This window comes from Sander vitreus, chromosome 9, assembly GCF_031162955.1.
Source record: "Sander vitreus isolate 19-12246 chromosome 9, sanVit1, whole genome shotgun sequence".
Taxonomy (NCBI): domain Eukaryota; kingdom Metazoa; phylum Chordata; class Actinopteri; order Perciformes; family Percidae; genus Sander; species Sander vitreus.
In genome coordinates, this window is record NC_135863.1 from 7,444,755 (window position 1) to 7,588,933 (window position 144,179).

The 144,179-nt window shown below is 39.8% G+C and overlaps 5 protein-coding genes across 28 annotated transcripts in view; 3 read left to right on the forward strand and 2 right to left on the reverse strand.

Annotated features, from left to right (window-relative positions):
* The window catches only part of kank4 (KN motif and ankyrin repeat domains 4), an 83,110-nt gene extending 45,786 nt beyond the window's left edge, over window positions 1-37,324 (reverse strand). For 2 of the 3 annotated variants that reach the window (XR_013502483.1, XM_078258495.1), the window contains exon 1: window positions 33,784-34,067. The gene's annotated coding sequence lies outside the window, so the exon portion shown is untranslated. Of the gene's footprint in view, window positions 1-33,783; window positions 34,068-37,247 lie in introns of those variants that run through there. The other variant, XM_078258498.1, reaches the window with a different exon arrangement.
* Window positions 37,325-39,393: 2,069 nt separating this feature from the next.
* Window positions 39,394-50,116, forward strand: usp1 (ubiquitin specific peptidase 1). Of its 2 annotated transcripts, none has more exons than XM_078258520.1 (9): window positions 39,394-39,537; window positions 40,245-40,428; window positions 41,325-41,469; window positions 43,326-43,427; window positions 44,435-44,604; window positions 45,174-45,886; window positions 46,426-46,584; window positions 46,891-47,092; window positions 47,446-50,116. In XM_078258520.1, exons 1-9 carry the CDS (start codon window positions 39,507-39,509, stop codon window positions 48,224-48,226), a joined length of 2,487 nt encoding a protein of 828 aa, XP_078114646.1. In that variant the 5' UTR covers window positions 39,394-39,506; the 3' UTR covers window positions 48,227-50,116. The 2 variants fall into 2 exon arrangements, with proteins under 2 accessions (XP_078114646.1, XP_078114647.1); XM_078258521.1 differs by having other exon boundaries at window positions 41,328-41,469.
* Window positions 50,117-50,225: 109 nt separating this feature from the next.
* On the reverse strand, window positions 50,226-105,510 carry dock7 (dedicator of cytokinesis 7). 19 transcript variants are annotated; one of them, XM_078258507.1, is made up of 52 exons: window positions 105,400-105,510; window positions 100,900-100,999; window positions 99,530-99,705; window positions 98,548-98,616; window positions 98,283-98,412; window positions 97,910-98,122; window positions 97,560-97,645; window positions 97,393-97,459; window positions 96,738-96,887; window positions 96,167-96,247; window positions 95,793-95,955; window positions 94,553-94,695; window positions 94,307-94,400; window positions 93,952-94,114; window positions 84,699-84,816; window positions 84,335-84,405; window positions 81,669-81,807; window positions 81,356-81,457; window positions 80,867-80,953; window positions 79,831-80,062; window positions 78,744-78,908; window positions 78,506-78,526; window positions 77,674-77,843; window positions 74,702-74,791; window positions 73,337-73,432; window positions 72,334-72,474; window positions 71,850-71,963; window positions 71,195-71,362; window positions 70,748-70,887; window positions 70,202-70,371; window positions 65,663-65,841; window positions 65,318-65,500; window positions 64,152-64,311; window positions 63,764-63,860; window positions 63,077-63,094; window positions 61,953-62,049; window positions 61,660-61,794; window positions 61,393-61,545; window positions 60,564-60,722; window positions 60,335-60,435; window positions 59,980-60,172; window positions 59,705-59,848; window positions 59,233-59,364; window positions 58,307-58,321; window positions 55,021-55,155; window positions 54,811-54,900; window positions 54,392-54,628; window positions 53,959-54,102; window positions 52,845-52,951; window positions 52,293-52,460; window positions 51,243-51,262; window positions 50,226-50,997 (listed from the first exon to the last, which is right to left on the reverse strand). In XM_078258507.1, the coding sequence occupies exons 1-51, from the start codon at window positions 105,435-105,437 to the stop codon at window positions 51,247-51,249; spliced, it is 6,360 nt and encodes a 2,119-aa protein (XP_078114633.1). In that variant the 5' UTR covers window positions 105,438-105,510; the 3' UTR covers window positions 50,226-50,997; window positions 51,243-51,246. The 19 variants fall into 19 exon arrangements, with proteins under 19 accessions (XP_078114633.1, XP_078114631.1, XP_078114626.1 ...); XM_078258505.1 differs by lacking the exon at window positions 51,243-51,262 and having other exon boundaries at window positions 64,152-64,287; XM_078258500.1 differs by lacking the exon at window positions 51,243-51,262 and having other exon boundaries at window positions 55,021-55,146.
* On the forward strand, window positions 88,203-92,220 carry angptl3 (angiopoietin-like 3). Its single transcript, XM_078258122.1, has 7 exons — window positions 88,203-88,812; window positions 89,130-89,240; window positions 89,406-89,517; window positions 89,658-89,771; window positions 90,106-90,198; window positions 91,076-91,348; window positions 91,481-92,220. Exons 1-7 carry the CDS (start codon window positions 88,309-88,311, stop codon window positions 91,663-91,665), a joined length of 1,392 nt encoding a protein of 463 aa, XP_078114248.1. The 5' UTR covers window positions 88,203-88,308; the 3' UTR covers window positions 91,666-92,220.
* Window positions 105,511-108,043: 2,533 nt separating the features above from the next.
* atg4c (autophagy related 4C, cysteine peptidase) lies at window positions 108,044-118,515 on the forward strand. 3 transcript variants are annotated; one of them, XM_078258522.1, is made up of 11 exons: window positions 108,044-108,235; window positions 108,433-108,554; window positions 109,367-109,450; window positions 110,159-110,443; window positions 111,979-112,318; window positions 113,865-113,935; window positions 114,483-114,685; window positions 114,955-115,033; window positions 115,812-115,888; window positions 116,368-116,487; window positions 116,951-118,515. In XM_078258522.1, the coding sequence occupies exons 2-11, from the start codon at window positions 108,479-108,481 to the stop codon at window positions 117,116-117,118; spliced, it is 1,503 nt and encodes a 500-aa protein (XP_078114648.1). In that variant the 5' UTR covers window positions 108,044-108,235; window positions 108,433-108,478; the 3' UTR covers window positions 117,119-118,515. The 3 variants fall into 3 exon arrangements, with proteins under 3 accessions (XP_078114648.1, XP_078114650.1, XP_078114649.1); XM_078258524.1 differs by lacking the exon at window positions 116,951-118,515 and adding an exon at window positions 116,033-116,079 and having other exon boundaries at window positions 116,368-116,457; XM_078258523.1 differs by having other exon boundaries at window positions 108,045-108,235; window positions 110,213-110,443.
* The last annotated feature ends 25,664 nt before the right edge of the window (window positions 118,516-144,179 follow it).

A 144,179-nucleotide genomic window follows, 5' to 3' on the forward strand; every position in this document is an offset into this window, starting at 1 on the left:
CAGTCCAACTGCCTTTTCTGCCGAGGGTTGGCCATCTGGTCTGTGTGTCTGGGCCTTAACTCTGTGTCGTGTAAGTGTAAACAAACCCAAGTCTTACTCTAATCTCCTTCTCACTTTTTCCTAAGGAGCAGAAAATAACCTTCCCAACTCTGTAGCACCCGGCTGTGGCTTTGAAGTACTATTTTTTCTCACCTCGTTAACCAACTCCCACTCTTTTAATCATCAGCCCCTTTCTGCTTTGCCGTGAGCAAAATCGAAAATCTGAAAATAAAACATCTCAGCCTGTGTCATGTAGCGTGAAATATGATAATGTATGTAAGAAAAACGTTTTCTCAGGGGAAAATTGATTTTCCCCTTGGTTGCTACTTTGGCATATCCATCACTTTTGGTCAGAGGGTTGTAGCTGCATTTGTTAAATCTGGGATATTTCTTTTTTATTGGCAACTTTTAGGCATGTTGGGGAGACTAAACACGTTCCCATTTAATTTACTGGAAAAAAAAAAATGTGTACAGTCAGTCATTTGTTGTAGCAACACCTTCTGTAATATACATGAGTTTTAGACATTTGTTGACATTGATAGTGAGAGCCTGAAAAACACTGGGCCAATGCCAGAAAGATATACATATTACAAGAACAGAGACCGGATTCAATTTAGGATGATTGATGAGGTTATCAGAAACCGGAGATTGAAACTATCAAACCTCATCAACCTATTCTTCCTGCTGATTCCACACGTCTGTATCCACTTTTGTCTTCCTAAAAACAGCAGTTTTTTCAGTTTCACAGCTTATAAAAACTTAGTTATGGGTTCTTCACCATGTTGGTAGTGCATCCCATCACACAGCAGCTTTTAGGAATGTTGCTGTTGTTTGACAGAATTGACGAGGAGGCACCTTCACGCAATACAAGTCAATGGAGAGCAGAGAGTTGTTTTTCCCTCCGGTGGGGGGTGGGACTTAAATGCGCTCAGTCTCTATTCCATAAATTGTTAACTATTAAGCATCTTTACCGTCATCAATCGCTGTCACTGTCCTTGCACTCACTTACATAAATCTGTAGTAATAATAATAATAATAATGCATTTTATTTATATAGAGCTTTTTGCAACACTCAGACACTTCACAGAGTTTTTAAACGGAAATAAACTATGAAAATGTACACACTAAAATACACACATTAATCAAACATTAAAATCAGTTCTAAAAAGGTGAGTTTTGACTTGTGATTTGAACATGGACAGATTGGTGCAGTCGCAGATGTGTTTGGGGAGAGAGTTCCAGAGGGTGGAGGCAGCTAGAGAGAAGGCTCTGTTGCCCCAGGTCCAGCGTTTGGTAGTTATAGAAACTAATATTAACAAAAAATGTCTGTCAAACTGTCAATCTTCATAGATATTAATGGAGAGGGAAATCCAGACCGCAACTTCTGTTTCTTATTTTGTGTTTATTGGCGAATCGCAAACCAGTGTGTACTGTCACCTAACTACTGTATCGGAGTGGGTAGATTCATGACATGAAATCGTTTGAATAGTGATTGGTTAAAAAGGAATTATTATTTTTCTAATCCTGTCTCCATAATACAGTGTAACCCATCAACCCTCTTCTGAGTTTCCTGGATCCTTGACCTATATTCAATAATGCTTTTTAAATCCATTCCTGCCCTGCCTCATAGACTTTATCTGTCAGTGTCTCCCTCTCTGAATTACATTTAGTACAGTGCATAATAATGTGTTTAACATCTTCCCCCGGGATTTACACCACTGAAAAAAACATTTGCAGCACTTTTTCCCATAAAATATAGCGTTGACTTAAAACCTGCTTGTACAATCCTTAGCCGTGTAAAGATCATCTCTTCTCGCCAATTACTATACCCTCCTCTATATTAAGACTTCTGTATTCTACAGTAATGTCTGCCTTTATTGTCTGAATCCCGTTCCTCACCTGGACTGCACCTTTAATGTTGTTATCCTTTTTAATTAAGCAATAGAGTTTAGTGGCCTAACATACCAGCCTGAGCAGAGGTCTAATCAGCCAGAATAAATGAAAACACCTGTGCAGGTCTTTAGGGCCTTTAAATGGGTCACACTCAGTAGCACAGGTGGTGCTTGTTGAGCTAATTGCTGGTTCAGACTTAATAATGCATGAGTGAAGAAAGGGACAAAACAGCAACATACCAGTTCAAAATAAAAAATATTTCTTCTGATCCACAGCTTACAAGCTCTGTAAACTTACTTACAATGCAGTCTAATATTGTCGTCTCTCCCTCTGTGACTCTAGCTGGTCTCTTCTCCTTCTCATCTTTTAATTTTATCATGACACCTGATCTCTTCTTTTGTCCTGATAAAGCTCACTGCCCGCTGCAGAGTGTCTTTCTTTCTATACATCCACTGTCTGGCACTTAAACCACTCACAGCACTCACTTAAATCTCATAATTATTGTATGGGTATTTTCTGAGTCATTTGATGGTGCCGAGGCACACAGCATTACAAGCACATGGTGCAGTTACAGTGTATCACTGAGAGGCCCAATTTATTTGTGTTCAGGCTGGCTTAGCTTTTGGCCAATTTATCTCCTGGGGTCCGTTTCACAAAGCAGGTTTAGTGAAAACTCTGAGTTTGTTAACCCTGAGATGAGGGAACTCTGGGTTTTCTGTTTCAGAAAGAGAGGTAACTTAACCTCAGAGTCAGCTACTATGGTAACTGAGTCTGTGAACCTAACCTGGTCGGGAGCAGGTTTTCTTCAAGAAACCTTGAGTTTCTCTCAGTCTCCTCCCTCTGACACAGCACTCTCTCATTTCCTCATTCATTCATTCAGTCTGTATCAGGCACATTTTAGCACAGTTTGTTACTGTATCTGCATGAATAAAAAATGCATAAATCAGTTATGTAGCTTACATAACCTTATCCGTCCTCATACCACTAACATCACCCATCGTGGACATGCTCTACATCCCAGTAGATTATTTGTGTCGCACAGTTTTCTTTACAACATCGGTAATGTATAGCAAAGCGCCGTCAGAAGAGTGACTCACTCTGAAACATGTTTTAAACATTTTTGTAATGTTCCCTGGACACAAACCAATATTAAAAAGGAGTTCCACAGTATTGCAGGTAAATGATGTAAACCCTTTGAAATAAAAGATTATGAATTATAATTCTGTTGGTGCTGCAGCCTCAGAATAGGATTAGTAGGCCTAGGACTTTTTCGCCTGCAGTACTGCACCTAAATGAAATAGATTATAGGTTCAATACCATTTCAACAGTAATGCGCATGAGTATTTCCGCCGACCCGTTTGTTTGTGGTTGTTGCCATGGTGAATCGTAGTATCGTGGCTCCATTCATGCTGCCTTTTTATTGTGGTGGTGCACGCGCGTGAACCTACTCTGAGTTGATTGAACCAACTCATATCAGCTGTTCTGGAACCGAAAACTCAGAGTTTCCTATCTCAGGGTAAATCAACTCAGACATCAGGGTTACACTCAGAGTTTGTTAAACCTCCTTCCTGAAACGGACCCCTGGTCACAGCAACAAGAAGAGGAGGGAAAATATCGATCAGTGCTTTCTTAACACCAGTGTATGAGGCAGCTGTTAGAAGTTCAGTCAAACGTAACAGTGGTGTAACTATCAAGAAGTTTGGAAGATGTTGAAAGTCTCCTGTTCAGTTTGTGTTAACAATGAGACTGCACAAGTGGAAAGTAGCTCTTAACAGGCTAGACAAGGCATAAGGGTTGGTGAACTTGTATATATACATAGTGCACTAATCTCAGTTTGGTTCTAATTTAAGGTTTCAGAGGTCAGACAGTCCCATGAAATCCATCCATGATCCCTGAACAGATCATATGTAAATTCCATGTTAATGGAGACGAAGAGCCGAGGCATTAATTCCAAGGACAGCTTTTATTCTGCTGTAAACCAAAGAGAAAGACACACAGATAGCTGGACTAAGAGAGGAAGGAGGGTGTATTCCCTGAGCAGGGGAGAGATATCAAATGAAATCCGTCTTCCACTCCTCTCCTTACCGCCTTCTACTCTTTACTCCAAGGAGAAATAAGACAGAAGAAAAAAAAAGGGTTGTCAAGGTCACTTTGCTTCTCCCTTTCTCTCCCCCTCTTAATCATTCACACGCAATCAACTACATACACATGAATGTATATTCTCAGAGGACGAAGGATAGACATCATTTCCCCTGATAGCAGTCTTGCTTAATTAGTTACTGCAGCGGTCATGACTAATCGTTGGGTTGCTACATACACAAGCACCCAGAAGATACCCATTAGGATACTCTGTTGCTTTACACAAAGCAACATGAAGGATTTTAAACATCAGTCATCGCGATTTAGCAAATATATGCGATGGTACATAAAACTAAGGACACTCGGAGAGCGCAGACCTCCGCCAAAGCATGCCTTACAATGTTAATGCAGTGTGAATTTTCCCAGTCTGGAACTAATATTTCCAATTATTCTGACACCACTTGAATGCAGCAAAAATGCCATCTCGCAATGTTAACCAAAGTGAAAAATAAATAATTTGTATTTTGTGTAAAAACAGCATAGTGTAAAAGAGTACTTTTGATACTTAAAGTACATTTTGCCGGTAATACTTCTGTACTTTTACCCTAGCTACATTTTGAATTCAGGACTTTTATTTGTAATGAAGTATTTTAACATCAATGTATTAATACTTTTACTTCAGTAAAGGAACTGAGTACATCTTCCACCACTGATTCTGAGTAACTGTTAAATGATGGTAACTGTTATGTTAGTTACTATTTTTCTTTTACTTATGAGGACTCTGTGAATGTTGACTAGATTAATTACTGTTGTGCATACTGTATATGATGCTACTATCACAATATGATTCAGATGAAAGACAAACAATAATAATGAGTTATTGCCTAGCATTAATCACCTAAATCAAACTCAAAGTAGACAGTACAATCACAGAACACAGAAGTTAAAGCACAAAGCACGAGGAAAAAGGTTAAAGGTCAATGAAAAGATGGTTGCAGATGATGAACCCAGAATTTAAAACTGCATGTACACTCACACATTATATATTGATACATATTATAATAGTGGAAAAAATGGCTTAGGGACTGTTCGTTATTTATTTCAGGGGCCACCGGAGGAGTTTTGGGATCTTCAGTCAAAATAGACCCTCCCTTCACTAGCAATACATTTTCAATGACCCTCCAAAATGATATGGAAAAAAGGGTTGACCCTCCTCAACAATTTATTGATGCCTTCTGTACTGGTTTGCACTTGGCAAAGACATACAGATAGCCATTGTTTTTTAACAGCCATGACATATGTGACTAAACCTCTGCATTCTCATCATACGCATCACACTCCACTGTTATGGTGTGGTGGCAATTTCAGTAGATTTACTCACTAACATTGTTGTGGAAACACAATAAATATGGAAACTATATGCACACTTCCTGCATTACTGCATTACTTCAAATACTAAGTTACTCATCTAGTAAACTAGTATTCACATGAAATAAAACAATAAAACATTGAGACCATTCAGCAAAGCACACTGGGTAATAACAAATTCAACACTGGTTGCTATGGACTCGTCACTAGGCTTCCTCAGTCATTGTATATTTCGGCATATAGGTAAAGCTGCCAAAGCTGAACATTATCCAAAACTCCATTTCTCAGACGAGTGTCAATTTGGGAGCTTGCATGCTACCACTCCTTCCTTCTCAAAAGCCTTGAAAAGGCTGTCGTTTATATATATATATATATATATATATATATATATATATATAATATCACCGGGACCGAAAGGATATTTGAGTCGGGTATGGCTGCAGCCTGGAGACCTCCCGTCTCATGCCCTCCCAGCTTGGTGCAGTCCGCAAGCTTTGACTTTTCAAAATAAAAGCTTGCGTCTGATCCGTTGTGTTGTCGTACGGTGTTTTGGATGTTTTTGAACTAAACAGTATGGCAATCATGCTAATGAATAAAATTATTTTTCATCAGATGTCTTAGTTACAACACGATGGAGCTAGCAAAGCAGTTTTGTGTTTATATGCGCGAGCGGGATTTATTCAGTTTGGGAAATCCCACGCTCTCTAAAGCTACATTTCAAATTGTCTGGCTGACTAAATAGGGAGGGACCCATCTGCTAGCGATAGGGGCCGAGACTGAGAGAGCTACACGGAGCTACATGGATAAATATGCACCAAACAAGCCACTTTGAAATGTTGCTGTTTTCATGAATACAAAAGTTGGGTGATCCCCCCCTAAATTAAAAACATTTGGATGACCCTCCCCTCAACAAAGAATAAAAAGACATGACCCTCCCCCATTTTCCTCTGGTGGTCCATTCCATAAATACCGAACGGTCCCTTACATTGCTACTGTGGAGCTTAACGAGTTTATTAATCTCACAGTGTACCCTAATTTTTCTTCATTTGAGGAAAAAGACAGACGCCTACAGTACATCCTCAAATCCCTCCTCCCTCACCTCAACTGCATCATTTTGTTTCCAAAGCTTCCCAAATTACCAGGTTATTGAAATAGGTTTGAGCTGCTTTCTGGTGAAATGAAATGAAAATATATTTAGGTTCACTGTGACAAAGGGGATAGATTCAAAAGTGACACAGACACTCTTTGCATCTCTGTCAGTCACACGCACACACGTACACACACACACACACACACACACACACACATTGTTTGCAACACTGCCTCACTGCTGCTAAAAACATTGTAAAAAAAAAAAAAAAAAGAAAGAAAAAAGAAAATTGAGGTATCCCCTTTTAATATCCCTCAGAGCTTCCTGAAAGGATGTCTTGAAGCCTAGAGTCAGATTATTTGTTTGGAGAGAAATTTGAATTTGGGCAAATGGGTTTGACTGTAATCGACTGGGACATCTGTGAATCAAGAAAGAATGCCCCCACTTCTGAAAGAACATATGTATGGACTTGGTATTTCTAGAGAGAAGGTCTAGGTTGTCCCATTGGAGCCAGCATTTAGTGGCCATTAGGAGAACTGCAGCTTAAGGCACTTCTGCTTTGGTTTCCAATTTCAGCCGCTGTGACTCCAACTTAGTATAAAAAGAAAACCACTAAATATTTCCTAAGACTTTTCTGAAGGCCACAGTCAGACCAGGACACAGGCACTCACAATGACAGCTATAAAATCCAAATGGAGAAAACACAATATGGTTTGGCCTGAAGGTAGCTAATTTAAAAACACAGACTTTGTTTAGGCAGCAGAGAGGACTCCTAAACAAAAGGCTGGCTGGCTGGCTGACTAAAGGCAGTTCAGATGTTTTTAAAAGATGTAGATAGAAGTTGGATGTGAGAAAGAACTTCATAATTTGACATCCTTGCAGTAAGTAAACATAGAGCCAATGCCAACATAGAGAGGGAAACATACCAGCTCCTACTCTTAAAACACAGCTTTTAGATTCGCAAGGAAAGGGCAATTTGTACTATTAAAAGTATAGAGTCCAAGCAGCCAAGGAGAAACAGATGAAGTTGTATTGCTTTACAGAGGCAGTAGCAGAAGCTGAGGCTAACTATGGCTAATGATATAATTAACCTGTTCAACTCAAAGCCCAGAAGACTCTGCCATAACATGCTATGATGTCGGCTCTGAATTGTAACATAATTGTAACTAGGTTTACACACTGTTGGATTTGTTATTATCGTGGTATTGCCTCTTTTATTTCTGTATAGGTAGCCTTTCATCTGACTGGCTCATGATAGGCCTGCTGCATTTTGGTGAAACATTGTAAGCTGATGTACCTTAATGAATTAACCATAAGCCTTTGCACTGAGCCTACTCGTTGGCTGGTGCTCTCTATCAGTTGGGGCTGTATGGGTGTTGACATCAGCACTAGCCATGCTAGATTTCACTACCGGTCCAGCAGTTTTTCCCCATATAATTTTTTATATATATCTAAGCTTTAAAAACAGCACAACCGCCACTGAGCAGAAGGCACTCAAATAGGAAAAGAACAGGCCGTGGTGTGTGAAAGCGTGGCTGTGTTTAGACAACTCTCTCTGCTGGCTTGGAGCAATCACATGCATGTGCCCCCTGCCCCTTTGAAAGTAATTTGCTCTGCGATAATTTGTTTTACCAAAGTTTAAGATTATTCAGATGAGCAAAAACATCCCTTTTATAAACCACTGATTTTGATTTCAGTAATTATATCATGGAAGTGTCCAAGAGTGAAAGAGAAAATGTAAAAATATGTTTAAAAAAAGAACATCAATGTAAATTCATCATGCAGGGAGGGGTTTTGCTGAACATGTATCCTTTTTTTTTTTTAAATATACTGTTTAAGTCATATACACCTGGGTGCTGCCCAGTAAAACCACAGCTATCTACCGTTTGGTCAATGGGCAGCTTTACTGGTGCTGCTGGGATTTATGTTCCAACTTAGTTGCAGATCTAGAGGGAGGACAGAGCTTTACTTATTTCCTCAACTAGTACCTCTCTCCACCAAAGTGTATTCTGAATGATTTTCTGTTGGTCAAAGAGCTTGTGATCAGATCATGTGGTGCAAGAGAAGAGAAACCACAAACAGGAAACTGGCAGAACAAGGGATTCTGGGAGCTGGTCACCTCAGCTGGGATTGCCCTGGTCTTCAAAGGACCATAGCTGAATCTCTCTCTCCAGTAGATGGAATAAAGCCATATTTGTTTCCTGCCTCTCTTATTTTAGCTCCTGAGATGAGAGCACACTTGGCCATTTCCCTAACCTGTCTCTGCTTTATGCCTCGGCTCTCTTTTACCTGCTGCTCCTCTCTCTCACCACTGTGGCCATAACACCATGACAACTTCATGCTGCTCCTCTCTCGTTCGTTTTTCGCACTAAACAACTGACCTGGGAAATACACGGATTGGCTGTCAACCTGCCAGAGTTGCAAAAGCCACTTTGAAATTACAGCTTTGCACGGTCGTGAAAATAAGGAGGCTACCTACAGTAGGGAGGGCTGGACACAGTGTATGTGCCTTTTTCTGGACCTTCACACTTCACACTTAAGATGAAGATAATAAGTAAAGGGGACATGGGAGTCAACCGAGATTGAATCTTATCTCAGCAATAAAAAAACATTTAAATAAAGAAAAAATGAGGAAGACTTCAAATAACCCACTTTCCATTATAGCCATAAATAGCTTATAGTTACTACCAGCTCACAATGAGACTACATTAACCAAATATTAATCAAGCTGCAAGGAATTAATTGATTATTTTTTTAGCTTATAAAATGTCAGACATTGATGAGTGCCCATCACGGCTCCCTATTGCCCCCGAGTGATGTCTTCAAATTATCTTGTGCAACCATGAAAAAAACACAGACATTTAATTTGCAATCTTATCAATGAGAAGCAAGCTAATCTTAGAAAGTCTGAGGCTGTGACAAGCAAATGTTCAGCATTTTTACTTAATGAAGGACTTATATGATTACCTGACAGTCTTAGTCTGTCAGGTAAGTAAATGGTTCAACATTTTAGGAAATAAAACTTATTTGCTTTCTGTTCAAGTGTTAAATTAGAAGACTGAGCTGTGCTTGAAAGAGCCAGAAGACAATCACTGATTAGCGTAACTTAGCATAAAGACTAGAAGCAGGGGGAAACAAGTAGCCTGGTAGTCTGGTTCTGTTCAGCATTCAAAAATCCACCATTGTATCTTGTTTGTTAAATCAGTACACAAACATAAATGTAAAGGACAATTGGGGAGTTGCAACAGTTTATCCATCTGTCCAGCACTTCTACAGCATCTCTGGCTCTAGCGCTGCCAGATATAGGTTGGTGAGCACAGGTTTAAGTATAGGTATCAGGCAACCTCCCTGTGACGACAAGACTCCTGGAAGTTACTGCACCCAGCTGCTATTGGCTGTAAGAGTGATTTTCAGTCTGTGACCAACAACATGCCACCCCCGTAAAATGATGAAGTGCAAATCAATAATAAGTATGATCGATACAAAAAAAGAGGGAGACGAGAAGCCATTAATATGCATCGAAGCTGCTCTATATGACACACAGACAATTAAATGTAATGCCTGAAATCCTGTTTAATCTTGACAATAGCAAGGCACAGCAATGTGACACACCCATCGATCCATCCATCCATCTATAAGGACCATAGATGGATGGATGGATGGATGGATGGATGGATCATGCTGTTTAAGATCTTGAGGGGTGAGAGGCGAGGACACTCTGGACAAGTCGCCAGTCTACAGGGCTGACATTGTTTCCCAAAATCAATCAAAGCAGTGTCCAAGATGTCGATTGTAGCACAGGATGCAGCGGATTAGCATACCAATAAAAAACTTGCGCTGTATGTTTATTAGAAAATCACCTTGAGGGAAGTGCCCTTCAAATCAAACTATCCCCTTAGTAGCCATCTGTTATTTTATAGTCTCTTACTACAACACACTGTGAGTGATGCGGGGGGAAAAACAAAGTCAAAAAGCTTAATCTGCTCGCCTCTCCATCAAAAGCACTGAGTTACATTTAGACCACTGTCAAGAGGATGAGAGAGCAGATGGCCAGATGCATACAGTACAGGACTGATCGCTTAAGATGAACTCTGTCTATGTGTGAGGCCAGTGTGTCCGAAAGAGGGGCAAAGACAGATTCAGCAAATGATTCAGAGACAGACAGAAGAGAAAAACCTGAAAAGCAATCAAGTAGAAAGAGTTAAACAAATGTAAGGGAGATAATTTTCATAATCATGCAAAAGGAAAGGAAAAACTATTTAAATAGAGCAAATGGACAGCAACAGCATCACAGGCATACTTTTTTTTATATTCATCAAGATTATAACATATTGGGTACATAATGTCACCAGTAGACAAGCCTCCATATGTTTCCATGAAAAAAATGCCCCAAGAGTGCCACATCCTTCTCCTTCATGAACAGAGAATAGCAGCAAAATTAGAGTCAATCACATCTCTGTCACTTCATCTCGATGCCATACCAGCATGCATCGTCTCATGATCTTGGCAATATTATTCTCTAAATATTGTTTCCTTTCCTTTCCCCTGCTTTGTCTGCCAGGATAAGATGTCACCATATGAGTTGCAATGATATAAAATAGCAATAGAAATGCACAGCTTGTGCAGGTGAGAACAAGGGTAGATTGTTGTGTAAAGCTATAGCCTGGGTGTTGTATTATGTATTTCCGCCTTGCTTTTCACCTAATTGCCAGTATGCACAACCACTCTTTGTTCTTTGTTATTCTCTCACTATCCAATTTGTTACAGTTTCTTGTCTCTTTCTTATACAACCCACAGTATAAATGCCAGAATAAACAGTTCAGAGTTTGAACAAAAGACGTTATGTTATAGGCTGCTAACTGTGTTCCCATACTCAAAGCTAAACTACACAGTTGCCACAAAACCCAACATAATCACATTTTAATCTCCCTCAGAACATGACAAATACATTACAGCTGAATTTATCCAGACCGTGGATGTGGTATATGAATCTAAAATAAATAGCCTTCTTCCTCTGTTGGGCTGCAGGCGAGTTCCCATACTCCAGGCTGTTGCACAGAGACTCTACAGAGCTCAGCTCCCCCCATCATGATAATGCCTGAGTAACCACTGAAAGTTGACATTAGTTCCATAATGTCAGTGCCCCTCATGAGTCACACATCTGGGAACGAAGCATGGAAAACTGAAAACTATTCTGTGTGTCCATGGTTGCTAACTATACCACTTACTTACTGCTAATAGAGGCACACAATACAGTGAGACTGCTCAACTGAAACATACTATAAATTGGTAATTTACTGACATTTGGGCTGAAACTAAAGATTATTTATATTATCAATTCATCTGTCTGGGAGGTTGCTGTTCGTGTCCCATGTGGAACCAAAAGTCAAGTAAGTTAACTTTCTTACATGACGTTTCTTACATACGTAATTCACTTTTACCCAAACCACAATCAAGTAACGTTAGTTTTGTTTGAATTCACAACAGCACTCCCACAGCATAAAAACAAAAGTGACACCAAAGGGTGTTGACCAAGTTAACACCGACCGCTACCATGTGAATAAATCATACAAGCCTTCTGAACCTACAAACTGTTACAGCAGGTGTAGCAGGCTCAGAGTGTTTTATGCTGTGCAACACCGGCAACTGTTGTGCATTTTTGCTGACAAATGGATGAAATAACTCATTGATTATAAAAACATTGATACATTTTCTGTCAACAGACTAAATTTAACCAAATTATAGTTTCAGCACTTTCACCGCATTGCCAGCATTCATTATGATTATTGATGGTTCTACCGGGGCCAACGCTGCTTAACTCTTTCATGAATACCAAATGCCTAACCCTAGTCTGATAATCAGAGTGGATTGCCATTTTGTCTCACTTTTTGTATCACTGATGGAAATCAGTGTAGGCAGCAGTTTAGAGGTCTGGAACCAGGCTAATGCCAGCCAGATAACTCCAAACCTACTGTGGACATCATCGGACAATACAAATCTGTTTTTACTATGTCAAGTTGTAAAGAGAGGTGTGTAGAAGGCAACGGCATTAGCCAAACTTGGACCAACAACTTGCACTTGGAGAACACAGCCAAACCTGCTGCAAATGTCTTTTAGAGTTCATATTAAAAATGGATTTACACACTAACAGTGTCACTGGCGTAACATTTGCTACTTAGTGCACTACATTTACTTTCTGTCATTTTTAATTGATTGTCCAAAATCTAATTATAAAATGCTTGCACTAAAATCCCATGAAACATTAGGTCTTCATAGCATGTACACCACTTTTTGCTAGGAATACTACAGAGCTTTGCCTGTATTGAATGTGTCATAACTATCTAAAATTAAAAAAAAGACTCTAACATGTTGGACATAGCGTCTCTCTTTGTTAGTCAGGGAGTCACTTACTCTTTTACATCGCCATAAACAGGGACAAAAACAGTAACATGGAGTGAGTGTTTTTATATACATTACACAAAAGGCAAAGAAAATACAATCACTCTTACCTATTTCGGCCATACACGGTCGGTTCACGGTATTGTTTTTAATTTTTCGCGCGGTTGAAGATGCATCTTGGTTGCTTAGTAACTACCATAGTGTCTGTCAGAGAAACGTAAATAGCGGTCTCAAGTAACAAGTGTGGGCATCACCGATGGGCCGAAAGCAAAGCCAGATTCGGTAACGTAGGCTACTACGGCGTGGATGCACTCTGTTCTGAATCAGAAGGCAAACACCGGGCGCTCGCTCTGTGAAAGGCGCGGAACACATAGATGGCCGGTGGTTGTCTACATGTTCATATAACTTTATACATCCTACAACTGGGAGGAAGTTCATGCAGCAACTGGCAGAGGAGCTGAGAGCGGAGATTATGGAAGGAAAAAGGGCAGCAGCGCACGGTCCAAGCAGCGCTGCGCACCGCAGCAGACGCCAAAACAGAGGCAGTGCCAGGTTAGGTTATAGCTAAATGTTCAAATAAGATACTTTTAATTGTTATTTGGCTGTTATGAGTTAAGTTGAATGAATTTCCACACCACATTTTTCGAGATATGAATGTATGAAATAATTACGGTTTACTATGCCATGGTATGAATTATTGAAACACGTATTACTACTGAAATGTATAATTAAACTCATTAAAATGTACATTTCGGTGTTATTAAGTTTTTTATAAAGATATCCTAACACAATAGGCTACATAATACAATATCGCAATTAGGTATTTATCATGAGAGATTATAGAGTTTGGAATCTGGCGGTCAAAATGACCGCTCACGGCAGTTCTAGTAGTTATGGAATTCCGGCACTTATAGTGTTAAACCTTCCGAATACATCTTCGATGAGACGCAGATGACATGACAGCTAGTGTTCATTTCCCACCTTTGCCATCTCCTCTCCATTCCACCTGACCTTTCTAAGGGGCTGCAGTCAATGAAAGACATAATATGAAATGGGAAAGAAGATGGAGAGAGTGTGTGTTTGTTTGTGTTTATGTGTGTATGATAGAGATGGGGGCTGCTGAGGGTGCTGGCCACACATGTCACATCAGGAGGCATGATTATCCACCAGGATTACACTTTAATCAATCTGAAGCACTAGTCCCTGTCTGCCACCGTGCTAATCCAATCAAAGGGAGGGCTCTTTCAGCCTGTCAGATTATGCTCTTCCCATTCACCACCATGTTAAACACCCCACAGAGCTGTATGTCAAGAGTCAACTGGGCTTTGGCATGAAGATGTCACACCCCCACTCACTGCATTGCATCCAATCCATCAATAATTCATTCAATTTCAAGATGCTGCAGAGAGGATTTTCTCATTGACAAGGAAAATTAATTGTGGCAATGCAATTTTAACAGTAACAAGAAAAATAGCATTTACGTTCTTGGCCATTATTGGTGGCTGCCACAGTGATTAGCTTTGCACTTTTAACATTCATAAAATTGTAGTTTCACTAAAGAAAGGAACCATTTATAGCATTGTCAAAATTATTAGTTGACTAGTCAATTAGTATATTAAAATAAACACTAATGGACGACACTAAGTTTAAGTCAATCATCTAGCAAACGTGCCAAACATCTTGGGGTTCCAGCTTCTCAAATACGGAGTTTTCAGCTTTTTCTCTGTTTTGTATCATTGTAGACTGAATATCTTAGGATTTTAGACTGTTGGCTGGGCAAAATAAACAATCTGAAGATGTATATAAAGCTATAGTGCATAGTTTCTGTCGCCCCCATGAGTAATTCTAAGTAATGACAACAAAACTGTTGGCGTATACATGATACAAGCCTTCCGTGATTGGTTCTGACTTAGATGAATGACACAACTTTTATATTTAGAAATTCTTCTAATTTAGGCAACGCTAAAACACAATAATCCTTTTATTTTCATCAGAATTTCATCAGTAAGTGAAATATGTTATAGTCAGAATGCAAGAAAAACAACATGCACATTCAGTTCAAAACTGTACACAAACTACATTAGGACAGCTGTGTGTGTCTTTGTGTCTATGATGAAAACCCCCTCTTTCACCTTTTCTCTGCCAGCCTCTCTCTTACACAGCCCAGATGAATGGATGGATAAAAAGAGGGAAAGGATGGAGAGAGAGAGAGAGAGAGAGAGAGAGAGAGAGAGAGAGAGAGAGAATGATTTGAAAGGGAAAGAGAAGTCACTTAGGGACAAAGGTATGTAAAAAAAAAAGACACATAGCTTACGAGCATTCAGGATAAAAATAATCTAAGAGCCAGGAAGAGATTTTTTTCTGCAGACCTCTATCCATTTGTGTATGCATGCATGTATGTGTGTGTGCATCGTGTTAAAGCTGAGAGGGAGGACAAGGGAGAAAATCATGTTTTCTGCATCGATAGAGAAGTGAGATATACAGACGATGTAAATTAAATCGTAAATCTACTGGCAGATCAAAGACACCAATGCACAGGTTGTAGACAGCCTACATCTTTTCACAGCAAACACACAGATGGTCACAGATGGATGATGTGCCAGATAAGTGTGCTAAACAGCAAGACGCTTAGATAAAGAGACGACAGGACTGGACCAAACAGACATACTAAACATGATCCATCTGCTTCATCCTGGTGACAGAAATTGGGTTTGTTCTGCAGGCTAGTTATTTCTCTCCATATTAAACCACAGTTGTCACAAACGTCCTAACTGAAATGGTTTGGGACAAATCTGGGGCTCTGGGTTGTGGCCAAATTGCTGCATTGCATAGAGAGCACTGAAGCGGCTTAGTCAGCTGCAGACAATGCACAGCGGTGGCATCATGACACGGAAAAACAAAAGCATCAGTGGGTCACTATTGGTTTGTGTTTGTTTCACGATGCAGGCTGGCAAAGCATGTGTTGGCTTTAGCTTTCTACTGGGAGAAGACATGACCACACAGCAGCAACAAAGTGTGATGTACTCGGGCCTGATAGTACTACATCCACAATTTTTCACATTTTTAACATTTCTTTCAGTATTTCTGTTGACAAGTGCAATCTGTAGTTCTGCAGTCTGTATTGTTTGGATAGTCAATGGATTCAAAAGGGAACAATGGCTGATTTTAATGGTGTTTGAGAGTAGCCCTTATAGACATTTTTATCTACAGTTCCCTAATTTCTGGACAGTTTAACACCCAAACATGCTTAAAGCTAAAAAGTTGTCCACACAGTAATTCTTTCATTTAAAATGAGCTGGAGCACATATAACAATTCACCCTGAGGGGGGCATGGATGTCTGTTTAAAATTTCATAGTAATCCATTTAGCAGTTGTTGAGTTATTTCAGTCTGGACAATGATGGACCAACCAACATTGCCATCCCTGGAGCCAGGACACTAGCATGGCTAAACTATCCAATGCAATGAGTAAGATGGAATGGAACAAAACAAATGTAATGACTGTATGAATACAAAGTCCAAAAGTCCTAACTTTGCAATTGCATTATCTAGAAATGCTGTAATGTAAATTCACAAATGCTTTGTTTTTCCATTTAGTGTAATATTTTACAGTATATTTGACTTTGACTTCTCCATTGCTGTTCATTTATTGCACATTCCTCCAAGACTGCAACCATTCAGAGCTAGATATTGCTTATATATTTATTGAGTGCATGTTCTGCACTGACTGCTCCTTTCCATTGTGCTTCCATTGTATGCATCCGTATTCACTATGAAACTGCTAGTATGTATTTAACCTTGCCACGAAAATCTGAAACATCTATTACATTTTATGGTTACAATAATTCACAGTGACAGCTGACCAAGCAGGCTAATTTGAACAGGAAAGCCTTCTCTGTCTGTCCTAAATGTGCGGTACAACCAGAAATCATAGTGGTGAGGAAACCAATTTGCTCTGAGGCTTGGCCTGGGCTCAGACAAGAGTTTCATTAAGACACTAATGTTGCTAAGGAAATATGACTGCGGTGCAATGAAATCTACCCCAAAGAGTGCCTTCACTGGTGCTACAGAAACCCTCATTTAAGATGATGTTATATCAGGGACGCAGATTGTGCTCTCTCACTCACTCCCCTCTCACCCATTAATGCTGCCTCCTCTCATCTTCTTCCCTTCTGGATTTTTTTCCCTCCTTTTTATTTTCAATTTTTCTATCTCCCTTCTTCCCTTCCTCCATCCCTCTGCATCTGATTTGCTGGATGCAAAAATAGATGCTTCAGTGTTTCAGGAACCCACTGCTGACTGATGGAAATATCTGATTGTGAGGTAGACATACAGGCACAAAGATAGATAACAGGGGAGACATGGCCTCTGGAATGCTCTGCTGACATTCTCTTACTCCTTCTCTAACTCATTCATTACGTTTTTGTCTCTTTACCAGGCCTTCCTATAGTTGACATTGGAGAGGTAAGCTAAAAGGTTTCTTTTTCCCTCCTCTCGTCATCCCTCCCTCCGTCAGTCCAACTCAATCTTTTTTTATTTGTCTCCAACCTCGCTGCTTTCATTTATTCCTCTCCCTTCCTTACTCATTTTCTCCTCCCTTTAGCCATCTCTTTTTCCTTAAAATCAAGCACAAAAATCACTCCTACTTCTTTCTCATTATTTCCATTCCCCAGATGCTGCATACAGTAAACACTTCACAGGATCCTATCTGTCTTGCAAAATGCTTTTCTAGCAGCAAGATGAAAGGCATGCAGCACTGACTTGAAATTAGGGGCTATCTGTTATCTGATTGGCTGACATGGAGAGCTGTCTGTGGATTTTAGTTACCGGGGAGAACAGGGAGATAATGGCACTGTGTCAGCAACTTCTGAGCTGCAGGGGCCAGAAGAAGATAGAAGTAGATAGGATGGCCGATCATGTAGAAGTATGTTTTGTCACAGTTTCCTTTTGTATATTTTACAATTTATTCTTCATAACTACACTCTAGGAATCATATTGTAAACAGTCCATCCTATCCAGGCTCTGCAAACATCACTGTGAGGCGTGGCAAGAAAAAAATCACGAATGAATGAAAGTATGAACACATGCTGTATGGAAACAATCACTTTCTCTCCTTTCACTTTCAGAACTGTTTGATAGAATCTGATGATGAATCTGAAGAAATAAAGTTTTCCTCATGGTTTACTGAAATAGTTTGCCATCTCCATGAGTCACAAATGTTGCAATTATACTGCCACTGTCTAACAACATGTTCCAAAAATGTATTGTAAAAACCCACATTGTTTAGAGTTCTATGCTAAATGTGTTGTAGGCGCTACCAAATTACAAGAAAAAGTCCATAAGAAGCCATGTGGTCCCAACTTTACTTCTACACTGACCATGTTACAAATTCCTAGTAAGAATAAAATAATAATTTAGCAGTAAAAATAAATACAAACCAGAGTGCATCATCTCAAAATGGATTTTTTTTAAATGACTGGGAAATACACATATAAGGTCAAAGAATAAAATAAAAATAAAAAAATAAAGTTAAGAGCAGTTTTGTGACATCGATATTTCAGTTAAGGAACTAGATTTCAAAATGAAGAATGGCTTTAAATACTAGGCCCTGATTGACAGTCAGGAGAGGCCTCCCTGATGATCCAATCTTGCTGATTGGAGTCATTCATGGTGGGTGTGCCAGTTCAAGTGCTGCAATCTGGTCTGATTGTGTCACAGTGACACCTGCGCCTTCCCTCTCTCCTTCCTCTTATGCCTCTGACTCTCTTTTTGTAGTCTCTGTAGTAGAGTGAGTAGAGTAGTCAGGAGTCACCTCCTTCAAAAGGATGCACAGTGGATTTGGAGATGCTAACAGCTGCAAAGGATGCATCAGAGGCCACAATTCTTAAATTCACTTCGAGGGGGACAGCCTTGTCAACACGTTTTCATGTATTAATTCTTGAAACGCACACCTCAAAAAAGCAGCTCATGAATTAAAACAATTATAGATTAAGCTTTTCAGTGGTTGCCAGGTAGTCAAATGTGCCTAATGTTGCTACAGTGGCAGTTTTCTACTGATTTCAATCCATTTCTGTTTCTTTGCCTGCCTCTTACCTGTTGCCTGACAGCTGTGTATGTTGTGCCTGCCAAGTCTGCTGTTTGTTTGCCTGATCCTGACTGCCTGTCACCAAATATTACCCTCCATAAACTGTCTTTTTACTAACATTTGGATCCTATTGGCTGCTACTAGCAGACCCTAGTTGGGAGCCAATCCCTTTTATCTGAAAGCACACAACATTCATTATATTTGTCCACAGAGAGACATTTATGCTATAAACTGTATTTACAGTAACAGACTTTTTCATTGACGCACCTGGTGTATGGAAATATATGTTTTTGCTTGATACATACATACATACTTGATTACAGTATTACGTAAGCTACCTGAATTACATTTGTAAGCTCCAACATTGGTTGACTCTCTGGCGAAAGAGCCTAAATAAACTTTTTTTCTTCTTCTTTTTTTGCTGTTGTGGCTGCATTAATACGATAATACGCAAATCATTACTTAAAGGACAATTCCGGCGCAAAACAAACCTTGGGGTTAATAACGGATGTGTACCCACTCTGTCGTTCTCTGGGACATGTTTTCATGCTAACTGAATGGGTTTGTAGCTTGAAAGACGCTAGCGCGGACCGCTGGTTAGCTTACAACGCTAGTATTCGGGGCACAGGGAAAGTAAAAACAAATCGCTATTTATATCACTATAAAGGCTCAAAATATCACCAAACTTCAACGGTAGCATAATGAGGGTCCCTACATGTTAACCGAAGCATTGAGAACTTTGTAAGTGTACCGACAGTTTATTGAACGAAGAGCTGCGGGAGCTCCGTGAAAGGGCTACGAGAGAGAGAGCTATGCCGCAACAGAGCCTTGTACTTCGGGAAACCAGTCATGACTTACAGCTGGCGATGCCAACTAAAATCAAAAGCAATTTGCACAATATATCTGAAATAATTGCACCGATGTAAAACAAATCGCCTTTTTAGTGGTATAAATAGCAATTTGTTTTTACTTTCCCTGTGCCCCGAATACTAGCGTTGTAAGCTAACCAGCGGTCCACGCTAGCTTCGTTCAAGCTACAAACACAATCAATTAGCATGAAAACATGTCCCAGAGAACGACAGAGTGGTACACATCTGTTATTAACCCCTAGGTTCGTTTTGCTCCGGAATTGTCCTTTAAATTAAATCAAATTAAATTTGCTACATCATTCAATCTTGCCTTCAGTGATGCCCTCTGCCCCCAGTCACGTGACTTTGTTTATATTCTCACACACAGAGCAGCGTTAGCCACTCTGCCTTCACGTGAGTTTTTAAAGTTATGGCGATTATGACAAATGCCCTGTGAATAGTAACCAAAAAAATCCACTTGAGCTTTGAATAAAGTGCAGCTTCAGCTTGTAACGTGTGCATCACGTCGTGCAGCATTGCCTTAAATATTAACGTAAAATGCTATGTTATCAACCAAAGCTAATGACATAACGTATGTAGCAGCAGCAGGCTAACGTAGCTATGTTACGTTACGTCCGTTACATTAATGTGCGCTCTGTACGGAAGAGAGAGGCTCAGGGATGTGATGGTTTGGGCTCTTGAATCATGCTAGGTATACGTTGTTTACAGTCAATATGTAACATGAGTTTTCAACCAACAATCAGATGTGACGTTAGTGAAAGTGAAAGTCGCCTTACTTTGTTATGAGATGATAAATTAATGTCCCAATTGGTTAATGTAATAAACTTTGCATTTAAAAAAAAAAAAAAAAGTATAGCCTAATGTTAGTTTTGTGTGCTTAAGTATGCCTTCACAACAAAGACGACTGAAGAAGAGAGAGAAAGAGCTCAATGAAGCAGCTAAAAGATGCAACTTTGCAGAGCTGGATTAAACTGCCAGCAGGCCAGCTGTGAGAGAAGCATTTGATATATTGATTTATCAGGGGCCTTTCCTTTAAGTTGGAGTAGGCTAAATGTTTCATTAATAATAAATACACAGTAAATTGTATCTGTGCCGTATATGGCATTGTGAATTAGTTATTATTTTATGTATATCAAGAGATCCAGTTCACAGAGCATTTGAGAACCTGGGGATCGACTAAAATACTTTTACTAGCTGTAGTCATGTTGTAATTGTTATTTATAATATATATATATATATATATATACACACTTTTGTCTTTTTTCCAGATTAGAGCAATAGAACCTCCAAATGTCTGTGCACATCCCTGCGTGTATGCACATAACAATAGAAATAGAAAACACTGGGCAAACACGAGATACAAAAGTGCCCGCCTGGTCCCTGGTGGGAAACAAGTATTTTAGCAGCTCCAACAACAAGCTGTGAGAAACTGAAATGCACAAAAACACACTTACAGGTGGAGAAGCAGACAAGGTTTAGGCCTCATTAAATCTCGGTCAGGCAGCAGCTCCACTGAGGCCAAACACTCTGCAACTCACACGAGAAAGGTTCTTACTCGGGCAAATACACACACACACACACACACACACACACACACACATTTGTAAGCTACCAAGTTATGAGCTTTCAGAGGTGTGTGTGTGTGTGTGTGTGTGTGTGTGTGTGTGTGTGTCTCACACACACCATAAGCACACAGTAGGTCTTTTGCAGCGGTGAGGCATTCATCTGTTCATCTGATCTACATTCCTGAGCTTCATGCAACCCATTAGTTGCATCTATCTCACCACAGTTAGTTTGAAAGATGGGAAGAACATCAAACAAGCTTTGCGCACACACACACACACACACACACACACACACACACTCCCTTATACTGAAGAAATCTTGTCTCTCACTGTCTTCTCATCACTTTTTTTTTTTCTCCTTTTCATCTCAGCCTTTCTTGTGCTCTTCTTTAATTCCATCATCTCAAATGTGTGTGCTTTAACCTCTGGGAAAGCAATAACTACCTTAGAAACAACAGAGGTGAGAGTGTTTGTGTGCTTGTTATGTGTATGCATGAGAGAGAGAGAGAGAGAGAGAGAGAGAGAGAGAGAGAGAGAGAGAGAGAGAGAGAGAGAGAGAGAGAGAGAGAGAGAGAGAGGACATAAAGCCAATTTTCTCTTTGGCTTACAGATGGGAGACATAAAACTTTCATAAGAAATAAAGACTTGTCAGATAGAGAAAGCAGGTGTTGAGGTTGTCCCATGAATGAGGTTTGGGGGTTTGGACTAAGCACCAAACATAAAAACATGACTCAGTATAAACAAGTGCACACCAGGATGAAACAATACAACAACACTATGTTATGACTACATTTTGCTATTCATTAATAACACCTTCAACAACAAAACAGAGACAAAGTCAAGATGCCGCTGATAACAACTTAAAAACCTGCACACCTGCCCAAACAAGACAAATGAATATAGTAAAATCTTAAGCAAAAACAGATCACAAATGACCTTTAAAGGAATGGCGTCAGAGCCTAAATATATTCTGGGAGAAAGAACAAGAAAGAGATGGTATGTTAGATGTGAAGTAGCCCATGGAAGCAGCTTGTGACTCATTCACAAGTTCACAGGTTTAAAATGTAAAATCTGAAATCCTCAAACACACACATCGATATGTTTACATCTGCAGTTCTACACTGCTGCTGTTTCTCTTCTTGCTAATTGATTGTGCCTGGTTTGGGGAGACGATTCTGTGTTTAAAGTGTTTTCGTCAAACATTTTAGAACTCACACAGCTGAGAAATGTCTTAAAACATATTTGACTTGCTCTCCCAACCTGCGTTTCTCTCACTGGTCTATCCATGCAATTTGCATTCAGCATTAAGATGTTCACCACTGATCACTTGCTGGCCAGTTATCTGCTACGAGTTGACAAACAATTATTTTGATTAACAACTGAGCTGCCTATTAATCTAGTTTTTGTAGGTCCAACTGTCCAAAACCCAACAATATTCAGTTTAAAATGATATAAAACACAGAAAATCAGCACATCTTTGCAGTTACGGGAGCTGGAACCATCAAATATTTGGCAAAATAACTTATTTGATGAATCAATTATCAAAATATTTCCGGATTTATTTTCTGTTGATCGACTAATCTATTAATAGACTAATTGTTTTAGCCCTAATATATCTCCTCTACTCTTTTACTTTTGGCCAATTTAAGGTCAGTCTACAGAAAAGATAGCAACACTTTGTTTTGTGGGGGGCCAAAAAAGATCTATTTTCGACACCAACCAAGATTTTGCAAACCACTGACTTGGTTTGATATGAGTTAAATCCCTCAGACTTCCCACTATTGTCTGGCAGCCACAGCGAAAATCACAGTCCTCTAAACTCTCACATAGTTGTGGTTTATCCACAATCTCTCCTTGCTCACTCACGCTGTCAGCAAGAGCAGTAGGAGGCAATGCAGATAATAAGCAACGATCACTGATTGTGTGTATTCAGTCAGAGAACTCACATGGAACACACTTACAGTATAATGTGGATGCAGAGTATGTAAAGTGTTGATAACTGAGGTCTAGGCTTTGGTCTTGTCACCCAACCTCTAAGCATATATTACAACACATTCTCACTCCCAGCACGTCAAAAAGCAACGCTTGGTCAGGTGCCTTTGGCGTTTGTTACTGACACAAAGTCTCCTTTGCGTCTAGACTTTTGACGCACTAGGTCAGGACTCTTGGTGTAATTTTTTTACACTCAGTGTTGGGACTCTTGGTGTCACTATTTGACCCTCTGGGTCGGGACATACGTTTAACTGACATGCGGCACAAGAATGGTACAGTTAGTTTTAGGAAAAGATCGTGGGTGGGGTTACAAAATGTAGATTTCAGTAGGGCTGGGCGATATGGAGAAAATCAAATATCACGATATTTTTGACCAAATACCTCAATATCGATACCGCAACGATATTGTAGTGTTGACTATTGGTGCTTTCACAAAATATTTACACAATGAGATTTTTGATAAATAATCATCAGTAATGTGGCTATAATGACTAAGTGAGTAAAGGCAAATAATAGAACAGCTAGAACAGTCTGGTAAGTTCAGAAAATTACTTAAACACTTATGCCATGTTACGATATTAAGATATTCAAAATCTAAGATGATATCTAGTCTCATATCACGATATCAATATAATATTGATATATTGCCCAGCTCTACGTTTCAGTGATGCGCGGGACAAGAACGGTACATGAACCTCGGTCCTGTGTTGTTTGACCCATCCACCACCCCAACCAACCTCCTTACACGGATTTTCGGTCTTAATATTATGTCATCTTACAGCGCCGCGGCTGAGCTGTATGCCTGGTGCGTTCCATACAGACGCTAAAGGGTGATTTTTGCGTCGTTATCTGATGCTGAGAGCCACTGACCAAGCTTCAGTATTTTATGAGTTCGTAGTGAGAATGGGTTGTATATTAAGTGCAATGACCAGACATAATAGGAAAACTTATTATCAGACCCTGTAGATGGATGTTGAGGTCAAAGTGGGACTTATGAAATGCTGTAATACTGACCGAAGTAACCAGAGTGTTTGCAAACTGAGCAGTAAGACAGAATGGGAAAAGATCCCACAAAAGAGATAAACTGCAGTGCAAAAAATGCATTAGATGTACAACATATTTCAGTGAGTAAAGTACTGCAGTCTACCAAGAAAGCAACACTCCCACAACTGTTACAAGAACAACATCACACCACATTTGATATATTTATACACAGGCATCTCAAATATTCAAATATACACTCAGAGAGCCAAAGGTTATTTCAGGTTTAAAACACACAACTGCCTCTCACACACACACACACACACACACACACACACACACACACACACACACACACACACATACACTCAATAAGTCTTTGACTTTTCACAAGGAGTGGTCACTTACAACAACACTCAGAGAGGAAGTTCCTGCCTCTTGCAGCCAGCCAATTACAACACAGCATTCGGTGACGAAGGTTCCATTAGGAAGTCCCATGTTCCCCTGTGCACTTTCGACTCCTCTCACGACAGACTCTGTTTTTTCCTGCCTGTCAATGCCAGGAACCCATTAAGGAGCAGTAGTGGGGATACAACTTAAGGATACAACGTTGGGAAACAATGTAAGGATGGACCTAGCCATTGTTCCTCACCGTTGCTACTTGAGAAATGTCCGGTTGTGGTACTTTATTTCTGGCTATTTTCTTCGAGCTTCAGTGCAGGACCTTGTTTTACATTCACCTGAAGACATGGCTGTATAATTCTTGCCTTTGATCTTAACTCACTGGAAACTGCATATGACCATACCAGGGTTTAGTTATTTTTTTATCTGGTAGGGCAGTGTGGGGAAAGTTTTGTCTTATTTTTGGTGCATTTAAGGAAACTCCGGCATCCAAAATTTTGCTGCCATTAGATAGTTGTAGAAAAAAAACTTTTGCTTTCTTTGGAAAATTGTTGGCAGCTATGTGAAATATACAGTGTTCATTGTTAATGACTTAAACATGCAAAACCACTGGTACAGTCTACAGACACTTGTGAGTGTATAGACATGTATGGAAGTGAAAACCAGGCTGGTGTCCCCTCCCAACCAGAGGCAAAAGAACAAGAGAAAGCTTGTATTGTTCTTTTGATCTCCATATTTCCCCTCAGCGATGAACTGCAGCCCATCTCAGTGACCCTTGTCCAGCTAAACTCACCCACTCATGCATCCATCATGGAAACTCCACAAAAACACTACTTTTGAGCTCAGTAACAATGCAATACAGCATAGCACAGCATAGCCCACATAAGACTGAACTGGTTTTCAAAGGTATTACATGCTGATAATTTTTGAGGCGTTCAATGACTGTAAAGGTGCCCCTTTTTTTTAACATTTTAAGAAAAGTTGGAAACACATTCAGATCTCAGCAGGACACAATGGCATTGTTCTGACAAAGAGGTGAAATAAGAATCAGATAAAGATGTCACACAAGAAATATTAAAAACATTGTCTGGCTACTGCCACAACATAGAGAAGGATACACTTTCTACATCATCTCCTCCATCACTAACAACAAAATAGAAGAAATGCTGCTTCGAAGAATCCATGGAAGAAGTTATGGACTTTTGAGGCTGATTTTTTCATCAATGTTTAATACATCAAATGGGAAACAACAAAAGCACAAGTTGCAATAAAACTGAAAAATATTGGGTTTATTTCCATAATAACCCTTGCATCTGCAGTGCTCCACTGAGGCTTTTTTAAGTGATAACATGGCCTCTTTGTGCCTAATGCTTGAAAAATGCTACATAAATCAAATTATTATTATTGTTGTTGTTATTATTATATATTCTGCTTAAACACTTTTTAATACAGCGGTTGAAGGGGTGACAGTGTTCAATAGCCCATCACAACTAAGCCTGCCTGATAAAAGGCATCATCCAAAACTAGGGATGCACCGAATCCAGATTTTTGGGGTTCGGCTGAATACCGAATGCACTGGTTAAGAAACCGAACCGAATCTTACTCCCATCCTCAGTCCATTAACACAGTAAACACATTAATAAAGTAAACAACGTCCACAGCCTCTAAAATAGTTAAATATGTAACCAAGGGTTTCTTATATCGTCTAGACTCAGGTTTGGCTTTAAAATAAAGACACGGGCTTCCAATGCTGGAACCAAGACGGCACTGCACATCTCACTTTATTCCACCCCAACACAGTCAACCGTCAGAAAATACAACACTTTATTCACTTGCGTTTTTCCCGTCACAATAAAAGCTCTATGTTTACTGTAACTTCCTCTTAACCTTCAACTGAGAGGTTACACAATAAAATATCTTAAATGTAACAACATTACTGTTGAATTTACACTCTCTTTTCACATCGTAGGAAAGCACATCGCTATCGCCAGATGAGTGACAATTTTGTTTGGCAAATTTTCCCTAACCTGTGTTGAATGAGTGGGTGAAATTAGAAAGCTAACGTTAGCTAACGAGCAGCAGTCGCTCTGCTCCCACTGTAGGGAAACTCCGAGAGAACGGCTGACAGTCCGGGAGAGGGTGTCTGGTTAACACAGGTTTTTAGCTGTGACTGTCCTTCCTTTGCCGTACCTGAGGTTGCTGCGTTTTGGCTGCTGTCTGTGGCTTCCTTCATGCGCGGCTGGTATTCTTTCGGATGTTTCATGCACAGGTGTTTTGGCAGCGGCGATGTAGTGTGTTGTTTGGGGTCCTTGCTCCCGCGGGACAGGTCGGCATTGTCGGTTGGGCGTGTGGCTCGGCTTGGGTCGCTTTCTTTTGGCTGGGCCCAGCAGCGCTTTTTTTGCTCACGAGTTCCATTTTCACTTTCTCACAGCTTACTACATTAAACAGTCTACCTACATTACATACATTACCCGAACCCTGGATTCGGTGCATCCCTATGCAAAACCACTGAGATGACTCATTAACATTTAACTGACTGATTAAAAGATCACCGGCATTGTTTTCACAATTTGGGCTGCCAATCACAAAAACCCAGGTTAAGAGAGGAAAAAAGCCATAGTCGGCTACTTTTAGTCTGCTCTTTTTCTGGCAACTAAATTAAATGATCAATCTTAACCTACAGAGTAGTAGTTAAACACTGTGGACAGATAAGGTGGGGTTCTTGAGTTGTGACGTGTCATGTCATCAGTCAGTTGTTCATTTAAATGACACTGAACTGAATGACTCAAATAGGTTAAGAGTCTGTAGTAGGACTTACTGTGTATAGATCTACAGTAAGCCAGCTGGCATTCATTTAAACACAAAATATGCTTTCAGGGCAAAGAAAGAAATATGCCGACCTTGGCAATGACTTCAATGCTGACTGGCTACTGTCTCCAAAAGAAATGGGCTGGATCCACCTCAGCCACAACAAACTCATTAATGATGTCTACAAACTTCATCTTGTCAAAGGTAAATTAGGTTTCACATTTTATCTGGATCCATACATTTCTAAATGTATACTTTATTTCAGTGGTCCATCGGAAAAAAAGATTAAAGATGTAAATGAAAAGCTTAACACTGGATTGAAATAACTGTGTTGTTGAATGTATTGACTAGAGTTGTATAATCCAATGAATTAGGTTACTTAGAGAGTTTCTCCTCTCACTTTCACCCACCCTAAAGAAACCACCCGATGACCACAGAGCCACTTTATCTGACCTTCTGCAAAGTCCCACTGTTTCAGAAAGCTGTGCAGCCTGTGGGAAGCTATGGTTTGCAGAGCAGATGTGCTGCGGGCACAAAGCGTACTGTACACACACCTCCAGCACGGTGTGAACTCATCCTTCTGCTGACAGTGATATGAAGGAACACACCTTCAGCTTGAGGATACCAACATGGTGAGAGAGAGAGAGAGAGAGAGAGAGAGAGAGAGAGAGCGAGAGAGAGCTGTGAAAGCATAGCACAGCTGAGGGATAGTGTGTCAACAGAAAATGAGATAAGTAGTGCTATCCCTAGGCATTCCCTCAGCTGGTGTGTGCGTGAGTGTGAGCTCTCGTGTATCTGTGTGTGTTCTCAGCGAGGGGTTTTTTGGTTTCTTTTGACTGACACAGAATGAGAGTTTAGGGAGTCCCTCTCCCTCCCACAGCACAGCTAAGAAGCCCTAAATCTCCTCAGGCCAGGCTCTGGCACTTGTTTGATGCAAGAACCTCTTTTTTTCAACTAGAAATACTGTGGAGATAAAAAAAAAAAAAAATCCAACCTGGTGTTGCCCTGCAAGGTTCAATCTCAAGCACATTTGCAAGGAAGCTCACGCACACTTTCAGATTCTTCCTTTTTCTAGCTGTGTTTTGTGCTTTGTAGTGGATTATTTGGTTCAGTAAGAAACTGAACACCTTTATCCCTTTTAGCAATCAACTTAGCACACACATTTGTGCGCAAACACACTCCCGCTGTGTGGGCCCACAAAGGCATTTACAGGTTCAGAGAAGCTTAGGAGTCAGTGGATGTGAAAGTCTGGAGAATATGAACCACATGGGAGCACTGGGCGCTAGGCCAGTCCAGACAGAGCACAGGCTGGCATCGACTAGCACATAGTGAGCATGCATCTCACTATCTTTGTGGGGACCCGTCATTGACATAATGCATTCCCTAGCCCCTTACCCTAACCTTAACCATCACAACTAAATGCCTAACCTTAACCCTTACCCTAACCATAACCTAATCCTACAACCAAGTCTTAGGCCGGCTACACACTGCCTGCGTGGTGTGAGCGTGGCGTTTCTGTTGCATGTCAGCTGCATGGCAGCTGCGTGGATTTTTCTATGTCTTACACACCAGAAACGTGTCTGACGCAGCGCTGCTGCTGCTAGCCTTGTCTGTACACATGTATGTTTCCCATTGATAAAATGAAATACCATGTTAAACATAAATATATACTGATTTGATTACAGCAAAGACAACGTCGGCAGTACTGACGGCAAAATAGGCTACAGAATATTTCGTTCTGTATTGACAGGTGCAATATTAGAAAATCGATTTTTTTTTTTAAATTACATTTATATCAAAACCTAGAGTCTTTCAAAAATCAATGTCATTTATTAATATGTATTAGTGTATTTGTATACATATAAACATATTTTCCTATTCTATTTTGCCTGGAAACGCTTCCAACACGCTTGCGTGTTGCGTGGAAAATAGGCGTCGGTTCTATTTCTAGCATGCACACGTTTTCGGCGCAGCTCAAGCTGTGCCTAAGACGTGCTTGTCACGCAGGCAGTGTGTAAGCTCTAACCTGTTAACATGGGAGCCGAAACATAAACGGACACGCCACGCAGCGGACACGCTCACACGACGCAGCCAGTGTGTAGCCAGCCTTAACCCTCAAACAGCCCTTTAAAGTTGTGGGGTCCAGCATTTTGGCCCCACAAAGCTGTCCGGACCCCACAAGTATACTGTATTCCCGCGACCCACGAATGTAGTTAAACAAGAACACACACACACACACACACACACACACACCTATCTCGCTGAGTGACTAAACAACCTGCAACAAGCTGCTCTAGACCTGCCAGACACACACCACTGTAATGTTTGTGTGAAGAAATCGTGTTGTGTTCCGTGTGGTTTGTGTTGTTTCTTGTAGTGCGTTCCATTTGTACTAGGAAGTCCAAATTTCCGAGTCGGAAACACACACCCTGAAGTCGGATTTCCGACTTGGGAAGTCAGAGAACCTCACAGTACCCCGAGCAAGCCAACATCAAAATCATCGAACATGGCTGTAGTAATATACAGTTTATTAGCACTTCTGTCTTATTTGTGTCTCATTAAATCAGTCTTAAACACAGTACTTTCCAACTTCTATCTGTGGGCATGTTGTTACGCTGTTTGTATGCATAAAAAACAGCCTAAAGCGTTGTCATCAACTGGTATTACTAACAATGGCTAACCTGGATAGAGCAAACCCCACAGTGAAATCCGACTTGTTTTGATGGAATGTGGTCAACTCGGGTGTGACGTCATTCCCAGCACCGGCTTCTGACTTCTGAGGTAAATGGAACGCACTGTTAGCTGACAGCTAACAACAGAATCAAGAATCACAATGATTACCATTGTGACAATCACACAACCAGAGCAGTATGTGTTTATTCAGTGTGTGTAGTGACAGCATAGCATTTTTAATTGTTCAGAGTGAAGCAAATGTTCTGTGCTTTGCTCTGTATCAGAGCAGCCATCCAAAGATGCTCACTGGAGTAGCTACCGATTCTGGGTGGGCCCTGTGTGTGTGTGTGTGTGTGTGTGTGTGTGTGTGTTTCTGTTTCTGTGCTTCAATACTCTTTCCATCAGAATAAGCTAAGCCTTTCCTATATGCTGCAGTTCTACCTAAATCTTGGTCCCTAATGGGCTAGTTTCTACTTTACTATTCATGACATTTAGCACGTCTTTTTGTTTTTCCTTCTGTAGGTAATGTAAACAGCGATGCTTTGAGCGAAATGCTATTATCAACATGCTAACACGGTCACAATGACAATGCTAACATGCTAATGCAGGTATGATGTAAACAATGTTCGCAAGCTTAGTTTAGCATGTCAGCATGCTAACATTTGCTAATAAGTATTAAACAGAAAGTACAACTGAGGCTGATGGGAACGCCATTAGTTTTGCAGGTTTGTTCGTAAAGTATTGGAGTAATTAAAAGTTTGACCTGATGATGGCGCTAGATGAAAAGTCAGGTATCACTAAAGTTATTACAATTGACCCTTCGCTAAGCCATGCCCGAAAACCGCCACAGGCCAATCGTGGCTTAGCAACCGTAACTACTACTACATACTAACTTGAATGTAGTATAGAGGTGGCTGAATCATTTCCTTGTCATCATGTATGCATGTCATCTTTTTTTCTTTTTTTTTTCTTTTGATTTGTTTTGTCAATGTATATATGTCACCATTATGTGTACCTTTTTAATGTATAGTGAATGAGTGCTGTATGACTGCTGGCTGTCTCTATGTTAGTCCTATGTTACCTGCCTAGGGACTGCAGATCAAAAGTAGTTATTTTTACTAATTCTGGCATATTTACATTGTGTTTGTATACAACAATGTTCATAAATATGCATGGTCCCTATCAAATAAACAAATTAAAAAAAAAATAGGCGCGGGAGGTCTGTCAAGCTTTCGAGCGAGGGAAACATGCCAAAGCGTTGTGCGTATGGATTGGCAAATTTGATACCCGGTTTAGACGGGGTGGTGGGATTTTTTTCCCTTCCCGAAATCTAAAACCCAAGGGGAGAAATGCTGGCCATGGATCAAGCAGTGTGGGAGGCCCCATTCACAACTAAATGTCGACAGGATTAACAAAAACACCTACGTTTGCTCCAAGGCAAGAACACGCTAATGTTAGCTAGCTAGCTAACTCAGCACAGCATTGCTTGGAAATAATGATGGTTTTTTGTTCATAATGCATATCTTTGAACGTAAAATAAGATGATTAAAGGCAAGACGGAGGCTCACTGACATACTTTAAAATAAATTTCAGCATTTTGTTAATCGCTAAAAATATAAGCAGGAGAATGTTATCATTGCAAAGTGGTCAGGCTAATGTCTTGTGTTTATTCCACAAGATTTATGGATAAACTGGCTTTAGCTTAAATTTTGATTAAATTATTCTCTAATCGGTTGCATATTATATCGTGGATATATCCCTCGAATGCATACTGCAGTCCCTTTTGTCTTGCCCTCTCAGATATTTCACCTGTTCGCCAAAAATTACTAATTATCTCCTTGGGAATGTCTGACACCGGTGCATACATACTGTAATAGACGTGCCAGGCACAAAAGCTTGTCAGGCGTAGCAACAGTAACTAAGGAGGGCGGGGCTTAGCGAAGGGTCAATTCATCCTGAGGGGTCTGAACCACATTTTATGCCAATCAATCCAACAGTTGTTGAGATCCTTCAGTCTGGACCAAAGAGGTGGACCGACCGACATACATTGCCATACCTGGAGCCACGTTTCAGTAGGGTTGGGTATAGGGGGCATTAAAAAAAAGAGAGGCTATTTTCCTTGTTTTCATTTCCTGCTAAGTTGATATTTCACAGATACACAATTTCATCGGACAGTGCCTATTTGCAAATAACACATCATGGTATCGTTACAGTGAATGCATCTAACAGCCACCAGCATGGGAGCTTGTATGAGTCACCTCACTGCAGCTCCAAGGAAATCACACCGACACACACACACACACACACACACACACACACACACACACACACACACACAGCAGGGACTGGAGTGCACACTAATGCTGGTCAGCCATATCTTAGAGGTGTGTGTGTGTGTGTGTGTGTGTGTGTGTGTGTGTGTGTGTGTGTGTGTGTGTGTGTGTAAGAATAACAACGTGGCCTTTAACCTGCATGGATAGAGAGTTCTTAATGTCATTGAATACAGCATAAAACACACTCACTCTCACACACACAATGTGGCACCCTGTAAACATGCCCAATGTAACAGGAACGCTTTGCCTTTTTAATGTTATGTAGCTGCGGTTAGCCAACCAACCATGGCCAATGCTCTGTGGCAGGCAAGCAGAGCAGTGACCAAGACTAACTAAGAGTACATGCAGATCATAAAAGAGCAGCGATAGAGAGAGACAGGGAGGTTTTGCATTAGAGGGAGAGAGAAATAGAAACGGAGGGATAGCAAGCGAAGCAAAGATGCAGACCAAATGTATGCAGATCACTAAGAATCAAGCAACCATGCAAAAGTTGCATATATGATCACTCTAAACAACAACCATCATTTGCTATTTCTTCTCAGCTCCATCCACTGCCTGGTTAGCGTGCTTTCCACAGTATGTGTGTATTGTAACCGTATGCATATGTGCACGTGTCAGGCTCCAGCTGAAAGACATTAGTTAGGCCAGAAGGGAATTTTACTGAAACCTGGTCCAGCTAACGAAATGCTTCAGAGAGAGACGTATAAGACAAACAGACAGATAAAGAGAGTGATTCCCTTTATCAGTATAGTTGTACAAATGTGCGCAAATATGTACATGCATGCCTCACTTTCAGCATCAGATTACCACACAGATGCAGAAGATCCCAAAGCTTAGTGCGAAAAAATCAGCATACAGAGAGAAAGATGAAAAAAAAAGCTTGAGTCATCACATCATTGCTGGAATGTATGTAAATGTGTGCTGGTTTGGAAATGTAGATTCAGTTCCACAAATGACATTAAAATGAGACAGAGAGAAAAGAAAAAGGATATATAGAGCATTGGATAGTAGCACGTAAATAGTAAAAAAATAAAAAGGACACAGCAAAAAGGAATCAATCAATAACTGACAGATGAAATTAGACTATGAGAGGAGGATGAGAAAAGAGGCACACAAGAAACAGCTGAAAAAGGAAGAACTAGATCAAAACAGCAAAATAAAGAGTAAGAAATAGCAAAAAGTGCAGACCACATCTATTCTTCCCTTACCTCTGCAGCTGCGTGTGGTATCCTTTGGGACAAAAAAAAATGTAGTGGGGAGAAAACTTCAGCTTCAACAGCACCGTTACAGATCTCCACTTTTTAGCTCTTTCCAAGGTAATGTACATATATCTGTATCTATCAGCCAAACTCTTCAGTTCACTAGGACGGTATTCTGTCTACCTGCGTGGGTTTGTATAAATGTATCCTGGATGGTGATGAATAGTGGTGAGTGAAAGGAGAGTACTACGCTAGAGGGCAGACAGACTGGCTGAAACAGGAGAGCAGGGAGAGTAGAGAGCAGACTGAGTAGGATGGAAAAGTTCCTTCTTCCTAACATCAGAGCGGCTGGGCTGGATACACCCACCTCCTCAGCATGTATCAGATGCTCTAAAGTATGCAGAGAGAGAGAGAGAGAGAGAGAGAGAGAGAGAGAGAGAGAGAGAGAGAGAGAGAGAGAGAAAGCAGGGAGAAATCCTCCTGATCTGATATATGCACACATGCATACACTCATAAAGGATCTCACTAACCCCCTTTTACTGACACACACACACACACACACACACACACACACACACACACACACACACACACACACACACACACACACAAGTACTCCCTCAACTGAACAGAGTCTGTGTGAGATGTCTGCCAGGAAAAATAAATACACTAGCTGATGGGAGAGCAAAGCAATAATAGTCTTCATGGCCAAAACAGCTTTTAATGCGTTGAACTTGGTTCTTACAGTAAGTTGAAGAGCTGAAAAAGTTGATTAATTTTATGAAATACTGGATATGTTTACCCCTTCAGACCTCTAAGAATCCTTCAAATTAGACCTGTCAAAATAACGCGTTCATTTCGATTAATTAATCTGAGAAAAAAATAACGCATATTAATCCATTCCATATTGAACTTTGACCCGGAGCCTCTAGCCACCATTGGACTGTAAAATGAAGGAGGGAGACGAGAAAGCGCTGCCTGGATCATTGATTGGAACATTTACTTACAAAAATCTTCTTCCTGAATAGGGTTGGGTACCGAAATCCGCTGCTGATACAGCACCGGTGCCTTAACGACCGGTATCTACAGGACCGAATAGCAACGCAAATTTTGGCTCCTCATTTCGGCGCCACTGATATGTCTGCGCTGCTTTCTGATGGTCTGAAAACAGACGTTACAGGGAACAGAAACATCGCTGCACGTGATGCTAGTTAACACTATACTCAACAGCAGCTAACGTTAGCCTACCGTTAGCTAGTAGCTGATTTAAACACGGAAAATGCTGACAGCTAACACTAAACGGTGTAAAGTGTGACTGTATTTCACTGTAAAGGATTCCAACACCGGGATGTAACAGTCCGCAACAGAAAAAAAAAAAAAAAACAGACGGTGCGTTCAATGAAACTGGTAACCTACAGCTTTGTGGTGCATTTAAAGTTATTGTTAAATGCCCTTCTCCCATCTGGTGGTTGTTTTTGTCGTTCAACAGCAATTTACTAGTGAAATAAGTTATTGTTATAGTTATTACATTAATATTAAATCATTTAATTGTGACCATATGGCCTAGAAATAAACAAGCCTTTATTTAATGTCGCCGACTGTTGTTTAGTACCCTTTTTTTTCTTAAAGAGTATCGGTTCAGGCATCGTTAAGGCACCGGGCAAAAATTATGTATGCGATTAATTTAGATTAATTAATCACAGTGTATGTAATTAATTCGATTACATTTTTTAATCGATTGACAGCCCTACTTCAAATAAAACAATCTAAGAAGGAAAACTCACGTTTAAACTGAGGCCATACCTGTGATGAGGCTCACATATAGACATTGCCTCACCTTATTATAATTAATTAGACGACTGACAAAAATGTCCTCAACAATTACGATCATCAATTAATCATTTCAAGTTATTTAGTAAGCAAAAATGACTAGCATTTGTTGAGGATTTGCTGCATGTCTCGGTTTTAATTCCTTGTGAATAAAATACCCTTCAGTTTTTGGGCTCTAAGAGCTGAAACAATTTAAGGAAAAGTTCACCAAGAGTTAAGTACGAAGACTAATATCACTCTCATAGCTGTATGTGAAGCTACAGCCCACAGCCGGCTAGCTTAGCTTAGCTTAGCACAAAGAGTGGAAACAGGGGGAAACAGCTAGCCTGGCTCTGTCCAAAGGTAACTAAATCCACCTGTCAGCACTGCTCAGCTCATTAATTAACCTGCTATATCTTGTTTGTTTAGTGTGATTAAATGGTTAACAGTATTGCTACACCCTGCAGGCCTGCAAAAAAGAAGGCACACTTGTGTCTACAAAGGGGTTTGTTGTTGAAAGGTACTTCAGGACATGCCGCTCATTCTTGGAGTGCACCATTGCCTGTCGCTCAACATGCTTTCATTTTCCCTCCCGTGTTCCTCTCCTGGGAGAGACGGTGGGTGGAGGCTGGAGGGGGTGTTTCATGTCATGGGCCAGGACTTTGAGCTGCCACACCGCCAACCTCTGCTGCTCCGGCTGTGAGTGCTTCGTGCCTCCTGGGACAAAGCCTGCCTTTAAAAAGACAAACTCCATTGCTCGGTGCATGGAGAATGATCCCATTGAGAATATGATGTTATCAGGGTGTGATGAGTGAAGTGAGACATACAGAAATCCCTCTTTATAATGCATCTCCTGGTTAGGCTTTAGATGGGATGTGAGAAAACACAACACCTCCCCACCAGCCCTTCTTGTTCATTTTGGATAAATCGCCTGCTGGTTATTAGGCAATTATTAAACATTATATGTGAGGTTTTAGATCATTTTAACCCAATTTAAATTAGATGTGGTGTTCCGGTACACTCATTTAGTAAAGATATGTAATGTGAAAGCAAGCCCACAACTGGAGATTGCAAAGATAACATATTGTGAGGATGGTGATGTTGATTGCATGCTGTAGATCCATCACTACCACCAGGCTACAGCCACACAGGAAGTCATGTACCTCCAAACTACTCCCATCCACTATCAGCATCCTTACTGCAACATCACTTGATCACCAAGCCAGAAAATAAATTGAGTGGATTCTGGAAGCTGAACCACAGTAGCTCATGTCCATCGATACATCTTTGCTGCTGACCAAGCAGCCACTCTGCTGCAGCAGCAGCAGCAGAGGTAGTGGCTCGTCCTGCATACATACCATCGTATTGACAAATGCCTATAGGATACTGACTGTATGCAAGTAGCCTAAACGACGCACCTGTCATTTCTTTCTTTTTTTGCGCTGCATTCAGTTGCTGCGAACCTTCCCCAATGATGAAAAACGCACGCCAGCAACAACACTCTGTAGCCCTAATAAAATCAACACAGTAGCCTACTAGGCTACTGATACAGATGAGCCGAAACAGAGATTAAATACCTAGGCTACTCTCGCGGTAAGCCTTTTAAGCTTGTTTGAGTTTATCTATTAACGCAGAAAGCTGAGCAATCGTAAATAGTATCTTACCGTTAAAATCGTGGAAGGATAGCCTCTGCTAACTGTCAGATGAAGAGACGCTCCAGTGGTAGAGGGAACGATGCTGGACACTCCAACCTTTACAATGTTGCCCCCTGTCGGTTGAAGGTGGACACTGTCCAACCTTTTTTAAACGTTTACGGTGATTAGCTGTTTTGTTTCGTGTGCGAAATGTCGAAATGTCTTCCTAAAATACATAGAAGATCAAGTGTTGTAACATTAATATAAAATATTCACACATTTATTTTTTTTAGGTTGTGTTCCGCAAAAAGGGCTGTTGTCAAGTCAGGCGAAACTATAGGCCTACTTCCGTTTACTATCTTCAGAATAAAAGCCAAAAAGCCCGGTAAAGAGCAAGAATAGAGTAGGCTATTTAAGACATACTGTACTACCTTGGGGTTTGGTTTAAATAGACTATCCTCATTTAAACCAAACAGCTAATAATGTAGCCTACAAAAAGTTAACACAAATGGATCTGTAAAGTTAAAAAAGTCCACAAAGTCCAAGGTGCCAAGGATGGCAAAATGACTAAACTAAAATTTAAATGCAACAGCATGCAGATTAAAATAATATACTAATGTTGGGTGTGTTGTAAAGTCAGACATCATGTATATATTATTACATAGGCCTGTTGTATAAAGGCTATATATATATATATATATATATATATATATATATATATATATTATATATATATATATATATATATATATATGAGGAGGTGTTCGAACCATTAGGCTACAACCTCTTCTGAAGTGCCTTGGAGGATGGTCTGGCAAAGCGAGACTAGGCTACACTATGTTGAGCTCCATATCCAGATTAATGATGATTATTTACTTCTCTATTGGTTAATATATTTCTGCATTTAAATACTTTGAATTGATTATCAGTAAAAAATAAATAAATAAATAAATAAAATAAAATAAAAAATTCAAAAGATGGTTAATCAGAATTACAGCAAACATGCCCCTTTCTCTGTACACTGTTTAGATCAGAATATCACATTAAGTGTCAAAATGGTATTTCATGCAGTATATTAGGCATGTACATAGTATATAATTAAGCTACACATCACTCTTGGTAAAGGTCACAATAATACAATTGACCTGTTAGATGTCTTAAATTTAAATTACATTTACAATTAAATGAAAAGTATCCGTGTCCCTTGTTTGCTGAGAAAACAGTTGATCAGTGATTGTAGTAGTATTAATTGGCTTTACTTACCTAAGTAAAAGTAGCCATGCAACAATTTAAAAATAGGCTTGAAAAGTCCTCCACTCCAAACTTTACTTAATGATGTAATCTCGAAGATTTTCTATTAAATAAATGTCTGTTAAGTCACTATCTAGGCTACCACTGAAGGTTGTAACACAATGGTGATTGAGCATATGGCCCACTGATGAAAGTATTGCAATATGTATATATTTGCAGTATTACAAACTGCGTGTCTGGGATGACATTTCACAGAAAAAATGCTGTATTACAGTTTTTCTCCATTTACACTAAAAATTGAACTATGCAAACAATTCTGAAATCTAGCCTATCAACAACAAGACTCAAGACCATAAAAATAAAATGAGATTCATTCTATTTCTATGCTCCAGACTGCTAAACTCTCAGCACAATTCTGTTGTTTTCACTCACACAGAACCAACCAGGACTGATATCTCAGGATTGCCAAGATTGTAAAACTACAAGAACAATAGGTTATCATCTGAACTGCAATTACACTGCTTTTACAAAAGGTTTCTTCTTTAGATGTAGCTTTATTTGACTCTTCATTAATTAAAGATCATGTGTAGGATTCATGTTCAACCAACAACTTCTTCACCTTTAAATTGAAGGAAGAATCTATCCATAGAAATACCACTACCGGTGTTATTCAATCTAACTTGACGCAGCTTGACAAAGGACTACAAAAATGGCTTCTGAAACTGCCCGGGGGACCTAATTTAAATAGGTAATTTAATATATGCCTGAGATCTGGAATGTAACTTTTTCTGCTTATATAATTTAACACAAGTCTACGCACATTTGCAAGCATTACGTTTAAGTTTAATATTAGGGGGGACCGTTATTCGAACATTTTTGCCGGATGTTTTGTTGTTGTGTGTCGGTGTTTCACTGGCAATGTAGCCACCAGCCACCATTAGGGGTCTTCCAACAGGAAAAAGCGCCAACTGCTGTTTTTACTCCGTCTGAATCGTCAAACAAGTAAATGGCTCGAAAACTGGATATTTCGTGAAATATATGAAACTTCAAAGTGCATTAACTCATTCAGGTAAGAGTAAAAATGCTGTAGAGATCTTTAGAGTTTAGTTTTGTTTAAGTGAACTGCTAAAAACGGCGTGCTGCCTGTTTTCTCCTCCCACTTTTTCACCGCATCGTTTTGACCCAGTTTTTCGCGGTGTTGTCTGCAAAGTGCACTATTTGCTATGTCCTAACGCTAATAATAACAACATAACAGTTGCTAATGTTAACGGCTCTATTTCAAATGTTGAGGGGCAATCATGTTAGCCGGTTATCGTTGTATACAATTCGTTGTTCAGTTGGTAACTGGATTGAACTCCGTAAACCAGAGCTGTTTTACGTTACATTACTTTTATCTATATTTAACGTTAGTTTGGTTTTAGTTACATAGCTAGCTAGCTAGCTAGCTAACTGCGCGCTGTGTTAACCTAGCTAAGTGCGTAGCTAGTTACTTTCGCTCTTGTCGAAATTCTGTATTTCCTCTTCTTACCAGTGAGGTGCGCTGTTGAATCTCAGTAGAGAGAGATAACGTTAGACCGGAGGGACATTAAATCAGGCCGACATAACAAATTAATAATATAACGTTACACACACACATTAATACAAATTAATACACACCTACTGTACACACATAATATTTGGAAAAATTGTATTTTGATGCTTTGGCAACATTGTTATTGAAACTTTCATGCCAATAAAGCCACTTTGAATTAAATTGAGGGAAAAATCACCCTCCAGGTACCGGAAAAAGGATGCCAGGTCTGCAGGGGGAAAATGTTGTGGCGGCGCTAGGGAGCCCCATCAAGAGAAGTAAACTGTCTCTGAAGTTCCTCCAGAAGAAAGAAACTAAACGGGCTCTGGATTTCTCTGAACCTCAAGCAGATGAACCCAAAACAGTTGAACAAGAGGAGCCTGAGGCAAGGTTGGTCTGTGCTGTCAATGTGTGATTTAGTTAGGGTCGTACACAGTTCGAAACACTAATTTATTACCCTTCTGCTGCCTCTTACTCTTTACCCAAAAACATGCCAGCCAGTCATTCTCACACATTTCAAACAATTTCAATTATACTCTTGTTTGTGCTAATTTCACAGCCTTTGTGAGGGCATGTTAATGGTTATATATAAGGGATATCCATCTTATTTATCTATTTGGTTAGAAATGTTTCCTTGTTCAATTTTCTGGGGAAAGGAGAGCTAAAAATATAGTCATAAGCCAGACAAGGCTGAGGAACCCAGACTAATCCTTATATGCAAGGGTTACCTTAAAGACCATTCAAGGACCACTGAAGGTCCTGCAACACTGTTTAAAGATTAAAGAGTTAAAACGTTTTACTATGTTGAAATTGTAGTCATGATATCGTTTTACAAATGTCATTCTTCAATGTTACTGATTTTGGGCAAACTGTAAATAAAAACTCGCCAGTTAGTCATATTTGGTTATACATGTTAGTAGTGGTATTCATATTTGAATCGTGATTCAAGCTCAATCGATTCATAGAATTCTAAAAATCGGTTAATTTTATTTATTTTTTTTAAGTATGTCTACTGCAATCACATGAATATGTAAACTACATTTACATACTGTGAATCGTTTTTTGAATTGAATCTTGAGCCTAGAAATCGATATTGAATCGTGATATTTTCTGAATCGTGCACCCCTACATGTTAGGAGTTTAATGTAATGTACAACAGTGTATAATGATTGCAACCATATTGGCCAGCCCTAGGGAAACTGCAAAAATCGAACCACTAACAAGTAACTGGTCATGTTTTTTTTCTTTGTAATTTGAAACTTAATGTTTTCTTCTCCACTGTTTAGCAGCTGCGGTCAGGTGGTCGCTGGTCCCTCTCCATGTCCAGCCTCACCTGGCCTTCTGCTGCCATCTGAGAAGAGAGAGACCTTGGTGCCATTTGTGGGGCTCAACAACTTGGGCAACACCTGCTATTTGAACAGCATCCTACAGGTGGGTCATCGCCAGGGACAGAGTGGAAATGTATTAGGGGCCGACCGATACTCTGTTTTCAAGACCGTTACTGATTATTAGTAGTTGATGAAACCCATACCCGATATTTGGAACCGATGTGCATTTACAGTGAAAATAAAAATCTTCAAGTCAAAATTAATATTTTGGAATGTTTAAAACTCCAACGCAAAACTTTGTTTAAATGCTTGAAGCAATTATTTAATAAGGTAGAAATTTTCAACATAATAAACAATAAAAGATAGTCAGATAGTGTTGTGGGCGGGACATTAAGTCAGACTCAGTGGTGAGTGAAACCGAAGCAGAGGGACAGACAGAGCTGTAGCGGAGCCGAAGTAACGCACTTTTTAATTAATTCACTTTATCGGTTATCAGGCAAATAAAACACAGATACAGATAATCTGCAAACTGACTAAAAAGTCCCGATAATCGGTCTATCCCTAATATGTATATATGTATAAAAAAGATATTGCTTCACAAAGTATTTGACTAAACAACTCAGTATTAAACTTAGGCAACCAGGACCGTCATTTGTATTTGAAAAGGGTCTGTATTTATCTCATGAAAAGCAGTTTCTGTATCAAGCATTGGACATTATAAGTTGTTTACATTGATAAATTGTGATTCACGTCTCATCTGACCGTCTTGGATTTTACTTTTGTGTGTGTGTGTTGTATAATATAATATAACAAGTCATAACGCCTAATGTCATGATGAAGGCTTTTTGTTTTTGCATAAATAATTACAAAGCAACTTAACAGGAAATCATTCATGAAGTAATTAAACATTACTTTCTTTGTCACCTAGAATAAAGTTGAACATTGACACTGCCACAAATGTTTGGCATAGTAGTCAAAATGGTGTCTTCTGTGGCTGATGTAGAAGAGATGAAACCTGTAGATAAGTGGCTGCTCCTCACTGTGGCTTGTCTGTATTGGCAGGGTTCGGTTGTACAGAGACAGACAGGCACTGGTGTTTTTTTTTATCACACATTCAGGCACTTGTTTGATCTCAGCACCTTTTCAAATAGAGGGGTCATATTTCATCTCTCGTTTAGAATAAGAGACTGTAGAGGAAAGAACATACAATATATGCGAGGCAATTCTTCATGAAGGCCACCTGTCAAACAATAAGGCAGCCTCTTAGGCAGTATGGAAGAAGAAAACCTTTCAGTGTTGTATTACTTCACTACTCATGTTATTATTGTGTACTGTGTTTATATTGTAAACATGTCCGCAGTCTTGAAAAGGCTTAAACTGTTCAATTTAGTTTAATCCAAAAAAGGCCTTATAAGGTATTACAGTCTTAGATTAGATTAGAATAGTTATTTCAGCCTGCCATATGCATTAACGTTAGTTATAAAATGTTTTTGTATGTAATTTTAGCAAATATTGGCTGGAAAATTCCCAGTACTACTATTCCAGACCACTGAGCTCATATACAATTCATATGTGGATTAGTTGTAATTGTTATTTTTTTAAATGGTCAATTTATCCATGCATCCATTCATCTATCCATTTTCTGCTGCTCATCCAGGTCCAGGTTGTGTTTAATGATTAGTTAATGATATTATCAGGAATACTGCTGGGGAGTATGGACAAACAATCATGTACCTAATGTAAGGGCCTTGTCACCCCTGCTGGTTTTCATGCCTTGGCTGGTATGCCTGTGAAACAGTCGAAGTTGTAGTCTATGTTGTATTAAAAATGTATTTGTCACTCGATTGTGTTCAAAGAGGGACATTCTGCCCAGAAAGTTATATTTAGGAAGTGTTTTTGTAAAGAAGTCAAGGTTGAATAATGTTGACTAATCTTGTTGATGTCTGGTTGTTGCTGCAGGTGCTGTACTACTGCCCAGGGCTCAGAGAAGGTGTAAAGAAACTGTACAACCTGTCTAAAAGAAAAGACAAACCAAAGGAAGAAACTGATCAAAGCGAAGAGGTTGGTACAATACAAATGAGATTTTTAGTTTCAGAAAATTTACATTTGAACCAATGAATGCCTTTGTTGTCATTGCGTGCTCGCATACAAGGGGATTTCTCTCAAAAAAGACAACTGTTTCCTTCACTCTGCTCAAACACACACTCACAATAAGATAAAATATATAAGATAAAGTGCTTTAAAAAGACTTTGAAGTGCAAATGCAGTTATCTCACATCGGTAAAATGGTGGTGGGAGGGAGGGAGGGGGGTTTGGAGTATAGTTTGTGAATGGCTGTAAAAAAAAAAAAACGGTTTCTCTTTGCAAACATCGGGTTCAGAAATGAACATATTCAATCAACACCACTAATTAAGAATTGGAAGCTTTGCACAAGTCATTTTAGGGCTGTTGTACAATGTAGTGCAATGAAACACAAGTGTTCCTATTATTGTGTCCAGACCTTCTAAGCTTGATGAAGTATACAGTGGCTTGCATAAGTTTACACACCCATGCTAAAGTTGACTAAAAAGAGGAATAAAAAAAAAAAAAAAATCTTTTGGAAATTGATCTTAATGCCTTAATTAAAAAAAAAAAAAAAAAAAGGAAAAATCCAACCTTTTAAGGACACCCAATTTTCTTTGTGAATGAATAATGTATCCTAAATAAATAAATGTTCTTCCTTAAAATACAGGGGCATAAGTATACACGCCCCTATGTTAAATTCCCATAGAGGCAGGCAGATTTGTATTTTTAAAGGCCAGTTATTTCATGGATCCAGGATACTCTGCATCCTGATAAAGTTCCCTTGGCCTTTGGAATTAAAATATGGAAAGTACCCCATGCCAATCGTGAGGTTTTTAATTAAGGCATTGAGATGAATTTCAAAAAGATGTTTTTTTTTTTTTTTTATTCCTCTTTTTAGTCAACTTTATCATGGGCGTGTAAACTTATGCAAGCCACTGTATATGACATTGCAATCCAAATAGCCTTTTTATTTTATAAATGTGTATTTTTATTTGATTTCTCAGCAGTCAGAAGTTGTGGCTGAAGATGTGTCTGCTCAAATTGAGCTCCTGGGGAGCTTCAACGGTCTGATAGCATCAGTGGAGCAGCTGCAGTCCAGCTTTCTGTTAAACCCCGACAGCTTCAGTGATGGAGAACTCGCCACTCCGCCTCGAAAAATACTCCACACACTCAGGTAATGATTGGGTTATTTTGAATTATAAATTGTGCCCAGAATGATTGCTTTCCAAATGATGCATTCCAATATTAAAGTGGCTCATTTCTACCCAAATGAGTGAGTGAGTAGTGTAGGACAAAACTACACTTTAAACATATTGTGTTTGTGCACAGTGTGCAGAGTAGAATTTTGTATGTTCTTTTATTTAAGAAACATTTTTCGTAAACCACCTCGTTATCATCATCATTGTTTAGATTTTTATAAAACCATTTTGTAATCAAGCACCCAAATCTTATAGTTATGAATACAATTAGAAGCTAACCGCTAGCATGAAACTGCGCAACAAAACCTATAGATAAGAATATAATAATATATATTGAATATTGCTGTGATAAATGCATGGGCTGTTTTTTATTATATTTAACTAATTTAAATGATTAAAAAAAAGTCTAAATACTAAGTTGTGAAGCCCAAATCTGTGCTGTTAAAATGACTTATTTTCATTTGAGCAACAGTCAATAAGTACATTTTATTTTTAATATCCATCAGTGAACTAATTGTGAGTGACTGCTCTACGTGTTTTGTAGGCAGCTGAACCCCATGTATGAGGGCTATCTTCAGCATGACGCCCAGGAGGTGCTGCAGTGCATCCTGGGAAATATCCAGGAGGCTTGTGTCACCATCAGAAAGGAGTTGGATCGGGAGGATGCCGACGAGACTGAAGTTAAACTTGAGGCTGGTGTCCATTTGGGTTCAAGCAGCCCTGCGACAGAATCCCAAACTCCCACAGAAGAGGACGGCCAAGTCAGTGGCAAGAGAAAGAGTGACACTGAAGTGGGAAATGCTAAAAAGAAGTCAAAATCTGTCAAGTCTAAGAAATCTGATGAGGAGTATAATAGACCCCTCACTCGCTCCAAGAGGAAGTCCTCCAGTGGCATCACAATGGACGTCACCCGAGACAAAGATAAAGAGGAGGCGGAGAATGAAGGGATGAAGAAACTGAATAGGGAGGAGGACAAAGGGAGTGACAGTGAAGGGAAAGGTGAACAGGCACCTAAAGAGTCTGATGGGAAAAGAAAGAAGCGATCTAAGCTGAGTTGGCTGAGGCCTTCTGGGAAACAGCCGAGTATTTTCTCCAAGTTCCTCAGTGTGGGGAAGATCAGCTCCGCGAGTGTGAAGAACCAAAACAAACCAGAGCAGGAGAATGGACTGACCGGCGACCAAAGCCCGAATGAGAAGACCAGTGAGGAGAGTTCACCACAAAACATGGCTGAAGACAAGAAGGCAGTAAAACCTCACGGTATGAGATTACTCTAAAAATAATAGGACAATAGCAGTACTTAAGCAAGATAACGCTATTTAGTATTGATTTAATATGGGTGATCTACTGTATTTTGCCAGGTGCTGGAAATGAAGGTTTCATTAAGTAGAATTGATAAAAATCAAACTCATAAACTGACAGGTTAGTAACTTATGAAGAAATTGAGAATTAAGAGGTCATACTTTCCAGAGATTTCAGAGATCTGCGTATTTATTTTCACTCAAGGAATTTTTATTTTTTATTATTATTATTTTTTTTACAGCCGCTGGGTTTAGCCTTTAAGAACAAAGTGTGCCAATGTGATTTAGCCAAGTTATTATAATCAAGGTGTATATGGGGCCTCAAATAGCCTTTCTTATGTTGGTTTTAGTGTTGTTTCTCTCTTAATGGGTTACTTTATTGTAAAAGCAGTTATCAAACAGTTGTAGTAGGAGTTTCTCTGCCCTGCGAAATAGCAATCAGCATGAGTTTAAATGTGACTCAGACATAAAATCCAACTGTGTTTCTGTCCTATCCAGAGGACCTGGACCTGATGGAGCACTTGTTCCAGGGCCGGCTGGTTCTTAGGACTCGCTGTCTGGAGTGTGAGAGCTTCACAGAGAGGAGAGAGGACTTCCAGGACATCAGTGTCCCAGTGCTCGATGACGAGCCCAGCAGCCCAGACGACCTTTCTGAGGGTGAGGAGTTTTACTTTGAACTACCATTTGTACAACAGCTTTTTGCGCCCAGTCTAATAAAAAGTCCCCGTACCATGATTCATTGAAAGCTCTAAGCATGGGCTGTGGTAAACAATTTGGCTAAGATAGGTAATCATTTAAAATGATTGCACAGTGCAGGTTTTTTTTTATTACAATGTCACCCTCTGCTAAATAAAATTGGTGTGCAATCTTATCTGTACACCCTTCTCTTTCTTCCAGACCACATTGCAGATGAAAAATAACATGATTAATTCAATAACTGCTATCCTCCCCCCACCCCCCCAGTCTCTCCTGATCCCAAACCAGAGGTGAAGACGCTGAAATGGGCCATCGCCCAGTTTGCTTCAGTGGAGCGCATTGTTGGGGAGGACAAATACTTCTGCGAGACGTGTCATCATTACACAGAGGCCGAGAGAAGTCTGCTGTTTGACAAAACTCCTGAAGTGATCACCATTCACCTGAAGCGCTTCTCTGCCAACAGTTTAGAGTGAGTTGATGCAAAACACATTTAATGTTCATTTCAGTCAGTTTTCTGTCTTAGTATTTTCTTAACAAAATATTGTAGATTCACTTATGTCCTGCAGTACCTTTTTTTTTTTTTATGATGAGCACAGACATACTATGTTATAGTATAGTATATATTATTTTTTATGACATATACTATGCACTTTCTCATACTGTAAACTGATGAAGCTTGGTGTTACACAGGAATAGAGCAGGAAAAGTCTCACCTAAATTCTGAATTGTCTCTTCTTGAATACAGTGACAGGATCGTGGTGCGTGTTTTTCATACATATTTCATTACATTATTACTTGTCTCCCCGTTTCTTTTCCTCCCAGCTTGGACCCATACGCAGGTCTGTCTAAAGTGAACACTCCCTTGCAAACCCCGTTGACCTTGTCTCTGGAGGAGTGGTGCACCCGGCCCTCGTCCACCAATGGTCAACGCTATCAGCTGTTTGCTGTGGTCATGCATAGTGGTATCACCATCAGCAGCGGCCACTACACTGCCTTCGTCCACATGTCTGATCTGAAAGATGCGAAGCTCTTGCTGCAGGACAGGAAAGAAACCGCGGAAGAGGAGAAGGAAAGTAAAGAGGAAACACGGGTGAAAGACAAAGCACTGGACTACGATGATGGAGAGGTGTCGTTCAGCCTGAACGCGAGGGGTCAGAGGGGTGCGAGTTTGGCTAGCAGCAAAACACGAGGAAAGAAGCTGTCGGAGGGCGGGGTTGGACTCCTGGGGGGCCAGAGGAGTCTGTCTAGTTGTGAGCTTGGGAGCAGCAAACACACGGACAAAGCAGCCAGCAGTGGCTCAACCGAGGGATCCAAACGGAGGAAACCCGTCAACAGCTCGGGCCAAAAAACTGAAGCAGGACTAAACAAGGAGGCTAGAGTAGGAGAGGAGGAATTAACAACTTCCTGTGGCAGCGTGGAGGCCACAGAGCAGCAGGCTTTGAACAACCTCCTTGAATATGAGGGCAAATGGCTGCTGTTTGATGACTCTGAGGTGCGTTTGTTTGAGGAGGAGGATTTCCTGCAAGCCTGCTCTCCTGAGACGTCCTCGTCATCGACACCGTACCTGCTGTTCTACAGAAGGATGCCTGAACACGGACGCTAACATGAACACTGTGGGGGGGGATGTTGTGTCAGACATGCTCTTTGGCAGCTGGGTACCCAGACAAAGTATTTTGCAATACTAGAAACACTGCCAAGAATACTGTGGCAGTCATATTAGCAACCGGACTGAAGAGCAAACAGTCTGGTCTCCATGTGGGACCAAGGCTGTTAGATCCTTTTGTGGACTCTCACCTCAGTCTGTCAATTTAGGCTCAAAGTCATATTTTAGAAATACTTCGACAAATAGGGATTTAACTTTCTACGTGCTAGGATTACTTCACCTTTTTTGAGAGTTTTTTTTATTTGTTTTGGGTGACTCTTGCCTTTGTAAACTTAAGTACAGTGACCTGCCTTTTTGCTGTCTGTTCTATTATTTCTTGGACACTGGCTTTGAAACTTTTTCTGTCATCTACACACGTCAGGTTTTATGTTTGCTTTTTACAATTTGGAAAAGCACTTTTGAACTAAAATGTAATTAAGTGAAAATTCAAAATGTTGGAGAATGTCTTTTTCTAGCTGATTAAGTTTCTAAAAATTCATATGCAATTACAAGAGGCAGTCGGTGTTGTGTGTGTGTTTAGGAATAGCTTACTCAACTAAAAGCCAAATATTTCCCATACCAACTCCTCAAAAAAGTTTCTGTTTTGCACTGATTCCTTACACTTTTTCTATTCTGGCAAAAAAAAACCTAGCGTTGGACTGACTTGTGACTTTTACAATGGCAATTTTTGTTTACATAAAACGCAACGAGATGTTAATATATATGCCAAGCTATACATATTTTGTCGGTACCATAATTTATACTCAAATAGCAGGGTGAGAAGTTTCTCGCTGAGTCCAGACAGAAGCTTTTTAAGGTGCCAACTCAGAGTCGATACATGAAACTTAAAAATGTATATTTCTTCAATTAGCTGTAAAAGTTTTTATAATATACGTTCAGCAAGATTATAAAAAAACTGCCTTGTTCATCTTTCATATCTAATTTAGTGTGTAACTATCAATTTGCTCATGTGAATGTGCAAACAAGGATCTGAAATCTGGATGTGTTATGTAAAGAGTTAGTTTCTTAATTTAGAGAAGGAAGGGTCAAATCCCCACTCAGTGAGAGTCTGACTTCCACAGCATATGACCTACCTTCAGTTCTGTTTTTCTACTTTTAAGAAAAGGATCTTAGTTTGTTTTAGACAAAACAAGCACAAAACATTTAGAGCAGTAATCTGACAAGAATGAATTGCACAGGGACATATTTATGAGACTAAAACAAGTTTGAAAGGAGGCAAATCTATTTGACACATCTGAACGTCTGCACTCAGACATCTACACATGGCACGCAATGTTTCAGGCATGAACTACTGAATTTCAGCATTTCTTTTTTAGACACTTTAGCCTGCTCTCTCATGTTCAGGTGCTCACAGACAAGCAAGGGAATTATGGAAGATTTAAAGTTAAACTCTCAGAACTTGAGTCCCTGTAAACGCTCATAAGACCTTCCTATTGATAAAGGATTGAATTTGTTTTGTGCTTGTTCAGTGTCTTGTCATGTCTTTGTTTGGAAAAATAGTCATTAAAATATCCAGTAAAGGTGACGTTCACTTCAGGTTCTACAGCAGAGGGTTTATAAATCCAATCATGGTTTCAGGGAATATTTAGCTTAGTGAGTAATCCCCTTTATGGGCCATATTCAGTTAATTCAGTATGAATCATACATACATACATGGGATAGGTTTCCAGAGCAAGTTATGGAATTTAACAAAGTGCTTACAGATCTGGTTAAATATAATGACAACAGCCTCAAACAACGGCTGTCTACTGTAAACTCCTAAACCTAATTCTGTTGTTATATTAATGGTGGCAGGTTCATTCTATAAGCAATAAAGTTTTTTCACATGTCCTCTCTGGTGATACTCTTATTCACATCTTACTCATTTCTCCAACATAACAATCCTACATAAACACAAAAATGACACATTAGGAAGCAAGATGACCAGCATACATCGAACTGAACATTAAAATATTTATTTAGTAAAATATTTAAAATAAACGAAACAAAACTACATAAAATTATACAAGGATGTTCAAAGTACCTAACTTTAAAACATTTGTTCAACTTAAAATGATAAAGCATCATGATAAATAATGGTACCATTTTTTGCATGTTTAATTTTTTCCTCACCCCCCCCAACCGTTTTGAATTACATAAACTTTCAAGTTTAAAATGCATTGCTACACCGTAAATAAAAAAAGTGCACACATGAAGTTGAATACAGATTTTTGACACAGTACATAATTAAATAGACACCTTGACTTTTAAAATCATACCTTTTCTGCAGAAAAAATGTTTTTTGGCACTTATATTCAGTGGCTTGTTAGTTTACATCCAGCAGATTTTGTTGGTTTCAAAAGCGAAGGCCAACATTATTATTATTGTCTGGTAGCATAGGGACAAATGTATAGACGTGTCCCTCTTGTGAGACAAATGGATAGCAAAGAAAAATTCTAAATGCCAAGGTATCTCTTTAATCTTTAAGATCCACTTGTTTGTCCCTCTGATTTAACAGTTTGTCTGTAAACAAATTAAGACACTGGAATGACGTACCAAGCTGCAACACTTCTAACCTTTCTTTTAGCACGCTCTCCGAAACACTGACCAACCTTCAAGACACTCCTATTTACACTCAAGAATAAATTAATATTGCAATTTCTGTTGTGTGTGTGTGTGGTCTTCATCTTCAAATGTCAAGCTTTCGAAGACTCATTCTGCTGAAGGAATCTCTGGAAATAAGAAGTACAGAAGAAAGATCATCAGACAATTTTTTTTTTAAATTGAACAAGGCACTGGCCTTCAAGTCCAATGATTTTAGTATTGTGTAAAAATTGTTTTTAAAAAGAAACCTGGCTTGGAAGAATAGTAAGACTGTATGGCTGAGAGGACTAAAGATGTCCTTACATAATGATTCAAACACGGGACAGAGACTTAAAACAGCATCACAAAATTAAGTCTGAAAGTTCCAAACTACCTTGTCAAGCTGTCCGTTTGCTGCAGGATTTTTACAGAAGCAAAAACAAAGACTTATTTAATTTCACATCGAAAACATTACATATGCAGGAATCCTGAAGTTATTTTGAATACCTCTTAAGACCTCATCGCCACTTTGAGTTCTCACAGGTTCAGACACATACTTTAACTTACATTCAATCTTATTGATTGTAAGAGAGAATAACTAAAGGGAACAAAGCACAAGGGACTTGTATGTCATAAAAAGTCACAAAAGTCATAGTATAGTATGTTGTAACAAATGTTACAAAAGATTCATAGTATAAACGTAAAAGTAAAAATGTCATGAAAAAGTCAGTGTAGAATGCCATAAGAAAAGTCACAAAAGTCAAAGTATAGTATGTCATAAAACAAGTCATAGTATAGTATGTCATAAAAAAGTCATAGTATAGTATGTCATAAAAAAGTCATAGTATAGTATGTCATAAAAAAGTCATAGTATAGTACTATGTCATTGAGTCATAGTATAGAATGTCATAAAAACGTCATAATATATTATGTCATAAAAAAAAAATACAAAAGTCATAGTATAGTATGACCTAAAAATTATGAAAGTCATAAAAAAAAGTCATAGTATAGTATGTCTTTAAGTCATAGTATAGAATGTCATAAAAATGTCATAATATAGCATGTGATAAAAAAAATCCTACTATAGTATGTCATAAAAAGTAGTAGTATAATGAATAAGTGGTATTGACGCTATAAATAACCTCAGAGTGTGGCGGTAGTGAGTAATCGAGTAAACGATCGTTATGCGAATGGTTGTCTAAGGGCAATTCCACAAATAAACTACACAGAATCCCACTACGTGCCAACACAATGATACAATTCACATAAACTTAAGCATACAACCTCTTCGCACAAATAAAAAAATAAATAATAATATATATATAGATATATATATATATATCTATCTATCTATATCTATATCTATCTCTCTCTCTCTTCTTTTTAAGACCCCGAAATATTATTTACATTCTCAAACAATTACAGTGCCCCTGCTCATTCCTACCTGTGTGAGTTGACCTGCAGTACAGGTTTATAAAGCTGTGGGATCTTTCTGTTGATGAGGGGCTGCAGCGCCTCCTTCAGCCGGTGATAGTTCCTCTCCAGCTCCCTCTGGTACTCTTTCTGGTCTGGACCAATCAGGCTCTTATTTTTTCGCAGGGCATCTTCACACCTTCAGCAAAGCAAATACTGTCATGTAGATTCTGTACAACAAGTTGTCTTTTTTGGTAGGGGAAACACATACTTATACAGTCGTGGTAAGGTTGTCATCGATAGGCGTAGCTCAACGTTCGCTTTTCAGCTAACTGGTAAAATAGTTCTCAAAGCAGCCATTAGAATAGACGCTGTGTTCTGGACAGAAGTCAACACGAACCCATGAAATATAAACAGCAGTTTTTGGACTAATCAAACAGTTCTTTTCTACATTACATACTTTTCTCATTATTTTGAGATATTGATGACAAAAATTTCAAGACAATTTTCTCATATTAAATATTGTGTCCTTCAGACAAACCTTCAACACGTTTCACAGGTACATATGTGGATTCATCCATACCTTTTTGTGAAGTCTTTGAAGCAGAGACGTAGCTTATTGTGGTGTCTGTACAGCTTTGGGTCACTAGGAATCTCTGACAGGAACACCTGAGCCACCTCCAGAGGACCCTGAGGAAGACAGATATGAAAAACATAAATGTGATTATATGATTATTATGATTATTCATGTGCAACTTTACTTATCCTGAGAAATTATTGTAATAATACTTTTTTCAGTAACACTTTATTTGAAGGGGTGTGCATAAGACTGACATGACACCGTCATCATTATGAACATGAAGGAGTCATTTTGAGCATTCATGACTGTTGTAATAACATATAAGCATTCGATGATGAAATCAAACTTCGTGACAGGTTCAAATAGTTTCACTTTACGTGAGGTCACGGAAAAATATTCATGACGCAATTATAATGTTCTCATGACAGCCAGTGTAAAAACCAACCTTTTAATGACAGTGTTTTTTTTTTTTAAAGATTATGTTTTTGGCATTTTTAGGCCTTTATTGACAGGACAGCTGAAGAAATGAAAGGGGAGAGAGAGGGGGGAAATGACATGCAGCAAAGGGCCGCAGGTCAGAGTTGAACCCGGGCCCGCTGCGTCGAGGAGTAAACTATATATGGGCGCCCGCTCTACCAACTGAGCTATCTCTCTTAATATCATTTTAATGTAATGTTAACACATAAAGCTAAATAGTTTATGAAAGCTTGATAATTGGGCCTGTCATGACATAGTTATGTTGTCTAGGTTAATGTCAAGTTGTCATTACAAAGACAGGTTGTACTGTCTTGCTTAATGTCAAGTTGTCATAACACAGAGATTGTTGTCTTCGCTAAAGTCAAGTTGTCATTACAAAGACAAATTAACTTTGCATTAAAAGTGTCTTAATTTACCGAATGACACTTAATGACAACAGTCATGAATACTCAAAATGACTCCTTCACGTTCATGACAGGTGTCATGTCATAATAATGACGGTGTCATGTCAGTCTTATGCACACCTCTTCAAATAAAGGGTTACCCTTTTTTCTTCTGCTCTTCTTTCTTCTCAAGCATCTTACCCTGACTAATGCAAACAAATTTATTATCAAATATACCTGACATCTTAAAACTTTACCTGGTTCACAGTTGTGCCCACCGATCCCTGTAGGACCATCTGCAGCATCTTTGCATCAGCAGGGTCCTGGTGGGTGGCAAAGGCCAGCTCCTGAGTCTTCTTCTGCATGTCCTCTATTGCCACCTCGATGGGTGTGGATATAATCTGGAAAGCGACAAAGAGACGAGCGGTTTTAGTGATCACGGCGCATAGCCAGAGTCGGATAAAACAGCTCCTTTTTATTACCACCTAATCTCCAGAATAAAATTCTTACACCGGTGGAGATAAGCTACTGGTTTATTGTTTTGCACTATTTATAAAACACAGAAATGGTTTGGTTGGCTGTCTGAGAAGAAATCAAGAAAAACTAAAACAGGTACATAAGAAAAACTTTAAAAACTGACCTGCAGAAACTTTTCATTTTCAGTTAACTGGTTGTAACGTGTTCACCCACCTCCTCTTTGTGGATGATGTTGATGCGTGTCTTGATGTAAGGGAACGCGTGGGAGGTGGTGAGGATGGTCTTGCGTTTGAACTGTTCGTGCAGGTCCCCGTGTGCCCGCCCATCCAGAGTGAAGGGGGTGCAGTAGACGAAACGTCGCAAGTTGTAGTTCTTGTCAAAGTAAGTGATGCGGTCCTTCATCTCGTACGTGTCGAAGTACGGCTCCACATATGTGATCTGGATGAATGCCTGAAGAAATACATAGAATTTGCTATTTATTGGTTCAGTTTTTAGATTGTGTTCCCTCTGTTAAAGATGAATGCAAGGATACAAGTTTGAATAAAATCCCTCTAAACTGCATCCACAAACTGATCTACTTCCATCCAATTATCAAACCATGTGGGAATGTACACAATGTGCCCACCACCGACCTTATTTGGGTCCAACTTGCACTTGTCCACAGGGTTGGAGTCCTTAATGACTTCTACTTGGTCCTCTCCAAATCGCTCTCCATAGAAACCCTAAAAAGAAATGCAGCCAACAGCCTCATTAGCAGAAGTACTAAAAGCACACAGCAAAATAAAAAAAATGTAAAATCAGTGTATTACAGGAAATTCTAGAGGCTATATGGTGGTATTTACCTCTAGCCTGTGAGAGATTTCTGCCAGCTTCGTGATGGCAGGCTCTTTGTACACAAACTCTTGCTCGTCTAGGTCGCCAAATTTTGAACCGTAAATTCCGACTCTGAAGTACGTACCAAACATCCTCTTTCCATCCTGCGAGTATAGAGGGAGATACATGTTACTGCTGAGCAAGAACAGTAGTTAAATCCATATAAGAACGTGTTTATTTTGCTCCAGACTGTCAAAATAAATATTACAATTACATATTATAACGGCATCGTCTAAATCAGACAGAGAGCGATACAGTGCAATCCCTAAATTCTCACAACAGTGAGCTTTTTTTGTTTGATCACTGCCAATGACAAAGTGACCAGCATCTGCCTTCTCAAAGGGCAAGGTCCACAAAGTGCAGGACAGAATGGCGCTCAATACAAAACTGAGGACATGTATGAAGAGCAGGCTGAGGATCCTGAGAATCAACTTCGCTTCCCCATTCAACTTTATGACTTTTATATCTTCAAATGTCACCAAAGTGTTAAGGGACGCAATGATGTCTACTACATGACTCCAGAGCCTGTCGTTGCACCAAACAGTCCGATGTGGTACTCATCTCAGCCCCTCACGAGTCAGCAAGTTGAGCACGTGCTGGCCCGCATCATCGTGGCCCCAGAGATCCAGGAGATAATCGGTGTTGGTCCAGACAGGACTGACTGGACTCACAGAAACTTGTTCTCCAGTCACCGATTGTTGACTATGCAGTATCCATCCTGACTCTATAAACCACAATGACCATCATCTCAAATCAAAAGGAAAAACTTCAGAAACAATCATTTCTCTCCGAGGAGTGCATCGTAAAAGCATGTTGGAACGTATTATAATTTACTGTGGACCGGTTAGCATTTGCAACCATATGCTGTCTCCTTTTTGCATTATATTCTGATGAGAAGTCACACAATGACAGACTTCAGCTCCAGTTGTGACTGTGTAGTTCACAGTTGTAAAAGAAGGGGGAAATGGCTGTAGTTCACTCAGAGAAATGACAGCTAAAAGTGAAACAGCGAGTTTCATCATTTGCACAGCAATCTGCAAACACATCGCTAACACAGATACGACTTTAGAAATTTTCATGTAATTGACCGTTTTACTTAATGTGTCCACTGTGTTGCAGTCTATAAAAAAAGTGTATGCAAGTGGTTTTATGAAAGCGGCCCAGAAGAGGTCAGCAACCTCCAGATTGTTATCCACACATTTAGTCAATAGTAATCTCAGTCCCATGGTAATAAACATATCTGCATCCACTGTAGATGTTGAAGTTGTTAAGAGCATGCTTTTTTCCCACCTCTACCATTGTAAAGTACACAGAGGACAGGCAGGTGCAGCGTTTTACCTCTGGGTAACAGGCACAGGACAAAAGATCCACTAGAAACAACAACCTTTTTTAAAATATGAATTTACCAGTCAGCAGAATATTCATCATAAACAAGATACATCTAAATGAGTATATTATTCAATCAATTCAAATCAACTCTATCTCTGACTTTCTTCTTTTTCCGCAGCCATGTCCTTGTTTCCCTTCTTTGATCAAAAATAGGCCAAGCTCAAAGCAACCGAGAAGTTTGCTAAAAGAAAAAGCTGCCTTAGATTGCATAAATCAGTCACTCACAAGAGTCATGAGCAGAGACAGAGAACAAAATAAACCACGAGACAAGAGTCTGCAGAACAAAGTGTGACCATAACTACTTCAAACTGCAGCCTCACTGGAGTGATATTTTAGGAAGTATTAACGTTCGGTGGAAAATGGCCATCCAATCCAGAAAGCAACTTCACATTAAAGTACATACTTAAAGTCAGAAATCACAACAGGTCTGATACAAGTGTGTGTGAGTGAACGGGTGTGTATGTCTGATACGTGTGTGTGTGTGTATGTCTGATACAGGTGTGAGTGAGTGAACGAGTATGTATGTGTATAACATGAGAAAAGGGAGAAGCTGTGGATAAGTTGTGCAGGTTGGCATTTGACTACTAGTAAAAGGTATTTTAATAAACCCTCTTGGTAACTACAAGCTTGAGGCACATCTTAAAAATGTAGCTTGTATTTTTATGGCAACTGCTCGTTCAGAAAAGAAATTTAAGCAGAAATTGAAGGCCCTGAAAACTAAGGAACTTACCACAAGACACAATTAAGTAAAGTGGGAAGGAAGGGTCGGCAACCAGGGAAATCAAAAAGGAGAAAACAGAACAAATTTTAATGAGGATTGGGTTCCTCCAGAGAATTTCAAAAACAACACAAACTAACACACAACAGAAAAAAAACATGTCCATTGATTTTGAGAAAGAACATAAAGTCATTGTGGGGGATCCAGACCATGCAAAGGCAGACAGTTATGAAGAAAAAAGGAAAAACAAAGTGAGAAAATAAAGATCCACAACCTTCAGAAACACAACATGCACTCAGTGCATCGCCAAAAAGGAACACAGAGTGCTCTGTCCATTTCATGCAACAAGTCATGAGAACTCAGAGGTTAATGCTGTTAACAAAAGAACAGAAAAATACAACAAAAAAATCAGGGGTCGATTTAGTTTGAACTATTAAAAGAAAGGGCAAGACTAAAAATGAATCATAATCAAAAGGGATAAATCAAGTAATCGTCAGATTACTGTGAGTTGAACCCTTTGGAAAAAACATGACTGCCTCAGGAATTTGGTTCCAGCTTCTACCCAATGCAAGTCTACAAAAAAGGCTTATTTAATAGCATGTGGAAGGAGATTGACCAATGGCCAGAGCAGGGAGGCTAACGGATACCCTTCGCGTAAAACAGTGCACTGAAATCGAGCCCTGTGGTAGTAGATGAGATGAGATGAAGTGTGACAGCAGACGGTGTCAGTCAATAAGTGTGTTCTGACCGACGCACCAGCAGACAGACAGAAGATGAAGACAGGGAGAGTGCGGATTGTGCAGGTGATGCATTCACTGAGACTGAGTCACACACTGTGGCTCCCATGCACAGCCTGCCAACACTGTCACGTTATAAAAACAAAGCTCCTCTTGCACATGAAGAGGAGGGAGGAGAGAGGAAAACAGTGAGGGTGTTGCTGCTTGTACAGCAGGTGTCCCCAGCGGGGGCAGACAGTTCACATTGTCTGCAGATGTTAATGGATTGGCTATATGTAACAAAGCAAAGAGAGCAACAGAATGCCCATGGCTAGCAAATAAAAAGATGAGAGTAAATAAAAAATAAAAAATAACAATACGAAAAGATAAACAACACGAGCAGGGCCAAGCAGGAACCGTTTAGCCACCTACCTCCCAGCCAGTACTCTGTGTGACAAAGAGAATACAGGACAAGTGAACGACAACACACAAACACCCCCACACACAGTGTGGCATTCACACACAGTGATGTTACAGCAAGGAGAATATACTCTTTGAAACTAAACCAGGTTACTAGCTAGAGAACAGAGCAACTGACCTCTGAATAAAAAATAAAAAATAAATGTATCCTTGTGACCAAAAAAGTGTTGGCTTTGTGAGATTAGTTGCTCTGCACACCAGACCACTGTAACCTTCCCCACACTGTGACTTAATATTGTCATTATGAGTCACATAACTGGCCTTTAGAAATAAACCACAACAGGAGTCTCTTCCCACGCCTCATGCATCCTGTTTCATACTTTACAAATATAATAAACCATGCAAGGTATCTGACAAAGTATATATAAATAAATAAATACACTGGAAATAAAATGCCAATTAATAAAACCATGCAAAGCTGTGTCTGTGTGAAGGCTAGGCAACATGAATTTTATATACATATTTCCAGTTATGTTTGGCGTTGCTTACTGTGTTATTTGTGTGAAGACCGTGAAGAATGCAAAGTATTCTGAGGCATTGTACTGTACATGCGAAACTCCTTGTGGCCCAGTGTTGATTTTGTCCCATTTCTCTATTATTAAATCATTCTGAAAGGAACTTAAAGGAACACGCCGACTTATTGGGACTTTAGCTTATTCACCGTAACCCCCAGAGTAAGACGATCGACTTGTCTTACTCTGGGGGTTACGGTGAATAAGCTAAAGTCCCAATAAGTCGGCGTGTTCCTTTAACCCCTCTACACTGCCCCATGAATGTGACAGATGTATAATACGTGTGACAGAAGTGCACCTGTGCAAAACATTCATGTGGCTGTGTCAGTGAGGTTTTGATATTCTGATGTAAGTATGTGTGTTTACCTGATGCACAATTTTGCCAAAGGCTTCCTGTAGTTTACCATGAATGGTGGCTAGCTTCTTTGCGTCCCTGTTGGCTTCGTGGATAGGGATCAGTACCTTGTACACCTCATTTACCGCCTCATACATGCCCGCCTGGAAGGGAGATCGATATAAATGTTAGTATGGTACAATCAGTCATAAAAAAATACCAACACCTCAGCCTAAATTTATAGATTTTCAGAGACTGAATACAAGGTCCGACTCTGAATTAGGGTCACTGGAAAAGGTACACGGACATCTGACGACAGCCTTTATATTGTACATGTACTCTCTGTTTACAGATCTTCTGTTCTTCTGTTCTAAGACCCATATATTAGAAACATAATAAAAAATGCAATTATTTGTTTAGTGAGATAAAGATAAAGACACTTGCATGGTGGTCGATTCAACATCCAATCATCTAATCACCCTTCTATCCCTCTCCACTTCTCACCATGGAAAAAGAGGAAGCAGCCTGCTCCAGGAGTCCCACAAGGCCGATCTCAGTGAAGTATTTTCCTGAGCAAATGCCCTCCTCATCTGGTGACACCACATCATCAGAGACTGCAGATTCCTCCAGCACGTTGGAGGAAATATTCTGGAGCACGAACGTGTACATACACATACAAATACAAAATCCAAGAAAAACAATACAAGTAGACACATCAGCAGAAATTTATATTGCCAGGCATGTGCACACAGATTACATGTATCCAATGCTCTCCTTACCTGGAAGGTGACACAGCCTACAGGCAGATACTTGCGGTCCTCCAGCATGCTCAGGTATTCTGCGACCAGAGCAGCGCTGTGCACCAGACACTGAGCAGCCTCAGCGTGGTTGTTCCTCTCCGAGTGTTTTCCAGCCATGTTCTGAAGCCACGTCAGCCGCAAGTCCGGTGACGTCTGGTAACCCTTTGCGATCCTGGAGACGGACACGAAAGCAAAGACGCATCACACACACACACACACACACACACACACACACACGAAAGCACACAAACGACAAGATAATGATGATCACAGTGCAGAAATACATTTGTAAGTGATTAAAAGGTGATTGCGTGTGTGTGCATGTATTCCGTACCTGTACATGAGATCTATCAGCATCTCAGGATCTTCCTGGTGCTCCTTCATCTTCACTGTGTCGGACAGGATCATGTGCAAGTTAAACACAAGGTCCTGGACCTGGACAAAAGTTAAGTGTTACCAAAATGTTTTATCTTTCAGAAATCAAGGTGTAGTGGAGTACATAAGTAAAAATCTCCCACACTGTGATGGACGACAACTAAACAGTTTGATGTATAAATCAGTACCTGGTCTGGGAACGTAGTCTCCCTCAGCTCCAGGTCCTCCTCCGCGTAGGTGAGGATGGTTTTTAGAGAGCGACGCAGAAACTCCTCGTTAAAATTCTGAGACGTTCCCACCAGCGAAGAAAGAGACATAGTCACTTGCATCTTCACTCTTGCAAAGTTCTGAAAGCGCAACGACAAAGACAAGAATGGTTTGAACAAATAATATTTTGTCAAGGCTACAGGCTCTTGTGTGACAGATATGGACTGCGAGGGACGCACTCTGCAGAGCAGATGTCCCTTCTAGCTTGGAAGTCATTTTCAAAAAAAGTCTGTGTGAAAGGTTTGCCTGTACTATAACCGACGAAATGATGCATTCACCAGTGATTGGACCTAAAATGTTTGGTTTTGTACTAAATTGGGTGATGTAAAGTAAAAGAAATAGGAATAAACCAATACGAGTATATAGCTGAGAACTGGCCAACCAACGGTAATTTAGTTCCTCATAATAACAGATTAAATTATGATAGTGTTTTTAAAGTAATCATATCCATTTGAACAACATGTACACTGACTAAGAAGTGTTTGCAAAGCACATGGCTTCATAAGACTTGTGAGATTCAAATGAGATGTGAGATTCAATTAAAAAGGTAATTTCTTGAGGCATGTGTGGTACAGGCAATGGTACTTTTTCACCAGTGATACGTCGTAGTAGCTCTATGAAATCTACACTCCAGGAGGTCTTTCATATTTACAACCCATCCCAGGTTCATGAACAAATGATGACTACTACTAATGCAAACTAATAACAACATTTTGGGTTGTAAATCAATAGTTTTTCATTTGTACTCACGTTGCCGATCTCAAAGTTTTGCCTCATGAGGAGGTAGAGGGAGGCGCTGGCATGGGCCCTGATGGTACTTATGCTGCTGCTGCAGCTCCTCAACAATCGCAAACACAGGTCAGCACACTGCTCCGTTTCCTCCTCAAATAGAAGTTCAGGAAACTACACACGCAGAGAGAAATACACCCAAATTGACACAATACAAGTATGAAGTCCTGGAAGAAATTACAAGGACGACTTTGAAATTAAGCTCTAATGAAAGTCCAGTAGCTTAACCTTAGACACCAGCGCCCTCTGTGTGGCAAAACAATGCTGGAGGTAGAGGGCGCTCTGGTTGCAGGCCATGCTGTGGAGCAACACCTTCAGCACCCCACCCAGGATACTCTCCTTGGACTCTGTCACTGATACGGTCTGAAGGAAGAGTGACATATAGTTGTTGTAGCAGCATGTCTGGGTTTATGTATGCTTAAGTCTTACACCACATAACTTGATTTCAGTATTTTTAAGTACACCCATGCATGTTTGCATTCTGCATGGGTAGATGTAGAAAGTCCTGTTCACTTGCATACCTGTACAATGATCTCCAAAGTATCAAGAATAATTAAGTTGGCCTCTGTCGCGAGGTTACCATCAATAAGTGCTTCATGTTCAAGCTCTGCTCTGGTCCTACAACCAAGAAACCAGAAAACACTGTCACAAAATGAAATGAAACTCCGATGTTGATGATGCACAGCCTTGCATGTTAAATAAACTTACAGTCACCACAGTCAAGCCATTGTCCATAGTGATGAACAATGTAGGAATCTTTGTGTGGAAGAAAAAAGGAATGTGCTGAGTAGAAGCTCAACCAATTTCCTTGTTTTCATAAAATTTGATGAAATATGCAACAGCACGTTTTTCTATCCATATTTACATTATTTTACGCTGCAAGATGTCTTTTAACCCGTATGGCACAGACCTCAAACTTAAATTATCCACAGAAACAATGCATGCTGATCTACATGTAGATACTTAGTTCAAACCTAGAACTTCCCTCCAGAGGGTTAAAAGGTTTGAAAGCATTAAAGAGGATGTTCTTCATTATTTATTAAGTGAAGAGCTTGGTAATCTATTCCTGGTCTACAGGTGGAACTCTAGTGCTAGATCTTGTATATCTACATATCCTACATCTATATTAAATTAAAACAGGACTTGATTTTAGTAGTAATGCATCTGACTTTTGTATTTTTCAAAAGAACAAACAAATAATCTAGGAAGAGTTATTGGTACATTGTCTTGCTTTTTGCTGCAGCAGCAACCAGAGACACACGAGTCAGAACCCCAAAACAAGAAGCACACTGATTAAAAAGCCAGACAGACAAAACAGACTTCAAGTCAGAATTAGGAGGTCTCTGTTGGTGCATTCATGTGCATGTGTGAACTCAGGAAGTCAAAATGGAGAAGAACTTAATCATAACATGGGTGCATCAGAGGCTATAATACTTAGCATAGCTCAACCCCCAAAATAATTAGGACATCATGACTTGTTCAAAGAAAAGTTAATCAGGAGGAAATCTAATACAAACTAACAAATTAATTTAGTGTCTACTGCAACTGTCTAACTACCCACAAGCATGTGAATACACCATGAATGAGGAACTAAAGCATGGGGGAATTCAAAAGGAGCACACAGCAAATGTGGACCATACAATACCTGACTGATCTGTGACTCCTACATAAACACACAGCAACGTGAGAGAACAATGGAAACATGGAAATTAACAGAAAACAAAGGCTCAAGCTGAATTTACAACAAGAACAGAGAGAAACATTAAATTTTGAACCAAAAAAAGCATAGCACTGTATCTAAAGAGTACATGCAACATAGAGATCTTCAGCTGCTGGGCAAACATGGAAATTATAACATTTGGCAATCATATATCATACAAGTCTGATTCTGTTCCTATGGAAATCCATATGGAAAACTTAAAACATATGGAACATATAGAAAATAACAATGAATGGGATTTGGCAGTGTGACAAACAATGGGAGTTGTTGATGGTTTGTATTTATTACTAGATAGACTTAAGCAGTCATTTTCACACTTATTTCAGTTTGTGCTTCTAAATGGCTGATTCTACTTGTAAAAATGGAAAAAGCACACATGGAGCTGAAGATTTTAAGTGGGAATGGACATTTTCAATATTCATGGATTTTGTGTGTGTGTGTGTGTGTGTGTGTGTGTGTGTGTGTGTGTGTGTGTGTGTGTGTGTGTGTGTGAAAACACACACAGAAAACAGTTATATTATTCAATATTCAGATTGGGGGAATATCTTTTAGGTTTTTCTGTGACATAAAGTAAGAATTCGTAAAGTGCATTAAGTGTTAGAAAGAGCGTACTTGTCCATCTTTTCACTATTTTGTCGCCAGTGGGTCATGTCCTTCCTCCATCTAAGGTTCTCCTGACTTCCAAAAGCACTGCCAGATGGACTCCGCTCTAAATGGTGGAGAAAAGTTGTTTACTTTTTTATTGGAGTTGAAATAAGGTAAGTGTACACAGTGAAATGTGACTGACTTTGGCTGTAGTTGGGTCTACAATACTATTTAAGTGCACAGCAGTATGTGTAGAAAGCAGGATATAGTGATTAATTATGTGTCTGTCTCTAAGTTGCACAATCTCCTCCTTATTTAGTACTTCTTGCTTTAGCCTTACTTTGTGGATCTGTATGCATCTGTGTGTGCTTTGAAAATATGTAGGTGTATGAGTGCATGGGCTGAAATGCCTCACCTAGCTGCCCACGGCTGCGTCGCACCATCTCCTGTCTGGCCCCGATGCTGCCCAGTATGGCCTCCTCCAGCTTGGCCTTCATGTCTTTGGACTTTTTAAAGGTCAGGCTGTTCATCCGTTCAAACGCCTTCTTCCCCTGCATGGTGAACACAACATGGGCCTTGTATCCATGAGGCAGAGGATGAGTGGACGGACAGAGAACACAGCGGGGAAGTTATTTGCAGCACTCAGGAAGCAAAGCAGGTTAGAAGCATAAAAGCAAATGCACAAGCACAGAAAGGCAAGCGGCAACCAGATAGCACAGCAGAAGAGAAATAAACAGAAATAAATACATGATTATAGCTTAGAAAGCAGCAAGTTGTCTGCTTTTACCATTATCACCACATTCAGTAGCCAAAGCATATAAGCAGAGAAGCTTGTGGAAGAGTGGAAGAGGATAGTGCACAACTAATAATCCACATAAGATTAAAAAGTAATGTATTCAATATGTATTCATTTTAGTGGTTAGAATTTCCTATGTGTTGTCTCCACATAAAAAGACAATTTGTGGGTATCATTTTTCATTCAAAAATATTACAATCAGCCCAAAAGATTCCCTATTGGTGGGACAAAAATGTACACTGAAGAGACGGGCATGCTCCCTACCCAAACCCTCTGTGTGCCCTTGACAACTACACAGTGGTGAATCAGTCTGTCTTGTCACACAGTGAGTGTATTCACTTTTAGGGTTGGGCATCGAGAACCGATTCCTACTTGGAATCGTTTCAAAAATTACGATTCCAGTTGAATCGTTTCTTTATTGGAATCGTTTGGAGAATTGGTTTCAAATCTGATCATGGGCTCCAAATTTAAGATGCGCAAGTTTTGGTTTCCTTAGCAGCCAGGCGCTTGTTGTGTTGGAGCCATGGAGCACAGTAAGCAGCGCTCTTTATGTGGCTTTATTTTACGTTTAAAAAGCCCGGTAAAACTGCAACCCACCATTGAATCAAAATAAAACTTTCCTCTTATTTGTGAAATAAGCATGTGACCCGTTTCAACTCCACCCCTCAAAGAATCGGAATCGAGAATCGATAAAAACCGGAATTGAAAGGAAGAATCGCAATTGGAATCAGAATCGTTAAAATCCAAACAATGCCCAACCTTATTCACTTTGACGTTGATGTTACCTTGTACTCAAAGCAGGAGACACAGAGGTAGAGAAGATCCAGCAGACGGTTAAGCTGGGATACCGACAGGTCTGTAAACCACTTCTGTAACACCAGCTCGTCAGCATTCTTCAACACCCACAGCAGACAGATGAGCAGACTACGACTTGACTCAGCCGAGAAGCTCCCGTGCTGACGACTCGCCTGGAGAGATGGACCAGGAGGAATCAACAGGGAGGAAAGAAGAGTGACACAACAAATGTACAAAATAAGTATGATAGTACAATTTGTTTAAGACTGTGTAACAATGTACTGTAGTAGGACTGTTCCATTAGTTGCAGATTATTGTCACAAACTGGGAGTTACCTGCGAGTTGAGCAAGAAGCTGCTTGGTCGGGACATTGGGGTGGGGGTGGAGGTGCCTGCTATCGCCATGGCGACAGTCTGGCTGATCAAGCTGTTACCCTCTCCCTCTGCCTCTTCTCCACTGCTGCCCATTGCTGCACCCTGCGGACCGCCTGGCCGACCCCACTGGTTATGGGACTCTAGTGACACAAAAAGGAGAGGAAAGAAAACTAGAAAATGCATTTCCTGCAGAAAATGCGTGGGAGTGCTGAATTGCTAAAGCTAAACTGGATGAATAGCTGAAATCCGTAAGAAGTTGAAGAAGTGAGAATAGTTGAGAAAGTGGAAATCGGTCTAATAAGTAAATAAAGTTGAATACCACCACTAATGTATACAATAATGTAGAGGAAAGAGAAGAGAGAGGAGAGAAGGAGAGAAAGAGAGGAAAGAAAGGAGAGGAAAGAGAAGAGAGAGAAGAGAACGAGAGAACGAGAGGAAAGAAAGGAGAGGAAAAAAAGAGGAAAGATAGAAAAAAAGAAAGAAAGGAAGCCATTTTTAATTGCTATATCTGTCAGTGGTAACACACACTTGGAGCAACTAGGGATTAGGTGTCTTCCTCAGGGACATATTGATTGATGTATTGCAGTGGGAATTGAACCCACACCAAAGGAATCTGTCATATCCACTACGCTATTACCACCCAATAGATGACAGATGTCCGTTCAGCTCTTATAAAGAGCTGACCATGTTTGTAAAAACCCTTTGATCTCTGTGACGAGATCTCTTTGATGTGTAATCAGTTAACGATCGTAGCACCTGCTGTTAAACTGCCATCTGTGCCACACTGCAGCTATTCAGAGACACTGACAGCAAGCTCTCAAATAAAGGCTCAGACTGCCAAAACGATAAATGCTATCAGTCAAATGACGTCATCCTGAGCACCACAAGGCCTTTAATAGCTGAACGTATGCAGAAGTTACGGACGACCAAAAAACGTACGGAATAATAATAATAAAAAGAAAAACTAAAAAAATGCATTTCCTGCAGAAAATGCGTGGGAATGCTGAATAGCTGAATTGCTAAAGCTAAACTGGATGAATAGCTTAAATCCGTAAGAAGTTGAAGTGAGAATTTTTGATAAAGTGGAAATCGTTTTAATAAGTATGAATTTTATTAAAAAGTTGAATAACACCACTAATGTATAAAATAATGTATTTTCTAAATAATTCTTAATTATGAATAAGTATGGAAGACTTACAAATGCTGTGAGAAACACTGATAAAAATGCAGAAATATAGAACAAATTGTTTGAAAAATCTCAAATGCATTGCACTACACTGCTGAAAAACTTGGAAGTTGGAAGCTGAACTGCACATAAGTTATCCATTGCATAGAACAAATAAACAGAAAGAGAGAAAGAGAGAGAGAGAGAGAGAGAGAAGAGAAGAAAGAGAGGAGAGGAGAGAAGAGAGAGGGGAGAAGGAGAGAAGACAGAAGGAGAGAAGAGAAAGAGAGGAAAGATAGGAGAGGAAAAAAGAGAGAAAGCGAAAAAGGAAGCAACCTTCAATTGCTATATACGTCAGTGGTAACACACCTCTGGAGCAAATATAGGTTAAGTGTCTTCTTCAGAACCATGTTGATTGATGTATCACAGTGGGATTTGAACCCGGTTCTCCCACACCAAAAGCATGTATCATATCCTCTATGCTATAACCATCCAATAGGTTGCAGGTGTTCGTTCAGCTCTAATAAAGCCTGTCTGCTGATGCTGTCTGTGAAAGTGCTATCATGGTGACCAGTGTTTGTCACCCTTTGATCTCTGTGATGAGATCTCTTTGATCTGTAATCAGTTAACAACCAGAGCACCTGCTGTTAAACTGCCACCTGTGCCACACAGCAGTTATTCAAAGACACTGAGAGCAAGCTCTCAAATAAAGGCTCAGACTGCGAAAACGATAAGTGTTATCAGTCAAATGATGTCATCCTGAGCACCACAAGGCCTTTGTGAACGCATCGATATAATGTGGATAAACTTAAAGATGTGGGCATATCGGCAAATTAAAAAAGTGGTTTGCTCTGTATTTCGCTCGGAAATGTGGAGGATGTTTAACAGGGCAGCGAATGGAGGAAGATTTGGAACTCTTGTCATTTGGAAGGAAACCGAGCCAAAAGTACAAGTCATATCACATAACTGACAAACAAATTGGCCGAAACTAGACAAAAATACCTACATTTTGATGTAGAAATTGTGAATGACAAGTAAAAATTGTGGGTGTACGAGCAATTTATAGGGACTTATATAAGGGACAAAGATAGAGATAATTTTTTAAAGGGGTGATAGAATGCAAAACCGATTTTACCTTGTCATAGTTGAAAAACGACAGTTTGGTGGGTAAATAGGACATATATAGAACCTCAAAATCCCATTGACACCTCTTTCCTCTGCAAATCTCACAATTTGAAACTGCTGCTGAAAACGGGCGAATCTGAACAAAGCTAAAAGTTTACGTCAACTTCTCAATTCCTCCTCATTTGGCTCTACCTTCTATCTTTGTAACGCCCCAAACTTTACATAGGCCACTAACTGATCTGAGGTCAGTTAGTCTTCTAAATCTATGTCGCGCAAATCTCAGACACTTTCTACATTGTTCGCCTGCTCTTGCATTACTAAAATTCAATTCTGATCCTTTTTTATGCGAGAAATCGCCTATATAAAGCTCAAATATGGGCCGTTTTACAAAAATTTATGGCTAATTGCAAATTTAGTACGACTGTTTCGGAGTTCAGCAGCTCCACAGTATGCCGTGACAGCGGCGCGGTGCTTGCCCGGATCGCTGGCTTTCTGCCTGGACTGTCAGACCCCTGCTGCACTCTGGCTGGAGCTCTCTCAGAAGATACGGAATACTGGCCCAGAGAAAAGCGGACAATTGAGCGGGACATGTGGATTTAAATCAGTGGCGCAGTGGACTCGCAATGGGCGGTGCGCAGGAGCTGCCTGCCAGCGGCGGTTCACGGTACGTTAACTTTGTTTTCCAAAATGGATCCTCAGAGAACAGTGTCGAAAGCATCGGGGTGTGTGTGTGTGTGTGTGTGTGTGTGTGTGTGTGTGTGTGTGCGCGCGACACACAGGAGGATGAATGGACTGTAACGAAACTCTGTATCTGGTGCTTTGTACAGTAAGATTAGTTGATGGGCACAGAGGGGAACATGTATGTGTGTGTCTCTGTGTGTGTGTGTGTGTGTGTGCGTGCTAAGCTCAACCAATCAGCGTGCAGCTCATCTAAATATTCACGAGCAGACCATATAAGGCAGAAAAGCTCTCGTTTCAGTCCAGTCCCATTTAACAGCGTAACATTAGGGCAAAATAAAAATAAAAACAGCAAAAGAGACATTTTCAGCCCAACCAATGTTACATACCCTATGAGGAGACCTTAAGGAACAGCGTGAAATACCCTATATAACCATTTTATCACCTCTTTAAGGCTCCACACTCTACTTGATGACATCGCTCACTCTGGCAGACGCAATACACACACAATTTCCTGACATGATCACTAAACTTAAACAGCTTTTTCACAAAAAATGTAAAAGACATCAAAACACTGAGCACACCCCGAATACCTGAATATTTTGTAAACAGTTTAAAGTTTGAATCACGTCTGTAGGTGAAAGAATGTAGGAGATACATTTTGAAGCAGAAGAGGATTTGAAGCATGCTCTCATTGACTTCAATGTTAAAAAGTGTTAAAAAGCTTAATATTTAAAAAAGTATAAATAGTAGAAAAAAAGTTGAAGTCCCATCATTAGCTGAAAGAGCTGAACATTTTAAAAGTTGAATGGTTTTAATAACTTCTGCATACGTACAGCTAAGGAGAGCCAAAAAACGAACGGAATAATAATAAAGAACCGAATAACAATAGTGGGAATGCTGCTGAATCAGCATTCCCACTAATAATAAAGAACAGAATAACAATAGTTGGAATGCTGCTGAATCAGCATTCCCACTAATAATAAAGAACAGAATAACAATAGTTGGAATGCTACTGAATCAGCATTCCCACTAATGAACTTGAATTTGAGAAAATACAGCACTAAGAAAATTTGGACTAAAGTTCTTTGTGTGATGTAGGGACACAAGAAAGTGAAAATGTTATGTGGATGTAATTGAGACAGACAGACAGACAAGGGCAGGGGGTTAAAGGAGTGAAAAAGATATGTAATACGGATGAACTGAGGATAGAGAATATGTTATTGTGCAACATCCTTTGTAGGTCAAATGATAACCTTCTGAGTTTCAAAGTGTTTGCTATTGCATTTCACAATGTTACTTTACAGCCGCATTTGAAAAGCTCAGGTTATTTGGCATTTTGTCACATTATGTCTCAAAAGAGAGAACCAAATTTCTGATCTGTGCCACATTTCTGCATGCCTCATCTCAACTGTTTTAATTAAGGAAGATCTGATAAGAGAGCTGTGACTGGACGGTGAGAGGAGAACAGCTGGATATGACAACAGACATTTGAGATGAACATGGCAAACAAAGTAGCTCCTAATCTTTACCTGTAAAGTCATGGAGCTGTGGTAGAGTTTCCATAACGATGCCAATGAGAGGCAGGTAAAGCATAGCAACTCGGGCCTTGACCTCCGGATCAGCATAGCGTGGGTCAGAGTCATGGCTGGACAGGAGGTTATGAACGACACTCACCACTTTCTTATGTAGGCCAAACATCCTACAGTAAAACAGTAGAAAATGTTTAAAAAAAAAAAAAAAGAAAGAAGAAAAGGAACAAAGATATACCGTATTTCATTTCAAGTGTGAAAAGCAAAATGGGTCTGGGAACGTCACCATAGCTCACTCACATGAATACATGTCAGCACCCACAGGCTTATCTCTCACCAACAGATACAGAGGCTCTAACCCAAAAATATCACCTTCCTTTCTCTACAATACTCTACAGTTTATTGGGTAGACACACTCGCACACACAAATGTGAGGACCTTGAAACTCAACCCTAATTCTGACCCTTCAACGCACCCTCACATAATCTCTTTTATTAATAAACAATCTTCATAAGTGTAGGACGTGTGCATTCAAAGCATACTAACCCTTCATTGTCTGGGTCAAGTATTACAGACAGTTCAGACAGTACTAGTCCGGCCAGAAAATGTTGCTCTCTGAAAGGGACAGACAGCTCAAACATGTTGGCTATCTTTTGGTCCTGGACATGTGTGGAGAATCCAGAGCTCTATGGGAGAGAAGAGAGAACATTATATTTTACGTGATTACTTTTTAAATGAAACTAACACATCTTCTGGAATTTTTAGAGTATCTTTGTGTTAAGGAGTGGTGAAAACTTGATGATCTGACAAGCCAATCTACTAGTATTTTGATGGGAGTTGCTTATACTTGCACATAATTTCTATGCTTCTACGTTTGTAGAGATGTTGGGAAATCCCTGTACAATTTGTTTTGCTAGTGTATGACTATATCACAGGGTGCAGGTCTGTTTGCATGCAGGTGTTTCAATTTCCCTAAACCACTTTTTGCCTGACCTGTGAAGTTGCTGAAGACACAGAGGGGGAAGGCGAAGCAGGCGGGGTGAGCAGGCTGCAGGGCAGGTTGAGGGTAACGTAGTGTTCGTGGCTGCACACGATTCTCAAGAAATCAAGCCTCAAAGACTCCAGGGTCGGGTTCTGCAGAGCGTAAAGCTTTGTGGACACCTGGAGAAAGGAAACGGTGCATATGAATGCATTTTTTTTTTTTTTTTTTTTACACAAAATACTGAATGGGGGTATGTGCTATCAAAGGAACTGAAATCTTCAAATATCATCATACATTAGTTCGTAAAATATTCTTAGTGCTGTAAAGAAACCTGAAATGCTTTATTTATACATCTTAAATTGAACAGCATGAAAGGTATGATTCACAGCACCAGAATATAAACAAATAGAACAATATCTGGCAGTAGCTTAATAAATACCCATACTAAAAGAAGATCTTATTTTTTTTTAGGGGAGTCATACAAATTAATTTGCTAAATTAATACTTCTATTTGATTGTGGCTGAATGTTACTTAACCATCTAGGTCTGCTTTCACCTATACTAATCCTGCAAACATTATATTATTCTTTATCATGAAAAAACAAAAAAACCCACAGTAATACAAGAAATTAATAACATTTTCGTAAATCTAAATGAGGCATTTACCTGTTTCCAGTATGCCCTGACTAGGGTGAAGACAAAGCCTCGGTCCATGACTGACAGCAAATCGTTGAGGAAGAAGGCCAGACTTGTGTTTAGTCTCTCCACCAACTCTAGGTCCTGATTGGATGAGATACACGTGTTTTAAAAAGGTTTCCAGAGTTGGTGGTTTGAACATAATTTCTGCTTTATTAAACTGTATAAAATCAATCAAACAATCTGACAAAAAGGATGATATGGAACATCTCTTGTGGCCTCAAACTTATTGTGCTACATTATGAACGTTGAAATCATACACAGTGTAAAAAAGTATCAAATACAGTACAATCTGTTTTAATGACTTAGAAAAGGCTAATTTGCTAAATTCCTGTGTAACGATACTTTCTTTTATTGTATGCACTTAGTCTCTAAAACACCATGATATTCCACAATTTGCGTGCCCATTGGGATCCTGTAATACCACGTTACACTTCACCAGGCTGTTACTTACCTTCTGGAAGCGAGATACAATGTCTCCAGCAATGGTGCTGACCAGGGCTGTAATGTCATCCATGAAGCGTTCTGGAAAACGGTTCTTCCTGGGTGACTCTAAGCGATCGGTGAAGTAAAGGTGGTAGATAATGCTCTTCACCTGTGGTAAAGGTCAAGATACTTTGTCACGGAAAATGTAGTGCACTGTGATGAATTATAGAAAACATATACATCTAATTGGGAGACAGTTTGGGACAACATTTTCCATTGTTCCAAGAACCCAAATCACCAGCAGATCCATTTCAACATACGTCATAGGACATATTGGACTCCTCAGAAGAGATACGTCTCTAAAGTTATTCCCACTCCCTTTTGCATGTTCTGTCAACCTGAACAAACTGGAACTTTCCTGCACATGGTCTAGGAGTGTGAACAGGTGCATGAGTTCTGGAATAAAATAACATCAATAATATCTGATGTGATAGGATGTCAAATTCCTACTGACCCGGTTGTTTTGTTACTTAATGACGACTCTAAATTACACCTGCTTGGGAGACAGAAGAAAGTTTGGCTAGCCGGCTCAACCACAACCAAGAAAATTATAGCTCAACGCTGCCCCCCCCCCCCCGCTCGCTTTGTATAAAACAGTGGTTGGCGTATTTTCTAGACAGTTATGCTTGAGCTCTCTACAGCAAGGATTAACAAAGCCATATCATCGACTATAGACCTATGGAAAGCAGCACAAGTATCAGTCCTAATGACCTCAACATCACAAGAATTAGAGGAGAGTGACTAGGCAAGGTGTGATTTTTTATTTTTTTATTTTATTTGTTTGTCTTGTTTTCCTCGAGACCACAGAGGGTGGCAGGTGGGAGAGGGTTTTTGTTCTTGTTTAATTGTATTTGTCTGTTCTGTATGTTCAAAAATATAAAAAACAATAAAAAGTTGATCTAAAAAAAACAACTAAAAAAACACATACACCTAAGTCAAAGCTGTTTAGGTGTAAAAATGTTGTTTCCTACCATGAGTTCAAAGAAAAACCAGGCCTGTTGTAGAGCACCCTCCCTGACGCTCCCACTGCTCACCACCCACTGGAGGGCCAACTCCTCATGGAAGAGCTAAGTAGAACAGGAAAGTAGAAAACAGAGACAAAGAAGTGGAGATGGAGGGAAAGAGAGGGATAGGCAATAAAGCCAGACAGAGAGAATGTGAGGCACCAGGAGCAGTATCACTGTCCATCAATTAAATCAAATAAATACCTAAATGTTGTGACAAGATTATTCAATAAACATACTGTTAACTGAATTCAAAAGTGTATGAACCTAATGGGGGATAGGACATGAAATGAAAGTTAAGCAGGTTTAGTTAACAATGATTAGCAGTTTTAACATTCTCTATATGATAGAATAATAAAGTCCAGTAAAGCTCCTGTGCCCCCAACACTGAAAATTAACTTGATTAAAATTGGATATATACACATATTACAATGAGTCTTACCAATTCCAAACACATCACATTCATTAAAAGTAAAAAACAAATCTTTTAAACTTTTATTTCTGTGAAATTATGAAAAATGCACCCTTATTACCATGCAAAGTATTTCATAATGTAACTTCCTGATAATGGTATAAATGGCTGAAGTGCTAAAAATATTTTCCTGTGTGCATGGAGAGAAGACGTTATTCTTCTTCATTTCTTTTAAGAATTATGCATTAATAACTTACATCTATTTAGGTGTGTGTTTTTATGCAAAACCAACATCTAATACAGTCTGGCTAAGACACCGACTCTTGTACAGTGAGTCTGGCAAGTCTTACTTAATCGTGTTGACATATAAAGATTAGGAAGGGGCAGCACCTGATTCTTTATCCAAATTTTTTATTTGATGAACATCTACAGTATATATTACATAAGTACTGCCTACAGAAATGGCACATTTTGTTAATCTCTTCAAAACTTGTAAATAGACCTTGTTTTAAGACTTTTTTGTGGAAACTACTTCTTCAATATTACTAAACTTTACATCACATTATCTCTTTATGGCTACCTAACTAACCATGTTCATAGGTCTCTTGAAGAGACAAAGTACTTGGAAGTTGCACTTTCATAAAAGAAAACCAAAAAAGTGCACAATGAAAGGAGACTTCCCAGACTAAGTTAGCCAGACAGCATTAGCCAAACTACAACCAAAATTCATGTCACATGAAAAACTCCTTGACACATTCAGAACAAAAGGCAGATCAGTGACATTCAGCATTCAACAAACTCCACAACCACCAAATACGACATCAACCAATCCAGAGGCACACATTCACAGACAAGACAGGTGAGGAGGCGGATAAAGAGGTGGGCAGGGTTGGCTCCTCCCCCAGTGCAAGTGGCTCTACCTTTTTTGTGGGCAATCGTCCTGTTAAAGTTTGCAAGAAACTGGCGCTCTCAGTGTGCGAAGACATGCGATTGCCACAGCGCTCCATGGCCTATGGGTGGGATGAATGGAACGGTGACAACAACGTTAGTGGAGGAGCAACGGGAGCGTGGGGTTGCACCTTTTTCCTCAGCACACAGGGAAAATGCGTCTGCTGGGTCACACGCACCCACACACACATGCACACTACACACTTTTGTGATCTCTTGCACACACAAAACAATTAGACACAGGACAGGGCCACAACACTTAAAAGCGTTCCCATAATCCAAAACAGTCAAGATACATCGGCAGTTTGAGTGCCTTAAAAGGAGGGATGCAAAATAGCTGCATAAAGGGCTAAGAGACCAAGTGAAGACATCATATTGGTTTTCTTTTCCTTAATGTTACAGCCAGTGCTTAATGATGTGCAATTCTGCATCCCTCCAGGAGAATACAATACTTCAGAGATGTAAAATGGCATAAGGGAAAACCATCCTTAAAAAGGTATTATTATCGGTAGGTAGACTGACATAATGTTCCAATCCAGGTTAAATGCCGATCATGTGTGTGCTCTGTCAATGTTGGCACAATTCATTTCACGTCGTAATCTGTCATTTTATTTTGGTTTCTTGAGATTCATAATATGCAATGTGTAAATTAGTGACAAACATAGGCGTATGTCATGGCAACTTAAAATGACAAGAGGACACAACTTAACATGAAGATGAAAAGTGAAGCTGACAAACGACATCACGCATGTAGACCGACAAACTCTCACACTCGCAGATATACAATGCTCCATTGACAAAGTGAATGCTATGTAGGGTTAGTAGAAAGGCATGCAGGGATACTAGCTGAGAGTGGAGACTGTGAGGTTAAAGCAGAGAGAGAGTACATAATTGTGTTAAAAGTACAAGGGAGAAAGGGAAATAATAGATGAAATAAAATGAATGCAAAGAAAAATCTACTCCGTGGATAAAGATGATTTCTAACACTACTCTTTTTCTCTACAACTCCCACAATCCTCTGTGAAATTTATGCACATAAAAAGATCACAGAATGTCTTGGTTTTGAGTTTAGCAATAACTAACAACTGTAAACCAAAAAACAGCAGGCAAGCTTGACATAGAAAAAGAAAAAAAAAAAGGAAGGCCAACTATGTCTAAGAAATTGCTGCCATGAATAACTCTGGTAAACAGGCACGGAAATATTTGGATTTAGACTTTGTGTCTTTTTATTTAAGTACTGAGAAAAAGGGAGGTGTTAGATAAGTCAAGAGGCATGACACCTGAGACTCTAGCGTGAGAGATAAAGGGTCATGGAGGCGGCTGTGACTCCCATGTACTATGGGATCATGGGAGAATTGTGATTTAAGGTTTACCAGAATACTGTAATACTCTGAAGTTTTGGTCTTTTATGTCTTTGTGGTACACTAGTCACGTTGTATGGTTTAGAAATCTCTAAAAAGTTAGCAAAAGGTTTTTGACAATCATAGTAATATGACTAAAAACCTCCAGAGATAGCTTCAGTTGAGTATAAATTAAAGATGTGATCATGACAACACATAAAAGAGAATCTAAAAAAAACAAAAAAAAACAAACATACTCATTAGGGAGGATATGGATTGCCCCAATTTTTCTTTCAGTATCTCTAGTCAAGTACACAAATAAACCAAAACTCCAAATATGCCAGTATCCCTTCAAGGTGAATAAGGTGAGTTGTTTTTCTAGTGAGGCAAAGTGGAGGACGGGGCATTCATAAAACCACCTGCATGGTTTCTGGAGCGGACCCAGGGCTGGATCCCCAGGGGGCACTCTTACAGCCCATGGTGTGCACCCACGAGTTGGAGCGGTCTAAGCCCTAGGCGTGCCAAGGTCAAATGACACAAGGCAGGCAGGAAGCAAGGGAATGAGCGAGCAGCACGGGGGAAGGAGGAGGGAAGGAATAATGACAGGTTAAAGAGGTTCAGAGGTCAGAACTGCTGGAAGATGCCAAGGGCCCAAAACAGGTTAGCTGTCAGTAAATTAAATATTTAAATCATCACCACAGAGGAGCAAAGCACAAAGGTTATCTCTCTCGCTGTCCCTTTCTGTGTAAGAAATAACTTCCCCTCCCTCAGAGTCAAGAGAAGAAAGGTTTAGTATTAGCAGCAAAGGTAACATTCATTGTTAAACAAGGGGCTGCATTCACTCACTGATCAGATACTTTTGGAATAAATAAAAACATGTTTGAAGAGGGAAATCCCATATTAAAACAAGACAACATCAATGAAAACAAATACATATAATGCAATAAAAAGAAACAAAACCAGTAGAGACAGACAAGGCTAAGCTATTCTTAATGACTATTGAAACAATGTGCTATTGTATCTTCTTGACATCTGCTGTCTGAAGTGTTTAAACTAAAATGTCTCTTATGCGTTTCACAACCTGCACACACTGAGCACTGTGTGCATACGGGTATGTGTGGGTGCCAGGTTACTGTTACAGCGGTTACAGAGATAAGATGTCCAATCTTATGTTTACGCATCAGCTATACAGTTTACATGTGATAAAATAGCACCGTGGGTCACTGTGCACATGGAAGGCCTCTGCCTTGATGTGGATTAAGAACTTTAGAGTAGAGTTCAGTACAATCACCTTCTAATCACCTGTCTGAAATACATAAAAAATTCAAAGAGAGCTGCTGGACTACTGCAATGTTACATATTTAACTCTGATATCTGACATCCATGTGTAGTGTGCACAAGCCAGATATTGCAATAAGGCTAAGTGCCAAAAAATTATATCTATCAACACTGCTGGTTCTGTCCACATTAGGACCACATGTAACATTTTAAGTTTGAGTGCCTCTTTCATGCCTCAACAGAAAATCAACTGAACTTGAAAAGTACTGAGAAAAAAACAAGTTATAGGCTTATGTATAACCAAAGATATCGTTTGAAGACCTTACCTTGCTGCCAATGATGGAGCGAACCTCATCGTCAGGAGAGGTGGGTGTGCCGGAGATGTCAGGGTTACTGTTGCTAAGGCTACGGGAGCGGTTGAGGTTAAGGCTGGCTGGTCGAACAGCTGAGCGAGCCATGGTGGCATAGTGAACCGAACCTCCCAACCCTCCCGGGCCTGGGACAACACACAGAGGAAGGAAAATTGAACAACTGGGATGTAATGGGAATAACCACTTCTACAAAGCCAGTGTGGGTCCATGTCATTGGCTGCATGTTAACCTTGCTCCCAATGCACACATTTAATCAGGAATAACATTTTGTGTGCCGAGATGTAAAACAAACTAAAGTTATTGTTTATCCCAACGTCCATCAAGCTGCTGAACTCCAAAAGTAAATCTTAGCACAGCAGAGCAGGGGTGCAATAAATACACTTTTTGCATTCTTTCATTATTACAGTTAATTCTTAGGATGTTGTGCTGTCTGTGCTGTCATTTTGTGTCCTAGACGCTTTGTTGATCTTATGTTTATGTTGATTTTATGTTCATTTTAGAATGTTTTTTCTGTTACATTTTATGTTGTGAAGCAACAGATTGTAGCACTATGTCCAAGACAAATTTCCCCTCGGGGACAAAATGTATTCTCTTCTATTCTCTAATGTGTCTTGTAGGGGATGGTTAGTTAGCTAATATGGGACTGATTGCAGAAAATCATGTACCACACGTAAAGTGCTCAACCAAAATGGAATATTACTTGAAGAAATGAATGTACTTTTAAATTTAGAGGGAAGAATAATTAAACACGAATTAAGATAAAAAAAAAGTGGTGGGCCATATCTACCTGTTAAAGATGAGTTGGGGTCTGTGTTGAACAGGCAGAAGACAAAATGGATGTGGGAGGGAAAAAAAGAAAAAAAAGAAATAAAAGAAGAAAAATTATGGTAGGTAGGTTTGATAATTAGACACCCAATGAAGGTGAGTTGGGGGTTAGATGAGGTTAACTTAAAAGGAGAAAACAGAAAAACAGGTATAGAATAAAGAAAAAGGTGAGGTGGTTAACTGAATTGGCAGTAAAATACCTGGAGAGGGTGAGTTGGGATCAGTGCTGGGCAAGCGGAAGACGTAGTGGATGTAAGAGGACAGCAGGCCGTTGCGGCCATGCATGTCCTGGCTGGTGTCCAAGTACTTATGAAGCCGGTTCACTATGGATGCCATGACCTCGAAGGATGCCTGGCCCAGATTCACTGAACACACACACAGGATGACCCACATGAAATCAGATGACTATCACACAGCAAGACATTTCTCAGCCTAAATATTTTATGTCTCCTAAATATTGCTCATACAAATATTTTTGGAGGTGTAATTATTCAGATGGCTGTCTTAGAAGATGTGGGAATGGTCCTTTAAAATGGAAAGTTTACATCAGGAAAGTTTTTAAGAGTAACCATGACGTTTGCATGCGTTCTAATTCTGTGTAAAAACATAATACTATATGTTATTGTAACTGCAGATGCAGCGGTGATAAATCTGAGCTTGATACGGGGTGCTACTATGTAGCAAGAATCCCTGTTGCCATGACCAAATTTAGGAAATCGTTTAACCTTAACTAGGTTCATATGCATTTTAACCAATACTTTTCCATGACTTTTTCGGCAAAATTCCATGACTATGTTTTCCTGAAAATGTCAGTCGACATTATAAAATAATAATAAAAATCTGTGTTAAAGTTTTCCCCTTAGAGGTTTAACAATAAAATGAATGACAATTTATGTGGTTCATAGTGGGATTCGTAATATCGCGCCCCGAATAGAACGGTGAGGTTAGGATGACGTGAAATACATTTATTAATCACATATTATTACGCTGTGTTAAAAAAATATTCCATGACTTTCCCAAAACTTTCTGGGTGTTTTTATGTTTCCAAAACCTTTCCAGGCCTGGAATTTGCATTTTTCAAATTCCATAACTTTTCCAGGTTTTTTCAAAACGTACGAACCCAACTTATATCTATTATCTCTGTAAAGAAAATCAAATCAAAATCTACAGCTTGAAGTGGGACAACTGATACTAAATTGTACTTGGCAGATTTACCATCACCTCCAAGCTGTTCCTAAATCACTGTGTGATCTCATGATTTTAGTTAAGTGTAAAACAATATCATACCTATCTGCCCAGCAATGACTGGCGGTCGCACTACAAGCAACACCAACTTGTCAAGTAGAAGGTGAAGGAATCGAACCACTGGCTCCAGCTGGGAAGAGTTGAGCGCCGCAATGCTGGACTTCAGCTCGGCCTCCAGGTTGTTCTCCATGATGCGCATGTCTCCTATCCTGACTGGGAACATGTGCTCGTCCAGGGCGTGTACCAAGGCAAAGAACTTATCCAGGTACTGGTCCTGGAGAGGGAGAGTGGTAGGGGTATAAAGGAGAGGAGAGGGTGAGAAATGTGTTGGCAAAGCAAATGTATTCAAGGCAATATAGAAAGACACAGATGGTAAAGGAACAGAAGAGAAGAAGAGAGAGATGATAAAGATGGATGGAGAAAATAGAAAGCAAAAAGCTTAGAAGAAAAACACCATAATAGTGTAAAGGCAGAGAAAGGCAAAGGAGAAGAACGGGGGAAGAAAGTCGACAAACAAAAGTAAGCTTGGATCTACTCGTCTGTAAGTTGGCTCACGAAGAGGAAATCACAAAACGAACGTTACTACAAGAACACAGTAAGATCCCGCAAGTTGAATCCTTGCCAGGAGCGGTGATTTATGAGCACATTAGTCTCAGTTAGGTTCCTAGGGACCACATTCAAGCCCCCCCACATCCCAGCCGACACAGAGATGGAGTAGACCTCAGTAAATTACTGCCCAGGCAAGCTTCACCACTAACAAACTGGTGCTGTGGAGAAGTTACAGTCTAAATGTGAAAACACTCTGTTCCTGTCCATTGACATTTTAAATGATAACCAGTGTAATGCTTATGAAAATGGTTCTACAGCAACTGATACTACATTAAAAATACTCTTCTTCATTCCTGCAAAGCAGGTTATTTTAGTCATAAGGTTTTAATTTTCCAGCAGTATGTTCTCTTTGCTCAAATGTATAACAACAGGGGAAAAGGGTAAGAGTAAGGAGAATGAGAGGGGATGAAGGTCAATCCCCAACTCCCCAAAACAGTGTCAGTAAAACGTGTGTATACAGTACTGTTACCTGTGTGTGAATGGTTGAAACAGATACCACTTCCACATTGAATACTCCTCGATGGTTGTCCACCCACTTCATCCCTGGGAGAGGAACCTAAAGTACAAAGTATATATGTGCTGCATTGGCGAAATGAACATTTTACAAGCAGTGGAAATGAACATTTGGTCACTGTGCGTAGAAGGCTGGGTTTTTTCTTAAATCAAAAAGGTTTAAAGGCTTTTCCGAAGCCTTTCCTTCTCACCCCAAAGTTAAACAAAGAGGTGAGCAAGTGTTGATGATGTTCCCTTTTTATATAAACATTAGGGTACTGCAGGACTCCCTGACATCATGCTGCATTCATAGGACATTACTGTAAACATCTTGTAAAGCAAAAACTACAAACTTGGAGGGAAACAAATATTACAGCTGCTCTTTATAAATACGTCTTTATTAAATTCATACTTGTTTCATATTTATACTGTAAAACAATTGCATTCTTAAAAAACGGTGTCTTACATCTGGTGAGAGAACAGAGTAGGATTGTGGTGGTTTTTCCAGAGACACAGGCAGACAGAAATGTCCCGTTCGCAGACGCCCATTCTGCAGCATGGGGATCCACTACAGAGAGGGAGAAAACACAAGACAAAAAAACATTTTTCCATTTAGTACACATTCTAAATTTACCGGTTAGTGTGTGCAGTTGTGAATGAGCACGTCTAAGTTTAAAACTTCGCCGGCAAAAACATTGCATTAGTGAGAGTGTAAATAGCCATTCCCTACATCGCGTTTAACAGCCTATGTGGTGATTGTAGCTGTGCCAGTGACCTACCGTGTATCCCACAGGGGTCTCCAGTGGTGTGTTCTGCTTCTGCTGGCAGCTGACATGGTAAAAGGTGAAGAGAATATGGTGGTGGTCCGACAGGGAGGCAGGCAGCTTGATCTTGACCTCATCATGAAAGTCAGGGGATCTATTGACAGCAATAAGTAACAATAATACAAAGCTATTTAACAACAATGTTGCAAGCTGCTTTATATTTAATAAATTGATAGATTAGGAAAGACAACTACCCATAATAGATTTGCTTCCGAACTACGTAGAAAGGTTTGGTCATAAGGGTCAGGATGCCATCTTAATAGCATTTTACTTAAACCTTATAGTTCTAAATATATCCACAACGACTATGGATTTTAGGGGTGCACGATTCGATATCGATTTTTAGGCTCAAGATTCGATTCAAAATCGATTTTCGATTCAAAAACGATTCTCGTTTAAAAAACGATTCACAGTATGTAAATCTAGTTACTTTTCCCATGTGATTGCAGTAGACATACAATTTAAAAGAAACACAACAAATTAAATGTAGTTTGATATTACTTTATATGTCTTCATACAAAAATAAAAACGTTTGCAACTAAAAACTGCAAATTGCCAAGCTTTGGCCAGCTTTCAAATACATTTAATTCAAGTATAAAATAAAACTGTTAAATAAAAAGACCTTTTAATTCAGAGTTGGGTGGGAGTTTAGAGCATTGAAAGAGAGTGCGTTGGTTGACTGGCATGTTAGGTACTTTAGGTTGTCGTTTGTCCACGTCTTTAATGTTAATCTCTGGGTGATGGCCTACCATGTGAGTTCTCAAGTTTGTGGCTTTTCCAAAATACTTAACTTTCGCTTTGCAAAGCCTGCATATAGCATGATTCCTATCAAGTTCCTTCTTCCCCTCGAGGTTATAAAAGCCGAAATGTGCTCTTGCCTTCAATGAGGATGGAGCAGGTTGAATAATTCTTTGAACTACTTCTGCTGCACTCGTTCTTCTTTTGATTATAACGAGTGCCCAGGCGTCAGTGTGAATTCCACCCAGCGCCATCTATGGGAATGGCGAGCTAGACTCATTTCAGGACAATAGTATGCACGCCATTACAAAAAAATAAATACAAAATATGAATCGATTTTTGGAATTCTATGAATCAATTTTGAATCGGTAGAGCTTGAATCGCGATACGAATGTGAATCGATTTTTTGCACACCCCTAATGGATTTCCCATAGCCTGAACACACAATATAACCAAAACAATGGCTCACTTTAGACAAAGCTTCTGCTAATGGGTACCAGTAAATTGTTACCCATTACAACTCTCTTTTTTTGTATCATGGCTACGACGGTGCACCTGCTTTTCTCTACTGACTGCCTGTTCTCTAGTCAATGCCTTCTTGATACAGATGTGCACTCCAAAAACATGTTTTAAATGGGGAACAAGTCAATCATAAATATCTATAGAGTTCTACCATTGCTTTCACGGAGGACTTTTATACATGACTTATTCTACAAACTATTGAGAATGGTTTGCTCCATGCTTTAAGAACCTGGCTAGAAAGGTTTACAAACTAACTTTATTAGTACATTTTCATCCATGCATGTACAAATATGCAAATCAATTGAAATCTCTGAATATTCTATTTCTAGCTGAGCCAATTTATAACCTGGGAATCTATGTCTCAATAGAGCAGGGGTTCATATTGGAAGTCAAGTGATCCTAAAAGAAAGAAATTACTTAAAGCATCATAACTTACTTTGACTTAATTCTTTTACTCCCACATTGCAGCCCAATGCCGAGAAACAAAACAACCCCCAACTACAGCAGGCCCATTAACAAACCCACTAGGATTGCCTTAGGGCTGGAAATTAACAAAACTGCGTAAAAAGGTCACAGAAGGGCCTTCATATCTCATGGGAACAAACATTTTGGTTATTGACCAAAAAGAATTATCAAGGAGGAACACTACTAGGAGCAACTTTTATCGCAGTGAAAAAGCCAATGGGTTATTGGCTGAGCACATTACATGAAGGCCAAGTACAAAGGTGGATGCTTTTAGGATGACAAAATATTTCTTATAAAAGAGTCGTTTTCGTGCCTTGTTATTCAGTTGTCTTCATACGTTTGTTTTGACAAAAGAAATATTGTGCCACTTCTGAGTGAAATGCAGACTGTGATTGACCATTACCTAATAGCACTTATATGGGCTGGATTAAGTCCTGGTGCATGATTGTGGTGGACAGTGATACATTATTCACAGGTTGATTAATTTTAGCCTTGAAGGTGTGACCCCTAGGTGACAAATGAAAAACCGCTGGATGTCGTAAAAACACCTGAAAGTGGAGATAAAATATTAGAGACTCCTTTGGCTCTGATGTAGAGATGGACGAAACAAGTGCCAAGGACACCACTTGACAATATCCAGAAGGTTGACTTCAGCTATTCTTTAATGAACGCCAATAAAGGTTGGTAGAGTAATGGAGGTGTAATCGTAGATTGTTCGGTGATATAAAATTAAAGGATACTACTGGACCGAATGAAAGCATGGTATTGCTATTTATATTATTTAGGTCAAAATGTTGGGATATTTAGATTATTTTTTTAGCTACGTTTCATCACCATTCCAATCACATGTTCCCTACAGCACTCTTTAGAGAATATTATAAAGACAAAGAACCTACCTGTTATGGTACACCACAGCGGTATAGGCTTCTTTAGCAAAATCTGCACAGCTGGATTTTCCAAATATCACCTAGGGGATTAGAAAAATACTGACATTCAGATGGTTATGAAGCCATGTTACAATTAATTATGACCATTTGTCAACATGTATTTAGCCATAGCATATTTGGTAGTATGCACACAGCTGTAGAATAATGCAGTGATGTTACATTGCACAGCTTTGCCATACAACCACACTTTACCATCAAATGGCAAAAGTCCTTAGCTGTCAACACAGCAACACATACAACTAAGATGACTGACTAGACTAAGATAAATTCAAAAACAAGAACTGTTTTCTTTTATCTTCTCATCATGGCGTACCGGCATTGCATTGTTTGGATCCTCTCCATTCATAAATTGCACTTTGACTGTGATGTTGCGGGCAGAGCCTTGGCGGTTGGCAAAGTTAAGACTTTGAGGGTTCACATACAGCAGATTCCTAAAAGACAGACATGGACACAAAGAAAACAAGACACAAAATACATTATGTCATTTAATTAACTGCAAAGAATTATGTCAATCTATAAAACGTTTGAGGTTAATGGTTAACATCCACAAAAAAGGCATCTGAAGTAAACCATCATAATTTCAACGTAAAACATTAATTTTATACTATGTAAAACATATGATGGCAAATAGCATTAGCTTGACAGCTCTAGAGGTTGAGAGATCATCAAGAAAGTAACCATCATGTAAACAATTCAAATTACATAATATAACAGCAATCTTCTGCGGGCATTAATTGTATGGTGGGCCTTAGTTGATTCTGCTTCACAACTTGACAGCTAAAACATATTAACTTGTTGTAAGAAATTGTTTCAAATACATTTTGGAATAAAATAGAGAAAGTGGTTGGGGAATTTTACAATTCTGATCAATGTCATTATTGTCAGCAAAAGTAATGGTACTGTACTGTCAAAAACACTGGTTACTAAACTGATGTGAAGTGGGAGGAGGCCCTACAATAGGAAGTGCAAAGTAACCCGGGATCAGCCGAAAAAACCGCAATGACGTAGTCGAGTCCGTGGGGGACGGCTCTGCAGAGACCACAGCTGGAACCACATCTGACAAGGAAGCGTGGGAATATCGTCTGTCTTATTATTAGAATCATTCCCTTGTTCTGTTACCCTAAATCTAGCATGTCCTAACAATAACAATGGCAGCTTTAAAGTGGGTTGTTGAACTTGAACTGAAATAGACCCAAAGAGGACTTTGCTGTTTAAAATCTGTAATCCCCATAAAAACACAGGGAAGAAGAGTCACTGATTGGTCAGTTCACCTCATCAGATTCAACTGTGGTTAATAAGTAATCAGGAATACTGTAAAAGCAAACTGCATTGCAAACTCTATAGGTTTCCCAATAAACTCCCAACTGTACGATGACGGCTACTCACCTTCCCCCTTTTGAGACCAGAGGTTACATAAGGAGGCAAAGTCATTGTTTGTGGACTCTATACATATATCCGAATAAGTTTCTCACCAGTAATACATGTAACAAAGTCACTCTCTAGGCAACTCTTTATAGGCAACCCTGTCACCATTTCACACTGATTTTACACATATTCTTTTAAATCAATATGGTTAAAAAACAAGAATTTTAAACAAGCCCAATTTAGGTTAAAGAGTTTAAAACAAAACCGTTAGAATTGAAAATAATCTTGGATCAACAAACCTTAGATTATCCCTAAATTTAGTTTAATTTAACGCTTCTTAGTCAACCCAAGTGTCTGTCGCCTTAAAGTACAAAAATCAGTGAAAAGCTGGTCAAGATGTTAGAGATCTGCTAAAGCGCAACTAAATATTAACAGACAGATGCCAATTAGGTGCTACAATAGTGAGTGAACATGACTTTTATTTTCACCCTAGGTTTAACAAAGGATGGGGCGGTGCCGCTGGATGAAGGTATCCACACTGTCCAACCATGGAACAAAGGACTGACTCACAACATGTTATCAGAGAGGCCCTCTGACCCAGAGGTCAACATAAGAGGTGATCAATACATGGAATTACAATTGTAAAAAAGGTACCACAGCAATATCTCAGGGATAACAGAGTTTGCATGGTAAGAATCATTATAGCAACTAATCCAGCAGTATGAACAATTAAAAGTTAGACTGAAATTAGAAGGCACAAAACCAACACTTCCACAAAACAAACATACCAGCGGACAGAGGGCATCTCGTTATTTAAACTGACTGCTGAGGTGGTTCAATGCTGATTTATCGAGTGACAATTCAATTGCAAATTTGAACTTGGTCAGAACATGCCAGCTCCAGGGAGAAAGCAGGCTATGTCAGGTTCAAACCCTTAACCCCCTTGCTGCTAAGCCACAATGCTGACCACTGTGCTGCTGGCATGACGGATACTGAATATCATTACCATCTTTATGTTGATCAAGCAAATTCATGACACATTCACTCAGTCTGTGGCCAAATTTTAATTTTTATAGGACCCTTTCGTTCTGCTCTGTCCATATGCAAAACGTAGCAGTCCCTCATTACTGAGAACTGAGGTAATCCATCCTTATAACCGCAAATTACTATAGAAAGCTCATTAAGATGACTGTGTGGTATTTTTAAGTGCACTGTAACAGCCTAAGTGTCAAAATGTTTCCATTTAAGCCAATAACTTTTTTCCTTATAATGTAACAATATTTTATTTTTTCCATACAGGACTAACCAGCTGAGTAATGAAAAGATACTTAATAATAAACAGTAAAACTATATATAAAAAAAAAGGACATTCTCAATGTATACATGCCTGCATGACCGAGAACCAAGTTTGAGTTTTGATTAGCCAAAAAATGCAATGTCTGCATGACATGGCAATTATTCTGTCTTGAAGGACTTTTTCACACCATGTAACAGGACACGCTTACTTTAAATGTTCGGAACCACGCAGCATGGAGTGCCAAAAGTATAAATATTTATATTCCAATGAAACAGTACACCAAGTCATTTCGCTGATTACTTCCTCCTCCCTGTCTGACTGAAGGTGGACATATTTCACCAACATTTTAGGTCTGCATTAAACAACTTTAACTTGCATTAAAGAATTTACCATAAAGATTTGTTTTTACGACAGTACTGAGAGCAACGGAAAGATCCTTTAAAATCTGCAAGCTAATCCGTGAACTATATATTCCCCATCTCATGTCTGCTGGCATTAAAAATTATCACACAGGCATGACAGACTTGAAAAAAAAAATGACAAGGCTGAGCAATAAAACCAAGATGATGAGTACACACTGTCCAAACTCTGCAATATCATTCATGCCTAGAAGCTCAACCCTGGTGCTGATGACAGGCTCACTCCCCTCTCCACACAAAGAGAGAAGAAGGAGGGGGAGAGAGAGCGCCTGATGCTGGGCTGATTCAGCACGATGCTAAATCAAACCCAAGAGCATTAATTACACACAGCATTATCAATCAGGGCAAAGTGTGTGCAGGGTTATAAGGTTTGAGATTCATCAGACTGACAATCCATCAAAACCCTGTGATGGCTATTGTTGGCTTTCTGCTGATCAGCTAAAGCTCTGCACCACAGATGGAGAATGGGTTAGGGTGTGGTATGGAGAGGGGATTGGGGTTAAATGGGTAGTAGAGAAGGGGGGTGGGGTGTATATGTCATTTGCTCACTGCTGTGATTTGTTTGTTTGGGAGAGGGAGGGCTCGAGGGGGATTTGGGAGGAGGTGGGGCACAGAGCTAAAACATACTGTAGTAGGGTTTAATGATCAGCTAATCCCCCCTCCTCTACTGAGAGGGCAGTATATAACACAGGGCAGCCTGCTGCTCTCATATCATTTAAACCGCAAGGAAGTCTAGGTTATAGGCTGAGGGAGAGAAAAGAGGTACAAAGTAGAGGCAAGCAAGAGCAGTGCAACACTGTTAGAAAATATTCCACAATCCAGGATTGGACAAGAAAGTCACAATGAAGCTGTTTTGCCTGTTGCTGCTGCTAGCTAGTTCCTCAGGTAGAGAAGAGTACCCCACTCTGCCCTCCCAGGCCCTTACCACAGCACCAAGCCCAACCGAGGCAAAGTCTCGCTTTGCCATGCTGGATGATGTTCGTCTACTCGCAAACGGCCTCCTTCAACTAGGCCAGAGTTTACGGGAGTTTGTCCACAAGACCAAGGGCCAGATCAACGACATCTTCCAAAAGTTGAACATTTTCGACCGCTCTTTCTACCAGCTCTCGGTGGTCACATCTGAGATCAAGGAGGAAGAGGAGGAGCTGAAGAAGACCACCAATTTCTTGAAGGCCAACAATGAGGAGATCAGGAATCTGTCGCTGGAAATCAACTCTAAGATCAACGGCATCCTTCAGGAGCGTACACAGCTGCAGAGCAAGGTGGGGAACCTCGAGGAGCGACTGAAGGGACTGTCGCAGAGCATTATCCCAGCTGATCAGCTTAACGAAATTACAACGCTCAAGGTAAGCAGCGCTGAAGCAATTCCTTTGAGTTCCTTTTCAAGTTTGCATCAGTTAGTGGATGATACTGTGAGTGAAAAGTGCACCAAAAAGTGCACTAAATGTATTTCGGTTTCCATTTTGCTACTGATAATAATTTATAATAATAATAAATTAGCAATTATACTAATTTAAGAAAAGAAATACTGAAGACAAACGTAAATTCAACCTATAGTTTTCAGTTTGTACAATTAATGTGACTCAACAGGTGCTCTTTAAAACACTGTAAAATACAACACATGTTGTATGGACAACTAATGTTTTTATTATGGTATTTTCAGGAAGTGATTGAATCTCAAGAAAAAACAATCATCAATCTGCTGAAAGCTGTGCAGGAGCAGCATGATCAGCTTGACAACCAGAAATCCAAGATTAAAAACCTGGAGGACAAGGTAATACCTGTTATCTGTGATTACCTAGTTTGGTACTTAGAGCTATGTATGTAAATTCTGCTTTATGTGGGAATGGAATATTAATATATGGGAAGGGGAAACTTTGCTTTTTCAGGGGCTGACAACATAATTTGACACCGCAGATTCATTTCCATTCTCTTGCAGCTAAACTATGACAGCTTTCAAGATACAGTCGATAAGCCAATGGGTTCAGACCCTGCAGCTCCTGATATGTTTGAATATCTGACAGGAAACACAACTGATCTGGACGTGAATGGTAAAATTATTTAAGTATTTAAGTTTTATAGGTTATTATAAAATGTTGACATAAATATGAGACGTCTTAAAATAAAGGACAATACAAAGGTTTGGGAAAATGTGGATGCATTCATTTAGATTTTCTTAATTGTGTTTCAGACCTCCCCGTGGATTGCAGTGAGTTGTTTAACAAAGGAGAGGCAAACAGTGGAATCTATGTCATCAAGCCAAACCAATCGGAGCCATTCAACGTTTACTGTGAAATGAGTTCAGGTGGGTGAGACTACAGCAATCTAAGCTCTAACTGAGAGCATCAAAATACTGTTTCTGTATTCTGAAGCACTTACATTAATACAATATATAAAATGAAGTATTGGCATTTATGCACGATTCCAATCAACAAGCAAGGAACAACAAACAATAGTTTATCAAGCTAGACAGCCATAGGAACAGGTTATCCAAAAGGGCAGACAATGGGGTGTCTGCCCTTTTACTATCCCATTCACGTTGTCTATGATAAGAAGGCTTCCTGATCCTTGTGTAAACTTTTGTGTGGCTTTTCCAACGGCAACGTCACTTGAAATGTATTGTGTAATCCTTTCTATAGATGGGGGTTCAACTGTCATCCAACGCAGGGTCGATGATTCAGATTTTGACCAGACATGGGACAAGTATGAGAAAGGCTTTGGAGATCTGGAAAGTGAGTATATTTTAACTCTGTCCATTCAAAATATGCCACTTTTAACATTTTGCCAAAACTATATACATTTTGATTTAGACCTTTTCCTTTCTTGTAATACATTCAAATTAGTTAATAACCGTTAAAGGAGATATTGTGTATAAATGTAAAGTTAATACGTAGTTCAAAAAGTACCTATCGGGAATCTGAGTCTACTTTGGTGTAGATGTAAAGTTAAAAAAAATATTATCATCATCATCATCACAAAATAAAAGCATCTAAAATAGCGCTAAAGCACTGGAACATTTACACTGAATACCACCTTAACTTGCACAGACTTTTTGGTGAGAGGGGAACATTTCCCCTTTTGGCCTGGTCATAGGAAATTGTAGTTGTTGCAAATCAGCGCTGAACTTCCTGTAATATATGATTACACAGCAAGTTTTTGGCAGCTTTTCAGATACAGCAGTCATTCCACATTTCAAAGTAATGGCTTCTGCAGCCATGCATTTTAGTTGCTACTACCTACCTACTGATCATTCCTTAAAGTTTAGTGTAGGTTCCACCGCAGACCAAAGGAAAGTGTCTTACAGGGGTAAAAAAAAAAAAACACCAAAAAAAACGGCTAAATAACTGGATAGAAAAAGTTGTGTGAGAGAAACTATCAATACTAGAAAAACGGTGGACCCCAGAAATTTCCTATTTGAAATCAATTGTAAACTTCTGTGGATGGTACAAAAGAGACAGACACTATCAGTTATCATTTCTTACTTATCCTACAAACAATATTTCCATACAAATAAATCTATAACCTTTGGAGATTTTCTGCAAACTGACAAAAATGTATTTTTCACAAAAGAGATATGCTAACAAGAAAAAAAACTGATGTGTTATACAGAAGACTTCTGGTTGGGCTTGAAGAAGATCCAGAGCTTTACACAGCAGGGAGTTTACATCCTGCGTATTGATGTGGAGGACTGGAAGGAGATGAAGCACTGGGCTGAGTATAGCTTCTCACTGGAGGGTCCCTCCAAGGGCTACACGCTTCATATCAGCCACTTCTCTGGTGACCTGCCTGATGCCATGGCCAACAGCACCGGCATGAGATTCTCCACAAAAGACAGAAATGATGACAACCACCGAAATTCCAACTGTGCTCGCAGTTACACAGGTAAACAGTTTTACAAGCTGATTCAGCAATGGTTTTTTAGTAGTTTAAAAACACGTATAGAACAAAGTAATTTTGTTAAGACCAAATTCTGTTTTTTTATAACTTATGTATGTTGTCCTGACCCTTTGGCAGGTGGTTGGTGGTTCAATGCTTGCGGAGAGAACAACCTCAATGGAAGGTATTTGTGGTCGAAGGCAAAAGGACGCTCTATGAGAAGGAAGGGCATTCATTGGAAGCCTGGCACAGGGCCCTCGTATTCCCTCAAGATGACCAAGATTACAGTACGACCAGCTCTGACTGCTGAAAGCTTCAACTGAAGCCCACAAGTCATACATTTTCTTACAACACTACTGGGATTTTTCACAAACTAATGCTCAGCCAGAAAGTTCTATAGAAGTGGAAAGTGAAGTAACAGACAAATTCTTATTTTATCTGCATCATTAAGCTGATTGCTTCCTACCAGCGCTTGCCAGAGGCTGTGCTGACCAACAGATAATAGGTCAAAAAAGTCACTAGTCAGAAAATGTTAAAACTGTCGCAATGATGCAACCATGCCACGCAGGCCATTAACCTATTGGGTGTGATCCGGCAAGGACAGTAGACTTGTAATTATGCAACATCTCCATTTGCTTCACTTGCAAAATAGACATTTATTGATCCACATCTGCAACCCGATTCAGTGCTGGCTGCAAAATGCCACAGTACTGCAGTTGGAAAGAAGACTATAAGCAATTCTAAAAACTGAGATTGCTTGGCTATCTGTTCAGTGAACTTAAATGTATTTGACAGCTTCTATATATTCTATATATTTAAAATATATATATATACACATTATCTTTGTGATGTGAAACTGTTGCAAGTTTTCCAGGGGTCACAAATACTAACAGGTTATTACATAAGGCATGCATATTATATAAGTCAATGTTCAAGAGAAACACTGCATCTCCAACATCTCAAAATGTGTCCATAATGGTAAATTGTTGCCAATGAAGGTCTTATCAATGGTGTCCTGGCATTTTACACAGCTTTATCCCTAGTTTCATGAAAAACTATCTACAGTGGGGGCAATATCAGCAGTAAATACAGTACAACAATTGAAGATACAAAGCTTTGGCAGCATAATGATGAGGTTTTTCCCTTTGTTTGTTCTATGTTTTTTTTTACTCTGTAAAATATTTAAACCATGTTCATGCTATTATATGATATATGCTGGTATTGTTAGAAAAACATACGTCCTATGGTATCGAGTCATATTGACTCCTGTCCAATTTTACAACATAACTAACTGTATTGTAAATGTGCCTCGTGCCAACACGTCACCATGACAAGTAGCGATGTGCTCTTACAAATCATATTTATAAAGACAAAATAAAAATCTTGACTAAATGACTATCTAACATGACTACATTTTTTATAGTGTTGATCTATAACTTGAACCAAATAAAAGTTTAGAAGGAAAAAAACAAAAGCCAAGAAATGGCTTTGAACCCTAGTATTACATGTAAGATGAAGTACGACCATCAGTCAGTAAGAAAGTATACTCATTCACAAATTTAAAATGATCGCTAAAACAACATATTAATTCAAAATGTGGATGCTTCCATTTGAATGCTTCCATATTGTTATAATCTGCAAATATACAGTAATTATATGTGGTAGTTCAAAGTATACAATGTGTTCAAGTTTTGTAGGGCATGTATCCTCCTGTTTACAGCTTATGAAAACGGGGTTGTCTGATAAAGTTTAGAAACCTAGTAGCACTGTTCAGGTTCAATGACCTCATACAGTATAGTTGACATATTCTGTATACGTATACTAGGAATGTATACATAACAATAAGGCGTACTTAATGATTAAAAAAAAAAAGAACATTCAAAATAACATCATGATATCCCTTCACTCAGTTCTGCTGACTCTCAATTAGGTCAGGCATTAGGTAATCTACAGTAGGAAGGCACCTGGTTATCTGCAGACAAACAAGGCCTGTGATAGTGACGGCTGGTAAAAAGTGACCTTGACAGAAATAGCACTTGCTCAGATGGAATATGTACGCAGTACACTGGCATGTAACATGAGGTAAACATTAACGAGACAGTGTCAGTCATTACTGTGCATACAGTAGTTTGAATTGATGTGTACCGATTTCTGCAGGTGGAAGATAAAGGCTTTGATTGAGGTGGTTGTCCTTCACTGACTAAATTATCACTGAAGTGAGTTTCCATCCGGCTCATGGAGCATGTGGCATTTTGCCTATTTTTACCTATATATTACCTAACAAGGCAATCAATATAACTCTCCAAAAAAAAAAATATCCCGCTGTAGTCCTTGGATAAGTAAATATCTCCCAAAAAAGCAGTTAAGTAATAGAATTACTATTGAAATTCAATATTTGTACAGATGTTAATCAACATGTAAGCCAACAGAACTGTGCCTGAATGACAGGCATGAAATGGCTTTGTTTAAATACATTTCAAATTGATTAATTGAGTCATTCAACCTATTGCAAGAAAGCTTTATCTTGACAAATCAAAATACTCTCCAGGCAAAGTTGACTAAACTGAAAGATAAGAAACAAAAGCTCAGTTTTTCAGAATGTTTTTTACCTGTATGTGGTGTTTGGCACATAGACGTCCCTGGCAGGGAACTCCAGGATCTCCCTGGTGGGACGTACCCTGCTGTCTGGGTAAGGTTTGACCTGTAGAAGGTCAGGGGTCAAGCAATAGTGGGGATTCTCTGGAGCTGGAGAAATGTCCAACTTCAACTGGGCTGTAGTGACAGTCACAGAGGACAGAATTGGAAGGGAGTGAACGTACAGGGGGGTAAAGAGAAAAAAGTACATATTATTTTAAAACACAAGTGGTTCAAGAAAATTCACAACGCCAATTAGAGATAAGCATCGAGCTAACAACTTCTAACGGGATAAAGAAATCAAATACGACTCAATCTACATGTTTGTACCTGTGATGGGTCTGAGTCTCCTCAGCACTGAAGAAGGCCTTCTCATATCTGCTAGGAACTTATACAAGTCCTCATCACTCAGTCGGTCCCCCTCCTAAAATATATGGATAAATATTTAATTTAGGAATTACAAAGAAAAAGCAGAACAGTGTATGATAAGCTAGAGGACATATCTAAGAAGTGAAATATATATAAATTATTTCAGACTTGTGTTTGTGTGTGTAGTATGTATGTGGTCGTGGAGACCTGTTTGAAAAAGTTGGTGATGGTAAGTGTTGCAGGTCTAAAGCCTGTCAGACTGCATGACTCGTCTCCAGTGGTGGTCCTCTCCAGGGAACGCCTTCCCATGATGCTCGAGTTCCTCCGTTCTGACCATGAGCCTTTTCTCTCTACATACAGGGAAAAAGATAATTCTTTATGTTGACAGCTTTTTCTTTTACAAGATAGCCTTTTACAGGCTAAAGATGTATCCCGTGACAGTGTGACAGAGCGTAAACATTTCTGTGATCGGCCTAGCATTAAAAAGGCAGCCACCACAGTAAGCATTAAAGATACCATGTGAGGTTATCTTCTGGGGTCCAGAGCTCCATCAACAGGATTAGAACAAATTTGTCATGTATTTAGACTAATAGCTTCACAAGGTCTTTTTCATACAAGTGTAACTAAAATATTGACAGAAACCTTATATTTTATGTATTTTTTTAAATTACGTACTGTAAATTAGAACAGAACAACTCCTTTTGCATATTCAATGAAAAGAGCCATTACTCCTCCAACTGTCAACTTTTGGTCACAAAACAACTGACATACATGTTTGTGCTTGTTACATGCTTAAGACTTAACAGAATCACCTCAAGTGACCCAAAACAAATCATCACAATGGGTAAGGTAATGGTTGTTGTTTTGTTTTTGTTTTTTTACAAATTCCAGCACACCTCTAAAACTACAACTTATTCATTTACTAGTTATTTAAAAAAAAAAAAAAACTTAGTTATTATTATTGCTGAGCTTGTGCCGAATACCATAAAATGGTCTTTACAGTATCAGAGCATGCCAAAATCACGTGCGTCTGAAAATACCCTCAGACCCCAGACGGTTAAAAGGTTAGACAAACAATCGTCAAGGTAAAACTCAAAATAACACAGGATCAATTTGGCTTGATGTTTTGTTTGGAAGTTTAGCTCTGTTTGAATTTCCCTTGCATACTATTTACTGATGGAGAGTTGTTTTTAGATAAAGATTTTACAGTGTTGTAATGTATTGACATGCTCACGACCGTCATGTGTGACTCCCAGGTCTGTGTTACAGTCTCTGCCACCTGATAACTACAGTATATGTGACATTGAGGCCATTGGGGGGCCTAGAGGCATAAAAATATTAACCAAGGTTTTTTGTGCCTCCACACTTTGTCTGTTAAAAACTTGATACTGAGATATTGTATGCTTACAAACAATCCAAAGGGTTGTGTTAAAAGGTAATGTCAGACCTGAGAGGCTCATCTCCAGCTCCGTATCTCTCTCGAGACTGCCAGCACTGTTCACAATGTTCATCAGGTGGATGGCAGTCCAGGCGAAAGGCATGCGGTAGCGGCCAAGACGTTGGCAGAACTGCTCCGACTGGCCACGAAGCTTCTCCAGCTTCTCTTTATTCTACAACAAAAATACATGATTACTTAAGTTAGTTATATCTGTAATTTATGTCAAAGAAAAACAGCTTGTAAACTATATTAAACATAATGGCTACCATAATGGATAAAAGACAACATACGCATTATATGTATTAGTATTATTATAATAACAACTGGGACAAGCCTCAAAATGTTTTATGTGCCATTCAGCATCTAATTCACACTGATCATACCTTGGCAGCATCTGACTCTTTGAAAACCATGTAGGGCTCAGCACACTCTCCAATATCACCTTGCTGGAGTACCTTTTCCAGCTGGGGACAAAGCACACACTTGTAGTCACCATCCTCACACACAGCAACAAAGTGATCATACAGGACAAAGACTGACCGTCAGATACGAGCCAATCGTATTTAAGTTATGGTACTGGCTCACATATAAGGTGACACTTTCCTCTGGATACTACGTTTGAAAAAGCAGAGTTATTCAATACTACTTGAGAGTACCAATGTAACACCTGTTCCTATAGAGAGTATTGCATTATGAGATTTTTGTAAACTTAATGTTATTAGGCTAGCAAGTTTCTTCCGGCCCTTTTATAGTGTGTATATTGGGGAAGGTTTCCCAACAAGACTAGTCTCAAAGTGTTTTGTATCTTAAAAAAGTAATTTCCAGAAACAGGTGTTGGATCATCTTATAATCAGGGTCGTCTTACATTCGGTGAAATATGTTATTAATACTCATTTATTTATTTGCAAAACAAGACTTCACAAGACAGGGGAAATGATATCATAACGGTCTGACCTTGATGACAAGGAAGACATCCTGGGAGGGGTAGGTGATGGAGAATATGGCAGAGCGTGCCAGCGTGGAGATGGCTGCTGTCTGAATGTGCGGACGCAGCATCCCCTTTGTCTGCTCGGAGTTTAGGTCGAAGAAAAAGTTCTCCGATATCTGAAGGACACATCCAAACAGACACACGGATGATTAAAACAATAACATAAATGTAATCATATAACCGCACGACAACAATTAGCATTCAATCATCATTTTTGAGTGAATGTCTGTGTTCCTGCAACCTGATTTCTTGCTCCTGGTGGCTGATAAACTAAACATAACATTTCAGTGACAAATGACCCACTTGTAAAAGTAATGGAGCTCCTGTTCAGAGCAATATATATATATATGAGAGATCTACTTATCTAGGCAACTGCTACCCTCTAGTGTTTGTCAGGTAAAGGGAGGTGGAGGGAACCAGCAGTGGGTGGTCTTCTTTAGATAGATACATGGTTCCAGTGTATGATTTAACTGCATTCTTACAAGCATAACAGGGCCACAGCATAACATTTTATAGTCCACATATCAAATTCGTTTTGGCCTCCCAACAATTTTAATGGTTTGCGGAAGTGACCCAACAACTCAGGGCTGAGGAGGCACTGAGGAAAGCATAACAGCTTACCTTTTTCTTTTCCTTGACATCGTATAAGGCCAAACTAGCAAATATCGGTTCAATTTCGATCTCGAACCTTCAAGGGGAGAGAAAAAGGAGTGGGTCAGCAGAAAGCAGCAGTTAAATAAAAGCACTGAAGGGCTTTTTTTTCCTGAAAAAGGCTGTCCACCACTTACTTCAAGGACAAGCACTTGACGAGTAGCCTCTGGCCAAAGTGTTCTTTGGGTACTTCAGGCACACAGTGGCGCTCAATGGGCTCCTCCTACACATTTACATAGAAGATCACATACAAAACAAAATCTGTAAAAAAATTATCAAAACGATTGTGACTGTCGATGCTGTGATGAAAAACGCTTAATTGATGCAACGTTTTTGTTTGGGTTTTTTTAACCAAGAAAACTGGTTTTAAACACAAAGATTGAGTTAACCCACAAGAAATTAACAAAAAAAAATACAAATTGTACAGTGAAATGTAATGTTGACTAGCAGAAGAAAGTTCCAGCAAAGCTAAAAGGGTACACTCTACCTCATCAAGGGCGGGGTGCAGAGCAAACAGTTCGCGGTGGCGGTTGGCCTTGCGATGCTCTTCGTTGTGCCTGTCAATCTCCTCATTGGGGGCACGGTCAAGGAGGTGAGGGAGGAGGGCATCAGGGAGGGAGTTCTTTAAGTCAAAGATGCTGCAAGCCCAGCTGCCCCGTGGGGTGTCATCTATAGACATCGACCGCCGCTTTAGGTCGTCCTACGGAACAAACAACACAAAAAAGTAGTCTCACAGGCACAGAATTTTGGTACTGTTGTATCAAAATATGTGTGGTCATCCAAATAAGTTTATATTACCAATATGAAATTGTTTTAAGAGGAGATCAAAAATTCTTCTTTACCAATGAACGATTTTGTACCTGGTCATCCTGGTAGCTGCTGCTGTCTGGCATCTCATCAGCCTCAAACACTTGTTTGGGCAGGCCTTTCTGACGCTCCTTCTGCTTGTCCAGAGTGTTTGGGTTAAAGCCTGTACCAAGCTTGTGGTATCTAAGGGTGAAACCAGTCATTTACTTAAATATTAATGCTCAACATAGTCATAATATTTCACAGATACGTCAGTTAACGAGAATGAATGAATGAAAACAATTGCGACATGAATAATTCCACACAGTGGAGCCTTACTTTCTGTTGACAATGGCCCAGTCTTCTGTGTAGGATCTGACACTGTCTTTGACATGAGCATCAGTGTCCCTGCAGCCAGACAATCAAACAAGCTTCATTTCTATATTTTAATAGCAAGAGTCAGACCTCAAATGCATTAGTCTAAGCGAGTAAAGATGACAGTCTACTAGGCTGATGTCATTTAATCTTTGAGTGAAGTACACTCGCAATGTTTGTGCCGCCCCTTCTGACATACCAAGAGCCAGAGCTACAGTAACGACATCAAGCCCACGGGTCTTTCATCTTTAAACAGTGAATGTGGTGCAGTGTAGAGACTAAGCAGCAACACTTTGCAAACTTTTCCTAGCAAAAGTCCAAAAGGAATAAAATAAAAAAAATTAAAAAAAATTCTAATAGAAACATACACAAAAACGCCATTCTTTATTTTCTTTAGATATATTGATTGGTACGATTAGTTAAATAATATATGAAACTTCCTGTGTGCAGCTTCTAACACAAAGCAGCAAGGAAAGCCGAAATGTGAGTTAACACAACCTCACAGCCACGTGGCACACAATTTAAAGAGGGTGGAATGGCAAGTGATAACATTTTGAAAACACAAAAAGAACAATTATCACACTCTAAATTTCTAAATTTAAAAAACACTGCTCAGAAACTAATATGAAAATTAAATGTTCAGGTTCAAATTCAGGTTTTATTTCATTTTATAATTCGTCTTTTTTAATTATTTTTCGTTTTTCATAGATTTAAGTAACTAAATCATCTAATTACAAAATATGTAAATGTGATGGTTTTATAATGGAATTATTGAGGATTGAATATATGAATAGATCTATTCCAAAAAAAAAAATCTCTAGGTCCTATACAATACCCAAAATGAGTATATGAGAGAAAAAGGTGTTTCAGAAAATGTGGTGCGACGCCGTACTAACTCTACACCTGCTTCTATCACCTTCAGTATTTTAACCACCAGCACCCTTACCCTTCCTCGGGGACAGCTTGCGCCACTGTGCGACACTCCCTGGGTGTGTGGATGACTTCAATATCATCTGGGGGGAACTCAATCAGATCTCTCAGGGGACCCGACTCAACGATGGGGGGGTGAGTGATGAGGTACTCCTCAAAATCCACCGGCTCCACCGCCTCTGTGAGGGGAGCCTGGTGGGGGCAATGAAAGGGAGAGATCAAAAGGGATGGGAAAAGTGAATTAGCTGTGAAGACATCGTCAGCTATTCAGTTCTCCTGTCTGCAGCGCTTCTTGTTTTTAAAGTTCATAAATGTCTTGGTAAAGTCTTAAAGTCTCTAGTTTGAGGCTTTAGGGGATTCATTCTATTAATCGGCATCACGTACAGCGCCAACAGGTCCAAACTATGAGGTTATTTCTGTTGAGAGAGTAGTTCTAGCTTATGGATCATCTTTATTTTTAAAAAGGAAAATTACTTCTAGGAAAGATGCATGTGTGATTTGGGCAAATGCTTTAAAATGCACTCAACCTGATTCACGTAACCAGATTAAAAAGGTGTGCTACTTCAAGCTTAGACCAGTGGTTTCATGGGTCTTACTCTGCTTCTAAAATGACGAACCCACCCACTGGGAATCTTTGTTTCAATGGATTCAGTTTAAGTGTGAATATGCGCGTGTGTGTGTGTGTGTGTGTGTGTGTGTGTGTGTGTGTGTGTGTGTGTGTGTGTGTGTGTGTGTGTGTGTGTGTGTGTGTGTGTGTGTGTGTATTTGCCTCTCGAGGAATTTAAACACAAATAACTTCACAGTTTTAATTAAAAGCCAACTGTAGCCTATTTAAGGAGGAGAGGGGGAGTATTTGCTGGTGTTGCTGTTGTTGGCTCAGGGCTGCTGAGGGTCAATTGGCACTACCCCTTTAACAAACATACTGTCTGGCCTCATACATTTGTAATCCTACAAACACTGCAGCAGGGACTGGATGTGGTGAATAGGTCAATTAATGGTTATCCCTCATGGTATTTAGCAAGACACAAACAGCTGTGTAGCCAATCAAATCACCAGAAAATGACATCCTTGTCTTAGGATGTAATATTGTGGTACACTTGTCAGCAGGTATACTGTTAAAATACTGCACACATAACACACAATGGCATGTGAGCAGACAGTTTGTCAGTGTGTGTGTGTTTGTTTTCCCAACATAGCAGACATCAGAATTATATTCAGGCAAATGTGAAAAATCAACAGTATCTCAAATGCTCAGACACTGTCACTGTAATTTAGGCGGACGTTATCAGACAATGAAGTAGCAGCAGCTGTCACACTCGTATGATGTTCCAAGACAGGATGTCAATATTAGGCTCTGGCCTTCAGAACGTCTTTGAGACTACTCACTGTGTTGGTTGTGGCAGTCCCAACGTTGAGGTTTTTGAAGAGTTGTGGGGAGCCCACATACTGGCCAGCTATCTGCTTCCTAACCTCCGCTGCCACAGTCCTGCAAACAGAGGAGAGATAGGGGGAGGGAGGAAGAGAGATAGTGAATCTTAAAAGTCAGTGTAATGATTTACACAATAGACATTGTCCGCTTATTTGTAGTTAGGGCTGAGAATCACAGGAAAAGTAACAAAACAATACTTAAATAATATTTTGTCGACAACAATAACGGGATAAGAATACAGGTGATTCTGCAATACACAATACTGAAAGACATTCAGCTATGATACATTATGAGCAATACTGCAAGGCAATCTGGTATGACACAGCCTAGTCTATATCCACGACGTTCCACTTCTGGGATTGCTCTGTTGCCGCCGGAAATTCCGCCGGATTTCACTCTTTTCGGCTGGATGTCGGTTACGCCCCGCTTTCTTTGTGTTGGATTTTAAACTCCAGTCGATTTATGAGGACTATGGTTGACTGCTCCTCAGATCTCTGCAGGGTAAATCCAGACAGCTAGCTAGACTATCTGTCCAATCTGAGTTTTCTGTTGCAGGACTAAAACAACTTTTGAATGTACACACGTTCCACCAAAACAAGTTCCTTCCCGAGGCTGTTTTGCAGCACCGTGGCTCTGCCCGTGACAATTGTGATTGGTTTAAAGAAATGCCAATAAACTATAGCACGTTTTTCTCCTATCCAGGAATGCTGTGTGGACTAGCCAGACCCTCCTCTACAGCACTGTGGAGGAAGGTCTGGCAAAGCGAGACTAGACACATCCTAATACCTGTTTAACTGGAGAGGGAAATATCTCCTTAGAATGGCTAAATTAAGCAACATGAGCAAAATATTGAAAAAGAAAATATTGATTTAAAGAAGTTCGGATTTCAAATGTGTGCAGTAAAAGAAACACACCTGTGCAAGTATCAAAAGAGAAATAAATCTCAACACTGGTGCCACTGTATCAACAGCGTCACAAGATACACTAAAATATCAGTTGTGGTATTTGTCCCACCTTTATGGCTGATAACAAACAGACACTACAAACCAACTGACTTCAAAGCCAATGTAACCTCATAGTTTAATAAAATACCTTTAGCTCCAAGCATAAGTGACATTTCATCTCTTAGCTGTGACAATGAAATCTAAAATAGTCATCGGCTAATAGTATGCAGTAATATTGTTTTGCAAGATATTTTGTGATTTCAATGCTAAGTGACACTTGGTGTTTGGCGAGAAGTCCTGCTATTCAACTAAAATAAATTCAAATATTAAAAAGCACTCCACACTGCTGGATTTTGCGAATTTCCACTTAAATGCTGTCATATACAGGGCTTACACTGAGCACTTCTTGTCCTTTTAGGATTTTATTTTTGTGTCTCATAGTCTTACTGCGTCGCCTCGGACAGCATCATATATTAAACCCAGAGGGGAAAAAAAAACTAATAAAAATCTCTGGACCTCAGTGGTCAGCACAAAGCTCCTGGTGTTCAAACGCTGCTGTTGCCACACACACACATACACAGGCCCTTTAAATCACAGCAACCACCAAAACCACTCAGACCTTTGCCTTGAACAAAACAACAACGCAGCAAGTAGCACAAAGTGACACAAACAAATAACAAATTAGAACCAATGATAAAGGCTAGACACTGAAGACTCAAGGTGATGTCACACAGGTAACACAGAGGCTATACGGCTCCAACAATTAACCGACCATTACACTTTTATAACCAACAATCTGTCCCTTTTCTTGTCCGTCTTCGCTCTTCATGCTGAAAGCAACATCACAATAACTAGGCGCGCATGATATATCGACTGGATATCGTTATCGCGATATCACGCTGCGCAATATTATATCGAAAGTGTCGCGATAAGTATGCAATTTTTTTTATATTTACTTTTGTTTCTAATATGTCCTGTTCTGTAGACATGCTCTTTATTTATTGTTTTTAAACTGTAAAACCAGTAAAAAATATCCTGTAGACATAGTCCTTATTTATTTATTCATGTTTTACCAGTCCATTATGACTGTCAGTTGAAATAAACCTTGTGTTGTAAGAAAACTTGTTTGTTATGAATCTATTTTGATGCATTTTCCCATAACTTTTCCCATGGCATGAAAATTTCACTTTGAGGTTTTTTAACATTAATATGCGTTCCCCCAGCCTGCCTATGGTCCCCCAGTGGCTAGCATTGGTGATAGGTGTAAACCGAGCCCTGGGTATCCTGCTCTGCCTTGCTGCTCAGATGGGCCGATCTGGAATCTTGCTCCTTATGAGGTCATACGGAGCAAGGTTACCTCCCCTTTCTCTGCTTTGCCCGCCCAGAGAATTTGGCCCACCCATGAGAGAGAGACATCATGGCTTTCAAACGAGCAAAGTGGCAGTTGGTCAAGGCCACACCCCCACTCTCCACCTTGCCCCCCCCTCTCTCCTCCTCAATAGCTACAGACACAGAAATGGCACATCCTAAGTAATGCTCATTGTGGGACTGGCTCTAGTGGCTGTAATTCTGCACCAAGGCTGAATTTCGGAAAAGAGACTTCAGATACAGTATTAGGGGACCACTAAGGTCTATATAAAAGCATCCAACAAGCAGCATGTCATGGGACCTTTAAAGAAATATCAAAATTAATATCGATATCGCAATATCACATTTTGTCAATATCGTGCAACCCTAGTTTGAAGGTTACTTTATGATTACAGTAATGATGAGCAAGGATTAGGTGGGATTCAGTCGGCGAGGGCGCAAAACCGCAAACGTCTAGACTCTGGTTTCCCTAAAGCCATTTTAGTGCTGAGTTCATCCCTATACCATCATAAAAAATACAAGGTTGCAAAATAGAGGAGGTTTAAGCTCATCATCTTAAGCAGGAGGGTACAATGACAGCTGCCTGGTCCAAGTTATCGGCTTAAGATAAACACGATAATGTACTGACTGTAGTAGAGCTCCAGTGGGCTCTGCAGTGCAGCGCTGTCACCACTGGAGAAAGGCAAAAGCACTGAACCGACAAACACATTCCAGAGTCCTCCCCAATGCCTCTCCCAGACCCTTACTTAGCACTGGTCAATGCACAGAGGCATAACTTGATTAAACAAACAGTCGTTGTGGCTATCTCTTCAAGATGGTAACAACAATAACTCCCAGGAACAAAATATGAACTGGTGGGCAGCAATTGAAGATCATAATATAAGCAAACCATTCAACTGAGACATGTGATTTGTGATAACCTTTTGGGCAAAGTCACTGTCAATTTCAGTCACTTAATTTGCCTCAACATGTGACAAGCTAACTCACTTACATTTCTAAAAGGCAGCACCCTTAAAAATGTACAACAGAAGCACTTTTTTCCACTTCTAAGTGAATAACATAAGCAAGGTTAATAAAGTTCACTTATCTAAGAGTCTGAAAACGGCAAACAACATTTTAACCTTTATTCATTTAGGGAAGTTTCATTGAGATGCCAACTCCACAAATTCATACAGCGGATACAATATCACAAAGACTTGTGCAATGCAATCTGATACAACAGCCAACCACCTTTGTGAAGGTAATGCTCATTTTCAAGTTGTTGGCTTATCTCTATGGTGAATTTTGAGGCCATATTTGTGAAGAGTGTAACATCTAATTTCATCCAGTAAAGACGTATGACATTGGTTCAAAGAACAACTTAACCTAGAAGCAGAAAAATATGTTTATCTGTAAATTAAGTAATTAGCACTGACTTAAAATTCAAAGTGCTTAAATCATGTTTATGTTGATAGTTGTGGGAGACGCCAGTCCATCTCTACCAGATCTAACTATCTATCGCCTGGGACGATGGTATTTGACAGCTTGCACAAAGCCCTTTGTTAAAGAGATTACTTTGATAAGTCTGAGGGGCGTGGAAGAGATTAAAACATCACTATATTATAGCTGTTCAGGGAGGCGTTTTTCCAGTCTTACTGTATAATACAATTATTTGCTCTCTCTCTTGTCAATGGGTTCTTACTTAAAACGTAACTCAACAAAGTTCAGTCTCATCTCTACCTAGCTCCCTATCGTTAGCTACTGTAACAGTTAGGCAAGATAGCTAACGTTAGCTGTCGAAAAATTAACGGTTTTCCATTTACAGCAAGTCTCTTTCGGTGCGGATAATTACTGAAAACCTTAGCGCTGTTTTGCCAAGATACATGTATTACAGTAATATTACATATCGCTTCTTTGTTAGCATTAAGGGAGGGGAGAGACTAGCAGCTAGCGGAGTCGCTGTCTGTCTGGGTGGGTCTGAGCATCAATCTGGCTAAGAAGCGGTTAGCTCGGAGCAGCCATAGATATCTATGCGGAGCAACACGGCTGTGCTGATGGCTGGGCCTCCTTCACAGGGTTCCCATAGCGGTGGTCTGAGGGCGACCGACATAAAGGCGACAAAGGTGTGCCTTTACCGAGCTCGTTACCATGTCTCAAGTAGTTTACCTGCTGATTTTTTGGGCGAAGGCGCGGCGTTCAGCCATGGCCGCTGATGTGCTCAAAATTCACAGGGAGGTAGCAGGCAGACTCCGCTTTCCACACACTACGGCCACAGGGAAAACGGGAAACAGGAGAATGGGATCATTACCGTAATGGCTGTAATGGTGTGCAACAGAACACACCCAAAGAAAAGCCCCTGCTCACAGCTCAACTCCAACAGCTAGACAGCTCTTTTTACATGTCAAAATTCACCCTTATGTCATATAATTTAATTCATATTGTATGATTATTTCTCCTTGAAATCTGGTCACCGTAGACATTTTTTTTCCATGCATTGTCAAATGGTTTTTAAATGTACTTAATTTCCCTACAGGTGTACCACTTTGCAATTGTACCATCTTTTGGATTCTGCAATAAAATAAGATACAGGTGCTGGTCATATAATTAGAATATCATGGAAAAGTTGATTTATTTCAGTAATTCCATTCAAAAAGTGAAACTTGTATAATGTATACATTCATTCCACACAGACTGATATATTTCAAGTGTTTATTTCTTTTAATTTTGATGATTATAACTGACAACTGATGATAACCCCAAATTCAGTATCTCAGAAAATTAGAATATTGTGACAAGGTTCAATATTGAAGACACCTGGTGCCACACTCTAACCAGCTAATTAACTCAAAACACCTGCAAAGGCCTTTAAATGGTCCCTCAGTCTAGTTCTGTAGGCTACACAATCATGGGGAAGACTGCTGACTTGACAGCTGTCCAAAAGATGACCATTGACACCTTGCACAAGGAGGGCAAGACACAAAAGGTCATTGCTAAAGAGGCTGGCTGTTCACAGAGCTGTGTCCAAGCACATTGATAGAGAGGAGAAGGGAAGGAAAAGATGTGGTAGAAAGAAGTGTACAAGCAATAGGGATAACTGCACCCTGGAGAGGATTGTGAAACAAAACCCATTCAAAAATGTGGGGGAGATTCACTAAAGAGTGGACTGCAGCTGGAGTCAGTGCTTCAAGAACCACCACGCACAGACGTAAGCAAGACATGGGTTTCAGCTGTCGCGTTCCTTGTGTCAAGCCACTCTTGAACAAGACACAGCGTCAGAAGCGTCTCGCCTGGGCTAAAGACAAAAAGGACTGGACTGCTGCTGAGTGGTCCAAAGTTCTGTTCTCTGATGAAAGTACATTTTGCATTTCCTTTGGAAATCAAGGTCCCAGAGTCTGGAGGAAGAGAGGAGAGGCACAGAATCCACGTTGCTTGAAGTCCAGTGTAAAGTTTCCACAGTCAGTGATGGTTTGGGGTGCCATGTCAGCTGCTGGTGTTGGTCCACTGTGTTTTCTGAGGTCCAGGGTCAACGCAGCCGTCTACCAGGAAGTTTTAGAGCACTTCATGCTTCCTGCTGCTGACCAACTTTATGGAGATGCAGATTTCATTTTCCAACAGGACTTGGCACCTGCACACAGTGCCAAAGCTACCAGTACCTGGTTTAAGGACCAAGGTATCCCTGTTCTTAATTGGCCAGCAAACTCGCCTGACCTTAACCCTATAGAAAATCTATGGGGTATTGTGAAGAGGAAGATGCGATATGCCAGACCCCAACAATGCAGAAGAGCTGAAGGCCACTATCGGAGCAACCTGGGCTCTCCTAACACCTGAGCAGTGCCACAGACTGATCGACTCCATGCCACGCCACATTGCTGCAGTAATTCAGGCAAAAGGAGCCCCAACTAAGTATTGAGTGCTGTACATGCTCATACTTTTCATGTTCATACTTTTCAGTTGGCCAACAGTTCTAAAAATCCTTTTTTGTAATGGTCTTAAGTAATCTAATTTTTGGAGATATTGAATTTGGGATTTTCATTAGTTGTCAGTTATAATCATCACAATTAAAAGAAATGAACATTTGAAATATATCACTGTGTGTGATGAATGAATATAATATACAAATTTAACTTTTTGAATGGAATTACTGAAATAAATCAACTTTTTCATGATATTCTAATTATATGACCAGCACCTGTACATCAGAATTCCCTCATCCTGCGATTAATTTGACAAATCCAACTATATGTGTAGGCTTTTATTTAAACTTGTATGTGTACACAAAATAAAGTACAGAAACTCACATCCAACACAATTCACACAGAGACTCATAGTATAGATTCCATATTTTAAAAAAATAAATAAATACATGAATTGCAGCTTTGACGTACAGTTCAATCACCTTGTTAAAATTCCTATAATAAATGGTCAGTCACGGGTGAATTAAGAAAAATATATTTTTGTATCAGTACAGCATTGTCATACCAGGAATGTAACGGGAGAAATAAATGAGAGGTGACGTTATTTATGGTTTGGCTGTCATAGCATAGATGCGCCTCTGGTGAATAAACTTCTGTCGATCTCAACAAAAAAATAGAGATGCGCCTCTGGCATTTTATCCGATTTAGGATCAACCTCGCCCTGCCTTTATACAACAAAGCATAGATGTTTTGTCACAATGAATAACCCAAACAAGCGGAGTATTAATTCTAGACACTACAATCGTCGGCGAACGATTTAAACGCCGCCCGCTCGGGTAATCTTGAATTGTAAATCGAGCACTTCCTCGGTACCCGTGGAAACACCGCGAGATCACGTGACTTGACTCTTCTACTTCCTTAAATTGTAAACATTGGAGACCGCAGGGCAGTGCAATTAACGTTAAGCCATGGGCCGTACACCGTGTTAAATTATCGGTATTACAATAATATACCACGTTGTGAAGTTTGTACGTAGCTACAAAGCGTCCGGAAGGGAGGAAAAGCTGGATCGAAGAAGAAGCTCGAAGGTAACTATTTTGTTATTGCAAGCTGTGTTGTCATGCAATTTTAACGTTACATTGTGAAGTGATACTGATACACTAAACTCTCCCCACTCTCTTATGTGTGTGTGTGTGTGTGTGTGTGTGTGTGTGTGTGTGTGTGTGTGTGTGCGCGCGCGCGCGCGCGCGCGCACGCGCCCGTGTTTGTGTGCACTGTGCACCAGGGTGTGTGTGTTGTGTGGGAATGGGTTACATTCCTTGCTGGTCCAAATGGAGAATAAAGGGAGCGACGAGGTGGAAACATTGAAGACAAAGTTCTTGTCTGTGTGGCACAATGTGAAGTACAGTAAGTAATTTGCTTGAGGCCAGTACAAGTTTGAGTAGTCGTTAAGACTAGAAAAGCGCTATATAAAAACAGTCCATTTACATATACAAGCTTAGTCCTCTGTGTCCACTTTGTTTCCAATGCTTTTGTGCATCACTGCTGTGCTGTTTCGACCTGTCCATATAACGTTAGTCTACAACAATCTTATTTTCTTGACTTGAAATAGGTTAAATCAGAATCAGCTTTACATACAAGGACATTGACTTTTTGTTCCTCTCAATTACACACTGTTCCATAAAGTCCTAAAAAAAAGGACAACAAAGAAAGATTAAAAAAATAAAGATATAACTTAGGTACATACAAGCAGGTGTAGGTATATACAGTACATATACACAAAAAGCAACAATGAAAAACAACAACATACATACAAGTCAAAGTAAATTAAGATATATATCTGAGACTGCACAAATAAAAACAAGCATCAGAATCCAGTGAGACAAGAACCTACTGCTGTTGAGTCAGCCCTTAAAATAGTTATTTGTCATACAGTTCTCTCTGGTGTGTGTGACATGTTGTCTTTCAGCTCACTAAGACTAAAGTTTCTGTTTACTTACAAAACACAATGGTTATTCACTGCCTTTTATGTAACAGGATCTGAAGAAAAAAAACCGAATACTGTAATAGGCAGGAATCTTGGGACCGACCCAGAACACTTAATGATGGGTGCTGTAGAGAAGGTGCGCCAGCCACCTGAGTAAAAAGGACGTCTTAGAGTTTTGTTTTTTAACCTTCAACTGAACCATGAAATATTGTCTTTTTATTGTGTATCTTAGGTTGGGCTCTCAAATCAAAGACCTCATTCAGTAGAAATTCCCCAGTGTTTCTCCTCGGAAAATGTTACCATTTTAAGGCTGAAGGTATGGTGCACACGATATGCACAAACATACACTACCGGTCAAAAGTTTGGGGTCACTTAGAAATTTCCATTCCGCTCTATTAAAGACAGAATACCAGCTGAGATCAGTTGCATTGTTTTTTTAATCAGGGCAGCAGTTTTCAGATTACATTATGTGCTTACATAATTGCAAAAGGGTTTTCATTTTCAAAAATGTTTTCTAAGTTAGCCTTTAAAAGGATATCTGGTTAGTAAACAGAATGTGCCTTAGGAACATTGGATGAATGGTTGATGATAATGGGCAATGTAGATAATGCATTAAAGATCAGCCACCCACTCAGATCAGCTGGTATTCTGTCTATAATGGAGTGGAATGGAAATTTGTAAGTGACCCCAAACTTTTGACCGGTAGTGTACAATTACAATTAAAATACACACTGACTGCATTCCCTGTAATAACATTCACATGCCTTCATAACCAAAGGCTTGACATACATCATACATATCCATCAATAATGTAACAGCCATATAAGGTCTGGTGAGGACGTAAAACGACATTAACACACAAAGTCAGAAGAGAAAATATTACTTTTTTTGGTGCATATCCACTATGCACTAACTTGACATGAGACACAAGCTTATACATTATGTCGAAAACAGAAATAGTGACGTAAATCATATTTGAATAGATTTAGATTAACTTGATCTGGTAGATGTATTATCTCCACAGAACACGAGATGGAGGGGGGGGAAAAGTGGATCACATGTCATTTGTTTGCCTCAGATGACGACAGTGTTACAGAAACCTGCTTTGAAGCCTCTGATGAGGATTTCGTCATGGGAAACGCGGAGGCTTTCCGCATGGATTTTGCATCCCGAGTGTGGCTCACCTACAGGGCGGAGCTGCCTCCTCTGCCCAGCTCCACCTTGACCTCCGACTGCGGCTGGGGCTGCATGCTGAGAGCCGGGCAGATGATGCTGGCTCAGGCACTTATTCTGCACTTCCTGGGCAGAGGTGAGTGGAATGATGGTGACCACACCTGAGTTACAGTAAAAAAACCTCCTGCGGGGATCTAACACGATGTATGAAAAGTGTAGACAAAAAATGCTAAGCGCGGAGTTTGATTCTTCTTAGTTTGAGGTCAGGACCCCCTCAAAGATAAATCTGAGGGGTGACGAGATGATCAATGGGATAGGTAAGAGTACAAAATATATTTCTTCTACACAAAATAGTTTCTGGTTTTACTTTAATAATGTCAAATTTCTTGTGAAATGCCAGATTGTTTTAGCATTTCAGGCCTCTAAAATTATTTATTTAACAATTTAAGAAGGGAAAATAGCTTTGGTTAAACTGCTCATGACTTCTAGGCATATTAAACTAACTAATTGACCCTACCTAGTGGGATTAATAATAAAGTTGTTTTGAATTTGAAAACAACTGACGAGCGGTCACACACAGACATTGCTTTGTTTTAGAAGCCAAAAAGTTTGGGAAGGTTAGAGAAGTGGGCTTGTGGCTTGGAAGTCTCTAATTTGAATATTTGGACTAGCAGGGAAATTTTGGTTGTGGAAAAAGGAAAATATACCTTCCTACTTAACAGCCACTGTTAGAGATAGAAATTGGACAATTTAACCAGCAGGAGAACTACAGTAGGTGAAGATGTGGGCAACATAGATGTCCTAGTTATAAGAAAATAAGACTACAGATTTGATGAAGTCAGATACTCTATGCCATTTTTGAATTCAATGCAACTGTATCTTGTGTTAAGTTTCTTTATTTTGTTTCAGTATCTCTTTTAGTAAGCAGGAAGCCAAAATGGTAGCCAGTTTAGAGAGTTCCCTAATTCTCAACCTAAAAGTGAAAGTTTCATTAGGTTGATGCTAACCATTTAAAATGAGTGAATTCCTCATATCTTTGTCAGATCTCTTGTCTCTGAAGTGTCCTCGACTTTACGGGTCCACATAATGAGATGACTGCCAGTTTAATGCAGTCATTTACAAAACAATATTTAAAACTTGTTCTTCTGTCAAATCTAAAATATGTCACTAATGAAATATTTCTCTATAAAATTACTAATGGCCACTTAAGAATATTTATTGATCAATTTCACTTTGATCCACTTTGGATCAAGGTCATATTGTTAATGCCTTAGTCTCTACTCTGGCCCATTTTATAGCCTGGGTCACTCCCTTTCTCTCCGCCTTCAGCTCCCACCCTGTTTGTAAGGCTAAGGCACCGTTAAAGTGAAATAATGGCACACTCAAACTTATAATTGAACAGCTTGACACCTATTCTGTAACTGAAGCGCACAAGGTTCTGTCTGTTTAAGGCAAAAATCTTACATTTCATAAGTTCTGAAAGACCTTTGGGTCTTAGTGGTGATGCTCTAAATTGAACTTTGATGTGTTAAATGATGATAGATCTGATTGATCTTCCCCTTTACCATCAGTGGTTTAATTAATATAGTTATTAGGCCTTTAACGACTTCAAAATTTTGTTTTTGGTCTCTAATTTTGCGACTGTTTAATTCATGATTCATTCCTCCGCAGACTGGACCTGGTCGGAGGCGATGACGCTCCAGCCTTTAGACACAGAGACGTGGACTACCACTGCAGCCAAGCGTCTTGTGGCGTCTCTGGAGGCCTCTCTGCAAGGTTCCCCCAGGCCCTCCGATGATGGATCACCACCCATGCACCAAGCCCAGGCCCCGGGATCTGCAGAAGAGGCAGATGCACATTTGAAAGAGATGTACCACCGCACTTTGGTGTCCTGGTTCGGGGACAGCCCCTCGGCTCAGTTAGGTCTCCACAGGCTGGTCCGCATGGGTCTGACAATGGGGAAACAGGCAGGGGACTGGTATGGGCCTGCTGTAGTGGCACACATCCTCAAGTAAGTCTAAAAAGTTTCATTTAAGAGCAACTATTATTCTAAACATAGCATGTAACATGTCTCTCACACACACACACACACACACACACACACACACACACACACACACACACACACACACACACACACACACCTGACTTCTGGCTTTGATCACTTAATGATTTATTACTGTTTAAGGCACAATGACAACAGTTCTTTTTGTTAATTGATTAATACTTGTGATTAATAATTGTTTGTAATTTAATATAAACTTAGCACAAAAAGTAAGGAAATTTGTGTTTGGTAGATTATTTCTCTGTGGTAACAATGCTTTTTGGCAATAAATCTTATACCGTTGGAAAGCCTGTTTAGTTCCCTTTCAAATGGTGCAGCAGTCCTGACCTCAATCCCATTGAACACTTGTGGGATCAGCTTGGGCGTGCTGTTCGTGCCAGAGTAACCAGAGGCTGGTGACCAGCATGAGGAGGAGGTGCCAGGCTGTTGTGGCTGTGTATGGTTCTTCCACACGCTACTGAGGCTCCTGTTTGTGAAATGAATAAATTGTTCAATTGCCAATATGTTGTGTTTCTTCAAACTTCAATCATCCGATCCACCAAACGCCAAACGAGTCAATGGCAGAATAAGCTGTTTGGCATTGGCAGAGAAGATTTGGCAAATTTTTCATGGCCGCAACCCACATACTCAGCGCTGCTACTCATCCCACAAATGCCCATTTGAAAGGGAACTAAACAGGCTTTCCAACGGTATAAGATGTATTGCCAAAAAGCATGGTTACCACAGAGAAATAATCTACCAAATACAAATGTCCTTACTTTTTGTGCCAAGTTTATAATTTAGTATACAAAATGTAATCATCAAAAAAGTATCAAAAGTAAAAGTGTTTTGTTTTTAAGTAGTATAAAACGAAGCAAGCAAACATGTTTGAGAAGCTGTAACCAACAAATAATTGTTATTTTTTACTTGATAAACTACTTGAAAAATCAATCACTGCAATACAATTTTTACAGTTCATTTTCTGTTGATCAACTAATTCAGCACAATTAATGTTAATGTCCCATTATTTCAGCCGGAATATTTGGGCAGAGGAAGATGGTAGCAAAACAGTGGGTTAAATAAATTAAAATAAAATGCTGTAAAGTATTTTTTGGCTTGCTTGAAGTGTAAAAAATAATTGTATTTACTGATATTACTAAGAACCAGCAGGATCTTCATAATTTGTTTAACTGTGCATATGTGAAATAAGCTTTAATTTGTGCTTACAACATCGTACTGTATGTGTGCAATATATTAAATGACAGATAAATAAAATAATGCATATGAAGTGGCATATGTATAGCATAGCGAATGTCCAGCATCTCACTCATTCAAATATACTGTTAAAGAAAATATCTTTGAACAGACTGACACTAGTTTATTCATTATTAAACTGGTAATGTCACTGTTGTAGGTTCATGGTAATATACAGTATATGCCACTGATGTTTTCTTAGTGTAAGCTCTGCATGTTAACATAAAACATCGCTTTCTCTCCTCTGTCTCTCTCTTAGGAAAGCTGTCGAGGAGGCGATGGACCCTGGCTTGGCGGGTATAACTGCTTATGTCTCCCAGGACTGCACAGGTATGAAAGATGAGTCTGCTTTTGATAAAAGCAGGATACTGGGCACAATGCCCAAACTGACCCTTCTTTTTCCACCATCTCTCTCTGCTGCTGGGAGACTATGGAGCTGCTTAGAAGGGTGACAGGAGACTCACTGTGTCTATTCCCCAACAAATACATCCACTCCAAATCTATAACGTACCACTCCAACCTCTTCTTAACCCCAATAACTTGGGTCTTGATTCATGTTTGTTCTCTCAATAGCCAGAGCAGAAGATGACAGACAGAAAATGAGAGTAAATGTAACTAGAGAGATAAGGTGTTTTCTGTTCATTTTAAAAGATGAAGTGACACCTGTAACAAGCTCCTACTGGCATATGCATAAAATATGCATATATTTGGACAATTTTGCAGACAATAGACAAAAACATAATCATAAATACACCACCCTCATATTTAAAAAGGGAATGGCTACTAAAACAGAGGACTGAGAGCCTGCTGAACAGACTGAATGGCTGAGAGGTTAACAGACAGACAAATGACCTTTTATGTTATTGAACCTCCATAGTGTACAGTGCCGATGTCGTCGATAGCCACAGGGCACCAAGAGCAGGGCAGACCTCTGCTGAGAGATCAGATGCCCCTCCTTCCCCACACAGTGACCAACCAATGTCTGCCTCCACCCTGTCTGACAGCCGAGCCGTCATCATCCTCATCCCTGTGCGGCTGGGAGGGGAGAAAACAAACCCTGACTATTTCAACTTTGCCAAGGTGAGAGATGCATGTATATCAGGGATAGCAACACTCTTCTACAGTCAGATCATTTTATATTTTGGTATTTAATCACAAGGTTTTACAAATACACTCACAGGGGTAAAGTATGCCAGTAATTATACTGTAAAAGGATTACTGTGGGGGTTGATGAGTTTAAATCCTCTGTTTTACTGTCATTGAAATATAGTATGTAGGAACAAAGTGAAAGTATTTAGGATCCCAGTCCGATGTACTTTGTATTTCTCTGTCCCTCTCTCTGCGTTTAGAGCATACTGAGTCTGGAGTACTGCATAGGCATCATCGGGGGGAAGCCCAAACAGGCCTGCTACTTTGTAGGATTTCAAGGTTAGTGTTAGAGTGATGCAAAACAGAGAAAGACGCACAGAGAGAGAGGTTGGTGTGAATAACAGATTATTTTGCATAATATACCCTTCTCATGTGGAGAGACAAAGTAAGTTAATGTATTCCTGTTTGCGTGAGGATAACGGAGAGGAGTGGAGATGGAAGCAAGTGAAGCAGGGCTTACTTTATTCTCTCTGACCCATCAAAGCCTCACCCATTTATCACAAGTAAACCTCCCAAGTTGTGAGCTGTAATTGATTTCCATAGGAGGCATGCATTAAATTTCATCCGGGCCCCAAAGTGAGCCACTCTTCATCACCTTCAGGAGCAAGGAGGAACCTTCAGTTGTACATCTTGGCAGTCAATATTTACGCATTTACATTTTACCAATTTGAAATACAGTGGTGGATGATGTCTAAATGACAAGCAATACATTCTCCCTGCCAAGGCACAGCTCAGCACAGCATTTATCAAATGCAAATGGTCGAATATAATTGCGTGTTTGTAAAAGTAATTCTCCCACACAAAAATTAAATGACAACCGCTTTTTTGTGGGTGTAAAGAATGTGCTTGTACAAACGCATCTGATTATGCGGAATTTAATCCACCCTGGTGGATATTAAAAAGCAACAACCTTCTGGGAGGCATATTTGACGGACACAAGCCTAACAGTAGGCCAAGCGGGTGACTTTGAGCTACTCTGCATAGAAATTGGAGAGAAGCGCGTTTTTGTAATAATCTGATGTTTTTGAATAACTTGTCTTTTGTTTTGTCCTTGCAGATGACAGCTTGATTTACATGGACCCTCATTACTGTCAGTCTTTTGTGGATGTCAGCACCAGCGATTTCCCTCTCCAGGTAATGTGAAATTACACAGACGAGCTGACTGGGACCCCAGTAATGTGAATTTAATAGTTTCTGTTAGTACTTAAGGGTATGAATCTTAAAGCAGCCCTCGGCCCAATTACCGAGTCCCTATCTGCTGATTTATTTGCTGCTCAGATGTGTGAAGCTGCCACTTAAGAGAAATACGGCAAATACCAGATCAGGTACTGTGAGCCTGAATATTTCACCCATACATAATCAGCACACAGAACTGTATAGCAGCTTTGTTTTATGCTTTTGCATGCAGTGGTATACAATGTGACAACACACCAGAGTTGTAAATTTATGGATGCTGTGACAGCAGATAAATAGGATTTCATTCATCAAATGATGCAGAATACATCTTATTCGCTGTTGACGCTGCCATGGAGTGTATATATGCCGCACAGTTGTTACACATTATCTGGCCCTTCAGCTTGATGAATATTTTCTGATTGTCTCTTTTTGTCTAGTCATATCATTGCCCCTCACCAAAGAAGATGCCTTTCAGCAAGATGGACCCAAGCTGCACCATAGGTTTCTACTCTAGAAGTGCTCAAGACTATGAGAGAATCAGTCAAGAGCTGTCTAAGGTAGGGAATAGTACTGTCCTAACACAGGACTCCTTACCTCACCAACATTTCACTATAATTATTATTATTATTATTATTATTATTATTATTATTATTATTATTATTATTATTGTCGTAATGCTGTATTAATTATATTTTGTGCCTTACAAATGTGTGGTCAATGTGATTAATGTTGACCAGTAGGTGGCACCATTTAGCCATGAATCTTTCTTACTTTGCCTCTCCAACCAGTCAATATGTTGGTTAGATGTCGTAAACCAGAGTTTTCCCTCTTTGACCTATCAAACTTCTACTAAGAAGACTCTTTGGAAATTATATTAAAATTAATATGCTGTAATTTCTTAAAGAAAACAATTTAGGTGCGATAAGAGATACCCCTGGTTAGGTTAAGTGAAGTGATGAAATTCAACACAAACTGTTGATGACGTGTACAGTATGCTGAAAGACTGGTCTGTTGTTCCAGGTGCTGCAGCCGTCAGCGAGGGAGAAATACCCTGCGTTCACTATCGTGCAAGGTCATGGCAGAGATTACGACCTGTCTGCAGGCCTGACCCAGGAGAAGAGAGAATGGCCCTTCATCCGTGACCCGCGGAGGACGGTCACCACTGCCGGGGACTTTGTGCTGCTTTGACAGCGCTGTTTAAAAGACTACTGACAGGAAACTTCTTCTGAATCAAACTGCTTGATAAAGCCTAAGTGTCTAAGTCTGTTTGACACTGAAGGTTATGGAACTCTATACAACTACAGTAACTCAGTTTATAAATCCTGGAAACGTTGTAGCTAAGTAATATTTGCTGTTATTAACTGGTTGGTCTTGTATTTGTTAGCTGGAAATTTGAGCTTGCTGAACATTTTGTCAGGAAGCTTTCGGTGCTCTGCCTAATGTAATGACCTAAAATGTTTAGTCTGTTTAGTCTAGGGAAGGGGAGCAGCCACGGGAACATTATTTGTGATTTTATGGACTTGAGACAAGCTGTTGTTAGTGACTATATCAACACGTCAGATTTTGGGAGATTTGGTGTAGGATTTGTTTTTGCACCTTACATCCAGTGAAGAAGTCTCAATGGGATCTGCTTATAATGATCATAAGGTCCAGTTCAGCACTCCCACGTCAACGTGCTTACAAGGCTAACAGTGTCATAGTAACCATGACTAAAATCAGTGTTGGGCTACACCTAGGGTAGTTAGACTGTGTGGTTAACACTGGGCTAAGAGGAGTATTACAAAAGCCTTAATTAATATGGTCGAAGGGCTTTTTTTGAAAGTGTAGCCAAATAACTTTTCCAAACTTCTCTGCCAAAAACATTTCATCAAACAAGAGGAGACTTTCTTTATAGTTCTGCCAAAAAAAAATTCTATTCACACTAGAGCTAATTTCTTTGTCTAAATAATATGACCGTCTTGTATGATTGATATTTGCTTGCCTTAGTGTATTTTGAGTGGTATTAATTTTGACTGAGTTATGCATCACAGTGCAAGTGACCAGTGTTGACAGCAGAGTTTGTCAAAGGGATACTGCCATGTGCTATATCTCACCAAGCACTGTCTGTTATGAATTACCCTTTACAATATAATTTTTTAGATGTAAAAGTATTTACTGTATCCTGTATTCGTCGAACACACACTGAAGTAAAAACATAAAAATCAAGTCAGATTCGGGGAATTACAATATACAGTGAAGTTGAATTTGTTTGGAGTAGCAATCTACACCACATAAAGAAATCAGACATATAAACCTTCCAAATCAATATTATTTGTATATGCTCTGTGCAATTTAATCATTTCGAACCATCTCAACAAAATAGAAGTGGAGAAGTACGCCAGAACACGTTACGTTACAAAACTTGATCATGCACTTTGATTTATCACTTCAAAAACACTTAAGTATTCCGACTGTGGAACTCCGACAAATGCTGTCCTGCATTACAACACGCTGCATGTCTGTTTGCATAAATTAACTTGCAAAATGTATGATAACATGTTTTTAACACTGCCAGGCAAAAAAGTTGAATAAAGTCAAAATATTAGTTTTCTAATCAGTTTGCTTTTTTTTGGGTCCATTTAAAGAATTTGAAGTGACTAGTAGAAATAGATTATTTTTTTTTTTTTGCTTCATTTGAGTGCTGCATACAAACCTCAGTAGTGTGTTGAAATGTATTCAATCCCTTTACCCCCCGGTCAAACGTAGTAGATTAAAACTAATCATACGTGCTAACCATCTCTACAGCCCATTAACCAGGGACCGGAAAAAATGTGACCCAGTGACACTGGCGGCAATTGTGTTCCTCTATGGAGGAAAAGAAAATATCCTTGTGTGCAAAGCTCTGTTACCATGGATAATCTGTGTGTTGCCCGCTTAGTTTGAGCTATGTTGAACTGTTTTCCTGTACAATACAAATTCTTGTATTATGATGAGCCTTGCTTTTTAAAGGCGGGAACTGTCCCTTCTGTGAGGGAGCCGGGCAAGGGTGAGGATGGATGTACAGAAAGGAAGAAGAATCCCTCATCTGTTCTCTTCTCTACCATGGAGAAGCAATGGCAAAACACATAAAGGCATCATTTAGATCCCCTGTCTGATCTGTGTGTTCGTCCACGTCTTTTTATTCTTTTAGTGGACACCCGACCGGCTGTGTGGACCGAGCGGGGAACATCAAGTATGCACGAGCAAAGGACCAGCGACATTCTCCAACTTTGGAAGATGGAAGGGTTGAAAGGACAGGAGGAAGGCGTAGGGAGGGGGTGAGACATTTGGGGATTTTTGTCAGAAACATGAAAGAGCATTTGTGCTGGGGGGCACACAGCGCTCTGAGGGTTGACTGTGTTCTCCATGTATTTACAGGGGATGTATGAATATTTGATTAATGAGTCACAGGCTCAAGGGAAATGCAATAAGCAAGTGGTGGCTTTACAAAGCAAGCTGATCACAAACACACACACACACACACACACACACACACACACACACATACAGACAGACACACACACACCATGCCTTCCCGTTTTAACACAGCTGCCTAAAGTGTCATTGACATTGCAGATTCCTGAAAATCTAATCTGCAGCCGAGCAAATTCCTCACAAAGAGGGAGTCCATGAGAGTCATTCCTCTGTTTCACAGATGGATTGATGTGTGAGAGGGGGGGAGGGGGTTCCCGTAAAGACCCAGAGACGTCCAATAAAGATTTTATTTTGGTGTCATCCACAGGAGGAAATGGCTTGTGGCATGTAGCCCTAGAGGATCAACAGGGAAGGGGCCTTCTAATATCTTAAGATCATACCTGTGTTAGAAATAAACCCGTGATTAGGTTTAATACCACAGGCTTTACTGGGACAAGGAGACCTTTGGGACTTTATCCACAAACCAAAGTTGTAATCTGAGAGCAGCTGGGTGAATCTTGATACCAAAATAAGCTGACAAAGGTTCTTAGTTCTTAGATGTTATCTTCAAAATGATACAGACAATGGGAGAAGAAACTGGTTACAAAAGAACATGTTTCTGTCACATGTATTCAATAATTTGTGAACTTGAAAGTCTTGACAAACCTGTGAAAACATGTCTTAAAAAAGAAGGTTTTGGATATAACTGGAAAAACAAGAATGCAAATGTATCAATATGAGTACATATAATACAGGATTAATCATATTTATTTTATTGTGAAATAAAAATGAATGGTATTACTGTAACATATGTAATGCAAGAAGGTGCTTCTTGGAAGCTACACATTTTCTCAGTACTGAGTGGAGTGTGCTTTCTGAGTCTCATGCACACAATGTCAACTCATGAAACAATTTTCTTTTCCATGATAATATTATCAAATTTGATGTCAGTTTAGCTGCACTGAAGAAGGTGACTGTGATACACCACAAAGTGTCGTTTCTTTTCCCTCAAACCCCGTGGTTCTCAGGATCTCCAGCCAAGATCAGACCATGATGGATGACACTGAGAACATCCAGGAGAATTAGATTTAACACAAGGAGAACGACACAGAGGAAAATGTAATATGCACAGTCTGTGTATGTGTGTGTGTGTGTGCGTGCGTGTGAAGCTCTGTGGACGTGAAAAAGCTAAAAAGTGATGTGTCCAATCTTTTCCATTCATGAGTAGTGTGTAAATTTATAAAGGTGAGTGTGTAGTTTACACATGTACGTCTTGTGTGTAAGTCATTCTAAATCTTAGGTGTCACACTCCCTCCCTGTCTTCACACCAGGTGCAGGGGTGCTAGATTTATACCCAGTAGCCCTTGCCCACCCTTGTGGAATGCCATGCATCTTCAAACAGGTACTTCACTTTGAAATCTCATCTCAGCGTGATATCTCTAGGCGGCTAAATATATCCGGCTCCCGGATCCCGCAGCCGTTGGAGCGTAAATACCGCCTGCGCTGCATCAGGCTGCATTCAGAGTCTCAAGTCTATCCATGCAACTGTCCACTTGTCTCCACCCGTCTCCTTCTACCAACTCATCCCCCATTTATCCTGTTCACAGGAGCTCCTGGAGAAGTGCTGAGGCATTGCATGCCTCGCACATCTCTTCTGGGTTGATGCTAGACAGATGTCATGATGCTGTGATTAATCAGCACCAGGAGCTTTAAGGGTGCACCGCCACGTGAACAATGACCCACAAGACATATTAAGTCAAAGGTTCTTCACCAGTGTATAAATGTTTGTACTCTATTCCAAATAAACGTGGCAGCAAGAAGTATGTGATCTTTTGATGAACCATAGACTCACTCATCACAGAAGCAATAATTCAATATTTATTGACTTTTCAGTGGATTCATATTATGAGTATATGGTTGGTTATATAACTTTGCTTTGCAAAAGTATTACTATTATAATTATTCCAATTTAAAGCTAACAAATAAGATTGCATCACAGTCTTCCTCTCTTCCTACTGAGAGGTACTGAGTGTACTATGGCAGAGGCCCAAAGCGAAGCTCCTCACCTTGTGTTGGCTAACCTCGCCCGGCTGTGACAACAAGAAGGGCACTGGAGTTAACATTTAGATAACGGATGTGTGTGCCGCTTTCGATTTCCATTCCTGGTGACAGGGAATCTTAGGAGCACATCACGGGTTGTGTATGTGTGTGTGTCGGGGGGGCGGGGGCACTGTGTTTCCTGCATCTCAGGGGTGATGTGGAGGAACGCCAAAATTCCTCATTCTGCTGTCCTCTGAGGCATGGCCGGCCTTCTGTCAGCTTTTACTAACCAGATGCATCCGAAACAGGCGCCGAGGCTGAAGGCAGGGGATATTGCCTGCTGTGTAGCTGTCGACTTGTTTCTTATTACATGCCTGTGTTGAGCAGGGTGGCAAGTGTGTTGTGTGTATGTGTGAATGGGAGGGTGGAGGTTAGGAGGGTGTCAGCCTGTCGATGTGTGTAAATGTATGTGGCAGGACATGCTATGAATTTAGGAGTGTGTATCATCCACCACACACACACACACACACACACACACACACACACACACACACACACACACACACACACACACACACACACACACACACAAGTCTTCACCTGTCTCTTAGATTGTAACTAGCATCAGTCTTTTTGATGCTGTGGCCTGTACATTTTGTCCAATGACTGCCTAATGACAATGAGTGTGTATGAGTGTGATTGTGAATGAGTGTGTGTGACAGAGAAAAATAAATCAAGAGAGATAAACTGTTTGTGTGTGTGTATGTAAAAGGTTTCCTCCATCCTGCAGATTTGTGTCTATGTGTGATACTTTGCAATCTCATCTCCATCTCAAACTCCTGCAGGCCCTGTGCACCATTATCACGCAGTTGCAATAAAACCCACAGTAATTAAAGGGGATCTGGCTGTAATTGCCTCAGTGAATCAACTTAATCAGCACCTGTGCTCACAGTCAACCTAATGGTGCAATCTAACCTTTTAATACCCCAGAAATTAGAATTGTAAAAAATTATACACCTGATAATCATTCTGTATTTTGAAACTCTTGAGTGGACAATGAGTGGACCATTGTCCAAGGCAAATATTAAAGCTGCAGTCTGCTGAGTGTGCATATTATAGTGTGTGTGTGAGTGTGAAATGTGAGAGAGAGAGAGAGAGAGAGAGAGAGAGAGAGGCAGAAATGTCAGAAGGATGGCATGCCAACTGACAGTGTTCATATTGGAACAGGACTAGTCGACTAATCGATTAGTCGATCAAAACAAATTGAATTGGCAAACATCTTGATAACCGGTTATATGTTCAAATAACTTTTAGAACTGAATATATTCCACAATCCTGTCCCTATCAGCACTAAATAATCAGAGCTGTGCTTTTCTTGCTATAACATGGTAAAATGTCTGTTGTAAAAAAAAGATCTATTGAGCTCTGCTATCTTCATGCAACTTTTCGAAATAGTTGGTTATCATGTATAGGTTATAATAAATGTTAAAATAGCATACACCAGGCATAGCTTTTTAATGCATAGCTTTTAATGGCCAGGGACCCTTGCTGCATGTCGTACCCCCTCTCGTCTTTCTTTTCATGTTTTTTACACTGTCACTATGAAACAAAGACAAAGTGCCCTTCAAACAAATCTTACAAAATAAGAAAAAGTTCCCAGATTGGAGTGTAGTGATTCAGCAGATACAAGCAGGTACCAGGTTTAAAATGGGTCTATGGACTACAGTCTGTGTGGCACAACCTACAGTATAAGGGATCTTGACCTATAGTCTGTAGGGTATGGTAGTTGCAATGGAGTGCAAAGTGGGTGTGTGTGTAGCCTGACAACTGTGTAAAAGTGTCTAAAAGTGTTTTAAAGGAGCACACCTGCAGATTATTTCCTCCCTGTTGTCACTTAAACTCAATGAGAGACGGAGGTGTGTGAAAGACGTGTTCAACAACAGACGTAGATTTAAATGCACACAGTATACACTATTTAACAATACAATATAACAACCACAAGAAAAAACACAGATAACGACACAGCTAAAATCATGAATAAATTAGTATGCCCATTACTCTCGCACCACTGGGCCCACCGCCTTATTGAAATATAGGTCTTTTCAACACATATACCTAATATACTAAAAAAGAACATTTAAAATGATTCAGTGGCTTGCGTGAACACATTAATTTTCAGTACTAAAAATATATTTTTAAGCAGGTCTTGGGCCCTACTTCTTTCTTGTGTGGAATGCATAATGGATTCCTATGTAATCCATTATGGCTGCTGAGGAAGCAAGAGATAAAGAGTCTTCAGCAGCAGCCACCCGGGGTTGTTCTTCTTTAAATGAAGTTTTAATAAAGAACGACGGAGAGGCTGTACAAGGTCAATTATCAGACTTTGCCCATCCTCTGATACTGTTCTCAGGTCCCTGTGCTTAGTTAACCATAATAGCTGTCAGTCATAGCCTGCTGATCTACACGTAAAAACGTCAGACACCCAGACGAAGGCTGAACCCATCTATCCAACACCTCTGTCAGTGTACGTTTACTGTTGACTATTTTTCGTCCCGACTGGCACATAAGGTCGCCACTGTCACAGACAGGCAAATCAGGAGAGCTGACTGTGGTCGACGTTCATTTGTCAGTGCCCTCGTTGAGGAGGATATCTCTTTATGCATCAAGAATACGTTAAAAATCACTGGGGGGAGAGGTGGAGATATTAATTTCATCTGTCCGGGTGCTCGCTCAGCGTTGAAAGTTGAAAGGCCCCCCCAACCCATCTCAAAGAGTGAGGTGGATTTAATGTACAGGGTGCTTATGAATACACTTATGTATTCATTTGAGCAATAAACGCCGGGCTGGGTCCCACACAGAAAAACAAACTGCCTAGCTTCCGGCAGCCATTTTAATTAAATGCCATGGATTGTCAAATTTATCGATCCCCCCCTCCCCTGACACAGGGCTGAAGGATGTCCTGTGCCATTTCCATATCTTTAGTGGCTTCTCTTGCTAATGTGAGGTGAGGGATGGAAGGAGATGGAGTCTGCTTGGCTAAATAGGGCCTGGCTCTCACAGCGTGGAGCTGAGGGAGGGAGTGGGTGTAAATAGATGTAGATAGGCTAAGGGGGGTGTTGCACATGTCCTGAAGCGATAGCCTTGGTGCTGTAGTGTAGTGCTGTAGCTCTCAGAGCAGATCTGTGTACAGATGGGTGTCTGACAGGCTTACAGCTGTTCTCCTAATTGTTCATTAAGTGTTCTATTGATTCCCTTATTTAGAGTACATGTGTCTTTCAGCCGCTGCTCTCCATGTGAAGTGGCAGACACACATGCCACACACACACACACACACACACACACACACACACACACACACACACACACACACACACACACACACACACACACACACACACACACACACCTACACACACATCCTGACTGGGCCAAGATGACAGGGCCGGCTGATGCTGAAAATGTGAGCTGCCACTTCTAATCCAGGGCTACTCTCTCTGCTGGGTCCAGCAGGGGCAAGATAGGAGTGCCGCGCTTGACGCACTAAGCTTTTATTTTCCAAACTTTTAGCATCAATCAAATAAATGCTGGCAGCAGCATGGAAAAATGTTTAATTCCTTGTTAAGCGGCAGCAGCCTTAGATTGCACCTGGCTGATAAGGGAGCTTGTGTGAGTCTATTCGATCCTGATACTCTTGTCTGATTACTCAGGGAGAGTGCACACTGTATTCAGGCTGAAATGGATGAAGAAAGAAAGTCAAGGGGAGAGGAGATACAGAGATTTAGAGAGGGACAAAGCTGAAGAAAGGGGTTGAGACTCAACAGCACCATCATCTTGAAGCAGTCATCACGATCATCTTCTATTGTGCATTATGGCATTCAGAGGGAGCAGCTCTCACCCTGATCCAAATTTAATCTGCAAGCAGAATTGATAAAAAAGACTGTGCTGTGGCATAAATCCTCTTTGTAAAAAATAGGCTAAGATAAAAAGTTATTTAAATTCCCATAAGGAATAGATTTACACATCCAGTACCTTGCTCTCTGTAGCCTACTTTTGACAAAGTCATCCAGGGCTATCTTACTATACCCCCCTTGACGCAAAAAAGAACCTAATATGAGGTGGAAACCTGATGTTATAGCGGCTTCTCTGTGTGAAGTGAGAGCATGCAGAGCACGTACAGAAGAAGGCAATTTGTTTCAGTGCTTTTATGAATTTATAGTAAATCCAGCAAATAGAAAGTGTAGTATTGTATGGACTGGTCAGTGCTAAAGGGAGAAAAATCACCAGACAAACTGTAACCATTTCTCTTTTTTCCCCTTTGTTCTAAGCCTCACAATTTGGCTTTCAAATTGGACTTAGCGCTTCAGTGAGTCAAGTCATATACTCCCAGCCCGGGTGGTCGTCTCCATTTCTTGGGCGCGGATATTCTGTCGGCCATCCTGCGTTGAGTGGAGTGATAATGTTCTCTGTAAAACACAATCAGTCACCTCCCTCCTTGCCTTTGTATAAGCCTCGAGGACCCCCAATCAATACTGGCTGGCTGGGTGACTTATCATCTCGGGCTGGCCGCAGAGCTCAACTCAGCTGAGCCGAGCGGGGCAGCAGACACTGGGCTGCATCCTGATGCAGACGTGAGGTGAGGGTTGGTGACCTGCCTGCCAGCCAGTGACCAATTTGTTATGAGTCAACATGAGGAAATATAGGGAAACATCTCTTGGAGAGGGCACACACACTGGGTATTTATACCATTTTAGCACGGAATCCAAGTTAATGTATAAACGTAGTCAAAGTAATGGCGAGTAAAAGTGATTTTGATGTGTGTCAGGTCACTAATATTTGTTTTTTGGGAAACGAAAGCTTATTCTTGAGAAGGTTTTACAGAAAAGTGTTCATACAAAGAGTTTAAAGAAAAGAACTGTAACTTGTACTAATGAAATTGAACACATTTCATAGAACTCTTGATCCTATCAAAGCAGACTGCAAAATATGGTAATGTTTGATGTTATAGTCCACGAATGACAGTGTAATTATGTGATAATTCTGGGGGACTTTTAAAAATGAGTCTTGGTTAAATATTAACATAGATATTTATGAGGGAGTAGTTACTGAGAAACAAAACAGAAACTTGGGAACAGTTGAGGTAACAATAATATGATTTAGCAGGACAAAACAAAAACAAAATATAGAAATTGTGGAACAAGCCTATTGGATTGTCTCATGAAGTGAGTGCAAGGTATGCAAACAGTTGAAACAAGTAGTGTTAATGTCCGTTTTTGCTCATACGATTTTTTGGGTAGGTGCAGAAAACCTTGTTTATGCAGATGTTAAGGAACAAGTTTGTGTCTATTCCATTGCAGATTTGGTCCAATATTTGCCTAATATTGGACCTTGGTGATTAAGAGTTTCCAATCCAAAGACATTATTTAACTTGAGCATGTGTGTTTATTCATTTCAGTTTAAGATGAGAAGCACACAATGGCAACACCGTATTAAAGCAGATTTTTCAGCACCTTCAGCAGATACTGTAGTTATTGATAGAAGACTGTTGTGTTTCAGTTAAAGATAAGACACGGATTGGATTTATCACTCTTTATTCGCTCTGTCTTTCTATGTTTGAAGAGCCTCAAGACTGAAGTGACTAACGAGGTAATCAAAAGCTCAACATACTGTATATTTAATAGAACCAAACAATATTGGCAACGTTTACAGGGACTAGTAAACTCCAGCTACACAGAACTCCACAAAGTAACATATAAACTTCATCTTCAACAACACTTTTTCAGATCATCCTAAATTACTAAAACAAACTGATAAAATTGGGATGCATGTCAATGCTAGGGTGTTGTCCATCCAAAATACATCCAGGGTATATTGCCAGTTCATTAATACACTGAATTAACGTAGTATGAGACAAAGGTGACAGCCAACTTACACCTACAGTCTTATTCACATCACAATTGTATTGCATGGCCAGCCCTTTGTATAATGTTGATAAACTCACGTATTCTGTTGACATCTTGAGAGTTTTTGATGAGCTGGATAACTTTAATCTGGCCAGTACACAGCTAACTGTTCTTGAAGGCCGTAAAGGATGATGTGTGGGCCCTAACAGTCAACTCTTGGCCTTGCTTGCCTCTGCAGTTTTGTGACAATACTTTCAAGGCCTTTACTTAACACCAGCACTATTGTCTTTTTATACGATGGCCAAGGGCTAAATGTTCAAGATAGAGTGAAAGTATGAGCACACTGTTCAAACGTATGTGTAAAGCCAAAGTTCTTTGTGCGTTGTGTAGTTGATGCATCACTCAAATTCCTTTGGGTTAATTGTCAGATAAAGAGCATTTAGATGCATTTCTGTTGTGTCTATAAAATAACTTTCTGGTGTTTATCTTAAAAACTGTCTTCATTATCTTACTAATTTGCTAGCATAAGAAAGACTACCAGCTGTCTAAAGACTCTGTGCAATTGAGCAAATCGTTTATACCAGTTAATTAAAAAAAAAGTTAATAGGCCAAATCTAAAAATGCATTTCAATTCATAAAATGTTGCCAAGCATGCTAAGCGCATGTGGGAATCAATGATCTGGAAATGCCTGCCCACCTTTTTGTCTTCATCGCACTGTGTTAGGATTTTAATATAAAACAATAGTATTGTATCTATAATCTCTGAAGTAATGTTTTGCCTTCATACAAGTCAATGTGATTAATTTAGCATCTTCCAAAACCACCGTGAAAACTGTGAATCAAAAATATCACAAGGGTTACATCACTTTGTATTAAGCAGTTGTAAACCAGATGATAAGAATCACCAGGACAATACCACTAGGCAGACTCAGGTAGATTACAGGAGTTAATACAGCCGCGCACAAATTACCTTTAAGGCTGAATACACTGGCGGACTGAAGATGAACCAGCAGAAGTCTAAGCAGTCTAAGTCTAACTGTTTACTAACATTTCAGTTTCTATGGCCCATCTATTACAACAGTGAAAAAGGGGGTCGGAGGGATGCTGTCTGGAATTGTCTTTTAACTTTGATGATGTTTGCAGCCAAGCAGGCCTGTTAATGGCCTGCTTGGCTTAGTGAAGAGAACATGTTGACATTTGCTATGTGTTCAGAGTCCAGGGCCTTGCTTTAGCCATTATGCTAATTCAACCATTATATATCTGGGGGTATTAATGGGACTGACACAAGTGATGTTACAGGTAAAGGGCTGTGAAATGGTCTGTAAACAGAGGGAATTGATTCCAAGGCTGAAGCAATTGTCACCAGCCAGCACTGGGCTGAACAGCTAGCTTCCTCCTCCTTTTTTTGCCTCCCACCATTCCTACTCCTCCTCCCTGTCCCCCCCCCCCCTGGCCAGCCTGTCAAATAGTCTCTGACAGCGTTCACCAGAGGCTGTCAGGGGCCATCAAAAAGGTACCCAAACACAGCGTGAAATGCCGTCTGCTTACAAAAATGAGACTAGATCAGGATCAATACAGTTTACCCCTCTTGCCCAACACCAGAGCACATCCATCCAACAACACCATCACAAACAAAGCTCAGAATCAGCTGCACAGCTGGCTAGCCCGCTCCCTGTCATACAGAGGCTGGACTTATTTTACAAAAGCATTACTTTTGAAAGACTCAAAGCTGATTCACAGATGTATTGTGAGTTTGACTGCAGACAGCGCTGGCTTGTGTGGATGGGTATATGGATGGGATATCTTTGACTAAGAAAATAACCCTTATTTAGTTTGAAGTGACTAGACAGCCCTCAGTCATAGAAAGGCCCAATCAGTTTGGACACTACTGTGCATTCATAATGATGCATTTTGGTGTCATTATAGAAAACAATCAGAAGAGAATATTATGTGTTATAGCCTTCTGTAATATACAAAAATAAGAACAATAATTATGTAATAATATGAATCAGTGGAGAACGATCATAAACAAGGAGGCAAAATATGACAATGACTACCACCACATAAACAGCAGTGCTTATACAGTTCTTATACAAACACATTCCTATATATTGTTATGTATTGTTACTAGGGCTGCAACTAGATTATTTTAATGTTCGATTAATCTGCACGTTGTTTTCTCGATTAGTCGTTTAGTCTATAAAGAGTTTGAAAATAGTGAAACATACTCATCACATCTTCAAAATTGCTTGTTTTGCAATTGTCCTATACTATAGAATGTTTGGCATTTTATCTTGAAAAATGACTTCACTTATTTAATGATTATCAAAATAGACATTTACATTTCTATATCTTGTTGAGAGTATTTATAGAATACCTGCTCTTGTGACTTAAATAAATAAATCTGGACTATAGTTTCAGATTTCAAGATAAAGTATAATGAGACATCCAATAATGGTGCTGAAGTCTTTATGAGCTGATATGTGCTCATACATTATTAAAAAATGAAATACTTTGACAAAATTAAAATATTGTTATATGCCTCATAAATACTCTAGGAACCCAGTCAGGTTCCTGTCATCACTGAGGCAGCCTAACAGCTATCTTGTAACAACAGGGGGAGATGACCATTGCCTATCATGTTCATTTAGCTGTGGATGTGCTCACAGAGCAGAGAGCAGGCTATAAAACTGGGCCTGCACTGCCACACAGTAATTGAATTACTCTACCATCCAGCCTTGTATTCATTTATTGTTCTGAAATCTGCGAGTAATAGTAAAACAGGTTTTCGATCCCATCCTTTCGGTCAGTGTACTAAAAAAGGTCCTACAGAGTATATCTCTTTAAAATAAGTGTGCGTGTGGGGTTATATCTGTCAATCTAGGTGCCTCAGTTAACATGGATATCAAATAACAGCCTGCTAACCAGAACTGTCAAAAGCATGAGGCCAATAATTACATGCCTCTATACGGGGGGTCGGGGAGGAGGCGCTGCATAATAAATCTGCTGTATTCCTCTAGAGAAAATTCAGCTTCTACACTTTTTTTTCTTGATAGGGTTTGAATACGAAACCCAGGCTAATAAAAGATTGGCCTGTCATAATGAATCAAGAGGGCCAGTGTCAGGTAGGTAGTGTGAGTCTATCCTCTCACATATCCATCTCTGGAACAAGCCCCGGTGTGTCTACATGGCTGGAGAAAAGAGACCAGTCGACACCCTATTTGGCTCTCTCCACTGAAATTAACTTTAGGCCCAGGAGAGAAAGAGAGACAGTGTTTGGAGCAGCATGGCTTCATTTTCTCCCGCAGTGAGCACCGAGGCCCCAGAGGGACACCAAGACGGATTTGCATGCCACTTGCTATTCTCTGCTACCTGCCGCAAATTTATTATTGTGGCAAGTGAGCTTCCCCAACAGCAACTTGGAGGACTTCTCAAACCTAAATGGTATCTGCGGGCGGTCAGGAGACACGTAGAAATCACACGCTCGCTGTTTCTCTCTCTCACACACACAAAGAGGAGGGGAAAAGCTGCATCAAAAAAGTAATCATGGAGATCAGAATACAGCTGTCAACAGTGCCAAACAAAAAGTGATGCCTCTGATGAAGTGTTAGACTGTTTCAGAAACAAAGAAATGGTGATCAACTTTTCAGCCAAAGTTTGTTGGCTCTGATAAAGCTACACAGTGGGGTCATCACTGTGGCTCAGCAGGCTAAAACATGTTACATACAGTATTTGTAAGATTATGTTTCACCTCAACCTGCGTCATATTTCATCCTCCTCTATCTACCAGTTTTCCTGTCCCTTTATATTCAATCAATCAATCAATCAACATTTATTTATATAGCACTTTACAGTAACCAAAAGGTATCCAAAGTGCTTCACATCAGAAACCAAGACTAAAACACACATCATATAACATATCACACAATAAAAAGAATGACACATAGAAACAATAAAATCAGAAAAGGTTACATATAAATAGGAGAGGGAAATTGTCACACCACTACTATGTATTAAAAGCCTTTCTAAACAGATAAGTTTTGAGTTTAGACCTAAAAAGCGCTACATCTGTAGTCGTCCGAATTTCAGGGGGTAACTTGTTCCAGAGTGTCGGGGCAGCGACTGCAAAAGTCTGATCACCCCACCGTTTGTACTTTGACCTTGGGACTTCTAAAACCAGCTGATTTGAGGATCGCAAGGACCGGTTGTGCTCACGCAGGGTTAAGATCTCGGACAGATACTCCGGGGCCAGGGTATTTAAGGCCTTGAAAACAAACAATAAAATCTTAAAATCGATTCTATAACGCACAGGGAGCCAATATAGGGTGTAGAGAACGGGAGTGATGTTCGTGATGTATTAGATTATAAATTAAATTATATTGTTCAAATCAGCTGGTCAAATCGATACAAATGTAGAAATTCTACTCAAGTGGGCTGCCATTAGGTCAGTATTGTACAGAATTAGAACTAATTTAGGGCTACAACGTTTATTTTCATAACCGATTAATCTGCAAGATTAATTTGGCTATTTTGTCTATAAAAAACCAGTCCAAAACCCGAGAATATATTTAGTATACTATCAAATAGAGAACAGCAGAAAATCCTCACAATAAAAAAAAGATACAACCAAAAAATGTTTGGCACTTTTGGTTGAAAAATGACTACCCAATTATCAAAAAAGTAGCTGATCAACTTTCTGTTGACCAACTAATTGATTCTTTGGCCTTTCAGCTCTAAAAGAATTGCTTTTGAATAGCCTGTCAACGGTTTTTTGATTTCAGCCCAATGTTAAAATATTACAAACCCTGGCTAAAAAGCACAAGTTACGGCCTGAAACAAAATTCCCTGGCTGGACATAATATCTGACATGTGGCTGTCAATCACTGTGGACTGTAGAGATGAAATACTTGTTAGAGGGTCATGAAAGAGTGGGATAGAGAGATATGGTAGAGGCAGGGTCAGTGATATCCATTGCCTTTCCTTTGTCCCCTACAAATGAGTATCATTCACCTGATTATCTATTATCATGTTATTGGACGTAAATTTAACAAGCTGTTGAGAGCGCTGGAAAATCAATACCTTTTAAATGCTGTTTATGTGTGATTAACGGTTAATATCCTCACAAATTATTTAATATAATAAGGTCATTTGTCTTTCACATGAGCCCGGTACCCTGCAAAGAATAATAGAATAATAAATGAGGACACTAGTGAAGAGGAGATTTCTGATGCTTTCCCCAGCTCCGTTTTATTACCCATATCCTCTTTACAGCTACAAAGCTGCACTATGGTTATTTTATGCAAGTCATAAAATTAGGCTGAGATGGAATTAGCAGACTCGGGGCTCTTTATAGGTCAAGCCGGTAGTTTATGAGCCCACGACTCCCTGGCACTATTGTCAGGAGGCTAGTTAGAGGGGTCTTTAAGCATGATTTAATATGTCCATGCCTTGGAAAATAGTTAAATAGCTAATTAAATGGAGGAGTTAATTTACATATTAATTGACCTTCCAGTAATATTTATATTGATACCTACATGAGGAGCCCTTGTCTTCATTGCCTTTCATCATAGTTAGTCTGAGCAAATATGGTGTAACTTTTTTTGTTTAAACTCAAGTTTCTTTTTATTGTCGCTGGAGAGGGGCTGTGTATTCCTGGCCATGTCAGGCGCACAGCTGGCTGGGGTTTTGTGTGTTGAGGACTCCTTTTGTTGTTGGATAATGGAGGAAGCACCATAAACAGCGATGGAAAGTGGCCCGGGGGGCTTTGCGGGTAGGGTGGCTGGGGCTTTTGGAGTGTGTGTTTGTGTGTGTGTATCTGTGTGTGTGGAAGGGGGGGGTTGACAAAGGAGCTTGAGGAGGTGGAGGAGGGCGCCTGTGTCAAAGCTGCTCTTAATTATATCTCTAATCACCAATCAGCTTGCCAACAGAACAGGACCCCGGGGCTCGACATTAGCCCAACCTGTACAGAATTAGCACAACATTTCACCTGCAAAGCTTTCCAACACACACACTCATACAAACAGACACACACACTGCTCAGCCAGGTTGCCTCCTCAGAGAAAGCATGACATAAATCTGTTTGTTTGTTACCATCCACACTGGGTATAATGCTCCATAAGGGATCTGTGCCACATTCTCTATGATAATAATCTATCGTATTAAATGTGGCTCCTGCATGTTGCATTGTCATGTTGATGACCGCATAGCCATCGAGGGGTAATGATGACACGGATCAACGATGATAGATTGGAAGCACATTGTTTGTGTTCAACGGGGGGCGCGTACGTTCTGTGCGGCGTGTTGTTAGCATGGTAAGTGTGTCTTACAGCCCATTATCAGGTTGATCATTTGTCACTAGCCTGTCTTCACTTTGTCTCCCACATTCTTTTTGGATAATGGCGCTTCAAATGGATCTGCATATGAGGCCTGCATTCAACAATAGCTGTCCTGAATGGGTCTTTTCAGGCCGTGTAAACTAGAAACGTGGCAACAAATAACTAACAGGAGGGTTTTTTGGAAAAGAGCGAGTACAGACAGAGTTAGCATTAAGATGAGTTCAGGCAATAGTTTCCTGAAAGAGGTTTGAGTAACTGAAAGTTACTTCTTATCTTAAAATGTTTCCATCCTAAACTTTATCATATTTGTTTTCAAACCAAATATACTTAACACAACATCCAGAATCTAAGCCTAACACTTCAGGTGTGAGAAAATGATCCCGTGCATGGTAGCTATCTTCTATTATCCGTCTCCCCATGGCCTCCTCTCCTGCTGGTTTTTACAATATGGCTGCCAGCCTGAACCCCCTGATCCAGCTACAGACCAGCAGCTGCCCAGCAGCTCCATGCAGCCATCAGCAACACCTCAGGGCCATCAGCACTCATCACTCACTGGAGCTAAGTAGCCTGTCAAAGGGTGCTGTGGCTGCAAATTGAATATTGTTATGATCCATAGATTTTTCTCATCAATGCACCATGCCCGCTCATGTTGTTCACGTGTTGATGCAAGACTGAACAGCTTGTGAGAAAAAACTTTTTAAGCATCTACCAGTGGAGTTTTTTGTCTTAATTTCATGCTATTTCAGCGCATAGCAGTGATCGAAAAGTGCTCTTGCTACTTAATTAACAACGTATTTAATATGACAACTGAACAATAACTTAATTAATTGATTAGTCAATCACCAGAAAATGAATCTGCAACTATTTTCATAATCATTTAATCGTTAAAATTTTATCTAAGCACAAATACCATACATACTTTCATCTCTTCGAAATGTAAAGACTTGCGGCTTTTCTTTGTCTTACGTTACTGAAAACGGAATATTTTGGGGTTCTGGACGGTTGGTGAGAAAAAGTAAGACATTTTTAGACAATTATGCAATAATCCAGAAAATAATGGGCAGATTAATCAATAATAAAAGTAATCATTAGTTGTAGCCCTATTTAATATTTAAAAAATCATATTGCATAAATGCATATTTCTACTGTTATTGGCTGGCAGAAGCAGAAGAGTAAACTGACCAACAGCTGGTCACCTGTAATTCCTCTTCTGCTCTGTGTCGTTTGTGTGGCGATTAGAGGCTAAGTGGCTCTGTCCTCAGGATTCCAAGCTCTGCAGCAGTAGCCCTGATATCACCGCAGATGCTGGCTGTTAGCTATTCAGTGGCTAACAGTTAGGTAGTCCCAGGGCCAGATAGCATTAGAGGAGTTGGAGTCAGCTGTGCAGTAACAATAATCTAGCCTCTCCACCCCAGCCTGAGCCTCAGCCAGTGTCCAACATTTCAAACTGAATAAGTCTATAAAATGGACACCTGCCACGGGATCCGCATGCATCACTAGTGCCAGAGTGGCGAGCACAATCGCCCAGCAGTCACGGGCAGTTGCCCGCTGATATATCAGATGCGATCCCGGTGAAAGGGTTCAGTGCCCCAGCCAAATGTTAAAGTTATTTGTTCTTGTCATTAAACTAAACTTTATTGTGACCCTCTCTCGCTGTTATTGCACTAGTAGCGATTCTCCCGGTTTGGACTTTATCATTGAGACTGTCTATGAATCTCTGGGGCTTTGCCACTGCACTTCACTGAGCTATAATTCCTTGTTGCCCTTACAGTCTAGAGGGCCAGAGAGAGGGAAGGACCAAGGGAGAAGGGAGAAGGGAGAAGGGAGGTGCAAAAAATGGATATAACAAGAGCCAGTATTTTTTACTTTCCCATCCTGATTTACAATTTAATAAACACTGCCACAACATGCACATGCATACTACCCATTTCTACATGATAATGGTCTGTACATGCCATCTGTTTTTTTAAATAGCTTCTTGGCGAAGAGTTGAAAGTTTGGAGATTGGACCTTTACAATACTTGCTACTTACTTTTTAATTACGAAGATATATTTACTAAGACATACATTGTTTAGGTAGCACAGGGATAAGTTAAAATGAGATGGTTCAAAGGGGCTCTAGTACGATGTAGAAAGAACATAAACTTCTCTGAGTCTATTTTAAAGGATCTTGAAAGAAACTCTCTTGGTCAACGCTTTTGCTTCTAATTGAATTAGGATACATTTTTTTTATTTCATTTTCGATGGATTTCAAAACTCATACCTGTTTATGCGTCATAATTGGATATTATTTACTCTTTGGTCGTGTGTGACAGGTGTCATAGCCTTTTTATGTTGTCTGCATTGTATTCATTGTTTTATCAATGAGTTGTTGTTTTTTGCCTAGTTATATGAAAGAAAATAAAACCTTTCCATTTTTGGGATGATCTGTCAGAGTTCAGGGAGCACGTACCATATCTTTTGATACAAAGACATGTCTATTTTTCTGTTTAATTCTAGGTAGCTTTTCTGTTCTCTGTGTGCACACAGCTAGGATACAACCCATTACTCAGTAAGCACACAGAGAGCCATTATTATTCTTTTTATTATGGAACTTTACATCAAAGTTTTGGTTTTACCGTTTAAAGCTGATGGTGAGAAATGGAAAGTATGGATCGTCTTACTGTTGTAATGAAAAGGGTTGTGATCCATGGGTGTTTGCTTTGCCTCAGTGTGCTTTATCGTCGACGATGAGGGTATCCCTCACTAGCTTTACATCATTTTCAGAATGTTTCATTACTCACCTATTTTTCCTAAGGTTTCCACCTTCGCTGACCCCACATCTGCTACTTAGGAAAGACATTTAAACTGATATTAGAAAGAAATATCTTGCAAAAAGTGTTTGTGGATCATTAAGAGGCTGCAACTGTTACAAAAACATTAGCATTTGTGAGGTACACCGCAGACAAAAGGTGGCTGTTTTTACAGCCTGTGTATTTTCCAAAGGTTCTTGAAAAAGACAATGCGGTCATAGAAAATATAAACTGCAGATAAACGACGTGACATAAAACTGCAGCCCATGTCCTGTCAAGCTTGGGTGGCTTCCAAGCTCAAACTGCCTTAATTTTCACCTCTTGTGAATTGCACTAACATCCTCTTTCTCCTCTGGCATGAAAAAAACGATATTTTGCTGTGCTTTAATGAGATGGTGTTATGCCTGGATTATGCCATTTTACATCTTCATACATAAATGTGTTGAGAATATGACACTATTCATGGCAGCACAAGAGGTCTGTATTCAGGTCCAATGTTGTCTTTCATCTAAATTTCTTATAAAATGATCTGACATAGCTTGATGGCACACAACATACACTATAAAAGACAATTTAGTCCACTGCTGCTCAGGGTATTTCTTGCCCTGGTAACCTTGAAAACTACCAACTTGTTTCCAAAATTCCCTTTTTCCCAATGAGGTAAAAAGGGCAAGTTTTCGCTTTTTAAGATGGCGGTACATAACCCGTCCATGGAACATAAACGTGTCTGCCGGTTGGGGAAGATGGATGGAGGCCCACATGCGTGCCTTAATAAAAAGGTCTTTAAACCCTCGTCCAGATCTTCTTCCCAAGGAAGCATGATATTAAAGACAGGCAGGGAACTGGGCTTGGTAAACGTAATGGATCGGCAGGAAAGTTTAAAAGCACCAAGGGGGTAGGCCATTATGCAAAACAGGACTCGCACAAGTAATCTGCGCCCTGTCTCTCAGCTGCCAAAGACAAAGAACACATGCAGAGGCCCTGATTGCTTCTTAAGAAGCTCCCCGCACCGCCATGATGGATTTTGGTATTTTGACTGTTAATATGTTTGAATGAAAATTATTTATACATTTTGGAGAGGTTGAGCGCCTCTCCCTGTGATTACTGCCTCTGAAAATGAGAGCGGAGGAGCAGGAAATTTCCATGTCACAAAGGCCTGATGTATACTCAGATTATGGGCTGATTGCAGCTCAGATGAGCACCGCGTAGAATCGTTTGCCCGCGCCTGTGACAACTCCCCGTCTCTGACAAGGCCTCTTAGTTTTTCCGGTTATTGATGCATTCCGCATAAATGCAATCCATTGATGGTGTCTGCTGCCGGAATATAGGTATGGAGGGAAGGCGGCTGGTTGTGTGTGTGTGTGTGTGTGTGTGTGTGTGTGTGTGTGTGTGTGTGTGTGTGTGTGTGTGGAGTGGAATCTGGGTATTTAATACACTCAGAGGCAGGGAGGCGAGCAGCAAGGAGAGCATCCTGAATGTTTTTTATCCACCGCCGTACAGAGGAGCTGATCAAAAGTGAATCGTGTTCGAGGGGAATCTGCATGTGTGATGATGATACCTGGGTAGACATTTATCAGACCCTCTGTGCTCGTTTAATGGGGACAAGAAGGATAGCAGGATGTGGAGGAGAGGAGCCAAGACGACAAGAGGGATTGGTGATGAGAGGACACGAAGGAGGTCGTTGAAGGTGGGGAGGTGTGTAATAGGAAACAATATGGATTTTCCACGCATACATAGATGCAAAGTTGTACTACTGTACTACTGACTCACATACATAACACACATAAAGGCTTAATATCGGTGCTGTAATGTAACTAAGTCCATTTACTCAGGTGCAGTGCGTAAGTACAAATCTGAGGTAATTATACATTACTTTAAGTATTTTCATATTATGATGTGTCATGCTCCAATATAAATCGCAAGGAAATATTGAACATTTTACTCAACTTTATTTACCTTATTTACAATTCAAAACATATGATGAGCTAATAGCTTAAACTACCTAACAGTATATAACATAGTTGCTCCACCTGCACCAACTACACAGTAAAATTCAACGTACACATGAATGCATCAGCAGATGAATATTTGTCTGCATTGAGTACTTCTATTTTCGATACTTTAAGTACATTTTGCTAATAATACTTACATACTTAAGTAATATTTGCAATGCAGTACTTTTACTTGCAATTAAGTATTCTTACACTGTATTCTTACATTGTTAGTTTTGCTTGAGTAAAGGATCCAAATATTTCCTCCATTACTGTTCAAAGTACACTTAACTTAAAGTCATTCTAACCTTAACCGTACAACAAAACCTTCAACTTAAACCGAAAATAAATGGCTAACCTGGTCAAGAATGCAAGGTGACTCCCATTATGTGATAATCTGAACATATGTTTGTCCCTACATGATGAATACATACTGTATATCTCACATACACACACATAAACTAAACTGTGCTCCGAAAATTCATAGAGGGCGCAGAGACAACAAATTGGAATCACACCACTAATCATGTAGCTCCACTGATAAGCTGATGCAGAGCTATGACCAGAAATCCCTGGAACGTCAGTAAGCTCTAATATAATAATATTAAACTATACGCTGTCTGAATACTAAAAAACTTTCATCAACTGAAAATTTTAAATGTTTTAACTGAGTATGTTTTGTTACTCTTAAACTCTTATAAACATAAGTGTAATTCAAAAATATTTCAATGCAATTTCAGTTCATTTTTATTAATTCCTAAAAGGTTGACTTTTAAAGATGAAAGATAATCATCCAACAGTAGCAAGGACTTAAGCTGGGGCCTCCAATATCTGCCTCCAAGCTCCAATACATAAAAACGATTGATAGATCCACTTACTGCACAACAATCCCCTGAGAACAATTACCACCGCTTTGGTAATTCTGCAATCATGGCACTTGATCATGGCATGTCTAATCTTTCATCCTTTTTTGGACGATATTCAAGAGAAACTTTTGGCTCTTCAATTGAAGAAAGACTAATGAAAATATTTCAGTAGCCAACTTTTTCAGCCAATGAAAACCCAGCCAGCATGAAAGCGCTATTGCAGGGATAGTGGAGCAGTGCCACTTTGCAGTAAAATGGAATAAGCATTAAACGAAGAAACAAATTCTACCCCCCCCCCCCCCTCCACGCAGACACACACTCATGCATGCACACATTCAGTCAGCGCCCCAAGGCATGGGTTCAGTTGTCCCCGTCTCTTTCTCTTTTGGGGCCTGATTTGAATACGAGCCTTGTTTTATGGAGGAAGGTAATTGGAAGTTGGTGATTTACTGCAGTGTATACAGGGACTGCATCCAACAAAATATCTGGAAGCAGGGAATAATCGCTTTGTAGCCTGCTGCTGCATTTATCTGGACACAGGTATATTTTAACCACTGGGTGTTGACAGTGTTGACTATTAGCCGGCAAATAAATTATTCAGCACTTACAAGAGGGGAAAAAAAGGGAGAATTCTCCTTTCCAGAGCTACAACAGGACAAAGCAGCGTGCAGCGGCAGAAAAAAAGAGGCAGTCATTTTTTCTTCAATTACAAAAGGCAAATATTTATTATTTATAAGTACTTGCCTTGTATGGGCTTAAATGTTATTTATGAACCTGTTGCATAGTGATTTCCAATGTAACTCATTATTTTTAGCTGGAGGGTGTTGTAAAGGAGCAAGGATATATTTAATGACACTCTGCTAGTCGGTGCAATTACACTGTAATCATTATGTAAAATGTCCTATTAATTAAACCAATTTCTGCTGGGGGAACATTCTTTTCTGCAGGGCCTGCGCCTCATCCTTCAGCCGCCTTGCTGCCTCTTGTTTTTCACCAGCCCCCTATTATGTTGTGACTTCACGCATACATATTTATAAAAGAGATTTTCATTATCCCCAAGATTTGGAATCACTTTCAGATTAATAAATAGAACGTACCACAGAGGTTTGAAAGGCAATTACGTTTCTTTCCAATCATACTACTGTATGTTATGGCTTTTTGATCATTGCTACAGTGATTGGTACTTTTATAAGTTGAGGATGTGCCTTTTTTTCGAAGATAAGACAAGCATGGAGTTAAATATTGGCTCCTATTGCAATAATATCTCATGCTCAAAAACTCAAAAAAGAAATTGAGATATGACTTGGGAGAAGACCTATTAATGCATGTATACTTTAGTAGAAGGCAGTGAAGAGTGACAGGCCAAATATGTGACAGGAAATGGAGCGGAGGTGTAAAAAATTAAATTTCCAATCCAGCAAAAGGGGGCTTAACAGCAACAATACAGAATGATTTCTAAAAGTTCCTATTCTATGCAAGAGGCTACACAGAATACCAAATGGTCTCCCTTTAAGAAAATGTTGGTGCTAGCAATCACAGCAGGACAGAGTAGTTGACCTGTCTGGCTCTTTATCTGCTGTTCTGGCAGTCCTAATGTTGCTGTTGTGACCAGGGGTCATTGGCACTTCCAATGCTCTTCAGACGCAATCTGTTTTCTTTACTTCTTGGCACAAAGGAAACGATTAACAAAACAATTCAATAGAGAGCGAGAACACACACGCACATCTACATTGCAAATGGAGGCACTGGGATGTTTGCTATTCAGAAAGCATCGGTTGGGATAGGCCCTCTTTGTAAGAGTGCTTATACAAGAGGTCCACTTCTGAATACAATAGTCAACCATAATGCTGTTGCGGGGATTAGGCTGATTTTACCAATGATTCACCTAAATATTTTCTGTTTATACGGTACTGCTGACGGCGACTACATCATATCTGTTTCCAGAAAATGGAGGAAATACATGCTGTGTAATTCTTTACAAATGAAAGACTGACTGACTGACACATGTCAGTCAGACATGTCAGACTGACTGACTGACATGTGATGTGCATTCTTCTTAGATAACAATTAGTTTTTGGAAATGTCTCATGCTACATTGTCTCTAGAAGTGTATTATTAAACTGTTGTTTTTGTTAAAGGAAAAGAAAATCGCAATACTCAATACTATCGAATCGCAATATACTTCTAGAATCGCAACGAATTAAAATCGCAATACAAATCAAATCGGCTCCCATGTATCGTGAAAGAAACAAATTGGGACAAAAGCATATCGTCTAGAGATGCACCGATTACAACATTTTCTTTGAGTTAGGCCAGCTGATACCGATTTTAGCCAATTCCGATTTCATTTTTTCTAACCACTTTACAGCACACACAAATATTTATTTTCTATCTTTTCTTTAATAGAACATTTTGCACAGAACATAGGACATTTTTTGAACAGATAATGGATCACTATAAAATAGAACTATATAAATTACTCCTGGTGTGGGAAATTCACACACATCTAAAGTGCAATGTTAGAACCATTTCCTTCTTTTCACATCCAATATCCAACGAAAAAAATGTGATTTTGGTTTTTGGTGTCGTCCCTCCACGCCCTACTTTGTCCTTGCAGGTGTTGCATATTGCAAACTTGTTATCTTCTGCACACACGCTGAAGAATTTCCAAACAGCTGACATGTTGCAGGTTAATTCACGAGGTTCTCTACATGTGTGAGAATAGCGCGGACATGCGCTTCACACCGCGGAAAAGTTGAGAGAAAGGAAAAAGAGACTGTGCTGTTGCGTCCGTGTGCGCGTACGTCCTTGAGAACTGTAACACGTATAACTTATGTTGTCAGTTAATTGTAGCGTTGACCGGCATGAAATCGGCATATGTCAGACTGATCTGCCGGTCGTGGTCATGGCCGAGCACGTGAAAACCGCCCAATTCCGGTCACCAGCCGGTTTATCGGTGCATCTCTAATATCGTCCCAGCCCTAGTGGCTATTAGTGCAACATTAAAAACTCTTAAATTCAAACAGATGTAATGAAGAACTCAATTCTACAAATTCTATAAACATTATTCCATTTGATGATGAGAAAATCTGCATTATTATTATTATTATTATTATTAGACATTGAATAAATAATCAAGTTTTAAAAATGCATTGCAAGAACACAGTAATCATAACCCAGCATCACCTGCAACCATATTGCCTTTTTGAACATTTATACAATATGATGTATATATCCACATTAAAATTGTTGTTGGTGTTGTACTTCTTCCCAATTAATTATATTACAGCTGCAAGTGTACACAACATTCAGAAATATTTGCTGTGAAGATATACGTAAGAGTCTAAATCTCTGAGGGTCTCTAGAAGCCTGAACAGATGGCAACAGCATCTCCACTCATAACTGCCTTGCTGATCTGTTCCCATGCCACGTGTCATATATCCAATCACAAAGTTGTTACAGATGATTATCTCGACCACGTTTGGTAACAGACAAAGCTGCAAGCCCAATAGCTTATCAGGAGCGAAGGATCTAAAGCTCCTTGCAAGAGCGTGACTAAAGTGCTGACAGTCTGAGCGGCTTATAAAGTAGAGTTGTTAAAATCAAGACACCTGCTGCTAAAGAGGACGGCTGGACGATGATGATGATGAACATCATGATGATTAAAAAAAGAGCAAAAAGAAAAGAATGGAAGAGGTGCGATTGCAATGAAAGTGGAAAGGGAGGAGGTGATGATCATTGTGAGGATAAGGTTTCTGAGATATTTTGAGCACCCTTGGTTCCAGAAGTAAAAGTCCTATTCATTTTTCCCATAGACAATGTTACATGACTGACAGTTGGAGCATTTCTATGGCTTGATGGATATAAAACTCCTCTGGTTGAATCATCAGTGTGAAAGATGATCAACTGTGTTAGAAAATATCTTGTTCTTTAAAAAAAAAAAAAAAATACAAAAAGTTAAATACGACTCCCAAGGTGCAAGTCAGCAAAAAACCATCAAATCACCGGGCTTAACATTGTGTTGCGTGTGCCGATAACGACAAGAGGAAGCTAAACATTGCGTTGTTGAGAAAACTGATAATGCAGTCTGCAGTTTAAATCAATTTATTTCTGGGTTAATTTAGCAACTATGGCACCATGTCTTGAACACAAAACCAACTGCTCTGATTGCCTTTATCTCCATAGCAACAGCAGCTGAGTCTTATGGGTATTGTAGTGTTTAGACTAGGGCTGAGCGATGTGGAGATAATCAGATATCACGATATTCTCGACCAAATACCTCGATATTGATATTGCGGCGATATTGTAGGGTTGACAATTGGTGCTCTAACAAAATATCTTCACACTTAGATTTTTGATAAATAATCATCAGTAATGTGGATATAATGACTAAGCGAGTAAAGGCAAATAATAGAACAGTTAGAACAGTCTGGTAAGTTCAGAAAAGTATTTCACTTTACTGTAATGCAGCCTTTAAAACCAGTAAAAGACAACGCTTATGTCATATCACGATATTACAATATCCAAAATCTAAGACGATATCTAGTCTCATATCATGATATCGATATAATATCGATATATTGACCAGCCCTAATTTAGACCGTGCGAAACTGACGGACAAAACATGACTTCTCAGTAACTAAGTTGAAATAATTAAAACGGGTGGTGATAACATAATTAAAGTATATGATTGTTACATTGATTTGTTTGTATGTTAAGTAACATTGAGGATATCATTTCAGGAAAAATCTGAAATGGGGAAAAGACTTTCTCCCACTTTACACCTCTATACTCATGATGAAAATATTACAATATATGGTAAATCATAAATGTATTAAACAAATGCCATGCATACTGTACTGTGTGTGTTCATTAAAAGCTTCAGGAAAAAAA

Excerpts from the sequence above, each read along its gene's own strand:
- usp1 (XM_078258520.1), top strand. The coding sequence starts at position 39,507 with ATGAAACTTCAAAGTGCATTAACTCATTCAG. Across the intron at positions 39,538-40,244 it reads AAGTGCATTAACTCATTCAG|GTACCGGAAAAAGGATGCCA; the intron begins GTAAGAGTAAAA and ends ATCACCCTCCAG. Across the intron at positions 41,470-43,325 it reads ATTTGAACAGCATCCTACAG|GTGCTGTACTACTGCCCAGG; the intron begins GTGGGTCATCGC and ends TTGTTGCTGCAG.
- angptl3 (XM_078258122.1), top strand. The coding sequence starts at position 88,309 with ATGAAGCTGTTTTGCCTGTTGCTGCTGCTAGCTAGTTCCTCAGGTAGA. Across the intron at positions 89,241-89,405 it reads TTAAAAACCTGGAGGACAAG|CTAAACTATGACAGCTTTCA; the intron begins GTAATACCTGTT and ends ATTCTCTTGCAG. Across the intron at positions 89,772-90,105 it reads TTACTGTGAAATGAGTTCAG|ATGGGGGTTCAACTGTCATC; the intron begins GTGGGTGAGACT and ends TCCTTTCTATAG.
- dock7 (XM_078258499.1), bottom strand. The coding sequence starts at position 105,437 with ATGGCTGAACGCCGCGCCTTCGCCCAAAAAATCAGCAG. Across the intron at positions 98,413-98,547 it reads TGGGCCATTGTCAACAGAAA|ATACCACAAGCTTGGTACAG; the intron begins GTAAGGCTCCAC and ends TTTCACCCTTAG. Across the intron at positions 96,248-96,737 it reads ATGTCTTCCTTGTCATCAAG|CTGGAAAAGGTACTCCAGCA; the intron begins GTCAGACCGTTA and ends CTTTGTCCCCAG.
- atg4c (XM_078258522.1), top strand. The coding sequence starts at position 108,479 with ATGGAGAATAAAGGGAGCGACGAGGTGGAAACATTGAAGACAAAGTTC. Across the intron at positions 110,444-111,978 it reads TCTGCACTTCCTGGGCAGAG|ACTGGACCTGGTCGGAGGCG; the intron begins GTGAGTGGAATG and ends ATTCCTCCGCAG. Across the intron at positions 116,488-116,950 it reads TCAGTCAAGAGCTGTCTAAG|GTGCTGCAGCCGTCAGCGAG; the intron begins GTAGGGAATAGT and ends CTGTTGTTCCAG.